The 144,179-nt window shown below is 39.0% G+C and overlaps 1 protein-coding gene across 2 annotated transcripts; it reads right to left on the reverse strand.

The window, feature by feature from the left end:
- Nucleotides 1-3,737: 3,737 nt before the first annotated feature.
- Nucleotides 3,738-100,447, reverse strand: TNRC6B (trinucleotide repeat containing adaptor 6B). Of its 2 annotated transcripts, XM_059815941.1 has the most exons (23): nt 100,380-100,447; nt 50,365-50,452; nt 46,572-46,593; nt 44,551-44,895; nt 37,820-40,144; nt 36,354-36,512; nt 32,476-32,654; nt 31,160-31,234; nt 29,816-29,861; nt 22,765-22,913; nt 21,437-21,607; nt 19,053-19,178; nt 17,866-17,997; nt 17,229-17,324; nt 16,809-16,983; nt 16,274-16,408; nt 15,895-16,071; nt 11,005-11,151; nt 10,667-10,762; nt 7,961-8,185; nt 7,401-7,471; nt 5,381-5,520; nt 3,738-4,428 (listed from the first exon to the last, which is right to left on the reverse strand). In XM_059815941.1, the coding sequence occupies exons 1-23, from the start codon at nt 100,445-100,447 to the stop codon at nt 4,038-4,040; spliced, it is 5,538 nt and encodes a 1,845-aa protein (XP_059671924.1). In that variant the 3' UTR covers nt 3,738-4,037. The 2 variants fall into 2 exon arrangements, with proteins under 2 accessions (XP_059671924.1, XP_059671925.1); XM_059815942.1 differs by lacking the exons at nt 21,437-21,607; nt 37,820-40,144.
- Between the last annotated feature and the right edge of the window lie 43,732 nt (nt 100,448-144,179).

Genomic DNA, 144,179 nt, shown 5'->3' on the forward strand with positions numbered 1-144,179 from the left:
AGGCAGAGTAAGCCCCTGACCCTTACAGCTGGGAGACAGAAGTTGGCCATCCCAACACAGAACTCTGAAGTTCAAGACTGCCCTGACAGCCAGCAGCAATAGGGTAAACAGAAGATTTTAACAGATATTTCCCTCATATAAAATAAAACAGAAAGACTGGGAGGTGGGGTGGGTGAAGAAAAGCAAGCAGCAAATCTCCAAGTGGGGAATAAAACTGACCAAATAGCTGAAAACAGAAAAGTTGATTTCTAATGTACATTTTACTGGAGTTTTTCCATATTCTCTCCTTTTTCTGTACTGAAAAAGGCAGGATAATAAAACTACTTCATTATTGGGTATTCTGTCAGCACTGGTTTTCTTTAGTGCTACTTGAAAGTAGTTTAAAGAAGCACCATCATTTATTTCCTAAAAGTTGTCCTAACTGAGGACTTTTTCAGTTAAACTATACTGCATTTTAATTAGGTTTATAGTTTCACTTTGCTTTTAAAAAGGTGCTTGGAAGAGTATTTTCATTTAGTTTCAATTGAGAGGGAACAAAGTGATAGATTTCCATTTGCACACTTCTCTCCTCCATGCAGCTACACACGTCTGCATGAGTAACAAAGCACTATAAATGATAACCCTTCTTGTCCCACAACTTGTTTAAGATTATAATGAATTTCTGTTGCTGATATTGAGAAGTTTTTTTAATATATTTTAATTTATACAGTCTTTAGAATTCTTGATCCCCCGCTTGACAGTAACATTTGGAGATTTTTTCTTTTTTTTTTTTTTTCCATTTTATTTATTTATTTTTTTTTAGCGTTTTTATTTTAAAGTAAAAACTTTCAAACATTTTGAAGATTCAGGAACTTGTAAAAGTTTATCAACAAGAAACAGCCATCTATCTAGGATAAGATAAGGTTAAATAAACCATCTTCAAAAAACTGGCTTCCTACCCTAGAATTCCTGAGAATGCTTGCAAATTTAAAGCAGGAAAACAAAATGTTTAAACAAAAACACTGTTAAATGCTCCCAGAGTTAGTCTTCATCTAAAATATATATATATGCACTTTTTGGTCTTTTTTTTTGTACGTTTTAATTTTTTTCCCTTTAAGCTTACAATGGAAGAACAATTTAGCTTTTCTTTTTAAATATTTCAAATCCCTCATTATGTCTTGTAAACAAGAGGGGCTCTAGCACCCGGCTTTCACCGTAGTATCGTAATGAACTCAACTAGCCCAAAGTGCAGGAAAAGGGATCTTAGGGCAGGTTGGGAGGGAGAAGTGAGGGTGGAACACAGCAATGAACCAGCATGTATAGCAAATCATGTGACAGAACGGATACTGGCTTATTCAGGCCAAAGGTGCTTCACTAGGAAGTACTGCTGGCACAGGACTTTTAAGAACCTGCTCTGCATGTCTGAGCATGGCTGGTCTTCAAGCAGAGCCTAGCAGAAACAAAGCTTTATGGATGTGTGCACGCGAGGGGCACTAGGCTAGCAGGAGTTGGAAGAGAGCATTTTGTTTCTTTGTGCATGGTGGGATGGATAAAGGAGGAGACATGATAGAAAAGTATGTTCAGAAGGGGCCAGAGTATGCTGCACACTCCAGTTTACTAAACAAACACAAACCTACTCATACTATTTGTCACACTTTGCATACAAATCTACAGGCATGTGTATATGCAGCATCTCCCTCAGTCAGTCTTCCTTGTGACATTGGGTTTACATAGAAAGGGCGAATTAAAACAAGCCACGCAACTCCCTAGCCCTTCCCTCCCACCCCCAGCACACAGGCATACACACCCCCCCCCCCCCCCAACATTACTCAAATTTGCTTTTGCTTCACCCCACCCAACCCATGCTTAGAGTTAAATGTATTAGACATTGTCATATCCTTCAATGAAAACGCTGAAGAGAGAGACTCCCCTATCCTATCCCCCAGGTAATAAAGCCTGAGCACTGCTCCCGCTGAGGGCTGGAATGGACAGGTATGTGCTGGTACAGAATGTCGGCACTTTGTTAGACAGTGTAACGGCTAGACAACACCACATGGAAATACTAGCACTTCCGAAAAAAGTACCGGCATCTCTCTTCCCTCTTCTCCACCACCATCCCACCCCCCCACCCCCTCCCCCCAAAGACTTCCTGCTTTGTGTCAAGGGATGTTCCTTCAAAGTCTGCTACAACTCTTTTCACAACAGGTCTTCAAAGTTTTGTTCCCAGCGCACACAGGCACGCACACACTGGCTATCACTGTGGATTATAGGTCACCCCTATCCTGCCCAGAGTACTACTACACTGATGCTAAAAAAACCCCAAACCTTTCCTTAAATACAGAAATTAAAAAGCAACAGTACAGAAAAAGTAAAAACAAAAAACAAAAAGGTGCAATACTTTTTTAAAAAAAAAGTCTTTGCTAGTTATATACCTCCCTAAGCAAAACCACGTACACAGGAAAAAACACAACACAAAGAAACAAAAGGAAACATTTGAAGTACACACTGGTTTAAGAACATTCGTAAGTAAACGTTTCTGTCAGTGATGGTCTGGCACTGTAATACACCAAGGCCTGGCACAGGTAACGCTCACCATGAAGGATGCAGAAAGGAGTTAGGCTGCATGTGCTTTCAGGAGATGAGGCAGGCCGGCCAGCTATTTGCTGACACAATTTAGTTTTTGTCAGTTTTAATACAAGCAGTAGATCAATTAAAAGGCTAATTTGGTTGGGCTGGACTTTCAAGCTTTTGATGGATCCTTCAAGAATGAATATGGGTGCGTATTTATAGGTTTGAGGGAGAAAATAAACACTTCTTTTTTAAGGTACTGAAGCTTGTGAGAGACTGAATAAAAACATTTGTCTTAGCTGCACAAAAAATGGCAACGTCTTCTTTCCTCCTCTTTTCTCTTCATTGGAAGAAAAAAATGGCTTGCATTAGATAACAAACATTCTAGGGTTCACTCAGTACAAAAACCCCACATGCAGACATAAATAAATAAATACACTGCTACTCAAAAGACAACATTGGTTCCCCTCTCACCAAATCCTTTGGATATGGCAGTGTTCTGCTCTACCACAGGGTTAGAACAAGGGCTAGGAAGCAACTACCCACATAATATGATCTGCAGACTTGATATAGCACCCTGCTAAAATGAATTTAAAAAAACGTACTGACAAATTTTAATCCAGCCCAACTGGATTCTGCTTCAGTCACAGGGACTCCACCATGCCTGTCTTGTTTTCAGAATCAAGACATGCAGATGGCCAGCCAGCCTGTAGACCATCAGCAATGCAGCGTTTCAAGATTATATATAGAGAGAGAGAAAAAAATGCACACACACGAACATGTGCACACGCACTCACACAGAAACAAGCACACGTGGGCAGTTACATGTGCCAGAACACACTGGTACTTATCAACCAGCCAATCACAAAGTGTTGGGTTTTTTGTTTTGTTGTTTTTTTTTGTTTTGTTTTGTTTTTTTTGTGGGTTTTTTTATTTTTTTTTTAATTTTTTTTTTGTTTTTGTTTTTAAAGTGAGGCTCCGTCAAGTCTTCCCCTCCCCCCACCCCTTTTTTCTTTTGAACCCTTCCCCTACCCCAACCCAACATGGTAGACCTAGGGACGGAAACACACCCAGTGCAAACAAAGTTAAAAAGCTATTTTTTCAGTATATATGTTTCTTAGCAACAACTTCCGTATAACATGAAAAAGTGAAAAACTATAAACTAATTTTTTTAATTTTTTGTGTTTAAATTTAAATGGTATGTGTACTTGCTTCACATTGTCTTTCTAAGTTGGCGTTCATGATTCAAGTATTTCAAGAGTGATATGTTCTCTTTTTGGATTCATATTCCAAACGAAAAAACTGAAGTTATATAAGGGAGGCAACTATGTGCTCAGACAGTCTGTCAATGACCCACCTTTTTTTCTCTCTCCATTTTCTTTTTTCCTTTTATAAATGTATTTATTGCAAGTTGAAAAAAACAAAAAGATCAAGTTAGTGCTGCTGCTGTTCCAAAAAAGGTCACGAGGTCAGAGTTGAAAGTTCTAAGTTCAGATTGAATCCGACCCTCCTCCCAGAAGGTCTCCAGGTAGTAAGGGAGCAGGGCTGCCCATTCGGTGTGGATCCTCTACGCTTGGGACCCCCCACAAGCTTGAAGAATAGTTTGGGGGCCCCCACAACGAAGCGCCAGTGAGATCACCCCCACTGCTGCCGCCGCTGCCACCACTGCTCCACTGCCCAAGCCCTGTTGACCCACCAAAGAGATTCAAAGCAGGTCCAACTGGATCTGTCTGGTTCTGTCCTGTCTCCAGGGATTGCCAGCCTGCCGTGGGTGCACTTGGGGTTGCTGCAGGTGTAGGGGGCTGAGCTTGTGCCAGAAAGCGACTAACCTCTTCATCTGTGGCAAACTCAGCCAGGATGGTAGTGTTTCCCAACACACACCTAGAAGACAAGATACATGGAAGAAAAATTAATAATTAGAGCCAGAATGTAATGGCAAGGGATTCAGAAGGTATGGAAACAACACTTATGTGTCCAAACCAAGGGAGGTATAAGCTTGCCACAATGGAGTGAGCACAGAAAACTTCAGCTGTTCGACAGTGAAACCGGCTTAAAGCAGAACTCCCATTTTATGAGGGAAAAAAACTGCCAAAGCAAACCAACCCCCTCCCCCCCACATTCAGTTGTTATGCCTGCAACAAAACCTTTCTAAATTTAAACTCAGATGCTGAACCAAGAGCAACAAAAGTGCCTATACGGTGCAGCTAAAATGGTAAATGCACATATGCTACCTTTCAAACAAAACAGAGGAAGAACAGGTTAAAAGCCTGTGAAATTCAGGATAAGATTAGTATAGTTCAAAAGTTTTCACTGAGTTTAAGGGCTTACACCCCCCCCCATCAACGCCCCCCCCCCCCCCCCCCAAGATTTCTGTCTCAAAACATCTCACATTTTCAAAACATACCAAAGCCAGTCAGTTCCAAAAAGCTTAAGAACAGGAAACCTAAGATCCGCAGCTTTTCAAGCAAGCTATTTCAGGTGCATCTCAAAACTACAACAGATCCCCGCACATTTGCGTTATGCATGTAAGAATGATTTTCATCTGAAACAATTCACAAGCTTTTATAAAATGGCCAAAATTGTACAGTAAGGTGCATACTGTTCACAATTCCATCCTATTTGCACTTTCTTAGTTTGGTATGTGCCATTTCCTGCTAGCAATTAAAGTAACACAAACAGAAGGCATCTTTGTTTCTCTTCTTCCTCTGCTGTTGAATGAAAGGTCCCCTTCCAACCATGAAACCTGAAACAAGTTTCCAAAGCGTAACACCGGACAGACCTTTTGTGTTCATGACTAATGTAGTAACAAAGAATGGACACAGGGATTGCTTACATGTGCAGTGCAGTCTGGGCCTTGGCCGCTTCCTGTTTGGTGTTATATCGGATAAGGGCAGTGCCCTGGGTCAGGTTCAGATGGAATGTCAGCAGTGGGCCATGCTGCATGCAGATCGTCCTCAAGGTTGACCCATCGATCTGAGAAAGAACAGCCAGGATAAAACAGATGTTTGTAACTATTTCTCCAAGTGAACTTCAATCCTAACTTCATCTCAGTAATTAAAAGGTAATCTGCTCTCAGAAAGGAAAACCAGTGAAAGCAGTGGGAAGTAAGCAAAGGTGACAGGATTTCATTTTCAAACAGAATCAGTATGCCTTGACTTCTCACAATTACAGTGACTTTGCTTTATGGAATAATCTGACTTATTTTTCCTGCTCACTTGTAGTTTGAGTCCAGTTTTCCCCATCTCACTGAGTTTCTTATATTGTCACTACCCTTATGTTGGCAGATTTTCCAGTAATTATATATAGCTTGTACTTCTCACCATCTTCAGCCATTAGGATTTGTACCCAAGGAACCAGAGCTTTTTAGCCTCCAGCACTCTGATTTCAGTAGAATTTAGATCAACTAGTATTTGTAAGTTCTTTGCAAAACTGGAAATATCACCTCTACAATGAGGGTTTTTTAAAATTTATTTTGGTGCTTTTTTGTCTTTGTCGTTTATGAAACAGTAAGTCACAGAAACAGCCAATGATCTTTCTGCCAAACCCAGCAATGTTCATTCCTCCTGAACTAATGTTTTCACAGCAGCTGCTGCCTACATTCCTTCTGCGGCAGTAACAGCTTGTTACTTACCTCCAGTAACTGCTGTTCTCCAAGGTGTTCTGTACAGACAGATTCCATTCCTGGTATGCCACAAGAACATGCACACACGAATGGGATCCATATGTGCAGATACTTAAGGAAGTGCTACTTTCTTCCTTCTCCCTTGCCCCCCCCTGCCCCGCCATTATATAATACAACCTCAAATGAGGGAAAAGGAAGTTGTGTGTGGGTACAATTATGGACAAAGTTAAAACAGAGAAACCTGAAATTAAGATACTGTCCCCTGAATCCACCTTAACCTTTACACTTCCTTTTGTCTAGTATACTGACCCACAATGAATAGAGGATTTGTTATGGAAGAGACAATTATAATCTGCTTCTTTTCCTTTTCTATTAACTTAAATGCCTCCAAAATATATTTTTCTTCCATTAAAAGATTCCTAAAGCAGTATTAAAATACCTTGCAAAAGGGAGACTTAAAACTGCACCTCTTCATCACACCACTGCTGTTTCCTTCACATCAAGGAAAACAGTCTTTTCTATGAAAGGAGCACAGTTTGGCATTTTGGGTGATCTAAAGGAGACCTTAGTTTTTTCCTTTCACGTTGATGTTTTCTTAGACTGTAGTAGAAGCACGGTAAATTATCCTGCTGAACAGGGGACTGTCTACACCTCAGGGTGCTGCTGATAGTCATACAGGCTTTTTCTAAGCCTTGAATACCAACTAATTGGGATCGCTGAAACGAGGATCTCCACAGAATTCATTTTGAATGGAAGCAAGCTCTGAGAATACTTGCAGGAATAACCTAACTAGACTGCTTTTGGCAGGAGTGCTGGAAACATTCTGTGGTTTCACTATGGAAACGCCAAAGCGAAAACTGGCAGTTATACCAGTTTTCTTATTGACAACATCCCAAAAACAGTCTCTTTAACAGCTATAAACCATTCCACATTATGGTCACACAACTCATCCTCACTTCTAAGAAAAATCTTTCTGTTCCAATAATTTTTTTTGAAACTCTAGGTAATGAAAGGTTATGACAGTCATGTAGCAAAAACTGAACACCTTAAAGTTAACTGTAGAGATTACAACAGAAAAACCAACTGACTACAGCCCAGTTTAGTAGAAACACATCTTGCGTATGCTGACAAATCTGATTTTGTTAGATTTTATTCAAAGAGAAACAACTGAATACACAGATCTGTATCTTGGTAAAGCAAACAAGTTCCCAGAGACAACAACAGAAAATACCTGTGGAGTGAGATTGTGAAGAACCAGCCAGTAGCTAGGACGAACTGAGCCACCATCACTCCAAGCAGATGCTGCAAATTAGAAGACAGAGCAATCAAGACAGATTTGATACCAAGAAAACCATTTTTCCTTACAGTCGCATCTTTCAATCTCAGACAAATTCAGCATTATCAGCCCTGCTAACACATGAAAGCCTAATCTTCAGTCCTGAAAACAAAAACACATTTTTCCTCACATTTCACATCAAGATTCACTTTTTACTAGACTTTATCTTTGAGGAGTTTCCCACCCACAGAAAGCACCTAGTCTTGAAAGGCCCCATGCAGTAGGTACTCCCTCCTGGCAGCTCCCAGCCCTCTTCACTTATCCCCTGCAGCATGACCTGGGTTTCCACCCCCCACCCCAATTACTGACAGTAAATTTCCATTTCAAGAAGGAACTTTTTTTTTTTTTTCTCCTTTTACCAGACAACTGAAACTTTCTTTCCTCCAAACCATTAGTGCTGTAAAACGTACACTCCTCAGGTTTGATCAATGATGCTATCAGTTGATTCTTCTCACCAGAGGCAAGCCTTGAGTCCTGTGCCCCCCAGCCCCTGACCGATCGGGATGCTGTGCTGTTCCATGGAGATGATGGTTTGGGGTTGGTCAGGCCAGGAGGTGGGCGGGGCAGCCCTGTAGTGTTCCTTGAGGAAATATGGTTTTTCCACATCTTGTTGGAGAGATGAGTGGGATTGTGTCCTATGGGATCTGGGGACCACGTTGATTTGTAATCACTGAATTTTGCTAGAAGATTAAATAAATTGTACGTATTAGAGAAACTTACGAGATTCAGCTAGCCTTTAACTGTACTATCACTGTAAACCCTTTGACTGCATTTATATCAGAGGCAAGCACAAAGCACAGAACCATACAACAGTTAATTTACCATACCAAAAAAGCCATGCTACATGTAAGTTAATCTTTGCTTATTTTCTATATGCTGACAAAACAAAATCCCTAGATCATTTATGATAATGTAACTGCTTGCAGTACGTTCAAGCATTAATAAGACTAACAACTTCTATGTCCACACTACATTTCATTTGAGAATTTCTTACAACTTTGGGCACTACTGACCTTTAATGAAACTGAACCTTCTTCAGGTCATAAACCTGCAGAGAACTGAAATGAATATTTACCACGCTTGGTCTACTAAGCTAATGCTGCCTCCTAAAGATGTCCTCCTATAAGATCAAAGCTTTCTCATGAATCACAAATTTCATACAGAGTTGACACAAGAGTAACACGTAAAGAAGGCCACTCAGCTAGACAGCTGCGACAGCTAGACTTTGAAACAATCTTGATAGTGTATATTAATTTTTTTTTACTAGAAAGCATTACCAAATGCCTATTAGGAGAAGTTATGACCAATAGCGCATATCCCTAACACATTTCAAGAACCCTTTACTTAAAGTCCAATAAAAGAGAAAGATTAACACTCCCAAGAACATCACTATAGGTCATAAATATTTGGGAGCTCTTCCTAAACCAGTTTTCCTTAAGAAGACAGACTGCAAATTCTTCCACACCTTCTGACACCAAGGGACATTTATCAAACCAAAACCAAGCATCAAAATTGCTCGAGTAGTTTCTTTTTTCCTTGTTCTGTAATGAGAACCAAACACAGACAGGGCAATCTGGGGGAAAAGGTACTTGTGTCATGAATTATCTTAATCATGAATTACCTTAATCAGAACTCATGTACATGTGTGTGTGTGCAAATATATGTATTAAGCTCTATTCACTAACAAAAGGTAGTGAATTACTTATTTGAAACAAAGGGTAAAAATCCAAGTTTACAATATGGCAGGGTGTCACAAAATAATACATTTTGGAACGAAGACCATAAAGCTTTCAGCAAGTAAAGTGTGCTTTGTTTTACAGTTGGATCAGTATATTTCCACAACAGAGTAACTGCCAACAGCAAGCAGGTTTCAAGGACTAACCTACGAAAGTATATGAAAGTGCTTAAAAACCTGCTTTCACGAGACTCAGTTCGTTTTACAGATATGTGAATTCTAAATGCCTAATTCGGATGACCCGCTTTCTGGCTGTAAAACACTGGTGTGTACTTTAACAAGATGAGCAGAAGATGGCATGCGTGCCAGACAGTGGTCTACTTTCCTCAATTCAACTCTGACTTCAATAATTTTTTATCTCTTGGGTCTTCCTTATGTGCTAGACAAAAATTAAGGACAGGTAAGAAGCTGATACATGCCATTCCTTTCCCCAGGTTATGAAAGAGAAACCTTTTATGTCACTGGAATGCTGCATGCACAGATGTTGCTTCAAACAAAAGTCACCCCACAAACTAGCAGCAGGAACACTGTTTTCTTGAGGGCTAAATAGGATTTTCAATACATTTTGTCAAGATAACATATGAAACACAGCTTTTATTCGGTAAGATGCAAAACCCATAAAGTTTGGGCCAGATGCAGCTCTCAGCTATATTTGTCACTTCTGCTATTTACACACAATTCTTCAGTCTTAAGTAGCTGTCAAGACAATGATGTCTCAAGAGAAAACTCTGGCATTTGTAAGAAGTTCAAAATCCAAATGGTTTGTCTACAGCAAGTATTTCCAACATCCTACTCAGAAGTGTGGGCAGAGACCATATTTCACAACAAAGCTTTGAAGACCTTCTTTCCAAGGATCTGAGGCAGATATCTAAATTACAGGCCAGCCATTAAAAGCCAGAGGACTAAAAGCCCTCTCTCTCTTCAGGTTTCAGGGAATGATGAGTGCTATAAAAGGTGAGGCAAAAATATTCCTTTCACAGCACTCCAATATTCTAAAGTTAAAATGAATAAAATCACTCACCTTATTACTCCAATTCCTTAACTCATACGTACAGGAGCAGGTAAGTTTAAAAAATTACGACAGTCCCCCAACCCCTTACATGTCAACAGATTGTGCATGTGTTGGGTTTTTTTTCCTTTTGCATCTGCCGCTCACTGCTACCCTATTCTTTAACTTGCATAACTAACTAAGAATGTTGTATTGGGGGTGGGAGGAAGGGTAGAGGATCTTAGTCTAGTTTTTAAAACAACTACAACAGAGTATTTTATCATCAGGAGTAAAACTATCTGACCAATCACTCAAATCTTGATTTCCAAACTTCCTCAGAAATTATTGAAAGACTAAATATTCAAAGTGGAACAAGAACAAAGAACTAGTGAATAAGTGCAAAATGCTTTGTCCAGCTAAGTTTTTGAGCCTGCATACCTGAAGTGCTATGAACGTTGGTGAAGGAATTGTCAGAGGCACTGTAAGGCCAGGCACCAGGTGAAGGCAGCGAGGTGTTGAGGGAAGAATTAGACCCTATCAAAAGGGAAAAGGAGAGAGAAAGGGAAGAGTAGGACAATTTCATACAGTTTCTGTAATACTGTTAAACCTCAAGAGAGCCACAATTTGTACCAATGCCAAGCTTTCATGTGATACGCAGCCACGGTGCAAAGGCACATAGGCTTCCTCCTTAGTCAAATGCAATAAACTGTTACCCTGTTATGACAGGAACATCAGAATAACTTAAATAATCACATACCAGCTGTTCACTGTTTTACCTGTGGTGTTGTCCCGCAGAAGTTGGTGGTCAGTATCTACAATGGGAGATGTGGCTGTCCCCCCCAGCACACTTCCAGGGGTCACATAGGGGTCAGATTCAGGGTCAATGTTTTGAATACCTTTCCATGGCACTCCTGGTTGGAACTCTGGGACAGGAGGGGAAAAAGGATTTAGATGCAAACAGGGCAATGCCATTGACTGGAAGTAACTGCTGAAGATATTTAGGAGGGTGAATAATTGTCTTCGACACTGTTCCTCAGAAAAAACAGACTTTTCTTAATTAAAATCTGTTTCACATTCCTTTTTCACACATTCCACGGCACGCACTCTAGTGTCTGAATACAAGTCTACACTACAAAAAAGCAGTGCAAGTGCATACGGTATACCTTTGACTATTCCCGTTTTACTACATTCCGATGAGGCTTCAATAGTTTCACCCTTCCTTAATACACTATGTATTTTTTAAGATATATAAGATTAGATTATATAAGATTAGATTCTGCACACATACTTAGTGTGCAGAAGCCTTTCTCAAGCAAAGGCTACCTACCTTAAGAGTCTGTAAACACAACATTTGACACTTTACACTGTAGGTACACACTCACTTTACACATTACCTATCAATATTGAGGTAATGCTAAGGTGAGATGCCTTGTGGTAAAAGCAATGTGTATACTCATTGACATTCTTCATGCTTCACAATGCGACAGAATATACTTATCATGCTTTAGTTTCTTTTCAGTTATAGCTCCAGGCATGCCAGATTTTTAAGACAAAAGGTTGAGTTATATAAAGCACGAACATACAAAAACTCCAGTTACTGTAAGAAAGATCAGTAACTTGGTTCCTTCTCCAAGTAGATGTTCAATGAATAAAGTGCTGTCGTCAATTTTGGAAGCAGGGGTAAGAAAGTAACACTGCCAAACACAAAAAAGTGTAAAGAAGCTTCAGATACTGTGGGACAATTTGTGTAAGTGTGAAAAGAGCGCCAAGGTGGCAGATTCGTCCCTTGTATCTGAAGTCCAGGATATGGAATGATACCTTTATTCCTAACATGAAGTTTTGAAATAATTAATGACAGAATATTTGAGCACAATTAGAAATCCATGATTAAAAGTGGGATCCAGGATGTGCTCTCTGGAACGAAACCATGTAGGGTCCACCTGGCACAGAAGGGTTCATTTCAGTCACCTTTGTAATGAAGAAGCGTACTCAAGACTATGACTTGCACAGACAAATACAGAAGAAAATGTGATACTATGGGTTCAAACAATTGGCACAGCAAGGGCAATATTAGATTGTGATAATACACTGGGAGAAGAATCTCAGAGAAGACATAAGAAATGTCCCACTGGGTCAGAACTGTGGTCCATCTAGCCCAGTATTCTGCAAACAGTTGTAGAAGAGATAACATTTAGGGACAGAACAGAAATCTGGCCGCTATCTGTAGGCTACTGCTCTCACATTCTCTCAGCATCCATAGTCCTTCTATCTAGCATGTCAGAAATACCCTCTATCTGCTAGCACCTGCTTGTGAAAACGTTTTTCCATCAGTTTATCCAATCACTGTTTCAACTGGCTAGTACCATCTGTCTCCAGAAGCTCTAAAAGCAACACATTCCAGAAGTTCACCACTCCTGATAGGACACCCCCCCCCCCCGCTTTTAAAATTTATATCTTCTGAAGTCCAGCAATTGCACCATGGTCTAGTGTTGCAGGATTTGCAGAATTACAATTCTACATTTATCTCATCCACTGCCTTCAGGATTTTGTAAACCTCAGTCATATCTCCCAATCTTTAGTAACTCAACAAAATAATCTAGGCTACCAGGTATCAACACTTCTAACAGTATGAGCAATCAGCACTGTATCAAGGAAAGAATCTGCTCAGCTACTGCCAAAATACTGCAATCCCCTGACAAACAGGACCACCTTATGCTTAAGGAACGAGCAATGCAGCTCTTGGGTCTAGTCACAAGACCTTCTCTGTTCTGAGATAAAGAATCCATGAACCCAGGTTAGGACCTGGAAATTAGAACTGGTTCGCCAAAAACAAGAAAAAAAAAAGGGGGGAAAAAAAAGGGTAAGTTCAAGTCTTGCCCTTTGTTAAGATTTCTGAGAATTGGTGAGACTTAAAATTAAGTGTATAGTAAGCTCTCATCAAAAAGTTAAGGAATATTCAAACAAGGCTCCAAAGATCAGGCGTATTGTACATTAATACATTCACTCATCAATATAATCCTGGTCTGGAGAAGAGTTTTCCTTGAACTTCAGCATACTGACAAATTTCCAAACTATCCTTCAGGACTGACAGTTATTCTCATGCACATTCACCAACTCTCCCTACAGGCATGCTCTTTTATTTCTAGATTAAGTAAAGAAAACATGAAGTGCATTTCTCCACTGACAATTTGAAAGGTCCTCCCCAAAAGCTCAAACATACGATTAAGAAAACCGTAACAGACACATTCAGGCCAGTTTGCCTGGAGTATATGACTGAACTGCTCCTGAATGGGAAAATTACAGTCTAGTATTACCTAGGTATGCAAGTCTGTGTGACATAACCAAAAGATATAGTTCTCACCAATGCAGCAAAACTTGCTCTCACCTCCAGCTGTGATATCAGTTTGATTGGGTACCACTTCATTTATCTTTGTGCTGAACAATACTGCTCTCTTGAACGACAGAATTTCTGCAGCAGATGGCATTTAGGAGGAAAACGTGAAAGGTGTAGTCAGGGTGAATGCTGAGAAGAGGTTCTCTCTTGTAAACTCATTTTTGTTAACAACTTATTTTCCAACACTAGGAAGAAAAATTGTATCTCCAATTCCAGGAACTGACAGTGGGCCTCATCTACAAGCTTGCAGAGAAAAAGGACCTACAGTGTAAAATCATTTTGGGTCTTTATTCTTTATCAGGGGTTTTGATAAGGTGGATCATGATTTCAGCTAAGCTTTCCTTCTTGAGGAAGCCAATAATCTAGAGAGGCTATGAAACAGCTTTAGTGGCTGATGATTATGGGACAGTAACACTCGTCCCAGTAGTCTATGGACCTCATAAGAAAGGGCTAGCAATACATCAATAATTGCATAAAAGCCACATGCCAAAACCCGTAATCTTTCACATGACATCTGCAATCACTGTCATGGCCTACTCCTTTACACAAGAAATTAGGGATGGTACTCATGATTCCAGTGAGAGTTTATGTTCAGGATTTGCAAACTCCAGCTATCCTCTCACAGTTGTGAGGCAGTCAGCAACAGCAAAAATTTTAATTATCATTGACAGTGGGACTGAAGGTATCACTAAGGAAACTCTGTGATACCAATGAGGGGCAAAGAGTAGCTATTCAGCTTCTCCCTTGTGTAACAGCCTTCTGGTACCAAGAATCTTGCCAAAGCCGGTGGCTGCTCCAAAACCTGGAAACACAGCAGAGCCGATCCTCACATCCTTCTCCTAACATTCCAAGCAGTACTGTGTTTCTCAGTATTATATAGGGGAATGGTGACTAAAGAAACAAGTTCAGCACCAATGAGTCTACGAGAGAGGTCCTGAAAAAAATAAAATTTTGGGGGCTTCTGGCATTATGAACAGTAACTCCAGCTCAAGAAGCTCCGTACTTAAAAACCAGGCTGACAGAAACATAATGCAAATACATCTCTACAGAGAGCAGTCAGTGGTATGAAATGTTGTGGGTGTGCAGAGGTTCTTGAGATAACTAATTCCTTAACTCTGTTAGCTCATCAGAACACTTTCTTGCCAGAGTTAGACACTGAGGGGCTCCCACATGAAAAGCTTCAACTACGTTGTGTAGGTTTCCTGCAGTTGCATCTGTCACACAGATTCCTAGGCTTTCTGATGCAAGGTCTGTGCTACTGGTTTACTCAAGAGATGCACCTGCACCTTTACTTTTTGTGCTTGAGGGAATATACAGCAGAGGATCTGCAGTTAGGAATGTTTTCCTGGAATGTAAGAGTCTTCCAGGCAGAGAAAAATCACAGCTTCCACTATTTGCTCAACAGCACTGGTGATTAATCTGTGCAACTTCAAGGACACCATTCTGTGTTTAATGAATGATTTATATAGAAAATGATGTGCATGTTCAAATACGTATATATTTTTCCTAGATACTTGAGTTTTCTAGTGGAAAGATAAAATTCTGCCAGTGAAACTATAATAGACTTAAAGAATGTGCTACTGTCTGTAATCCAAAAAGCAAGAAACTTCTACTTAAGCCACAAGATTGCTGAGCATTACTGAAACACGGCAACACTCTTCTATCCTTTACATGACATGAGCAAAGGTGAAACACAACAGCATAGCACACACATTGTATACATATTATACCAATACTGCTGGCAAAAGAAACCCTGTGGTCCACAGTGGATAATATTTGTAAACAATTGCCAGAAGAAAAGTGCATGCTACATAAAATACAGAAGGTCAAGACAAGAAAATCCTGTTCCCACCATCACAAAAAACAAGCTTTCACATCTTTTGCTTTCTGACTCCATGCTATCAATGAGAATTTTTACACCCTGTGTCAGCCTAACACAACGCAAATAAGGAATCAATACAAGAGGAGAGAGCTGGTATTGTCTATTCTATGAAGAAGTGTTCTCATGAAAATTTCTGTAAGTCGCAAGTCACCAAACTACACAAGATAAGAGTTCACCTAACAAAGACCAAATACTATTCAGGCAATTCAGCAGTTAGTTTTTTACTGGAAATTCAACATTTATGTTTTAATTTAATGCGGAAGAAATTTAAAAAACAAGATAGGCCAAACAAGCATCTTCCTTGCAGTGGTTATTGAAAAAGTATGATGAGGAGAAGTCCCAGCATATCTACTCTAAAGCTAGGACATAACCCCTGCCCTTATGTAATACCTGGAGGCCAGCTGGCGTTGCTGGATTTGCTTCCAATCTTGTTCGTTGGTGGAGATTTGGCAGGTAACCAACTATCACCAGCAGGGCCTGCATGGCCACCTAGTGGGTCGCCCTGAATTATGTCAAACTGGTTGTAGGGCGATCCTCCGCGAGCCTTTCCAGGGGGCACTATTGCACCTGAAGCATTAAAAAGATAGATTTACACTCAGGAAAGGTTGGGATATTTATGAGTATGGAATACTAAAATAAAAAATATTCAAGATGCATACTGGTGAGGTAAGACATTCATTAACTTGAAGCATAGTTTCATTTGAGCTATTTCACCTCTGGCAAGATGATACTGCAAGGGTATTCCCAAAATACCCAGTCCCCTTCTCACCATTTTTGTGCATATTGGCATCTTGTGAAGCCACAGAGGGCAGCCCTTCCATCATAGTCCACTGCTTGAAGCGGGATTCTGTTCCAGCCTCTTTCCCTCCCACCATGCCATAATCCATGCCACTTGAGCCAAAGCCTGTGAAACAAACAAACAAAACTCCATTTTCACTCGCTCTTTTTGGTTTAAATATCTTCAAACAGGGAGTCATTGTGATCATAAGAAAGGTAAAAAAAAATAAAATCTAAAAAAATCAACATTAGCAAATGAAATGTTCAAGAGGCAACTTCCAAATAAGCTTGTTAGGTCAGTATGCCACCAAGATACACTCTATTATTAGGTTTGTCTTCTTCCCGAGTAATGAAAAATAATGCAATTTGATCAAGAGTTGACACTTGTCGCAGTCTTCGTTCTAGTGCTTATACATAAATTATTCATTTCTGGACCCAAACATAACTGGCTAATATGGTAACGCAATTACCATATTAATACGGTAACTATAGGCAATGCACCAAATCTCTCTCCACAGAGCACTTACCTGAACTGTATCCAGGTATTTGCCCTTTGGTCTGTAAATCTGAGAGTCCCACATTCAAAGGATTGGGTACCATGGTATCTAAATGTGGCTTAGGCCCAACAGGGTGGGATGGTGAATGCTTCATGCCAGGCTGCCTCTGCTGCTGCTGCTGGAGGGCACTCACCATACGAGCAATCTGCAAATGAAAGAAAAAAAATGGGGATCATATATCCTATACTGTAACACAGAATACCAGTAAACATGAAGAAACAGTGAATTGAAACAGATCCAAAGGACCTTGCTCTCTGAAAAGGGCAATTTGAAGAGAATGCAAAATGAAGAGAGCAGATGACATTGCAGCAAAGACAGCACTGGCTTTAGTAGACTGCATTTTCCCAGCGCACTTCATATTTCATATGATTGACAAAAACAGTGCCACACCTGTTGCTCCTGCTGTTGTCGCACAGCTTGAGATAACTTCCTCTGGCTCTGTAACAGCTGCTGCTGCTGCTGCTGCTGAAGGAGGAGCTGACATGCCTATAAGATAAGTCGGGGTGGAACGATGAGCTCTGTATTTTCAACTCAAATGAAATATAATTGCCAGGAGCTAGCTAGTCACTAGCAAATGCTTTGCTCAGAACTTATGTAAACTGTTTGTCATTCCACACACTCAAATAAAATGAAAATTAATGCATTAGAAGAATACTATATCCTTCACTTGTTTCTAATTTAACATCATGCAACAGTATTTACTAGTACCTGCTTTATTACCATCACTATGACTACAAGTCTGAAGAAAACTTCATTAAAAATCAACAAATAACTGCTTTCTGTACAAGGACATTGCTTAGAATCATTATTAAGCCAATGCAACATTCACAATAATTACACAGGCCCATTTAGTCTATCTGCTACCCTCTAACAGAGCTGTATTTTCCTGTACAACAAACAGGGAATACTTGTATAAAAATAATACAAGATCAGCAGAACAAAACAGAATTAGAACAAACATAAAAAGAAAACTCTTTCAGCAGACAATTTGTAAATAGTCTGTCTCACAAGATTACTAGCTACTTACTAATTGAAACTGGGGAATCTGTGGAAGCTGGCTCAGCATGGCAATCTGTTGTGGAGAAAGCTGGGGGCCCATATTGAAAAGACCAGGATTCAAGCCACTGTTGGGAAACTGTTTGAGCATGGAGGCCGAAACCTGCATGGAAACCAGTTACATATCCTCAAGAAATGCACTAGTATGAGAAAAGATGATGAAGTAGAAGTATTTCTATAAAGGAGTAGGTACGACACCTATCTTAAATGGTGTTCTGGGAAATACGTTACAGATTTATTAACACAACACATTCAAACATGCACAATCTATGACTTGAGCAGAGCGAATAACCTCACTTGATTGACAATATACAGTATTACATGTGCAGATGCAGACACACACAAAAAGGTTCCTCCCCCAACCAATGGGTTGCTAGAGACTGCACTAAATTAAAATGCTGATATATATGCAGCTAACTAGTAATCACAGCACTGCATTATCACATTAAAAACATACTGCTTGACAAGGAAAAAAGAAAGGCGTTCAGGCAGTCACTAGAGCAAAGAAACAGTGCCTCACAGAAAGAGTTAATCTCTTTGTATGCTGAATAAGCTAAAGTAAAAGGCAGCAGTAGGTGGAGAAGAATCCCCCCATTTGTCCCTGCATTATTTGAGAGTTACGCAAGTAGAATTCAAGATAATCTCCAAGTCTTCACCAAGTCCAAAGCAAAAGGTAAACTTGTGCATTTGGAGACCCTGATGTCTTTGAGCTCTGCAAGATAAGTAGCCCTTCAACAGGCCTCTCGGGGGTGGTGGGGGGGGGTGGTGGGGGGGGCGGGAAGCACAGAACAAGACTGCTTGAAAAAAATTAAGCAACCTGTCACACTTAAGAAAAACTCTCAACTTCCACTTTTTTTTGTTGTTTTTAAAATACTTTGCAAAAGCCTATGCAAGACAGAGGATTCCTGAATCCACTTAGAGGTTTAAAAACACTGGTACCAAGCATTTACCATCAACTGCCTTGGAATAAGAAAGAAGGCTAATCCTTCTGCACTGAGTTTTAAGCACTTTCAACTATGAATTTTAATTTTTTATCTAACTTTTCAATTTCTTAACATCAAGTCAAGACTAAGATAGATGTATAAGTAACCTCAATGATGTGCTCTGAAGGCTATAGCTCTACTTTTTACAAGTAACCAGTTTCTATAAATTCCTTACCTGGGGAGAAAGAAATTGGGGAGGCACTTGCGCCCGGATATTAGGGGAAGGATTTAGTGGCTGCACTGGTGTGTGCACGCCCCTCGATTGTGCTGTGCTGTTTCCAAACAAACCATGATTGCCACCCTATAAAATTAAAGCAGTAGTGAGAAGATGAATCTTTCAAGATAATGGATTTCTATGCTATTAACTACATATCAATAACAATGAGGCAAGTACTGACTTAAACAGAGTACTCTTAGAATTAACTGAGATGTTTGCCCTAAATCAGTAATATTCTACCAGGGTTAAAACTGCTATACTAGATTGTTGAGATGTAGGCTCTTTCTCCTCTACATTGAAGAGTCATGTTTATCCACTTATTTCAAAGCACGTAACAAAGCTAATATTTTATATTTTGCACTTTAAGGGTTAGGAAATGGAAACTTGGGAATACAACACGCTCAAAAAACCCATTCAACTGGCTTAAAGTATGGCAAGACTGTGTCAACAAGAATTTTGGGCCATCATTTTAGAAAAGTCAGGTACTTTTTCTAAGTAGGTTCTTGACCTATCACTCATAAGCCTATTACTTCCTCTGCAGGCCTTTCACTAACTGAAATTAGAATTCAAAAATTTTATTAAAAATTTTCCTTCTGTTGTGAAAATTTCAGCATTTTGGGTTGGGATGTTTTTCTTTTCCCCTCTAAACTGAAGAGCAGGAAAATTTCCAAATGAGAAAAAAATGTTTGTTTGGGTTTTTTTCCTCCCAGTGATTTATTTTCTAGTGCAAAAATACTTGCTGTTTGAGGTTTTTTTTAATGAGAAGTATTTACTGTTTTATAAGCAACTTATGTAATAATAAACCCTACTGCATGAAAAAGACCAAAGAAAATTTGTGATTATGTTTCACTATTTCAGCCACTGAGCAGACTGTCTTTATTTGTAACATCTTCCAGCAAAAGCCACAGGAAATGTTATGGATAGTCTCCTACACTAACAGTTGCATGCTGTTGCTTCTAAAAGCTGAAGCTCATACTCCAAAAGGTCCTTATGTCCCATGATTCTGTCCTTTCATTTTCAAGACCCTCAGAAGTTCCCATCTTCTGCTGCATATCAGGATGTCTACGATCCTCAGATACCTGGGATTCTACACAGTACATTTTCTATTCCTCAGCCATCATTCTCTGTTCTCCTTCTCCATGCCAGCACTGCTGTACCCAACATAAATTCATCATTCTTCCAAACTGAGATTGTGCAGGCCTTCTCCAAAACCTTTCCTTCCCTTATTTACAAGGATTTCATAAACTTTCCCTCCCTTCTACCATAATACTGTGCATCTTCTGCTATCCTTTTGCTAAAATAGAAGTGTCTCATCCTGCTTCTATACTGGCCAGCATTATGGATTGCCTCATTCACTTGGATCAGATTTCACCTCCTTAATGTATCTTCTCTTTCAGAAGCAACTCAAGATGTCATACTAAGCATACAGGAAGACAAACAAAAAACCCCACGAGACAGAAGAGTTCTTAGTCTGGAAAGAACTGACTGAGGTCAACTACACATTAAAATTTTTTGAGAGGCTTGAAGCTGCAGCTACACTTTCAGCCCTCCCTAAAGCTCAGAGTTCTGCACACCGAATTCAAGAACATGCCTGCAAATTTTGGACTTGATCTAATGTTCAACACTGACTGTGTCACATCGAAACAGAAAGACAACACAAAGAAACACCATTATGTTAGGCATGAGACTACATAAGCTAATCCAGTTGCAATACTTAGGTTCTAGTCTTTTGTTTCCCAGTATTCCTGCAACATTTTTTTCTAGCATAATGCAAAACATAATAGCCAGAAATTCTTCCAAACTGCAGTTAACCACTTCATTTCTTCCCCACCATTCCCCTCTACACGGAACAAAAATATTGCTACTTCAAGAGTTTTTAAAAGCTGCTAAATCAATCCTTTCTTTGGGCTGCAGGGAAGGGAGAAGGGAACAGGCACAATGCAAAAATGATTGCAATTTTTTGAAGACACATTTCACATAAAAAGTCACTGGGTGCAGTTGGGAAAAATTCAGTGTCAGGTGTGTGGGGCAAATCAACAGCCTCTAACTAGGTTTTAAAACAGCAATTAAAATAGGTTGCCACTAACTTTATGACTTCTGAAAAGCACATCTATCTGCTGCTGCACTGTGATTCAGGAAGTAAGAGGCCAACAAAAACAGATGGAATACATTTTGATGATAGGAACCAAAGTGGATTGATTCTCAATGGCCTGATACAGCTGAAGTTTCCATTAACAATATTAATTTATTTAGTAGGAAAACAAATGCAAGCAACCAACTAACCAGGATTAAGCCCAGGTTGCAGCCTTATAACAATGCATCTTATAAGGTGGCCTGCTTACTTGTCTAGCAGCGAAGTTTTGGGGACTGAGCCCTGAGCCGATTGCCCCAAGGCCGACGTTGGATAGTGTGGAACCAGAGGGAGACAGCTTGTAGCTGGGAGAAGGGGAGAAGGGAGAGCAGGGAGCCTCATCCCCAAGGCACCCATCTTGATTGGAGAAAGGCAAAGTCAGCTGAAGCAGCAGTTAGCCAACAGCAGAAGTTGGTTAGTGAAGCAACAGAATGCAAGAGGAGAGAAAGAGGGATGGTGAGTGACTAGGAAGAAGCAAAGTTAATTTGTAATAGCAATTACAAGGACAAAACTTCTGACTCAAATGATCACATAACAATTAAGATTTTGGTCCAAGGAGATAATCAATAAATTCCTAAAGGTTTATTTTTAAAAATACATTTTGAACTCTTATGAAGTTTGTTTCTGACAGTGCCTATTACCACTACAGAAACAAACAAATCTTGAATGAATTCTTAATGTTAGCACACACCTACAAACATAGTTTGTTAGGAATGCATTAGCTCTGCTAGTGGTATTTATTAATTAGGCCACCAGAGGGAGTTGACAAAACTGGTTTTTGGCCTGTTATACCAAAATGGAGGAGTTAAATTCGTTGACAGTAACAAGCCTTCAGAATTTTAAACCAAATTTCTTTTCCATTTTACACGTGATAAACTGTATTAAAAAACCCTAAAGCATTCTGAATCTGTTGGACACTCTCCAATTCATAATGTGAAGCAATTAATGTTTGATAATAAGCTTCTATTTAAAATAGGCAAGAATATGAAAGAAACACTACCATAACATACAACAGATGTCACAGGGAAACAGATGTCATACAGAAGCTTACAGTACACAGACATACAGCATAAGGGGTTGCGGAATTTAGAAAGGGTGTTTCCAATAAATGACAGACATGAAAGCAGAAAAAATTTGGAAGACTGTGATTACTTATGTTTACTTAGATCTAAACCAATTTTTTACAGTAGATGAGTGTAGCCAGTAGCCAAAAGAATCATTGTGATGAAACCTGTAACGAATTTCATTGCTACCAGTAGTTTACCCTTCCAACAAAAACAAAGGAATTTCTTTCTGTCCATATTAAGAGCAATCTGTTCTAGAATAAAAAGCCTCATTCTCCCCAGATAACTTAGTTTGTCTACGCACATCTGACACCTTTGTTTTATATACACATTCATTCTACAAACATAACTCCCCTACATCTTTTGAGTTTGTCCAAGGTTACTGAATTTTTAGCATTTCCAGAGGAGTAGGGTAAAAACCTGGGACCTTGAACACAGAGGCTGATATGAATTTATCTAAAGATACTTCTCTCACCTTCTCAAAATAAGGCCCACTATCTGTGGTTCCCATGTCTTTGGAATTAGATGGACGGAACCCAGATCGATCCTTTCTCATCATGTCATTAAAATCCCCGAGATTCATGGCTCGTTTATCTACCTCGAACTTCTTATCTGGGAGACCACCTGTAAAAAAAAAAAAAGAGGAAAGACAATAAAATTCGTGCCAATAATCTCTACCATGTTTCATGACAGCAGGTTCACAGCCAGAGAAAGTATCTTTAAGATCATGGTATAAATTACATACGTTTTACAATTTAGTTGCTATTAAAAGTGTTGAAAAATTAAAGTAGGAAGTTTCATTTTTAAGACTGAACAAGCCATTTTAGTTTAAGAGAGTTTAATGTGAAGTATTTCTCACAACTTATATACAGATATAAACATATGCATTTCTACAGCAGCCTAGTTCAACTAATGATATTCATTTATACATAATTCTCAATGTCTTCCAAAACTCGCACTGTTATTTATTGGTATTCAGTATCTATAGACACACCACTATTTAAGTTCTCCATATATTCTACTTAGCCTCTACTGGGTTTGGCATTGAGAAACTGCAAAACCATGCGCACAATTTGATCATAACTCTCCTGCAGTCATGTGAACTTAACTCTTAAACACTACAGATCATTTGGTATAGTGTAACTCCCAGACAGGCAACCAATCTCCCTCCCTCAGCCTGTATGCAACGATTACACAACCAGTAACAGAGACACTTTTCAAACATCCCCTATAGTCTCCTGCCATTGTTTAGTGAGTAATCTGGTGGAACACGAGGAAGAGATGTTAGTAACAGATAATCAAACTGCAACGTACAGAGTGAACAAGACTTTCATCTTTCTCTGTAAGCTTATCACCAGCCAAATGCTGACTGAAGGAAGTTTTCTTCCTTACACACTGAACTGCTGCCAAGGAACCATTTTTTTTGGTCGTATTTGGCACCCGTAAGGTATCAGATGCATATTGTTATGTTGAAGTAGATGGAAAACATCTTTGTATTAAAACATGGACAACATGATAGAAATTAGCTTTACTGATATTTTTAGTTTTAAATAATTTCATTTAGTGGCACAGATGGCCCTTCCAAGAACAGTTTAAAAAAACCTGTCACCACAATTAACCAAAATCTGTGACTCCTCCAAAGGAAGTTCATGACAGATATCCTACCCTACCACTGACAAAACACTGTCTTTATCAAACAGAGCAGACAGCTAATCACTCCGATACCTTCAAAACACTTATCAATTCCTCAAAAAAGCTTCTCACAGCTAGCATCTCTTCTTAATGTCCAATCACAAACTATTAATATTCATAGGTATGTTATTGCCAAGAACCTACAAAATCAACCACTAATTACATGGGTTTTCCTTGCTGGCACAGCTTTCAAAGTTGATCCAGCTTCATCCTCTCAGATGCCTTCAACATCACTTATCACAAAAGCACTTGACAAATCACCTACATATCTTGGCTTGTAACTGGAGTCACACTGACCTGGATGAACTCATCTCTTTCTAACATACCCTTAAATGCTAGAATTGGCTTTGCAAAAGCAGTCGCATAAAACGTCATGTACATCTCAATCCTGTCAATACCTAACATCTAACCACTACACACAATGCCAGCAATGCACTACCAAAAGGCTTGTGTGCTTTAAATCTAGACAGGAAGCCCTCTCCCTTCGTTGCTTGAAAAGAAACTGAAAGCGAGACAGTCGCATCACTATCTGAAACGAAACTGGGTCAATGCCAACACAAGATGACTAAGCCGCAGAAACACCCTTTTGTCTCTTCAGTTATCCTGATGATCCAATCAACTCCTCAAACATTACTGAATGATGCCCTGTAAAACTGCTTGTTAAATAACTTGTAGAGCATTAAATAGCACCTTTAAAGGCTTCAAGCATAGATATGATACGCATGCCTCTTAGTGCTGAGGCAGCTGCTTAAACTTCAATACAAACAAGGCCTTGCTAAGAGATGGTAGCATTCATTTATCCCATTCAGAGAAAATTCTAATGCATCCTTGAAACCTGTCATGTGAGTCTGTCTTTTGCAGTTGCCAACAAAAGCTATAAATAATGCAGGTGGCTGAAAACTAGCTTTACCTTACATAGTACAAGACAACCGTTAAAATCTGAAAAGTTTGACTTTTACCCTCTGCAGTAGGCAAGAATACTTATGCATGAATAAATACAAAGCCCCAAATCTCTCTACATGCAGAAATGTACAACAGGTTAAAAGTCCAACAATATTCATAAAAGAAGACACTTCATCAGTTCTTGGATTTTTCCCACTATTAACAGCTGTAAGAAACACCGTGAAAAATGTAAAATGAAACAAGAGCTTAGAGGATGACATTCATGCCCTAGTGAGGGAAAAAAAAACTATTAAGTAGGTCTCCCCCACCATATGCACACAGCTTAAAAGAAAAAAAATTGCATTCTATACGAACAAAATTATATAATGTGATCCTGTACTGGGAGATAGGAGACAGAATCTGCTGTTGAGCAAAGTTACCTAAAACATTTGCAAACAAGAGACTCAACATGGTGAAAATACATACATCCAGTGGGGTAACCCAAACGGAAAAAAAAAAGCCCAAACATTTGAAATATGTTTTCTGCTTGACCAGAAAAATGAAAACATTTTGAAGATACTGGTTTTATACCTTTGCCATAAATTTACAACATCCAAGCCTACTGAGCAAGCACATGTGCTTAGATATCGAAGTGTTGCACCTGAATGCTAAATCAGGTTATGGATTTGTAACATATTTACAATAGACAGCTGCATGAACTGCATTTGAATCAACAGAAATTGGAAATCAATTTCCCAGTCTTTACAGGTGATTTGAGAATTCAGTGATCTGCAGAGGTTGCAACTAATACATTAAAAAAAAAAAGACAAAGGTGGTTGTCGAACAGAGGGAAGGAAGAGATAAAATATGAAGTGGTTCTGACAAGCTACTTCCTGTGGCAAAGTTCATGCCTCTAGACTTACATACTAGGAGAGATTTCAAAGGAAAAGAAGTTGTATCCTATTTTCAAAGTAAAACAAGCTATCTATTGAAAGGATTTGACAGAAAAATAAAAAGAAAAAAAAGAGGAAGTAGATCTGCCTCAGGCATGCTATTGATCCATCTCTTTTCTGTCTTGGTCAGTAAACAAAAACATCACTCCAGCACCTTGCAATAAACGGAACACATTTTTCAAACAAGATGACTGAGACCAAGGTAGTAAGAACTACTTACTGACAACTGGACCTATTTTTATGATGCATGATCATCAGAGCGAAGGTGCTGCATGCATACCAAAGCCAAAGTTTTCTTTGATACACGTGGTCTCCAAGCACAGATTTAGCTCTGAGATCAATGTGCATTTATCCATGAACTGTGAAAACACCATGCTGGGAGTTATCTAGTTAGGAAAACCTGGTATGTCGTAGTCCTCACTGAAAACCAGTTGAAGAACAAGTCTACGTCATAAGTAAGTCCAACTTTTAAAGTTTAGACGTAGATATAGGCTGAGCAAAGAGCTTACAGTTTTCCACAAGCCACTGCCATAAGCAACACAAGCAAAGCTGCTAAGCAGAGAAGTAACAGAAAAGCCTTGAGATGATCTGTTACATTCTTAGTCTTTGAAACAGAATACAAACTATAATAAATGCCTCTATCTAGGATCAAGGATGCCACCATTAATGGGCATACTAAACTTAAAGAAGTGCAACATATCAAGACTAAGTATGCAATCTTTGGGCACCATTTCACAGGATATTCTGAGCGTCAGCCATCTTTCCTCAGAAGGTCTGATGGCCTTAAGGTCCTTGACAGCAGAAAGTTCTAAAGGATCCTAAAGCTTAACTTGGAGATAAAGAACTGAGACAGCTATAATCAGCATAATCCAGGCTACCATCCTCTTCATTTGTATATTCTTAGATGTGTTCTTTAACAGCAGCATCTGAAGGCAGATGAGAACTGAACATCCAAGAAGACAACTTATCTCCGTCTAGAAGATCTTTAGAGAAGCATGATACAAATCACAGCCTGAATTCTAGAGAGGCTATATGAAGCCAAACTGGAGAGATCCAAAAACTCTATTACCTTCCCCAAAACTGTGTTGTACTATATAAATGCACGCTTTAACATCTCTAATTGGGATCCTTAACTATTCAGAGGAAGAAAGCAATTTTGGGAAAAATAAACTACTTAATCCTCTATGAAGTGGGATACACATTTTAAGAATGTAATGGATTTGAAGCTGAGAGACACTGCAGCTATTTGGATTGCATTAGAATACCAAGTCAAGAGTTGATATTATATGCAAGTTAAGTCTTGACTACCACAACTCTACCTTTGGTACCAACAAAGATTAATGGATATTCCCAATAAAAGAAGTTTTTTGATTGGGATGCTACAACAGTGGCAGATGAAGAAGTACTAAAGCTGGTGACAGCACTGGTGCTAAGAGGGTCAACATCAGAGCAGACTTCTTACAAGGAGTAATATTGGAATAATTTGGTCAACAATACTAGAAAGGCACAGAAGAGGTATGGCAGAATCAGAGTGGCACAGAAACTGCAGTTATAGTACAATTGTGAGTTTGCTTCTGGTAGTACCTAAAATCTACTATTCAAATCAAGAACAAATATTTACACTGCTTGCATTCACAGGGTTTGAACTTGTGCTATCTAGTTTTCCACTGTGACCAGAAGCTCCCACAGTAGAAGTTCAGTTTCAATCATACAGCCATTGTCTCACTAGGACAGAAGACACTGCAGAGGAAAGCAGTATCTACTACCAGACTACTTTCTGGGGCAGGGGGAACACATCAGACTAGTCAACTGTCTTGACACCTGTAAAAACATAAAACTGAAGGTGGTATTTATCTGAGTTGAACAAACAGCTCTTGCTACCCTGTCCTCTGCTACTGTCACTATTTGATGTTTAGATGCAAAAAAATAAAATAAAAATCAGGCAATGAAACAAACCAAAAATTGCCGCAAAGACAGGATCCAATGCACCAAACCGTAGATGTACGTGATGCTGGAAAGCAAGATTACTTCATGCTTAGCGCACAGTCAGTCATAGACCTCAACACCGTAACTTCCTTTGGCAGGTAATAACTCAGAAGTAAATAGGTTCTATCCTTGATGCTGGCTATGGCCAACTTGTATCACAGACCCCACACTATTCTAGCTTACAGCAACGAACTTCAGAACATATTTTGAAACTAACTGTACTTGACTAGCAAACACCAATTTTAGTTGATCTAGAGATCCCACAGACTGTGACCTGACAAAGAACTACTTTTGCAGGTGGTTCTTCAGAGATACCTCGACAGGATCATCAGTAATTACTTCAATTGACAGTCTCCCACAGGAAACTTAGAACCACCAGCAGAATAAGCACTGATTCCAAGCCAATCACCTCTTCCAGCCAGCCCTCCCCTTCTTACCAAGTCCTTTCTGTCCCTTCAGCAGCACTTTGTGCCTGCGTGCATCCATGTCTCAGCCGAGGTAGAAAGTTTTGCTATTATGCAGAAGTAGCTGGAAATAAGCAGCTTGGTACTGGAATGTTTTTAAACATGAAACAGGTAAAATGGTTAATGCATAACAGCCATACTGTGGGTCTCAGCATTAATCACGTGAGATTCAGAATCAATGGTGTTCACACCTTCATAACAAACTTGATTTGCACTGATACAGGGACCCCTTCCAGACACAGAACCACTACACACACAGTACTCTGGAGCCCACAGGGCATACCCTCATCTACACAAGAAATTCACTGTTCTAGATGAGAGCTGAGAATACTAATACTACTACTTTGATGTATCATTCTTTGGACTAAGAATTACAGACCCCTAGCTTTTGACACTGTAACTGGGAGGAATCTGAGGCCTCTGTGACATTCCTCACAGTTACAGAAATAGGATGAACATCTCCAAAATTACTGTTGGGCTTGTACAGCAGCAATGTTGTTTAAGTGGACTAGAAGATCTCTCTTTGTAGCCAGGGATATGAGGTAATCTTCCTGCTTCTGGAGATTTTGAAGAATCAAAAACCTGAACACAAGTAATCCCTAGAACGGGAACATAACCCTCTTCCCCGTTGTAAGTATCAAAGACTATCCTGTACAAGTTTTTACCCTTACTAAGCCTTCAAAGACTTGATAACAAATAAAATAAATAATCGGAACAGCTGATTTGGATCATCCTTTTTTAATATATGCCTTAGGAAACTTGAGGGAAACCATCTCAAATGGCAGAAGATTTCAGAAACCTGTGGTATTTCTATTACGATACCATGATAGTGAATATTCAGAGACAATCTGGAGAAGAACAGAATGCAAAACTAAATCTGATTTCAAGATTAAAAAAAAAAAATTCTGAGAGAGTTCACTACTTAGTTTCCCAAAGAAGAAAGTCAGGACAAATTCAAATATGATTAAATGGGATTAATCCAAGTGGTCAAATCCAACTCTCATTTAGGATAGTGTTTTCCACACAGCCCATCCCACTTAGGCTGCGTAGTATTTGTGGTGAGGCTATCAAGAATGAAAAATCTAGTTCTGCTGAGCAGTAACTTGTAATAGCCTGAGGCAAGCAATTGAAGAAATCAATGATAAAAGATATTCTTTTCCCTCACATCACCTCTAGGGAGCTGCAGTAATTGCGATGTCCCACAGCCAAGAGCTGAAACAGTCCTCCTCTTCCACTAAATGAAAAGGGATCTTCACTTTCTTGAAACAGTAACAATGAATACAAACTACATGGATAAAAAACAGTTTTATAGCATATCCCTTCCACAAGTTATAGCTCCATTCTGTAAAGGTACACATCTTGCATACCAGCATCGGATGCATAACTATTCAAAGCCTACAGCCAAGATATTGGATGCTGTAACTCTCCTTCTATTATGAGGAGAGCTAGAAGTAAGGATCAAACCTTTCCAAAGCACAGCATATCATCCACATAAAAATACTACACGTAATCTCACATTTCAAATGCATTTAAATTACGTTATACGCACCTACAGACAAGTCCATCTTACTGCCTGGAATGTCCTCAGTTTGACTCTGGAAAAAAAAAAAATTCCATTCTGACTTCTATGAAATGCTGAGGAATGTTTCAGAAAGCAGCCCTTGATGGTTAAAGGTGGAATGAAGGAAAGACATGCTTATGCCAATTAAAGTTTTATTTTAAACTAAAATCAAACACAAGGATTCCTGGTATCACCCTGGACACGCCTCACCTCAACCCCCTAATGCTGTGTGTGGTAAGTTTACCCATATGAAACCAGACACATGAATGCATGTGACAGACAGGGAAACATGGACAGACACCTAGTCTGTGAAATGAACCTCTGTCCTCTTGTTCCAGTGGTTGAGAGACGAAACACTGAAAATAGTGGCCAAAATGATAGCTCATCCTCATGACCTGTCAAGTCATCAAATCCTGAAATGTGCTGCCAAGTTATTCTTTAGTTGGCAGTCTGGGACAGGGTGTTCCTATAGCTTTCAGAAGCATCTATGGTCTAGCAGACTGAATTTGAGCTCGGGAGCCAAGAGACGTTACAAACTAATCCTAGTCATGTCAGTGACAGTTTGTGCAGCCCTGGGCTTCTCACAGAACCTCTGCATTATTATCTTTCGCTAGCCTACATTACATACTATTCCTGCTTCACAGGATGACAGTTGGCACAATATGCTGTAAAATGATTTACAAATTAGCATGTCAGAAGTCCTTAAAAAAAATATTTATATGTAACTATTTTTAAGGTACTTCCCTACAGATCTTTCTTTTCTCTCCATGATGTGCCATTTATTTATTCACTTTACCCATCAATCTTTAAGCACTAATTAATAATGAGCCCTTTTTGTTCTAAAAAGACCCTGCTGCACAGTATTTAAAATATAAATAACCAACCAAGACAGACACAGGGCTGTAAATCTCCTTTCCTGATAGGCAGCTGAGATTCAGAATGAATAGCCTTGCACTAATCACAGATGTCTGACACTACAGCCAGGAGCTGTGGCCTCTACCTTGAGTGCTCTAAACAGCATGTTACGAAAATAATAAAAAAAAACCACAAAAAACCCAAATCTTATTACTTGCAAGGAAATTGCAATCTCAGAACAACAGCTGTCATAAAGTAACTTTGAAGAGTCAAAGTAGATTTTGGGTTTCTCTGAGAAGCCATTCTGACTAGTAAGGAAGTGCTAAATACCCAGCTATTAACAAGTATTATAATCAACATGCCAGCAATGCAGATAAGTAAGTAGTTACACACTGTGAAACAGCTGATCTTTTGACTTATTTAAAGCTTACTGCTTTTTTGCAAAGTTGCATTTTATATTTAAAAGGATTTACTTACTAGCAAGCCCATATTTGAAAACTGTTTGGATAAAGGGTTCATCCACGAATCACTATTTCCTCCTTTTAATGCGCACTGAAGAGAAAAAAAGACAAAAATATTTTTAAGCAACTTCTTGATTTCTTAAATTCTGTTTTATCGTTGAGATGCACAAGTGTCGAATGAAAATCCTGGTATCAGAAAAATTAATCTCCTGAACAAATTACTTTTAAGTTTTTGCATGATTGGAAACATTTACCAAATACTTTTTCTTCTTTCCTCTCTCATAAAATTGTTCATTGTTAGGTATACCAACCTGCATGAACACCTGCTGTGTAAAATGTTTATCACACCTTCAGCTTCATTCTGGAATCTGGAAAGCTTTGTGAATGTTATTTATTTTTTCTTCTATTACAGTTTAATACATTCTTTAATCCACCACATAGAGAGACAGATTTCTTCCTTGGCTTTCTTCCCTTTAGTATGGTTTCTCTTACAGGGGCACTGCACTGACCTGGCTCTCAATTTGGCCTTACTGTAATTTACAGATGATCAAAACCAAAACTGAACACAGTTCAACAGAAAATTTTTTTGACAGTTGCTTTGGTGGTTAAAATAAAAAAGCTTTAAGTGAGAAAGAAGTTCATTAGAATAATTTTTGCAAAATAGGAATTGTAAAACTCCATAGCATGTCACAACAGTATTTCCACATCCTAGGAAGCTGCTCTGCCCTTGCCTTTTGAGTTTGCCCTACCTACTTGATTAGAAGTAGACAAAGCATAGTCCTTCTGATATCAATACAGTACGAAGTGTTACTGTACTAGAGAACTTTAACACAAACAAGCCTTAGAAAGCAGTTTACTTGGGACTATAGCCAAGCTCCTGCTCCTGTTGGAGGTCAAAGGTCAGTTACAACAAACACAAGTCAGACCTAAATCCAACAGTCAGTAGAAATAAGTAGTGCATGTTGCCAAAGGGACTGTGGAATCCAAACTTCAATAGACTATGCAAGGAGAACAGAGCAGCCTAACACAGAAAGATGTATCAATAAGAGGAAAGCAATAGCCTTGGGATACTTATTGCTCGGTTTCATTTAGTAATGGCTCTGCAGCTTACATACCAAAAGAATTTGACACCTACTGGCAGATTTATTAGTCACAACAGGTGTAATACATCAAAACAAATCCAGAAACCTCGTATCTTTACACTGTTGTAACAGGCACCTTTACAGCTGAATACTGTAATACCTTTTAAAAAGAACTATTATAATGCTCTAACATATCAGTCATAATGCTTTCAGACAACGCAGTAGTTATGAATCGTTCAAGCATTTTTACCTTCATTTGTGTTTTCTTTCCTCCTTGCCCCCAGCTTGTTGAGTTGTGGGAGGAACTGCTTCCCTGAGAGCCTGCGGTGTTCCAGACTCCTCCCTCCTCCTCCTCTTCCCAGCTGGAATGACGTGTTCCTGTCACTGGCCCATCACTCTCTCCCCAGCCATCTTGCATAGATTTAGAACCTTTAGAAAAAGAAAAGTGTCTTCACTCTAACAGCTGTAAAAACTTGTGCATGAATCCCCAAACCCAAGATATTCGGTGGCATGTTAGCATGTCATGTTTTGCAGCTATTTTAAAGCAGTATCAAACCCTTAAAGATATAATAACCATAGGGACCTCTTCTCTTATACAGATACAGCTCATTTGGATTTCTTTAAAAGGCAACCTATTATTTTCTAGTGTAAATGAAAGACTTCAAGGATAATTAAAAAACAAGGGTGCTGAGGACTGATTCAGGTGTTTTATCAATTATTTCCTCTTTTCCTTCAAAACCTTAACACCTCCCTTGCACTAAACTCTTCCACAAAATTACAGAAACAAAGAACTTTAAGGAATAACAACTAAGTAGAATCTGAAGGAGTGGACCTGACATTATGCTCTGGTATACGTAACACCAAAAGTAGTTTAATGTGAAAAAATCCCCTTTGCTTGAATTTCTGTTCTTAACAATGTCACTAAAAAGACTTACTAGCAGTGCTGTTTAAGCAGATATGCCATTACCAGAAAGCTACAACCATTTCATCACATCAATTCAGAGTGAGGACTTTTCCCTGCCGGCTTCTTTTCTTGCTGTTACTCTCTAGCACCAGCTGCCAGGCAACTTAGAATTCTAACCTCTACTGACAAGGCAAGAGCCCAAATCCTCATCTTGTCCGCTGTCCAACTGTTCTTCTTTCTGCTGTAACTCTTCATTCTGTGTATTTATTCCCTAAGCACTTATCTACTTTAAAAAAGATTTCCATCATCATCACCTTTTCCATAACTAATTCTTCAACTGTCTGGGGTCTGAGTGTGGAAATCAGGGGTAAGGATATTAACACACATAGGAGGAAATCTGAATATAAAAAAAGTCAGGAATTATCATTAGTCTATCAAGGGGAACTCTACCTTGATCAGGCTGAAAATAAGTACAGCAGCATTTCATGGCAGTTTAAGAGCTACCTTTAAATTCATCATAAATAACAACTCAGATACTTCACAGGAAACAACTTTTTAAAGTATATTCCATTTGTACACCAAAATTGAGGGCTGCTTAGGAAACATACTGGTTCAAGTGCAAAAATCTATCTCTTGACCCTTTAATCATACTATTTACACAGAAAACGCTACATTTAAGGATTATGACTGCAGAGTCAATAACTTAATCTGGAAATATCATACATGGGGTAGTCCCTGCAGCTTTAATTTATTTCCAGTCACAGTGTTTAAATATAGTATTATGATCCTGGTTTTAACTACAGGACCATAGATTATTTTTCTGCATTGACAGCTCTCAGGTCCGAGATTCTTGAATATGAGTCTGGACAGTGGTGTAATGATCACTTGTCTGTAGGATTCCTTCTTCATTTCTTCAATTTCTTCTTCCAACTTATCCAAGACATTAAATCATAGAATCATAGAATAGTGTGGGTTGGAAGGGACCTTTTAAAGATCATCTAGTTTCACACCCCCTGCCATGGGCAGGGACACCTTCCACTAAACCAGGTTGCTCAAAGCTCCGTCCAACCTAGCCTTGAACACTTCCAGGGTTGGGGCATCCACAACTTCTCTGGGCAACCTGTTCCAGTGCCTCACCACCCTCATGGTGAAGATTTTCTTCCTTGTATCTAACCTAAATATACCCTCTTTCAGCTTAAAGCCATTACCCCTTGTCCTATCACTACATGCCCTCGTAAAAAGTCCCTCTCCAGAGCTTTCTTGTAGGCCCCTTTCAGATACTGGAAGGCTGCTATAAGGTCTCCCTGGAGCCTTCTCCTCTTCAGGCTGAACAAACCCCAGCTCGCTCAGCCTGTCTTCATAGGAGAGACAGCTCTCTGATCATCTTCATGGCTGTCCTCTGGACTTGCTCCAACAGGTCCATGTCCTTCTTATGTTGGAGGCCTCATAGCTGAATGCAGTACTCCAGGTAGGGTCTCATGAGAGTGGAGTAGAGGGGGAGAATCACCTCCCTTGACCTGCTGGGTCACACTTCTTTTGATGCAGCCCAGGATATAGTTGACTTTCTGGGCTGCAAGCATGCACTGCCGGCTCTTGTTGAGCTTCTTGTCAACCAACATCCCGAAGTCCTCCTTAAGGCTGCTCTCAATCCATTCTCTGACCAGCCTGTATGTGTGCTTGGGATTGCCCTGACCCACATGCAGGCCTTGTTGAACTTCCATCACTGAATAACACAGCTTTCTTCTTCATTCGTTCTGAGTGCCAATTAGGCAGGAGTTGAGAGAGCAGTCACAGAACACAGGAGAATGAAGATCTCGGCTCTTAACACCGGTGACCTACTACAACCCCAGCCATCAGGGGAAACTCCCTATATTTTGCTCCTCTAGAGCTGGGGACACAGATTATGTACAAAATAGTACACATATGCTGCAGCTCTTTGGTACGTCACATATGCAGACCAGTTAGGACAAGCAAGTGACCACGCACAGTCTTTAAACACTATTTTAAGTATTAAGAAATCCATAGAATTTGCAGTGCATCATTAGCATTTCAGAGGTTCTGATTTGTCATATTTAGGTGGCTTTTTACAGATGAAAGAAGAGATTAGTCTAAAAATGTCTAGCATCTAGTGCCAAGTTTGTGTGGCAGGCACAGGAAGCACTACAGTCATCCAAGAAAGGCTGCTATAATGTCAACAATAAGGAAGCAATGCTTTTTTCCCAGTTTTGTTTCATAAATGGCCAAACTATTTAATTGGGTGGGAGGAAGGGAGAATGACCCAGCAGCATACCATCTGTATAGAGCATTTCAATCCAAACAATTACATGTTGCATAAGCAACTTGCATCTGGAAACAGTTTTACAGTGGGTATCATCAGTCAAGTTCAGTAACAGTCATGTATTATCAATATTTCCTACCAGAAACTTCATACCCAAATGTTGTTGGCTTTGGCTATAACATTGCTATGTTCTACCAGCAGGTGATTGCTCATTTGTTGTATTTTCCTTAAAAAGAGTGAAATAAAAATTCTACAGCTTACATCAGCAGGAATAATTTCCACAAAAATAAAACCCTTAATACAGCAAAATTTTAACTTCAAATTAAATTTTGAAAAGATTTCAACAGCATCTCATGGAGAACACAGCTGTAGGAAAGTAACATCCAGAAAATAGTAATCCATTTAAGTTCAACCACAAAAGAAAGTTCAGTTCTTAAGAGTTACAATTTTCCGCACTCATACAATTTAAAAAAAAAAAAAATCCATTCAAAGGCAAGTTGCATTACCAAAACATAGATTACCATGTAATGGCCTCCACTGTGAAATTTTTCTGTACTGTGCATTCTTTTTTTCTGATACAGTCAGGAAAAGTGATTTATCACGTAACAAGTTTATATGCTAAGTAACACGTGGGCAGCCAGAGTACAAAACACATTTTGAGAAAAAGACACATTTCCTCACTCACATGCTCTAACGTTTCAACACTTCCACAAATCCGAGCTGCCCATTTAATTGCTTTGTTAAGAAATTTTTCATTACCTCAAAAGACAAAGTTCCAGTCATTTGTAAGCACTTAAATCACTCATCCATCAAAATCTTACATGACATTCAACACTGCTTCTAGGCCTCAGAAGACAATTCCTCAATGGGTGACCTATATCAAAAGGCTAAACACTAAACATCTTCAGGACCATTGCAAAGAAACTGGTATCTGGCCTATACTCACTAGATTTCATGGCATTCGGGGTGTTGGAAGGTGCATTCCCCCAGCCTGTTGTCGATGCTCCTGTATCATCTACTTCACCCCACCCAGGACTGGTTTCATTTGGCTCACCCCAGGCGGACGTACCATTATCTGGAGCAGGCGGAGTGCTTTTGCTCCAGACTGCACAAAGGAGAAAGAGTTTTCATTACAGACCATTTAGACAACAAACTATTTACTGCAGTGCAGCACCATGTCATTAATCTACTGCTTCATTCTTTCTGTTGAGGATTTTAGATTCTCAATAGCATGGATACGACAGAATTGACAACTGTTCACATCAAACTTAGAGCAGGCACTGACCTCTAGGGATGAAAAAGAGGAGAAAGCTATGATGAGTAATAGTCTTCTCCCAGATTAAACATGAACCCCGCATCTAATGCTGTCCTCCTATCTGGTGAACTTTTGTGACTAATTAAAAGCACCAAACTAACTCAGCATTTTCATATACTGAAGAAAGAATAAGGACATATTTGAAGTACATATTAAAATGAAATAGTATTCTTTAATGCATGTCTGAGTCAGAGAAGAGATTATGTAACAGTAACATCTTAATATATTTCCAGGCTATGTAACTTTTGCTTGTCCTTATTTCAAAGAAGAAAGTATTTTGCCAAGTATTCTTTATCATACAGCAGAGCCAAATTGAGCTAAAAAATTAAATCACAGACTTGCTCAATTTTAAGTGTTAACTGAGTGCTTCAGAGCAAAATTTTTTTTACTAAAAATAAGTAAAGAATTTCTCCCCATTTCTCTAATAATCAAATAAAAAAAACGTGATTTATTCCAGAGAATAGGAGGTTCAGGGGAGACCTTACAGCTCTCTACAACTACCTGAAAGGAGGTTGTAGAGAGGTGGGTGTTGGTCTCTTCTCTCATGTGACAAGTGAAAGGACAAGAGAAAATGACCTCAAGTTGCACCAGGGGAGGTTTAGATTGGATATTAGGAAAAATTTCACTGAAATAGTTGTCAGGCATTGGAATGGGCTGCCCGGGGAAGTGGTTGAGTCACCATCCCTTGAGGTATTTAAAAGACATGTAGATGTGGCGCTTAGGGACATGGTTTAGTGGTGGACTTGGCAGTGTCAGGTTTACGGTTGGACTCTTAAAGTGTTTTTTCCAACCTAATGATTCTATAATTCAAACTGTTCTTCAGAACTCAGACTGAATATGCAGAATTGTCAGCTAACATTTTCTTTTACTGGCAAGCTGACCAGTATTCAGATCAGTTACAGGAGACATAACAAGCAGAGGACTGGTTGATTCAAATTTTAAAGACACTTTAAATACAGAACCAAATATTCAAATAAGAAATTTATTTTCTTTATGGAATAAAACTATTAGGAATTGGAGGCTACACGAGTATCTCTTATGCATTAAGGTTACATTCATATATAGGAACTTGCTGAAAAAAGGAACGAGACTAGTACCTGATGCTTGTGATTTGCTAGTCATTGGAGTAGGCAGGCTCTGCTCCCGTGGGGCCTGTCCTCCTTGTGAGTTCTTGTCCCACAGGTTCACATTCTTGTAGTTATAACTGCTAGGATCTCCCCATGCTGAAGTGCCATCATCAATATCCATTTTTCGACTGATTGACTGTGGAGAAGGTTCTTCCCAGCCACTAGGCTCCTCCTCTTTAGGGGCAGCTGGCTGTGGTCCGCTGTTCCAGTTTGGGTTTGGAGGTCGCCCATTACTTGGAGTTTGGGGCGGTGGACCCCAGGAACCAGAAGTCTCCTGCTGTTGCTGCTGGTGCTGCTGCTGCTTGTTCCAGGAGTTGGGCTGTCGACCCGTCTCATTCCATGTTGAAGTTCTTTTACAATCATCCCATCCACCCTTTGAAGCAGCGCTTGTATTTGCACCATTACCCCAAGTTCCAATCTCATTTTGCCCACCTTCACCCCAACCAGACACTGGCTTGTTTCCTGTACTTTCCCAGTTGCTGTTTTTTGTTTGGTCAGCTTCCTCTCCCCAACCGTTCTTTCCAGAAGACCATCCTTGATTAGGCTGCCGTCCACCCCACCCCTGATCCTTACTAGAGCTATCATTCCAAGAGGAAGATGATTTTTCTTCTGGTCTCCCTCCTCCCCAATTAGAAGAATTGGGGTTCTTATAGTCATTCCATCCTCCAGTATTTTTGGGGTCCTTCCACTCCGTTGGGGTTGAGAGCTCACCCCATCCAGACTTGATTTGATTGCTTTGGCTGGGTACATCACCCCAGCCCCCTGAGTTCTTTGTCTGTGTGGCAGAGCTCTCCCACCCCTCAGTTCCTTTATCAGACTTCCCCTCAGGCCGCGGCATCTCTTCAATATCCCACACGGTATCTTGCTTAATTTGAGTTTGACCCCAGCCGGTGTTTGAAAGCACTCGGGGGTCCAAATCAGTCCTGCTCAGCAAAGTCTGCAAGACTGCCTGGCAATCAGGATGCGTAGGCCTGTATGACCGGCGTCCAGAATTGTGACTGTCACTACTTCCTGCTTTGTGGTTGCTTCCAGTGCTTTGACCTCCAACCTCACTTCCCGCAGAGCTGGAAGATCTTCCCCAACAGGGAGCCTGGGAATTGCCTTGGTTTTCAGGAAGAGGGTGGCCTTTTTGATTGTCCCATGCTCCAGTGCTAGAATTTGGTTGGTTTGGACCACTCCATTCTCCAATCTTCAGTTCATCAGACCCAGACAGCTGTTTCCATTCTCCCTGAGAGACCCCAGACGTTAATTTGTTCCCTTCACCCCATTTGCTTTCATTTGCATGCTGAGGGCCAAAGTTCCAAGACCCACCACCCGTAGACCGGTTATTGTTATCCCAAGAATCACTTCTTGACCCATTAGGTTTTTGAACAGAAGCTCCTTTCCAGGAGTCCTCTCTATCCTTTCCATTGTTCCCATGGTTTCCAGAATTGCTCTGTCCAGAGACTGTGTCAGTTCCAGAAGACCCTCTAGCTGTACCCCAAGATCCAACACTCCCAGTCTTTCTTTCTCCAGTGCTTTGTGAAGGGGTGTCAGTGCTCCTGGAAGGGTTCCCCAAGCCCATTTCAAAGGGCATTCCCTTATTCTCCATAGGGTTTGGTGAACTTAAGTTCAAGGAGTTAGTGTTTCCATTTTTTGGTCCATCAGTGTTATGAATTTGAGCCTGTTCTCTGCCAGAGACAAAGTTAACACCCGCATTTTCCATCTTTGACTGCTGTTCCCTAGAGGTCTGACCTACTGTGCTAATCTGTGCATTGGAGCTACCACTATCAGATTCCAAAGTCCCCTTCCTAGAACTGCCCTCTTGAACCAGTGCCGGCCAAGCAGATGGGTTGCTATTTGGGTTAAAGTTGCTGAAGCCAGAACTGGGACTGATTCTATCTTGTCCACTCAAGTTCCTCCAATTACCTAGTCCGTTGTTACTCTCGGCAGCAGGGTTGGAAGATTGAACAGATTTAGCCTTGGGATCAGATTTCCAAGCCCCAAGATTACATTCGTTTCCAGCGCTTCCAGACTGGCACTGGCTTCCTTTTCCTTTGTTACTAGTGGTGCTTCCTGGCAGAGTATTCTTCTCCAAGCCAGGGTTCGAGGCACTGTTGTTATCGGTGGTGTTTTCGGAAGAAGACTCAGCATCTTTGCTGGCAATACAAGGCCACTCTTCCATGTCAGACCCGTCTACAATCACCTTGTCCCAGATGTGAGTTGGGTTGGCGTTGGTGCCGCTGTTGGAGGAGGCTCCAGGACCCCAAGTGGAATTTGCATAATTTGAAGCAGCAGCACCTCCAATTGCTGAATCTAAAAAAAACCCACACCCAAAAAGGTCATTAATAATCAACATTATTTACAAGCACTGAAAATCACATTTTTGACACCACTGATTACTGTGTTCATTAATAAGAATCCTTCCCTCAAATGTGTAACAAAGTTGCTTTGAAAGAACATCAGGCTGGAAAACACCATTGAAAATACTGATAAAAAACTTCTTTCAACAAACTCCCCACAGCATTTTGTGGGCATCTGAACTCACCATTGACTCACTACTTCTACTAACAGTCCAGCTCTAAGTTCAACATAATAATTATAACCCAGTTAATGAATATTACTGATACTGGTTGTAGACTTTTCAAACACACATTTAAAATCATACTATATATATAGAACAAGGATGAGCGTGTGCACACATTCATATGCATGTGTGTGTACACACAGTCAGCTGTTGGTCTGCTACTCCGCTGACTCAAAGCAACTACAATTCATTACAGATCAAAAGACTGAAGACAAAAAGCATCTAATGAATATATAAAGCTGAAAAAGTCTATCCTTCAGCTTGAAATACCTTTTTCAAGTTGATTTTGCTACTAGGAATTTCTTTCAACCCTTTGCAAAACAAAGTTATCTCCAAAAGTTACTGTAAATCGAAAGACCCCAAAGCTACACAAATTACAATTTCTATGTAGTAACGTGCAAGCTGTATTCAGTATGTAATTATCCCACATTTGTGTCACTGCTATATTTACCCTAGAAACCACAGTTTGTGGTTTTGCAAGCAGCTAAGCTGATCCCGCTGCACTGGATGGAGGCTAGTAAGAGATGTCACTACTTCTCTCTCTCACAAGCTCTTCTTACTTCAAGTTCCCCAAGTTTCACCTCTCATCTTTGACAATTCTGATGACAGTTAAGCCCTTTAACTAAGTCAACTGTATTCACTAGCTCAACCCTAAACTGTCCACTTTTTGATGCGTTAGGTTTTTTCTGGCTTAGCACATTGCACAGGGTAACCTGCAAGTTCAATGAGCTTTGGAGTCACTGTAAGAAAATTAGCAGGATGAAGGACAATGAATAGGGCCTCTTTCTTTCATCTGTGGTGAACAATTATTATGTCCTATGTGGTATGCCTTCACATGGACAAGATATCTGTATATAGTTTTAAAGCAGACATAAATTAACAGTGTCACAATGGATTAAGCCTATGTCAGTGCTGGCAGCATGATGTCTGCATATATGCAGACATGTTAGCAACATTAGTTTAAAACATCAGCAGAGATTCCCTTGCCATTCACATAATTGATCTGATCCTCTAAATAATTTAAGTCCATTAGTACTTCAGTCTTGTTCTCTATATAGAGTTCCACTAATTTTTCTATGTATTTTTAATACGAAGGGACCCCAAATTGCTCTCACCGCAAGTTCCCAGTGATGAAGACTAAACACTCTCCCTTCTACAAAACCATGTACTGAACCCTAATATATTAGTCTTATTCAGTTATCCCACTCAACCAGCTTAACTTATTTTGCAGAGCATGAAGTTCATAGTAACATCTGCATCAGTATCATACCTGAATATATAATGTTACTAACAATACTGGCTCCATGAAAACAGCTTCCATGAAAATAAGGCATAATGACCTTAAAAAAGTGGATTCCCCCCCCGCCCCAAGTTCCTATGTTATATATTCAAAAGTGAAGACCACAATTTCTGGTTGCTAATACTTTTAATAGAAGATGAACAGATCAACTTTCAGTGCCTGTCTCAGGCTTTCAGTTCATTAGCCTAACCAATGAACATCCATCGAATGCCCTCCAGATCCCCCTTCATTGAGGGGCAACAGTAAAGATCAAGACTTCACAGCAAGGTTAGAACTCTCTTGTAAGCTTCGAATACTGATGAACAAAAGTTTGCTTTCATCCATTGAACCCTAGCCACCAAGATCCAAAAGACCAAGCTATTCCCATGCACATTCTGTTCCTTCTGTTGCCTTAACCTCAAGTGCAAACTTAATAGCAAGGAAGTGTGACTCTCTACAGATATTTATATCTGGCTATCTTTTTTGTACACTGAATAACCCTTCCAAAGTTGTCTTGCACATCCTGAATATAATTGGTATTGGAAGAATTATATATGTTACCCTCCACCCCATTGCTATGAGACAATAGTAAGTTTGGTGTCATCATTCAGGGCACTAGAGTTTTGCTATCGTACAGAAGCATTTCAATTCTGATAGAAAAAGCTACATGTAAAGAAGGATTATGTATTGACTTTTTGTATTAAAGCCTCACCAACACCATCTAAAGCTATCTGGCGAATGTAACAATGCGAAGGAGTAGCTAAGCTGCATTATTTTCCTCTTTGGGAACCTTCTTTTTTTCCACGTGGGATGAATTAATCACAGTATCAGTGCTTATGTGCCTGACAGAATTAGGCCCAATCTGAAATCCAATTTGTAAACAGCTAGTATCTCAGACAGGATTAATGATGTGTGAGACAGTTAGCAACACCATACTTAAATAAGCACTTTGATGGAGCACCTTAAGTGACAGCCCCAACCTTTCTCTTGTCCAGCTACTTGTTCCCACTCCTCTGGCACACCTACTGTCACATGCTAGCACATATGTTCCCACTGATACTCAGTGAGGTAAACTGGTAAATCATCCAGACTGAAATTAGCTTCAAAAAAACAACCTGGGTTAATTTTAATCCAAGTCAGCTCCCCAGCCCAATTAACTGTCTTATGGTGATGGGATTTGCATGGGGTGAGGCAGGTCTGAAGGACCCATATCCTTCTTGGCAACACTGCTGACTTACATCAGGATAAAGCAACTAACCATTGGCATAAAAAGTTGCCACAATCAATAAAATACAGCCATATAACATCTTAGTTGTTAATGAACCATTAAACTAAATGTAAAAATATGAGAATTTATAAAACCAAATTTCAGTCTCAGAAAAACAAGTATTAGGTGTCAAATTAATTAGACAGAACTTAAGGAGCCTCTAAAATACTTCAAAGTGGCCCTCACAGAGTACATCCAACAGCAAAAAAATGCTGTTCATGAGAAATTTTGAAAACTTTTAGAATGCTTCACTACCATGAAGTCTCCTTTGTCAGTCTACTACCATCACTGTAAAGGTATACCGAGGCTGACATAATGATTTTATATATAGTCAAAAGACATTGGGGTGGTTTTTTTTCTCCTCTTCATCTTCCAGGTGTTTTATCAAAATAAGCCATCTCTAATAGATCTGTTTTTAAAGTGATTAGCTAAAACTTTGCCATTGTAGTTTAAAATTCAATCCCGCCCTTATTAAATAGGGAACATCAAAGACAACAAGATAAATAATCTGTCAAACAGGGATTTGCTACAAAGGAATTCAAGTACTGAAGCCACAAAACAAACAGAATTATTTATTTTCCTAGAATCCTTTTTAATAAAGACAGCCATCCCATCTGGCTTACTTGATTCTGGAGTTCCAAGTCACCTCTGCTTTTTTCTTCTGAACCACAGAGAACTATAAAAAGTTTATGCTCTCCAAGACTGTGGTAAAGAAATCCCATCCCATTAATCTGGCATGGTTTTCAAAGGCAAACTCAGACATAGTGGTATCGTTATTTTCTTCTTTCAACTTTCAAGCATTTATTATTTCTTTTTTTAAACACCCTTATTGTTAGAACTGAAGTTGTCCTTGACTTCTCAGATCACCGAAGTTTTTCTTTAGAAGGCAGATGTCTTGATTGGAATTTTGTTTGTTCTATCATAACTTAAGAAGGAAATATTACAGTTACTGCAATTCCCCAAGGGTCTAAAAAATTCAGGAGCAGTCATAATTTTCCCATGTTCATAAACCTTATAGTCTCAAAATCAATTTATCTTCTGGACTTCAAAGTGAACAGAAAACCAAAACAGGACAGTCACCACTTTTAGGCTTATCTAAGGAGAAAAACAGGATTACAACTACAAAAAGTCAGGAGCAAAAGGACCTTCTATTTCATCTAGATGAGAAGTGACAGACACCTGCCATTTGCAGACCTGTCTGTTTTTCCAGATATTATAAAAAAAGTGACAAAATAGGAAATGCATATCAAAGAAACCTAAAGAGCTATTAAGTGCTACTCAATGACAACCACAGAATGCTGTTTATCCATGCACTGTGTTTACCTTGCTGCAGTCTTAAGAGCATTACAGCATCCAATTCAAACAATCAAAAAATATTTTTAAAAAGTTAACCCTCTTCCTTGTTCCATCTAGTAGTAAAAATTGCATCTAGTGCTGCTAAGAGCAGAACTCTATATGCTAAAATAGCAGAAGTAAGGTCTCCAAAAGCAATCTGAGGAGTTTAACATATGATATATGCTTATGTACAATCTTAGTGATCCCTTTTCTGCCATGCACACACACATTCATTTAATATTATTATTACTTGCCTGTTGCAGTCCCACTGTCGCCCTGCAGCAGTGCGCCTGTCACTGGTTGTGCGTTGTTTGGGTTTGCTCCTGGTGCTGTTGGGGGAGGAGGCCCTGCTCCACCGCCAAGGAGCATACAGGATGGAGGAGGGGGCTGCCCACGTTTCAGTAACACTTTGTGGTCCTGCTGGCAACGGAATCGCGGCGGCACCTCCCGAGGCATGTAGCGGGCGGCGCTTGGCGGTTGTCCGTTCGGCACTGCCACCCTTTTGGCATTGTTGCCACCATTCACTGGTGGCGATGGAGAGTTGCCAATTGGGCTGGCAGCCACTGGTTGGCTTAAACTTGGTTTCGTCACTTCGGGCACTGAAAAACAGGAAGAATGAAAATCAGAAATTTTTCCACTTAAAAAAAGCTACAAGAACTCACTGCGACTCTTTCCTTTTATAATTCCATTCTTCTCTGAAATACTGTGCAACTTCAACCTTATCGAAGAAAAATTTAATTAACGAAGCAGGAACAAGTAGTAGCGGCAAACCTCTTGCTTCCATGTGCAACTCTGTACCCCAGGATGAAACTGTCTCCTCAGCAAGTATTTCGCTCTAAGCCCCAAATTTCTTGGAAACGTGAAGTTGGCAAAGAATACCACCCTGCACAATGAGTAATTTTAAAATATGAACAGCCAAGTGTAACTGGTTTCTCTCTCTGCTCTGTCCCCTGATCTTCAACTGGGTTTTGGATTGTTATGCATCACCCTTATGGGAGATCTGAAATTAGATGCCAAGTTTTCACCTGCTTACTAGGCTACATGGCCACTGCCAAAACAAACAAAAAGGGGGGGTGACGGGAGTGGAAACCCTTCCTTTTGGATTCAGAGTTAACAAATCTGAGTTCTCTGTACTGCTCTTCAATAAGGCAGTAATAGTTGCATCTCGCCCAACAGGCAGTCCTACATACAGCATCTGTATTGGGCTCACGTAAAATTTTCCAGCTGGTCATCAGGTGCCCCTATAAGCAAGGACAACCTGCTTCTGAGGGATATTACGCATTGGAGAAGAGGAAAACCACAAACAAATCCTTGAGGAACTAACACCATCACAAAATTTGCTTAAAAGACTCTAGACTCGTGACCCCTTACTCACATTCTCCATGTGCTTTTTTGAAACAGCAAAAGAAATTCCTAGCCAGGTGCCTAGAAGGTGTACTTGCTAAGACATCTGACTCCAAAGACAAGGAAAACTTAATGTATCTACTCCAGCCTTTGTTGAAGATTAATACAAGAAAGGGATGTCCAGAAATCCCTCCCCAGCAAAGTAATCAGTAAAACTTTTCTTCTTAGAAATGCAAGATCAAAACAAGCGAGTCTGTCTTTGGCAACATGCATGCATTATTCACCACATTTTATTTTGATAAGGGTTTTCTGATTTCTCTATATGGGCTTCATTGCCTAAAACCTCAAAAAAAGGTATTGTTAGCTGTAAAATCAAGTCACTATCTTAGTTCTCTTCCGTCAATAATGGCAATTTTCCCACACAATTTTTGGAAAACTGTCACACAAATCAAGATTAAATATATTTTTAGATCAGCTAAATAAGCTTAACTTTCAAGATGCTCACTCATCAGTCTTGCCTTATCTGTTGGACTTAAGTGCCTGAAGTTCTCTTAAGTTTCCAAAAACAGGTCTTTTTCACTCATTTTAGTACCTCACCATAAGCAATACTTTCCCTGTCTTCCATTCCATTTATATAGGTGGTTTCAGTTTTTGGTTACTTGTTTAAGACCTGTGCAAAACTGAAAACTAAATATTTCAGTTAACCTAATTTATCCACAATCCTCATTCCCTCATCAAGTATTTTGATGCTGACAACATGAATAGTTTTAAGTTCTCCATTTTAATCACCTCAGCTTTTATTTCTTCTGAATACGCATCTTCAGTATTTCATCTTGACTCATAATTCCCCTTCCTTTTCCAACAGTTTTCATCAAGATCCGAGTCTTGGCTCAAGTAAATAAAAATACTCTTTAGGATCAAAGATTCTTACCTTTGGTTTTTTGATCTGTGACCTGCAAATTAAAAGCAAGAATGTAAATAGAGTTTTAAGAACCTCAAAACTAACATTGAACAGGCTGTGCTAAATCATGACCTTAATTTATTAGCACAAGAACAGTATTTGTTGTTGCATGAAAATAATCAGCTGATGAACTACAAGTATAAACAGTATTCCTAGTCATACATATGAAGTTTTCAGAAATGCTACAGCCCCTATAATACCTTTGCCTGATGCAAAAGTCCCTGGCAGAAACAGGAATTACTTCACTCATTATGATTTTTAGTATTTACCCCCCTCCTCATTCCAAACATGGGCCTCCACAGTACAAATAAACATGCTATATAGCACTACAGTTCTTTCAGATTTTGGAGGTGAAGTATTACAGTTAAAGTATAACAAAAATTTCCTTCTACGAGAGTATCCTTACAGCAGACTGTGGGGGCTAGCAACGGAATTTCCACAGGAGTAATCACAGGTGAGAGTAGCAGTTTGTCTCTGCCATCTTCCCATTTCACCTTTCCCATGACATCTCTTCTAAGGAGAAGAAATCCTAAAGCTTACTGGATTCATTGTCACAATTACAAAAAGTACCAGCAATACCTATAAAGCACCAGACTTTCAAAATCTCTTGAATGCAATAAGAACTTGATTACTGAAGTAAGCCACCACGCTGGCCAACGTACTCAATATGTCATTTTGCTGTACTTCTACATTCTTTCAGCATAGCAGATTTCAAGCTACAGTAGAGACAAACATACCACTGGTATATTCTCTGGAATCATGTGTATTGTAGCATGTTTTGAACCTGCCGATCATGAGTTCCCCTACACAATAACAGAAAAACCCTAAAGATCATCATGTGTCAGGTTCTATGACACCTATTCTTAAAAGAAATTGCTGAACTAGTCCATAATTCTGGAAAGCACACAGTGACAGTATAGAATAATGAAAGCACAAGTAAAAAGCTGTTTATTGTTTAAACCAACCAAGTCAGAACTCCTTTGTACGGTAAAGAGTAAAAAGACAAACTGCACTGAATTGCTATGGCATCATTTACCTTGCAAAGATGAACACTGCAATATGCAAAGTGGAACATTCACTATAATACAAAATCTTAAGCATCATAACTTCACAGAATTACATAATCCAAAAGTCTCCAAGAAACTAAAAGTGCACCTGCGCAAAAACTATGTCTGTACCAAGCCAGACATCAATTTCACTCCACTTATGAAAAATCCCGTATGTGCCAAATTAGGTCTTCTTCTGTAACACAGTTAAAAATTCTGTTAAACACTTAAGTGACTTTGATGCTCTACTACTAAAGGGAAAAAAAATTATTCATTAATCTAATTTGGTAATGCTGACAGGTTTATGATGATGAACAGCAAACATGTTCAGTAAACGAGTAACTTGTCTACTTGGAAGAACCCCATTTTACGAAATCTTTAAAGAATTCTACATGATAACCACAGTTTGCTTTAGGAAGAAAAAAAAAATCACTTCTGCCTATACTGCATCTCTCTCCTAGTCAAAATTACCTGGGTTTGCAGGTGGGGTTTTTTGTCTACAATACAACAACTGAGAAAATGTGACACTGTCTCAGACTTAAAGCTGCCACCTCTCTGTGGGCAGCCTATAAACACTGGCAGGGTGGGAGAAGCTATAGTGAACGGGAGGGTGGAGTCAAACTCAGCCTTCTGACAAGCTACCAAACAGCCCCTGGGACACCAACCACAGGAATTCAGTCTGTGAATTTGCTTGCATAACCTCTGTTTAAGTGATTTTTTTTTTGGGGGGGGGTGGGGGGGTGCAGGGGTGGGTGTTAAGCTTCAGAAGATCCAGGCAGAAACAATTGTTTCATGTTATACAAACTTTGTCTGAAAAAGGTATCCCCAAATCATTACTGCTTATTTGGTGAACACCACCACAGTCACCAAGAACACAAAGGTTTGTGTTCTGTCCATTTGGTTGCCTGCTTTGCTATTCCTAGATACCTCCAAGTATTATTGCTAAGTTTGGTCTCTAGAAGATTAACTTACTTAGTGTTTACCCTTCCTGAGATTTTGGCAAAATAGAATTCAATCATTGACTGAGTTATTCAGTATGAGGGACCACACAGGAGAGCTGGCAAATCTCCTTTGCATTCAAAGCACCGATCCCTCAGTAAACACTCACAGCACTGTTACCAAGATGATCAGTACACCCTTTTCAAGTTTCTCTTGTATCATTGAATATCAGCATATAATCCTCAAGTCACTAGTCTATTTACCAGGGTCTGCTCTTCCCAATTCCTACATAAACTTCTTGTACTTGAACATTAAATAACAGCAGTACTGAGGCAAAAAGACACTGAAGAAACCTTATTCTGTAGCTACTGATCTTTTGCAGTATTATTGGGGATGTATCAACACAATGGCTGGATAAAGACAACAGAAATACAGCAGTTTATCTGCACCTAATTTAAACTGATAGACTCAAATTGGTGAAAAAGCCAGATTTAAAAAGACCCCGGATAAACCAAAATTTAACTGAAATCAGTGCTGGCTGTTCTCAGCAGAAACCTACAGAATCTAACACAGAGTAATGTCTGATCTTTCATAGCATTTATTGTTACTGAAGCAACTGAAAAACAGAGACTACTGAAAGAAAGTAAAGGCTTCTGCTCTCAATTTCACATAAGCATTGAGGTTGGAAGGGACAGCCTCCGGTGATCTAGTCCACAGTTCCCACCCCTGCCCCCAAGAGTCTCCCCAACTCAAAGCAAAGTCATCAAAAACAGACTGCACAGGGCCACCTCCAAAGATGGAGGCACCACAACCACTCTGGGAAACCTGTTCCAGTGGTTGCCCAGTCACACACATGGACAAAAAGTCTTTTTGTAATTAAGTGGAATCTCCTGTATTTCAATTCACACACAATGCCTTGTCACTGGGCACCACTGAGAAGAGCCTGCCTCAATCTTCTTTACGCCCTCCCACAAGGTATTTATATACATTGATTGATAAGATCCCCCCGAGTCTTCTCTTCTCCATGCTGAACAGTCCTAGCTCTCTCAGCCTCTCCTCATTTGTCAGATACTCCTAAGTCCCTTATTCATCTCAGGAGCCTTTTGCTGGACTTGCTCCAGGACAGTAACATCCGTTTTGTACTGGGAAGCCCAGAACTAGACAGAAAGGATTTTTACCAGTAAAAAGCATGGATAAAGCTGCAACAGACTCAAGTTCATATGTCAAGTTAACTCCTAGAACAATCTACTAGATTTTCAGCAAAATAGAGAGCTTCTAACACACCAAGTGTTTAAACCCATTTTCGGAGCAAACCCAATTTTCAGTGACTTATAAATTCTTCCCAGCTCAGACTCAAACTGATACACTTCAGCAAAAGTACTATTAGCTACAGAAAATGTAAAACCTAAGTGATACTTAGTATCTTCTTGCTCTAGAAAATATTTAGTAAATTTTACTGCAAGAATTGCAAAAGCCCGGCAGCATTTCCATTCCCAAACAACTCAAAACAGCAGGAGTTGCACAGATCAAGATCAGTAACTTAAGTTTAATACTTTATATAAAAAAAACCCATATTTTACTTCACATGACACACTAAGGAGGAGAAATGTTTAAGTTAAACACTTAAATTCCAGAAATAGGATACAAAAAAGTCTTTAATGAAGCATCACTCTAAACAATCAAGTTTTTAAGCTCAAATACAAACAATTTAACATCTTACCACCCCCAATACTATTTATGTTCCAGCTGGATAAAAGAATTCAAATATCAAAACCTACCTTCTGAGCAGATTCCTTCTTTTTCTTATCCTCTTTCTTCCTTTTCTTGTCTTCCATTAACTGTTCTTCCCTTTCTTGCTCCTTCTCTCTGCCAAAACATGAAAAACAATGGTCTGAGCACAATCAAGTTGTATAAGACAACCCACACGTACTATATCCCTCTTCCACCCAAGAAAGGAAGTCAAGATACTAGATTCCTCTTATCATACTTCATTTGCATTTGAGGGTTTCAGTCTAACTGAGTTAAGAAAAGCACCTTCTAGCTCAGTGTGGCCACAATCATGCCACTTGCTGCATAAAGGAAAATTCCTTTATTTGGATAAGGCCTCTTATGGCAGTACCCTATATAAATTAACTATATGCCTGATATTAGAAAGTATCTTCAAGACATTTTGGCCAAAGTACCCTTTTAATTGGGTTGTGCTATTATTTAACATACAGTTTCATGAATCTTTTCATATGGTAAAAAAAAGGAAGTTGTAATTTAATATAAGACGGTTTGGTCTGATACGAAATTTATCTTCACAAGGGGAAGAGATTATTCTATTGCCTGTAGCTATGTCACTTGTAAGAGACTAGAAGTGTCATACCAAATCAAAACCATCATTTATTATACAAGTCACTAATTTAATTTCTAGCCTATTGTACCCACCCACAGAATTCTTGTGATGAAACTTGTAATATAAATTACTTTCCAGGGAATCTATTTTTTCCACAAGAACATGCTTTCAAAAAAGGAAGAAAAATATGTGCAGCTGTTATGGTTGTCAGGCTATCATCTTGTTGCTATGTTTCATATCAAATACGAAAATACCAGAAAAAGGTTAATTTACTGCATATATGCTATTGGTTGAGCTGTTTCTATGGTGAAACACATTTTCGTTAACCAATTCTCTTCACCTCCTTTAAAGTAAATTTAAGACCAAATTTTCCGCTCACTTGCAGTAATTTCTTTTTATAGGGAAAGATTAAGACAAAGACAATTAATGTAAAGAGATGATCTGACAGATGAGGGGTACGATCAGAGACCAGAGATGTGTACTTTACAAATGGAAAACAAGTATAACCCATGATCTTTCAGAACAAGATTTTATAAAAACCAGAACAGCTTTATAAACAAAACTAGAGTTTATAATAGTACTGAACTATTTGTTGTATTTATGCACAAATCAAAGCTCTTTTTTGACCACAATTTAAAAAGCTCTAGCTGAGTTGGCTTTGCTGTCGTATCACTCAGACTTTTACTTCCATTGCACTTATACAGTATGGGTAATATTTTTGTTTGCATTTTCGCTAGATACCTCCAAGCCAGTGTACAAAGAGACATTTACACAGCTAATCAACTCCTACAAAATATTTTGACATGTTATTTGTTAACAGCTTCCTGATTGAGGACTTCAAAGAACTCTCCTAAAGAGAAAAGGTTCTATGGGCACTAATAAAACGTCTTGTGGTTTCCTGAAGTTAGGCTCTCCTTCATGGATGGAGAAAATGGATAAGGGCAAGATGAGTCCTTAGTAACAACCTCAGGATGTTATTACCAAATGCAATCCATACATAATGGCAAGTTCAGTCTGCATTTAACAAAGTTTGAGGCAAGCACTCCACATCATACGGAACAGCGTTTTATGCACTCTGTCTAGTATTGCTTAAGCCAAGTCAGTTTTTGCTGTTTTCTGTTATACATAAAATGTCAAAACACACTTCCCAGCTCTAAACTCTGGCGAGAGAAAGCCCTGCAGGTTTTCCAGTTTTACTAACAGCACATGACTTGAAGCATTGGGGAGGTTAGTATACTTCATTGTCTGTCATGGCATTGAGACAAAATTCTCCGGTTTCTTTGAGCCACAGATTGTAAGCAACATGAAAAAGCTCTCTACTGACACCCTCATCTTTCGAAGTTACTATAACCTCAAATTACGTTGACTACTTTTGTACTGTCAAGCTATGTGTGCCTTTTGGGCTGTAGTGCCAGTTACAAGTATACTATTTCCAAAAAACTTTCTTGCAGCAAGCAAAAGGTTAAGAGCTGTCTTAAAAGAGCTGCTGAAAAAGGGTAGGATCAAAATACAAAATGACTTCCAGTAACTGCCTGTCACACAGACAGCCTTCTCCTTAAAAGCACCTTCCTTGGTTTTGCAAGCAGAAGAGCAGGGAATGAAAAAGAATGAGAAAAAGGTCATACTCACAATGAAAGCTGAAGCTATGGCTTACAACACCACATAGCACTAATAGAAGATGATCCATAGCCTCTAAGTAAACACCTAGTTAGGGTCATCTGTCTTTGTGGTAAATTCAGGACAGGGAGATTTCTACTGCTGCTGCCTTGTTTTCAGACATATAGGGACAGGTATGTATGGTACTAAGGCTGCAGAGAAGCCCTTTGTTTTGCATGACGACCTCCCCTTCCTCTGCTTTTTTAGTAGAGATGTGCATTTAATATTCATTTGGACACATCATCAACTCAAATATAGCAATAAACAATACTTAGTAATTTAGGTGTGCGCTTACATGAAATGAAGCCTAAGTTCTACTGAGGTGGAAGGGATCTACCTGAACACTTGGGCTGTATCACACGTACAAAACCATAAAGTTCCTGACAAAGAATAACTGAAACCTTGCAAACATGCAGAAAGTATGAAATTATACTTTCCAATTGACAGAGCAAGAATTGATGCTATAGACATGCTAACAATGTACCACTATGTTGAAAGTTCACTGAATTAGGAGGGGAAATAGCTTATTGCCATTTTGGGTATCACACTTGCCATCTTCCCACTTTCACTCTTTGACACATTTTGCTAATATTTAAAGTTTTGATCAATTGTTTCCCTTTTCAGTTGTATGCAAGAATCACGGTTGGAAAAGACCTGCAAGATCATCAAGTCCAACCATCAACCCAACACCACCATGCCCACTAAACCATGTCCCACAATGCCTCATCCACACGTTCCTTGAACACCTCCAGGGATGGTGACTCCACCACTTCCCTGGGCAGCCTATTCCAGTGTCTCACCACTCTCTCAGTAAGGAAGTTTTTCCTAATACCCAGTCTGAACCTCTCCTGGTGCAACTTGAGGCCATTTCCTCTCTTTCTATCACTTGTCATTTGGGAGAAGAGACCAACACCCACCTCTCTGCAACCCCCTTTCAGGTAATTGTAGAGAGCGATAAGGCCTCCTCTGATCCTCCTCTTCTCCAGACTAAGCAACCCCAGTTCCCTCAGCCGCTCCTCATAAGACTTGTGCTCCAGACCCCTCACCAGCTTTGTCACCCTTCTCTGAACACGCTCCAGCACCTCAGTGTCCTTCTTGTAGTCAGGGGCCCAAAACTGAACACAGGATTCGAGGTGTGGCCTCACCAGTGCCGCATACAGGGGCACGATCACCTCCCTACTCCTGCTGGCCACACTATTTCTGATACAGGCCAGGATGCTGTTGGCCTTCTTGGCCACCTGGGCACACTGCTGGCTCATATTCAGCCGGCTGTTGATCAACACCCCCAGGTCCTTTTCTGCGGGGGAGCTTTCCAGCCACTCGTCCCCAAGCCTGCAGCGCTGCATGGGGCTGTTGTGACCGAAGTGTAGGACCCAACACTTGGCCTTGTTGAACCTCATATAATTGGCCTGGGCCCATCGATCCAGCCTGTCCAGATCCCTCTGCAGAGCCTTCCCACCCTCAAGCAGATCAACACTCCCACCCAACTTAGTGTCATGTGCAAACTTGCTGAGAGTATACTCAATCCCCTCATCCAGATCATCGATAAAGATATTAAACAAGGCCGGTCCCAAAACTGAGTCCTGGGGGACTCCGCTTGTGACCGGCCGCCAACTGGATTTCACTCCATTCACCACAACTCTCTGGGCTTGGCCATCCAGCCAGTTTTTTACCCAGCAAAGAGTGCACCTGTCTAAGCCACGATTCGCCAGCTTCTCCAGGAGAATACTGTGGGAGACAGTGTCGAAGGCTTTCCTAAAGTCCAGGTAGACAACATCCACAGCCTTTCCCTCATCCACTAGGCGGGTCACCTGGTCATAGAAGGAGATCAGGTTGGTCAAGCAGGACCTACCTTTCATGAACCTGTGCTGGCTGGGCCTGATCCCTTGGTTATCCTGTACGTGCCCTGTGAGCACCCTCAAGATGAACCTCTCCATAACCTTCCCGGGCACCGAGGTCAGGCTGACAGGCCTGTAGTTCCCCGGATCCTCCTTCCAGCCCTTCTTGTAGATGGGTGTCATGTTGGCAAGCCTCCAGTCACCTGGGACCTCCCTTGTTAACCAGGACCACTGATAAATTACGGAGAAGCTTATTAACCACAGACTTATTAAGCTTAATAAGTACAAGCTTATTAAGCACAAACTTACCTTGCAGTGTGAAGTGTTCCAATAAATTTAACATAAACAAAGCTTTCAAGTACCTAATTGATTCATTCACAAGACAAGGCTGCCTATTAACCTTCTCTCATTAACTAAAAGACAATTCTTCCTGGCCTGGTCAAAGAAACTGGAGGCTCCATCATGTACATTCCACGAAACAGCTGCTTACATTGACAAGATCAACATGGGGAGAAAATCCACCAACTCCCAACTAGTGAATTTAGAGTAATACAATGGGGTGTGGTTCCGGTTTTTGTTACCGGCGCACAGTAGTGGGAACACAGACACACCACAACCCTGAAGAGGAAGTTTGCTAAACAGCAATCAGCAGCCAGCTTTTTCTCTAGCTTTCTTCACGAAACCGTGTGTCGATCTTAAAAAATATGACCTAACTGCACTTTAGTATTTCCCATCTTAGAATCAACATTACTGAAAATTATTTTAAAAAAGTATGACAGACTTTAATTTGGAGCATTTAAAGTAAGGCATATTAACAACTTACAAATGAAGAGAAATTATAGGTTGTAATCCAAAATTTTATTTTATTTATGAAAAACCCAAACCAAACAAACCCATCAGCTATGATGCGGTACACTCAATACCTTATCTAAGTTCTTATAACAACCTCTTCTGGCTAAAACAAAAGCAATCATTTCAGAGAAAAGAAGGGTTTTCAGCTAGTTAACTGGAAAAGTAACAGAAAATACTCGTGAAGACAAAGTTATTAAAACAGATAGCCATTTCAAAAAAAAAAAGGTATTCAAGAAGTGTGCCCTAGCCCAAAAAAATTTACCAGTTTTGGAAAGTGTTAATTTCCTGCAAAATTGTAATATTAATTTTTCCAGAAAACGCTATTTTAAAAGACTTATTCTTGCAACATATGGGCTTGAGGCACTGATAGAGGACAGAAGTTGTATTCAAAGTTCTTGCTATCACAAACTAAACTGAGATGAGATGACATACTCTACATGACATACTATCTGCTGGCAATACATTTCGACAGGTAGAGATAAAGCACCACACAGAGTATTAGTTTACACAAAACCCGCAGAAACGTATAAAGTCACCCTCAAACTAAAACTGCACAAAAAAATATAAGTAAAATATAAGAAATTAAAATTCCTAGAAACACAGGAGTGGCACTTCAGTGTATGCAGCTCCCAGTTCCTCCCACAGGGCTACAGGACAACAGTGTAACAGTGTTTGGAAGTTCCTCACACAAAGATGCGGAGTAGATACCAGTACTGTGAGTCATCTTTCTTCCTCTTGATCCCACACTTTACTTTCCTCCAAGACAGTTAACTTGGTTGAGCTATACTATAACACAACACAGGAGTGACAGTGAACTTCTATAGGCGCATCCTGTTCTCTGTGTTGTAATAAGCATAGGATGATTTACAAATCTTCTTCCAAATTCTGAGCCAACTTCTGTATCTTCTTCCAGAATATGAGGGATTCCAAAATTACACTTGTAGGATCAGCCACACTTTGACAGAACAAGCTTTTATCTATATAGCTACAAGGTCACATTAACAACTCTCAAATTTTCCCTAAAGGCTTTAGTCATAACTAGCCATAGCTAAAGGCCATCACCTTATGTGAAGTAATTGATTTGCATGCATAGACCAGTCTCACTTAGAGGCAACACTTGAGTTATTAACTAACTTTTTCTTACAGACAGGCCTCTAGTGATCAAAATATCAGACCACAAATATTTTTCTAATTGTTTAGAAATAGACGAAAAGATTCAAAACTTGAGGGGCTAAACCAGAAATTTATTCTACAGTAAGGTATCCAACTTTGGTCAAGATTTGAAGCAAGAAGAATTTCCAGTGAACTCTAACTACAAGCAACTATCTTCTCAACATTTCTAGAAGTTTCCTCAGTATTTTGATAAATTATACAGCCTGGATACTAACAGAATTAAGCAACACACATTGGTGTCTCAGATGCATTGCAAAACAGCTTTATAACAAGCTCAAGGCCAGGTACGCTTCCAAGGCAAAAGCTCCTCTCAATCTACACAGGGACAAAATCTCTCAGAGAAAAGTAAGGAGTCTTCAACAGTGCTGTTTCATGAACAGCTTGCTGCTGTCACTGGAAAAGTACGTTTCATTTCCTTCCACTTCATTTCTCTTCATCAAGCTCTGTACTTGGCCTTCCTTTGCTTGAGCCTTCTCTGGAACTAAACTGATTTATGGCAAGCAAATTCAACTCAAACACTCACCTGGGCCATTCCTCCCCATTTTGTAAATGGAATTAGCTTAGAGTATTATCAGATGAACACCAGAAGTAGCATGCACAAGCAGCAAGAAATCTCCTCTCAAAGGAATGTGTTAAATTGGTTGCAACTGGATGAAACTGCACCTTATTGTATTGCAACACCTCTCCACACAGCACCCAGTTAAAACTCTCTGTATCACAGAAAAATCTACTAGTAAAAATGAGTATATTTCCTTTTGAAACAGGAAAACAGGTTATATTTCCTTTTTTTTTTTTCCCTTTTTAACTCCTACATTGTTCTAACATATTATGGAGAATGTTTCCTCTACACTGTATTTAGACCTTTATCCCATTCTGTGCATATATGACCCAAGCATTGTCACCTGCATCTGTGCAATTCTCCTAACTGTAACAGGGAGTTTATTGGTACAATCCTCTAGCATAAGAGTATTTTTGTATAAATACAATAAAAAGCGTAAGCTGATTAGGACTAAGGGTCATGAACAAGAAAGAAAAAGCAGACTACAAACTCCCCAATGAGTTCCTGCACCTTGAGATGCAAGCCCTTCTTGCTGCAGCAAAGAATACTGGCAGTCTACTGCTTCAAGTGCTCAAGATGGATGAAAGCTTTTTATATCAGGAAGCTGGGTGTCAGAGACTAAAATGAAGCAAAATTAAATGCACTGCTACTGGAGTATAGAAATCTTTACAGTTTTACTTCTACTTTCATTCAACATATCCCACTTAACAGACATGCTCCATTATTTCAACAGCGTGAGAGGAGTGTGGCATGTCCAAATACACAAGTGTACTCCAGCACTTTTAAACAGAACATCAAACAGAAGCAAGATGTAACACAGCATGGGATAAATCCCAGGGCTGAAAGACCCTAAAATTCCTAAAGGTAAAATTACTACCACTAGATTAAGCCATGTAAAGAATTATGATCTTGCTGATCAAAAGATTCAAGATGGGATTAATTCATTCTATATAAAAAAAAATGTTAAAATGCACATCACAGCCGCCTTTCTTGTTAAGCAATGCTTGCATGCATAAACTAGACAGACGTAAGCCATACAAAAGCTAGTTAAATAGATAGTATAAACATTTCAAAGAGAAAAAAAGAAAATTACTTGTTTTCTTGAAATAAGACTTAAGTTTACAGCATCATTGAACAACTGCAATATTGAAGGGATAAACTATGCAGTTTAAAATCAACCATTTAGTAAAAAGACAATTGTCCCACACTTTTCGAATGAAAGTGAAATTAAGATACCAGAACTCAGCCCTTTAGTAGAGTATGAAGTTAAAACTTTCATGTTCATAACACATACATGCATAGTATAACACATATGAGACAATAACAAAAGCATGCTACACCACGCCCCCCAGGGCAAGCTGTGGATTTTATACACACATAATATACACCTTGCCATGTATTAAATGAAAAGACTTTAGAAAGTGTGTTTTTAGAAGTCCTCTGTAAAGCAGTGTTTTCAAAAGGCAAAAGATTATTGCTTGTCAAGGAGTTAGAGTAAGCTGCTTTTTCCTTCTCTTTGGCTGAAAACCAAAACAGCGTCACAGCAAGAAGTTTGCTTACTTTAAATAGCATATCTGGAACAACTGATACGCCTTTATCGCAGCAAAACATCAGTAATTTGAAGCTGCTGTAGAAAATAACCAACTTTAAAACATCAGCATACTGGCTTCGCTAAAGTACGCTTTTCTAAAGAAAGACTCCTCATAGACTGCTATTAGACTTCTTAACAGAGTAAGATTAACTGTGGAGTATTCTATATATGCACAATGATTTACATAATAGAAAACAACTCTGACTATAAAGGGCTGTTTACTTTAAAGAAATGGACAGTATAAGCCCTACAATACAAAAATAAATGCTCATAAATAAAGAGGTTTGTTCTCAACACTTCAGCAACTGGCTTTGGGGGGAGGGGGTCAATTTCAGTTTTAAGAGTCTCCTGTTAATAAGAAAACCTTGGATTGTGTAAAAGAAGAACTGAAGTGTTTTTAATATTCCAGATTCCTTGCTTGCACTCCTTTTCATAAAATTACTCTTTCCAGCTGTATCACTTGTATACATTGTAAGAATGACTTCCAGGTACAATCTAAAGTTTCCAAACGTTAGCCACAGTTGACAAAAAGGAAAGTTCTAAGGAAATGGAGAGCTATAGCCAAAGTTCTAGAACATAAGAACTGAGCGTGTTTTCTCCCCTACTTCAGCCTTCAAATGCTTCAGAGTTCTTACAGATCAATAATTATTATTTCATAGCATAAGCACTCATGCATACTAAAGACACAGATAAAGTGTGTTTAGAGAATTGTGAAATGTGGTAAAAATAGTCCAAGAATGGCAAAACATTCAGTCAGAAATCTGCCTGTAATTAAGATGTCCAGTAATTTATCATATCAGAACATTCATTCAGCAAGACAGTTCTATTCAGGACTTCAAGGTTTTATGTGATTATGAAATAACCTTATTTTCCTCTAAAAACTATTCACACATGTAGAAAGCTCCATTACCTACAACTGTTTACCAAGAAAAATATCTTTTTGGTTCTGAAAGCACAAAGAATACGTAGAGGAATGAATGCATAACAAACAATATGGAACAGTAAATGGATAACAGCTACCACAATAAAATCTCAATAAAGAACCTGTCTCTGCTACAGGCTTAGAGAGAAACAAGTCAATTTTTTGACAAGGGAAGAGCTGGCAATCCTCAAGAAGCACAGTTGAGATCTTTGTTCCACTACAAATGATCTATCCTGGTAATACGCCCTCTTTCAAAGCCTAATTCTTGCTAAAGCTGTAATTTCAGCAGGTGAGAAGACAGACTACCTGGCAAAATATTTCTCTGTATCTTCCATTAAGTGAAGTCCTTTCATTTCTGCAAGGGTGGGGGGAGGGATATCGAAGCTCTGGACAGATGACCACTCTGAGGGAGCTGCTGCTGAACTTCCTTTGTATGTGAGAAACTTATTTCACTACATTATCCAAAAAGAACATTTTACCTACCTCACTGTGCATATAGATATACTTCAAGAGTCCTACTTTGCCATACAACACAGGGTTTGAAATGAACACAGGCTGCTGTCTGGGAAACATGCCAGATGTCAGTTAAAGGATTGCTTATTAGTCTGCAAGTGCACTACACACAAGTATTTGCCAGTATTGCTTTGTATTAAAAGATTAAGAGATGTAAATTCTACCAGTTTTATAATATCAAATGGTTTGCATGTCAGGAGAAAAAATCCTTTCACTTGAAAACTAACAGAAGAAAAGTTACACAGAACCTTTTCCCTAAACAGTCCTTTCCGGTTTGTTTTCGAAATTATTTTTTATTTTTTAAACCAGCTCATCTTTTGGAACTAAGTGACACTTTCTGCACTAGCTACATGATACTCTTACTGGTCTCAACACCAGAATCACAAATAATTCTGATTGAAAGGACCTCTTGAAATCACCTGGAGCCTGGTCTAACCCTACACTCAAAGCAGAGCCATCGTCAAGCAGGTTGCTCAGGACCTAGCCACATTCTGAGTTTCTCCAAGGATAGAGACACTAGCACCACTGTGGAGAGCTTAGCCCATTTTTTTAGTACATCCATTGCATTTGCCTCCCCCAATATCTAATCAGAATTTCTTTTGTGCAACTTGTGTTCACTGTCTCTTGTTTTATCACTGTGCACCACCTCCAGGAAGAGCCTGGCTCTCTATACCCTCTCATTAGGCAGCTGAAGACAGCAGTAACATTACCCCTTTAGCCTTCTATTTCTAAGGCTGAACAAAACCAGTTCTCTCAGCCTTTTCCTTATGCAAGATGTGCTCCAGAACACTAATCATCTTAGTGGCCATTTAATATGTCAGTGTCTTTCCTGTATGAGAGCCAAAACTGGACACAGTATGTCAAAGGTGGACATTTAAGTGTTGAATACACAAGAATCACTTCTCTTGACCCACTGGCTATAGCCTTGCATGTGGCTGGTTTCTTAACAGCAAGGACACACTGCTGACTCACATTCTACTTTTTCTTTGTCAGGACCTTCAGGTGTTTTTTCTGCAGAGCTACTTTCTAGTCAGTGGATGCCTAACCTATGCTACAGCACAGGGTTATTTTGCCCCAGGTGTAGTATTTTCCATTTACATTTGTTGAATTTCAAGAGGTTTCTGTCAGACCATTTTCTCCAGCCTACTGAGTTCCCCCTGAACAGCTGTTCCTCTTGCCCTCCAGAGGTGTCAACCACTCAGCCGAGTTTAGGATAATCTGCAAACATGCTGAGGGTACATTCCATCCCACTGATCAGGTCATTAATATAGATGTTGAACATTATCAGCCCCAGCGTTGACTCCCATGGGGCATCATACTGCCCAGCTGCCAGTGGACTTTGCATTGCTGGCCATAACTAACTCTGTATCACTGACTCTGGCAACTCGGCTCTGGAATAATTTTTCAAAAAAAAAAAAAACCTATTACCTCAGAGTAGAATGAACAAGTATTTCTGTACTTAGTGGTCCAGTGAGCAGGAACTAATTACAGATATGTCTTCTGCAGAAGAACTGCAGCAGAAACCCTTAAATGAGCTACCTGCCACTTCCTGTGTCTATATTAGTACACCACTGCATTTTGCAGCCAAGATTGACTCCACAAGACAGGCTCAAAGCTCTACTGGCAGCTTTACCAATGCCTCACTGGGGCTTTCAACTGGTTACAAATTGTGACGCAAATGAAGTTGATGAACATTACTGCCACCTTAATAACGCGTTCTTGTAGGTATGTATGAGAAGTGCTACAAAAAAGAAAATTGTATACTGTTAATCTTCTGACTGCAGTTAAAAAGCAAATGCTAAATCCTGACTACGGTGTAAACTTAATTTTAACAAAAGCAGCTCTGTATCTTCTAAGATTACAAACTTCTGTCTTAAATGCCAAGAATAGAATTACTTTTTAACACTAAGATTAGTTACTTGGGACTTTTTTTATTTGCTATGGTAACTATGCCACAGTACACACAACAATTATGACATTTGTTTTAATATCAGAATGTGACATTTCAGAAAGAATACTGAAAAGTATAATATAGTTTAATTAAATAAAACATTTTCTGCCAGACCATCATTTGGGCACCAGCACAGGCCACGTACACAGTAAGGAACTGGATCATACAGAATCTTTGACAACAGAAGTAGTTACATTTAAAACAAACTTTAACATTTCTTGGATTATGACTGACATTTTTATATTTGTGTTTCTCACTAAAAAAGAGACCTAAAAGCCAGCCTGGTAAAGAGCTAAACTATCTGGAGATACAGGATAGAATTCTAGGGGAAGGTGGAAATAAAGAAAACATTAGATAATACCACATTACAGTGTTATTGGTGTAGTTTAACACACTTGAAAATATTGGAGGTTTTCTTAACTTTCATGGTATGGCACTTCAGGAGGGATCAAGAAAAAAATTGAAACATATGTATGAGTGAAGCGGTTTCTATATAGTGACAGTTAAATTACTGAAAAAAACCCCAAACCCCGACAGAAGCATGCTGCTTAAAAGCAGCTTCTACTGAATGATGAGGTGCTTGGAATTCTACCTGCCTGGGGATATTATAAGGATACCCTCATAGCATCAAAATGGTATAATTTATACTTCATTTTATAAGCGACCTGATTGTTTACTTTTATTCAGTTTGCAAAGAAACACTCTAAATTCACTTGCTGTATAAAGTGTTTTGGTTTATATAAGTTAATTAATAGCCTGGCAAGCACATTACATACCTCCAGATCTGTATAATATTGTAAAATTTTCCATATACAGTGCTTCAGGGCACTATAGTAATGAAAATAACATTTATCAAGCTGTAAGTCATTATTTTAATTATACTAAATCAAAATACTAAAGCAAGAATGTATTTAATTTTATCAGCGGGAAGTTAAGAACAAGGTTTTCCATACAAAGTCATTATTCATCTGTTGTAGGCCAAGCTGGAAGAACCAGCAAGTTAAGGTTGCTTGAACTTCTAATACATTAAAAAAACCACTCTTACAGCTTGCTCAGATTTTCTTGGCACAGGTATTTAACGTTTGTATTTTCTACTCCAGTTATTGCCTGAGGCAATACTTATTTTTAACAGGTAAGAAAATTCATTCAGCCACTTCCTGCAAATATTCAGTTACAAAGTTTCAGGACTGTCTTGATCTGTATCAGGCAGAAGGAAAAGTAACATATTTTGCAGGTCTGGAAAACGCTGTATAAATCTTTCCAAATCACTGCCTCATCAAACAAATCTATCTGCGTATGTTCGGTATATTCAGCTGGAATTGGGCAGGTAAATTCTTGGTATTCCATTACTACTAAGCATACTCCATAAATTAAGGCTCATAACTAGGGTTATATGAAGAATTTTATTATTTTTTCATAATTGCTGTTCTTGAAGACTACAAACCATTGTTTATCCTCAGTAGAGACAAACACTATTGCTCTTCATCCTTACGCCAGCTGAGCTGAGAGCTGAAGCAGGACTAAAGGCAAGTAAAAAGCCCCAGAATAAGCTGTACAACCAGACTGCAATAAAGCAGGACAAAGATACAGGTGCTTTCAATTTGAATCCACCATAATGCACATGCACAAACCAGCACCTACATTCAGCTATGCCTCACACTTCACTGAGCAAGTTGGTTCCTTCCTAAGTACTTTAAATAACAGTTTTGAAGTCCCTTGTTTTAAATAATATTTATGAGTTCTCTGCAGTGGGTAAAATGCAGATGTAGCATCTTTTATGAAACAAAAAACTGAAACCCTGTATTGGCATCCATGAAGCACAGCAAATAACTTCATTTAATGCTATTACACCTTATATAATTAGACAAATGGTTAGCTGGCTAAGTCTTAAACAGATGTATACTTTTCAAAAGTTCATCAGTGATTTGTAATTTTAATGACAGTGTACAAACATAACCTTCCTCTGTCAGATGAAGGAAAAACCACAAAAGAGATTGATATGTGTATTGTTATGTAATAGCATCTAGTATTTGGCTATAAGAGCTGATTATCAATCTTGGCAATCACAAAGCTCAAATACAAACAGTACTCAGTCTGAAGTAAGAAACTGTTTACCAGCTAAATACCATGGATGAGTGAGTGAGTTCTTAGAATGCAATAAAGATTATATACACTCACTTCAAAGTGAAGTTGCAGTTAAGCACAGTGCATACTGAACTTGAATGAGAAAGAGATTTGTAACGGGCAAAGTTCAGTCTCATCTATGACTAGATAACACATGTTCAAGTTCTCATGCTGACTCTAAAAAGCAACTGTTATATCCACTACTTTCTCACCCTCTGCTACTTTTAATGATATATTTCCTTAAGAAATACCAGCTATGTTTAGCAGCTCAGTGAAGTTGTATACTTTCTTTTTTTAAATTTATTTAGAATTGACTTGGGGGAGAGAGGGGTGACATTTAATGATACATGCCCCACAACACAGAGCTTTCCCAGGGTATGTTACAAAACAAGAGACTGCATGACCTGCTCAAGGTTACAGAATGACTCCATTGCTCACTCTGAATTAAAAATCCTCAGGTATCTTCCTGACTCCTCCTGTATTTTCACTAATAAAATAATGCCACTACTGAACACTTGCACAGCTCCTTTCATCACAGGATGTCAAAGGTCTTTATAAATATTAATTATGCATTGCAACAACACTAAGAAGGATGTAAAACTTAATTCTGCAAATGAGTAAACCCAAGCAAAGAATAAATAACCTATGTTCAAAGTCATAGGACAAGTCAGCAGTATGGAGAATAAATGGCTCTTGCCATTAAGGAGCACTCCATTAGAAAAAAGGACATAATTAATATTCCAAATGTGATGTGAACTGTACAGCCCTTGATCACCAATACATTACTATAATGCCTCAGTCATGCTTAATCCTGCAAAGATCACACTAAATTTCAGGCAGCATTCTCATGAAGACACTAAGTTTGGCTTCCTCCAAACACAGAAAACAGTTCTAATGAGAGTTTTAGTAAAAATCTGTTTTTCTTGTCTGGTAACTTTCCTTAGAGAAGACAGGCATGAGCGTGATATTCTTTGGTACTTTTACAAAATTAACAAGCAATATCAAGCTGAGACACAATTCAAATACGAAATCAGATCCCACAAATGGAAGTAAGCTACTACTTAGCATTCAATTGTGTACTCCAGTAATTAAGGAAACAAAATACCAATTTGTTTTAAGAACTCAATGTCCATTCTCAAAAGAAATAACCTTTATGAGTCCAAAATGAATGTTTTCAGCAAACTATATTGTAGTCATCACTTAATCAAGTACTTCAGTGATCTTACAATTTAGTATAACATGTCCACACTTGATCTGCTATAAATATTACTCCTTTACAATTATTTACTCTTTCCAATGACCATAACTATCATGAGACACCAATCTGTAACACTCATAGTTCTAGTGTGAAAGCCAATCACGCTAAAATATACTGAAGTTGATTTGCTTCTCTGTGCTGCCACATTCGAAGACTTTAATGACAGTAGTGAGATTAATTTTTAAAATTTTTTAAAATTTCTGTTAACCTACCAAAAAGACCCCAAAGGTGACAAGCTCTGAACTCCTGCAAAAATTCCCTTTTAAATTCAGTTTGAGAATCTGACATTAATATGACTGCAAAAAAATACTTTCACTTTGGAGAAAGACTACTGTTTTCTACATAAGACAAAACAAATCAAGTTCCACGAAAAACATTTGCAGATTCACTTCACAGTGAACCCTGTGTTAGAAAAGGGGGACACTTTGTTGTCAGAATGTTGATAAAAAATTAAATGAAAAATTGTGTAATTCATATTTCAGCTCAGCAGCTTTTGGGGCTTTTGTTAGGTTACTTGGTTTTTTTGTTTTTTGGTGGTTTTTTTTGGTTTGGTTGTTTTTTTTTTTTTAAACAGCTCAAGCACAGGTTTTATTTCCCACCAAAATAACAAGATCCAGTGAAGGCTGACAAAGAGCTGGCTGAATGAAAAACAGGTTTTTGTTTTGTGTTTTAAATTACAAAGTATGTTTTTCTTCTGACCACAGAATGAATGGTTGGATGTAGGTTTAGTTTGGTTTTTTTTTTTACCCTTTCAGAAGGGCATAATCTGGCAATAGGAACTTACTCTCTAGGCGATGAAGGTGTGTATCACTATTATAATTTTATCTCAAGTTCTCTTACAGCACAAAACCAGAGAAAAATTCAGTATATTTGATACACAGCTTTCATCAAATGAAGCAGTTTTTCTTCCCTTTTACGTGGGACAACAGCTAGTTAACATAGTTTACGTTATCATTCAAGCATTATGCCTTCAACAGATGACTGATGAGATTTAACAGCTAGGCTTCAATAAATGGTGTTCCACCCCCCACCCCCAGTAATTCTCTGGAAATCAACAGCCCAAAAGTTGGTGAGTTTTCCCGGGTTAAACTCATCACCCAACCTTCAACAAAAAGGTCCTGAAGAGCAACTCATTGCCACTTAGAAGTATGACCAAGTTCAAGATCAAATACTGCTGAGATGTGCCCAAATGTACTTGGAACCGAAGAGGGAGCAACCTTTTAGTCTGCAGCCACAGAACGTTTATGTGAACAGTGGTAGTAGTGTACACTCTCCAGACAAACAGATCTACTACTGACATAACCATTAGGCAAGTAATTCTCCAAGCCTGGAAAAGCACCATTTTGTAACAATATAGTATTTCCAAGTTTATGCTTTGGTTCTAACGATCAAAACCATATTTCGGTGCACTTAGTTCTCAACAGTTTTATTATAAACACAAAGCTGCTGATCCCTAGCTTTTATCTAGTATTATGTATAATGGATAGCCCCTGCAAAATGTGTAATTGTGTTCCAGCATATTCTCACACTTTTAAGAGACACTCCGTAAGTCATGGAGGGCCATATGTATACGAAGAAAGGAATTACTGTTACAGATCATGGTTGTACTTAAGGTCATCAAAATTTCACTGTAGATGACAACAAAATCGGGACTTGTCATGCCAGTACTACAGAGATACAGTAAATACTGTATCACTAAACCACACTATTCAATATTTGTTGCTTATAGGGTAATTACAGACAATGAAAAAATCGGGTGAAACAGCAGTGCTAAGTTTTAAGCCAGGAGTTTCACAAGAAAAAAAAAGCTTAAATACATTTACCACTAAGTGGTAAAAACAGATTGTCCTGTCATACATCAACTTTGGCACGCATTAAGATATACTCTTTACAATATACAAACTAACATAAACTCCCTCCCTCCCGACTTTTGTATGAAGATTTAAACACTGATAAAAGTTACCTTGATAAATTAAATCAAATCAGCTGTCTCCTTTAAACAGCTTTTAGAACCAGATGCACACCACCATTCATACAATGGAGTGCTATTTGTAAGATGTATACATGACACTGAGGTCAACAATTTTGTTAATAGACCATGCCCTCTTGTTCTGTGGCTTGACCCTGTGTTAAGTCAGACAAGCGGGGATCAGGTCTCATTAAAGCCTCAATGAGGATGAGAGACTGCAGACCCTGCTCAAGAAACTAGGTAAATCACAAGTGCATTAAGTCCTCTCCTTGCTGCATTGCTACAGACGTTCTGAAGGCCAAAACATGAGACTTACATTCATAAAGTGTAAGTGAATAAATGAAAGGTGTGGGTTTTCCTATGGAATTTGATATGCTCTCAATCAATAAAGTGAACTCTATTCTAGTGCAGTTTGCTGAAAATAAAGAGATATACAAGACTTGATATCTACTTTTAAAGCAGCAAGATATCAGGGGCACTGAAAAACGACTGTGTTTGACTCTTAGGGAACCTTTGCATGTGTTAAGCACACAGATTCTTTGCAGAGCCTGGTATGAAAGCATTTGTTTGCCAGATGCATGCTTCTCACCCGTCTTACTGCAACCAGCTGGCCATCTTTTTTTATTAGTCATTTTCCATTCAAAAGTGAGATCAATAAATCATCACTCAAAACATCACAATTCAATACTTCATGGCATGACTCATGTGACTAATTAACATGTAAGCTGAAGTTATTCATTGGCACACAGAATGAAAACTAGAGGATTGTAAAGAAACTGTGTATAGGAAACAGGAAAAATGAAAACACCACAGTACAAGTGCAAGACACGACTTGTTTTGAACTAGAAGAAACTAATAATCCTTCCTCAAGAAGTTGCTTAGGCAGCCAAAAAATTCAAAGCCTCTCCAAACTTGTCTCCTCATATAATCACTTGAGTTTTGAGGACATAAAGAAGATGTGATCATTTTGATCTGGCATTCCAAGAAAATGATTACCTAAGATCTCAAAATGGCAGAAAGAACCAAATACCCTCACCAAGGCATGCAGCACCTACAAACTCCACTTGCACTTTCATTACCTAGAACATTATTTTTGCCTATCTGCAATTGTGAATTCTTTATTCATATAGAACGCTGATCACTGTCCTGAATTTATGGTATCACACCAACATTCTCTGCAATCTAGTGGTTTGCTATTTGCCCAAGATACTGCCAAAAACAGTGGGGGCAAGACATAGACAACCAACACATAATAGTAAGTAAAAGTTGCATCACTACACACTTCCCTAAATTTCACAGACTTAAAATTTCTGCTGTGTTTTTGAAGAACAATTAATTGCACAACACTTGACTTGACATTAGCTGTGCACCCTTCTTTCCCTGTGAAGAACAAATTCTTAAACAATAATTCTAAAGGCCAACATTAAATTTCTAAGCATATTATATCACAGGTCTATGTTTTATGATATGATCGAGTATGTGTCAAGGAAAATTCCTTCTGTTTTAGGAATCTCCTAGGGAAGCATGTACAATATACTTCAGAAAGCTCAGAAAAATCAGTTTCCGCACATAGCAAAGAAAAAACTTCACGCCCTTTTTTTCACTTCTACGAGCACAATGTATTGGCACATAATGCTTGTACAGAATCATTAAGGTTTCAAAAGACCTGTAAGATCATCAAGTCCAACCATCAACCCAACACCACCATGCCCACTAAACCATGTCCCACAATGCCTTGTCCACAAGTTCCTTGAACACCTCCAGGGATGGTGACTCCACCACCTCCCTGGGCAGCCTGTTCCAGTGTTTCACCACTCTCTCAGTAAAGAAATTTTTCCTAACATCCAATCTAAACCTCCCCTGGCGCAATCTGAGGCCATTTCCTCTTGTCCTGTCGCTAGTTACCTGGGAGAAGAGACCAACACCCACCTCTCTGCAACCCCCTTTCAGGTAATTGTAGAGAGTGATAAGGTCTCCCCTCAGCCTCCTCTTCTCCAGCCTGAACAACCCCAGCTCCCTCAGCTGCTCCTCATAAGACTTGTGCTCCAGACCCCTCAACCAGGTTCGTCGCCCTTCTCTGGACATGCTCCAGCACCTCAATGTTCTTCTTGTAGTGAGCGGCCCAAGAGAAGTGTAAAATTGCCTCACTATTTCAAAGTTTGTGGCATCTCAACCCCTTTATAATTCCTAATTTCTCCTCCTGTTTTTAATTATTTGCTTCCATTAACTGATACGATAGAGAAACCCAAGAATTTCTAAGGAAACATCTCAATACTTCTTTTTGTTTGCAGGGTAGGGTTTTGTTGGGTGTGGTGTTTGGTTTTTTTTTTGTGTGGGGTGGTAGTGGTGCTGTTTGGTTTTTAATATTTTTAGCTTGTTTTTTGGAAAGCTGTATTTGGAAAGATAGAGACAGCTGTCAGTTCTCCATAGGAAGTGTTATCAGGAAGATATCAGAAGTTCAGTCAAGAGCTTTGTAACGTCACAGAAAACTGCAACTGCCTAATGATAAACACATTTTCAAAAAGAGATCACTCTGAGGATAAATTAGGTTAACACCATGGTTAACACTAGAAATACTACTTTATTCACATGTTTTTGCTGAAAGAAAGAACTAAAGCAGAAAGTTACTAGAATCCACGGAACAAAACCTTCACAAATAGTGGCCACTGCATTACAATAAATCCTGTCACCCTAAATTGCACACCTTCCTGATATAAATGGGAAAATACAAGCCTTTGCTAAACACAGTAGTGCATCTCACCTGTAATCTGTGCAGATGCCCTGAGACACCCATATAGTGGTAACTTAGAAAAATGTAGAAATGTCTCTTCTTCATTCCAACAAGAATGGAAAAGTGTGGAAAACAGCATTCTGCAGCCCATACAATCATACCAGTTTAACAGCCTATTTAAAACTAACTACCCACAATAGTGATGAGGTAGAAACAAAAGAAGCTCTAGGAAATAGTCCGTTAGTAGGCAGAGATAATTGCCATCTCTCATGTTCAATAATCTGATAAAGCTATTTTTGATCCATCCATTCTTATAGTTCTGATACTGTGCACCGTTCCCTAGCTGCATTTTAAAAAAAGATAACTTTATTTCATGCCTTCTGGAAATAAAGCATAGCTTAAACCACCCAGTCTAGACATGAAACTCTTACCAATTGCTAAGCAAGCAACCATTTCCTTATTTCTTAAGCAAAGACTTTAGAAAGTTTCAGCAAAAAGTGTTCACTGCATCCTCAGGCATTTGTCTAAACTAAGGATAGTCTCCCACAAGGGAAAGAATTTCTAACTATGCTGTTATTTCTTTGGAATTGGTGTCTGCCTAATCTTAGCAGTCACTCATCTAAGAGCTTTTCCCATTTGTATTGACTGTAAAAGAAAAGATTTCTGAAATCTTGGTTGAGGGTTATCATTCCTTGTCTCTTTCCAGGAACGATCCTTTACAGCTTAAGTGATGAATTTTACTTGCTGCTTATGTCATTCACAGATACAGTACCAGATCAATTTCTAACTTCAATCCCATTTAAGTAACTCTTGCTTTTTAATACAGTGGCTTAAGATAACTTAGAAATTTAAAAAAATAGTAAATAATCAATCTGAGGACTGGATATAAGTCTTGCTTGAAAAATCTAGTGTCCATTCATACTCAAAGAGCAAGAAGGAAGTATTTTTAAATTAAATATACATTACCATCAAAGAATTCTCTCTTGTAAACTAAGTCAGCTCTATAGTATCTATATTCCAGAAAACTTAGACTCCTTTACAACATGGAAATTCACATCACAAAGTTACTTCAACACACAAAAATTGTAAGATAACAGGAACTTGCAAACCACATACAACATGGCTATGGTTAATCTTCCAGACATGCTCCACTCTTTTTCTGTTACTGAAGAGTGAAGTAAGTTGTAAAGCAAGAGGTAATCCAGAAAAGAATCTGAAATGAGGCAACCACTGACCTACCACCTAAGAGATTACAGAAGAGCACCACCACAATGCTACATGGAAAATAAAAATGTAAACTCACAAGGGAAAAACTGAGGTGGAAATTATAGTGAGGTAAGTGAAATATACCATTTAACACATTTCTAAAGTTCCAAGAGTAACCTGATTCGTCTTTTTAAGTTCTCAACCCAAGTAGTGTGTGCTACTTTTAGGTAATTTTTGCCTTGTTGCACTATGTTAAGATTAATAGCTTAATTTTAAATGAAAACCATGCATTTCTCATGTTCAGCAATAAATGTCATAAGACACAAAGAAATGCACAAAACTTACAGTGGTAATTTTCAAAGAGTAACAAACATTTTAACCACTCAGAAGTGAAAAAATACACACTCTTTTTCAACACCAGTCCTAACAGAGAAAACAGCTACATCAAAACCATTTAAATCATTCAACATATAGATTCCTCCAAGTTCTGCATATTTCAGCAACAAAAATAATTTCTACTTCTGCTGACAGTAGATCTGAAGACACCTCCTATCTTTAACAGCTACCTCTTCCTATTTACCACCGATGAATTTTGTAAGTGTGGAACAGAGCAGTTTAATTTTTTAGACACTATGCAAAAATAGTGTATGATACATGACAGGAACCTAAGATATTCCCTGTTCCACAAAAAACTGCACTTCTAATCTATTCAGTTAAACCTTCTCTCTATCCGCTTTAAGTAAGGTGGCTCTGCACAAAAACAGGTCAACTCTTCGCTGCTATATAAAGTTGAATGTTAAAGCTGATGTGGGAGACTATTTCCTGCTGAAAGAAAAGCCCTTTAAACACTAGAACTTCAAATCTAATTTGTCAGCTTATTGATGCTTCCATGCATACTGCCAGTGCAAAACATCTATCTTTCTGTGAAGCCACTGTATTGAAAAAATGGTCAATGATACCTAGCAAAAAGTTTAGGATAACATTATAGTAAGAGCGATACAGAATTCAATCACTCACATAAGCATTTAAAATTCAAAATTTCAGGTGAAAGACTGGACTTTTAGCTTTAATCAAATCCATCTGCTATGCTGGAAGTGCCAGCTGGACTTATGGTAGTCAGTAAGTGAAAGTTATACATGGTTGACTTAAATGGGAAGTGTACCAAGTAAGAGAGTCACCAACTTTTTCTTATTCTCTTTCTAAAGAGTATTAAAAAAAAAAATACATCAGGCACCACTGGAAACAACTTCCTTAGTTAAAGTGTCCTTTGATAAGCTTGCTCTAAACTAGTATGTTGTTCTGAAGACAGGAAGGAGAACTTCATTCTGCCACTGAAGCTATCCCTACCACCTTAAATTAGGGGGCAACACAGCTCAGAATGAAACACTCTCAGCAGGGTCTCCCACTCACCATTGCAAGAATCTAGTCCATAATGCTGTTTCAGGTGGTGACTGGGTAGCAACCGTACTCTAAACTCAGTCACTCACCACTATACGGTTACAGTATTTCTGTAAGACCTGCTGAGGAGAACTGTACAATTTAATTAGAACATAACACCAGCTGTAATAGGTGAATAAAGCAAGAACTGCCATGACAACATCAATGTCTAAAGCAGCCCAGGCTTGTGCAACAAACCTGACAGACATCCAGTTTAAATGTCTTCTGAAGCCACAACCAAGGGGAACTGGGACTTGCAAACTCTCAAATAGCTGAAACTGAAAGGGAAACTCAGAAAGCATTTTCCATCTGGCTCGGTTACCAGGGTGCATAGAAAAGGAGAGCGAGTAAAAAAGTAGACCACTGTAACGTTCAAATTAATGACTCTGATTTTATTAACTACCAATAAAAAGTTTTAGATCTGGCCTCAAAGTGCACACCACTCAGTAACAGTTCTTTCCGAATAGTGAGATACAGTCACACTGCACATGCCAGAAGACACTGGGGCACTGTTGTGGAGGGGGGAAGAAGACAGAAAGGAGGACTCAAGTGCTTCAACCCCTCAGAAGTGAAGTATTTTATTGTTAAGCTTTCAATACTTGGATTTCTTTTGGAACTACTTAACATTTTTGTTATTTTCAACAGACAAAATGAAAATTACTTCCTGGTAAAACACTGAGGTGTTTTGTTGTTTGGTTTTGTAGTTTGTTTTCTCTAGCTAGGTTCCATGTTAGTAATTTAGGAAAATATCCTTACTATACATTTGCATAGGGCCTCAGTTAGCAAGAAATGTTACACAGATAAAGCAAATGTACCTGAGGAAAAAACCCCAAACTCTAGTTCCAAGCTCTAGCAGCAAAGTAATGGCACTTTGCCTGGAAAATGAAGTCCCTTTTACTGTGAAAATGGATTTACTAATCCCTGCCAAGATTTTTAACAATACAGAAAAATAACTTGTAATGGTGATGCTCATTCTATAATAATATTTTAGATCAAAACCTCCTCCCTAAAAGGAACTCCTCAAATAACCAAAACTGTCCATACATTCAATAGAAGCCACTCGAAGCTAAGTTTTTACTCCAGGAAGGAAAAAAATACCAGTTAGCGGACCTACAGAAGGTTTTCTCTTCTTTCATACTGCACTGAAAGATAACAATGTTTAAAGCCTCATTAAAAACTCCACAAGTGTTAAATATAGAATGTGATTTTCAGCTTAATAAACAGTTACTTCAGAAAGATTGCCTCTGAACTAGGTTTTCACTTCTATTTTAAAACATCAAAAGAAAATAATGTACTTTTCAGCGAATTTTTTTTTAAAGTAAGTTAGTACTTCTCAAGGTAGTACACAGAGCAACTTTTAAGCCCTGAATTCCTCCACCCTCGGCAAAAGCCCTTAGTCTGACCTCAAGACGCTACACTATGATTTTGTTACGATTTATGACCCAGCTACATTAACCATACTCCTTGGTAAGTGGAAATCCACAACCGCTGAATGCAAGTTTTAATACAGAATAGAACTTTCAGCATTTGAAATTTTGACAAAGGTGAAATACACAATTCCATCTTTTTACCCACATCATAATTTTAGTTAAATCAGCTTTGTTCCCATAAAGCCATAAAGGAAAAAGAAAGCATCATTCTATTCACAATTCAATACAGCTGTGTATGACTGGCTTCAGCCCCAGGCCACAAGCCAGGAACTTCTGAGTTCAAGTCTGGCTCTGCCACTGACTTTCTGTGTGGCCTTCAGAGAGCCTCTGAATTTCTCTGCTGCTCCTCTTCAATCTGTATGCTTACCTTACAGAATGACACTTGATTTGTTTGTGCAGGCTTTTCCCAAACAAAAAACTTCAACTGACTTTGACAGCAATTTTTACTATGGCTTTAGTGCCTAAGGCCCACTGAGAAGTTTCCACATGTCAGCTGATACCTGGTAGTTTTTAAGTGCATTAACTGCCAACATGCACATATTACATATATGAATATACATTCATATATGATACACACACAAATATCAAAAGATGTAGTAAGCTGGAAAATAAATAATTCATTATTTCAAAGTTTGTTAAAAACAGGGTGAAAAAATGAAATCAAGTTATCTGCTATAATTAAACTTACAATGCAGAACCACCTACAACCTTTTTCTTATTAACCCACTGAGCCAGTGATGAAGTCTGGTTTTTAACAGCTTAACATTAAATGCACAGGGCACGCAATGCTCAAGCTCAAACGATTACAACTACTAATATTTTAGAATATTACTTTAACAACAGAAAAATGGCCTAGGAATGTGAAGGGGAAAAAGGATTTAAGCTTAACCAAGTTACCTAGCACTAACTGAACCATCATTTAAAATATAAGTTTTCTTAAGAAAAAGATCAAGGGAAATTATATAAACTTAAGCTGACCATATACTTGCAAGTCTATTGTAGTAAGAGCTTCACTTCACATTATCTGACTGGAGCAGAATGTAATGGAGACTGACACTAGCTAACCTCAGCTTTTCCTGAACTCCAATGATACAATCATGCGAATACAGCTCATCACCTTTAAAACAGTAAACACTGCCTTTAAATCCACCCCTGGGAAAAGTCCTTGTCCCCAGAACTTTATCAAGACAGGCTGACTTTCCAGAAATTAACTAGTTCAGTTATTCACAGCCTAACCACAGAGAGCTAGCTTAAAGAAGTAAGCAACTGTAGCTTTATGGTACATTAAGCTGCCAATGTAAATCCTAGACTTTCCAAGTTTAGCCTCCACCTGCTGTCATCTTTTTCATCTTGTTTTACCTAAAATCTGGTAAGAATACAGTTCCTACAGTTTTTCTATATCAGGACATAGAATTTATTTGTAGAAAGTGGTAAATGTAAAGCAAAACTGTCTCCCAATTAACACAGCAGAGTAAAGTAATTCAGAATACTGGGTTATTTTGTGATAAAAACAGTCACTCAAGGACTTCATCAGAAACAGCCATTCCAGAATAGCTACCATGCAAAGATGAGGTGGTTAAATGTAAATTCAGATAGCTTTTGCAAAGAGGACTAAAAAATTACCTGCATGTAAGACTTACGATTCTCACATCCCAGGTAATTTATTGCAACTTTCCACTGTAATTCAGTGGTTTTCAAAACATATTTGCTGATTAAACCATAGAAAGTTAGAGAAATACTATCATGAAGAAGTACATCTAAACAACTTATTACGAAGATTAAATCTTTACTCAGATGAGATTTTGTTTTTTGTTTCCTGTATCACACTACCATCAGCGTGTTTCCATCAGATGAAGCAGTCATGAATACTACAGCAAGGGCAATATAATGGTTAGCAAGCATTCCTGCCAGGGTAATCTAGATCTGCTCTGAATAGGATTACAGGATACAGCTAAAGACAAAATAAAACAAAAATAACCCTAATGCCATGTCCACTTTCGCAGCATTATTTGGTCTGGTTGAGATGTATCAAACAGATAATCTGAACATTACCTGCAAAGGAACAGAAAATTTATTTGGCTCTGTAACACAAGGCTATTTAATTTAAAATTCCCATTAATATTGCTGTAACTGACTTCTGTAGCACCAGCTGGAGCCTTCTTTTACACTAGGTTCAAAAAAAGCTTTTGGGGTTTTACTTCAGGTTAACCAAGTATTTTTACAGGCAATTTGAACCTAGTCAACATTTAGATTCCAACCAGTGCACATAAACTTGTAATCACATCCACAAAGAAAAACAGACCCAGATAGAGAATGACATATGTATAATGTAAATAGGATATCCTCTATTTCCATGTGCTGTATTTTTAACCAGCTTTATTATTTTTTAAGATTTTTTTTTTAGTATTTACCATAGAAGCTCCCTTGAATAAAACAGTGGGGTAATAACACTAATATAGTACCCAAGTAAGGCCTAACAGAATAGGAAAGTTTTATTTATATAGTCTTATCTAGAATACAGAAGAATACATTTTTAAAAATTCACATGGGGATCAAACTATCTAATGACTATTTTCTGTTTCACAGGACAACCAGTTTTTGATGCACATATAAGTAAGCTAGAAAAGGATGTTACCTAGGTTTTGGTTCCTTCTGCCCTCCCCTGCATATAGAAGGTATCCATTTTCATTTTTATTGTCCTCAAACTCTCTTCATAGCTTGGAAAAAATCCAGCAAGAGTTACCAGATTAGAATTTCCAAGCATTAAAATACCAAAATTCACTCGTATGTTGTGATCAAATCATCCTCCCTATGAATTGTTCAGCAAAAGGCTGAGTATAAGCATGCTGTATATTTAGCTGGTAAAGTGACATACCATAATGTATCAGTCTCACTTCAGTTGATGAAGTTCTCAGTAGTAGTCACCCTCTTGCCAAAGAAAGCTGTTTTGTAGACAACTGTATCTAGAGTATCAACACAGAATCAGAACTATGTGTTTTAAATCAGACCCTGAATCTAGCGTGACTGCTTAACTGAAATAATATACAATTAAAAATACAAATGCTAATACAGAAGCTGCAACAAGAACACGAATGCTGCTACATTAGGACTCTAAGTTGCAATGTCTTCTAATACAAACAGTAAAATTTAAACCAGGGGGGAAAAGTGGAAGAAACATGGAAGATTTATTTGAAGGAAGATTTAAGTGACACAGAACACTGTGCCCTGGAGAACTGTATGGCTCAGGCGTAACGAAGTTCACAAATGTAGACTGAACCATGATGACAACGCATCTGTGTGTATTTGCCACAGAGCACATGTGAAATGGGACAACTGAGCTCAACTCTAATTAGTGGTTAAGTAGCATTACCAGAATATATATTTAACATTTTCTGTTTTCATATAGGTCAACTAGCCCAAAAAGCTCAAAATCTACAAATGCTATGGGGTGTACATGCTTAGCAGTCTCACTGCAGCTGAAGTTTTGCATGTTCTCATGTACACAGACACAGTGCCCAACAGCCACTAGGAAATTACAGATGGACAGTTGCTTATGATTGTGTTGTTTAACAAATGCTGTGGTTAAAAAGAAAAAAAAAACCACTAAGAATACTACAGGTAGTTTTTCCATTGTTTTATTTTTGTAAAAGATACTTCATCTCTGATTCAGAAATTAAGACAATGTTCCGCTCAAGTTCAAATCACTTTTTGGGTTCAGCTATTATACCCATATCTGTACTTCAAGGAAGCCCTAACTCTACATCTACTAAGAACACTGGGAAAGATGAGCACCCTCCCCTTATTTCATAAGTTAAGCATGCATGGTGGGGTTTTGTGTACTCTTAAGGAATTAAAAGAATGGCCACCTTCATTTAAAAATAATACCTTTCTGCTTTTTAGTTGCTGAAGTAACTATCCTGTTCAAAGCACATTCAACTATGATGGAGATCAGTGTCAAAATAACGCTTTTCTGACACAAATTAAACAACTGCTTGTTCATTTGCAGAGAATGTATGTATCTATAAAAATAAATACAAAAAAGCTCAAGTGCTTTTTTGCTAGACTACCTCCCTCTCATATTTCACTGCTCTTATTTGAGCTACCTCCAAACTTGTTGACTTCCCTACTTTTGAAAATGCTCTGAAGTTAAGGCCTCACAAGTACCACCCTAAAAAGAGAAGCACTCCCCTGCTGGCATGAAATAAAACACAGCTGTATCTTGATGCTTTGGTTTGGTTTTGTTGTAGTAAATTCCAAGGCTACATTTCACTTCCAGAAGTCTCAGTTTAACATACATTTCTATTAATACACGTGTTTTGTACTTTTAAGTATTCTTCCACCTATCGATATCAAAGTACTTTTAGATATTTCTCTGCCTAACATATTCAAGCATCCATTTAATTAAATTCAGACTCAAACTCTAGCACTGAAAGGAATAGTACTCAGCTCTCATGCTTACTATCTGTGGTTTTTAACACAGCTCCCCTCAGTAGTTTCTCTCCAGGTGTATTAGCACACATTTTTCCATGCTGTTTAACCCTTGGTTTGATTTGTTCTGCCTTTAAAGAACATCTTGTGTTTTATTAACGTATCTTCTCTTAGGTACCTGAAATAATTTCGGGGTTCGTATCTTGTTTTATGTTTTCCCATATGACTAAATGGGCTAATTAAAAGTAGACCTGGAACTACAATATTTTGAAAGAGGATCAGGGTTTGTCTTCCAATTTTCCTATACTATAATATCCAAATATCACAGCAACCAGTTCTTAAGACATGACTTTTCAGAAATGATTATAAATATATAATTCTAGTAGCACCAGAGCATTTCAGCCCTGAACTACAATGTCAGCATACTGTATACAGGCAGGAAAATAACCTTTAAAATGACAACATCCATAAAGCCTTAGGAACTCCTTTCAGAAGTGTGTTGATGGTACTACACGTAAAAAAAAAAATGTATCGTTGTTTGCATATATTCATGCTGCTCCCAAAATATATGCTCTGTCTCTACAAGAAAGAAAAAGAAACTGTTGTCTTCTTGGTTTGGAAGCCTACGTACAAAGGAGAAAAGGAATTTAAGCAGTGAAAAGTACTAAAATGTGCAGCTCTGGAGCTGGAATTCACCACAGATACAGAAAGGCACCATTTCTCTTGTGCCCTTCAAAACAATTACGGCACCATAACAAACAAAACAGAAATATTTTCAGTATATAGTATTTTTTATCTCCAAGACACCTCCACATTTGCCCTCAATGCTGAAATGGCCAAAAAGTGTTATCTTGACACCCAACTTTAGATATCTTGTTTGACTAATATTTGAAGTATGGCACATGTCATCATACCAACTAAATTCCAGTGTTATATTAACAACTAAAGCTGCTGTTTCTTGAAATAAATATTGAACTTGTCTTGCTTTGAGAAGCAATAAATCTTTGTATTCACCTAAACTGAATTTTACATCTGCTTACCAAATTAATTCTGCAGCAATAATTATAGCTACAGGTAACCTATAGTTAAAGTTCAGCCACTTAAAAATCTAACCAGCTTCCTCAGCAGGATTCTTCTAAGTGAAAAGACATCTTTCTTTTGCCCTGACATAACACACCACCTTTTACAAGACTTGCAGGGAGGTTACAAAACTAGAACCCAGATACCCACACCTGCTCCCCTTGACAGGACATGAGGTATAGCTTTTTAGAGCTAAACATCCTATGTATCTTCTCTTCCTGCCTCAAGTCTTGATCTGTTTAAACAGGAAACCAATACTTCACAAGCTGAAACAGCTCTTCAGAAGGAGGTAGGTTTCTTCTTAATCAATTAAAGTTAAAAAAAAAACCCTCCAACTTTTCAGTTACAAAACAAGCGACAGCTGAAGACAATACCAAATCTGCATATTCCAACAAACATTGTTCAAAATAAACTGTAAATTAAACTTCTCACCTTCCATCTTGGTCACCAAAAGGAAAGCAGATCCACAATGACTAGAATTAAGGAATTCTGCTTCAAGGTGCAAGCCACAACAAGTTTTTGCAGGGGTACTAGGAACAGTACGGATAAAAATTCTCTTCCAGCAATATACTAATTCTATAGACTCTTCTTCATTTATAGATTTGGATGCTTTCTCCTCTACTCAGCCATCTATTAAGAGACAAAAGTCTCAAAAGGTTAAGTTTAGCTGGAACCAGCTGGTACAGACTGTATGATGTTATGAAGTTTCTTTTTCTCCTTCCCAGCAGGAGAGAAAGAGGCTAAAAAAAAGCCGCTGAAAGTAAGCATACTGATTTTTCAGTCACTTTTTTCCCCTGAATTTTTCCCCATTAGAACTGCAAACTCCTGTATATTGAAGCTCAATGGTAATAAGGCTTTTCTTGTCAATTATTTCTCAAGAATCTCTTGGATGTAGTGCAAAAAACTCCAGGGGCTCTGCTGACTACAGACTTCACTGTAGTTTTCAACTTACTAAAATAGTCTGCTTTGGAAAGGGACTGATTCCTGTAGCTACCAATAACAATTGACATACAAATGCAAAGAGAAAAATGCAATAAGCTTCTGAGCCCACTGCCATCACCATAAACTGAACGAAGCAAAAAAGGCTCCCCCACCCCAACACTTCCGCAAGCTTCAAACTGATCTAGAAATTGCAACTCGAGTGAAGCCTCAAAATTATTTTAAGTATTTTGTTCCCTTTGTACTACAGGAACATACTGAATGCAAATAGTATTGAGAATTGCCCAGACTCGCACTTTTTAAATCCTACGATTTCACAGGCTGCAGAGTCCTCAACACACCCTGCAATAAGATTTGATGGGTCAAAGACATATTTACATGAGGAATTACTGTAATTGGTCCTTCCTATTCACAGAGTACTGTCTCACAAAGCTACTTAAATGTTTGAGAGACTCCATGCTGGAATCACTTTTATTATTCTCAATAATTGCTTTTTGTCTGATCCGTGACAGCTTCTATAGCTATAAGCAGTTGAAGTTATCAGAAAATATCTTGTATTCCATCTTCCTAACAATCAAGCTATACTAACATTTACACAATTTGGAAGCATACAACATACACAGTAATGCACAAAGATGAAAAATACACAGGAAAAGCGAGTACTTTTCTCAAGCACAGATTCTGGGAAGGCTACGTCCTACAATATTAACAACCCAGGGCAAAATTTAGGTTTTCATTACTTCCTCAGTTCAGCCATCCTATGCTACAGCAATTATCACATAAACTACATAATTGATGTTTTGGTCCAGTAAGTACCAAATCTGGGAATACTACTACTTTATATTGTGTTTGAAAACAGTTCTAATGTCTAATTAAGTTTGCCAGTCAACAGGTATATTCAACATATTCTGGCTGCATCAGGATCTCCACTAAGCCCAAGAAGGCTTTGAGTAACAAAAGCCATCAGGCTGCATCAGGTCAAAGACACAGAATGTTTTTATAATATTCCCTCACACAGATACATGCCAATAACACGAGGGTGGAATCTAGTAAGTTCATTAACCTTAAACAGGGAGAATGTATTACTTCATACACGAACTGGGTTATCCATTACTACTTAACTTTGTAAGACCAAAATTATCAGCACAATACACTATACCAAATTTGAGTGGAGTTCTTTTTTACTGGCTTGCTCTAATTTAAACTTAAAAAAACCACCTTTAACTTCCAGGAGAAATTTAATATACTGCAGAATTATTTCAATTATTTGCTAGCTAGTGGAGAAAAAAAAAAAGCCCTGATATATACTACTACAAGACTATAATGAGGACAGCCAGATAGATTTTCAGTAAATGTATCCAAATCTGTCTCCTCCATTTGTATTTAACTGTATGGATACAAGGCCACAAAGAAATAAAATACGACCCATCCTGCAGGTTTACAAAGTTGATCTGCTAACCATAATCAATGCACACGTACATTGCAATATGAAAGTACATTCACATGATTATTTGCATAATTATCTGCTGCTTAAATATCCAGCTACAAAAAAATATCACAGTACAAGACCTATCAGGAAGGGGTGAAGAATAACGTATACCACCACAGAGAATTTTTTTCATTTAAACTCACAGAAAGGAGCATTACATCACACTCTTACAATGCAGGAGGAGGGGCCTGTTCTCAGAAAGCAAGCTTCAACTATTTCCCTTTAATTTTCTGCTTGGTTCTGAAGGCAGATGCAAAAATAACTTGAATTTAAATTTTTAGTAACATAGAAGACGGGAAAAAAGCGAGAAAACACACCTTTTTAGCTACGTACTAACATGCAGATGAATACCCATTTTATAAAAAATACAGAGCAAAAGTCTACAATACATTAGTAGCACCCAGCATCTTGCATTTGCAAGCATGCCTTCCTAAATATCTGCCCCGCATTTTATCAGTCACCAGACCCGTCAAGCCGAGAAGGGTCCCCTTTACTTCTGGGCAACTGGAGACGGCAAGAGCATTTTAAAGCCGGCACTACCTAGCACGCCTAGCTCGCTTTAACTCTCGATGCCGTGTTTAAGGGGCAGGACTATTTGGTCCCAACGGCGGTCGAAGCCGCGGATCTGGCCGCCCCGAAGAGGGGGAGGGGAGCGGCAGCCCGAGCCCGCGCAGGAGCCCGGCGGCTGCTGTGTGCGCTCTGCCCGGCGGGGCTCCGCCAGCGCAGGAATCCTCTAACCCCCAAACCTCCCCGCGCTTCCTACCCAAACCTGGCACTGTAAATGTTTGGGTGCGTGATTTCAGGGTTTGTTCTCCTTTCTCCGTGGGAAGGGTGGCCCGGTGAGAACACTTCCCCATCCGTCCCTTGTCGGACCCAGCAGCAGAAAGAATGCAAACCCATTTTTATATATGCAAATTTTTGCAGCAGATTTAAGAGCTTCGGCTGCTGTTGGGAAGGAATCACTGTTGAAGAAGCCTCTATTTAAATAAAACAATATTTTCAGTATTATCTTGTACTTCACCAGCTTGAAAAACACGAACGATCTTCTGTAATTTGCGTAAGTGTTTTAAATTACAAATATCTTGAAAATCCACAATATACTTCTAAGGAGACCTCCTTCTAAAAAGCCCTAAAAATCCACTAAAAGTACTTTACACGTAAAACCAGGCAACATCTGAAGCAAGTAGTTGTGCTAGAAAAACCATCTCTGCAAAACCACGGATGAAAACGGTCAGCTTAGGCTCTTAAAAATCTACTGATAGGTAAAAACAACAACAATAATAAAATATAAATGTATCACTAACCTCATAAAGTGCAGCAGTGCTTAAATCCAGCGAGTTGAGGCATACAAGGTAGAAATGGAAATGAAAAAAGATCCAAAAATGATTCTGTGTTTGGTTTTTTTTTTATTTCAAATGTTCAGAAACCAGCAGAGACTCTGTCGGCCATTTTGGCTTGAACTCCCTCCCTCCCTCCCTCCGTCTCTCTGTCTCTCTCCCTCTTGCTCTCTCTAAAGGAAGCAGCTTTTTGTGACCTTCAAATAGAGGCAGGTCATGTGACTCTAGACAGGCTGTCAATCACGAGACGGGGCCGGCCTACTTCCCGCCTTAAAGGGACAGCGCCCTGCCTGCACCTGGGGACAACTTCTGCACGTCAAGCAACGCCGCTCTAACGCGCTCTCCACCCGCTTGATTCTTCGCCGTTCCTCATGCAAAGGCAATACACAAAAAGGGTAAAAAAAGATGAGCCATCAGAACATGGAGAGCAACTCCACCGGAGCTTTTCTCTTTAAAGCTGGCTAAAAAGAAAGCAGCCAATTATGCTAATTCTACATTAAGGCTGCGGAACCGATAAACGGTGAAAGATGAAATGTGTAAGTCTTACTAGCCACACACACTCTTCTGCGGTGCACCGGGGAACACTTGACCCTAGCACTTACCTCGGAAGGAAACCACATTTTAAACACCCCATCCTGACTCAAGGACAAGAAGAGGTTCATCTTCAGTCCACAATGAATCCAGGCTGTAACCGGACTGTCTACATGACACACACACATAAACCTGAGACCCAGGTTCAGAGGCGTGAACATCTGCAGGACAGCAGAGCAAACTCGGTCTCTCCTACTGCCTTGACTTTTAAGTCTTAGGCTGCAACGCAATCATTATGCAGACACTCTATAGTCTCTTCCCACAATTTCCATAGACAAATGCTCCAACAGCTCCAAATCCCAGCATGCTGCAACAAAAAAAAATCTACAGGATGTTTCCAGACATTAACTTGAATGTGCAGAAACAGTAAAGATGATAGTTCAGAAACAGTATATGGTAATGCAAATATGATTCTGCTGTGAGGAGACTTTCTCCTGAGACAGCCCAACACAGGTAACAAATGCTTGAGCCGACTGTGTAATAGATGGAACCATGCCCGGTGAGGTAACTGACAGCAGCTTGGGAAGCTCACAGGAGCACCCTCAGGATAGAACTCTTAAAATACACAAGCTTTTAAATTCTACATAGTTATAGTGCGAAACTGTACAGAATGTAAAAAAGACCACAGTAGCAGTAAAAAAACCACCACAGAACAAAAGTAACTTGAAAAGTTGGGGGGGGGGGGGCACTCCGTAGGAGTGAATTTGGGGGGGCTGAAGCTGCACATTATGAATGAGAATAAAAATCATGACTGTGTATTACCATACAACATAAGTCATTGGCTAAATATTATGTTTCAAAAAATCATCAGGAGGCTATGAATGGCTAATATGGCTCAGGTTTTTACATGCTTTGCTCCTACTACTCTTACTGTAAAGTACAGAAACTCTTGAATTGGGATTTCCCCAACGAGGTGATTTCTTTAACTGGAGTACAGCCTGCACCGTAACCAACGCTACATTTCTCTGCAGGCTCACGAAACTCTGGAAATAGCTAATGCGTGATATATTTACAGGTACTTAATGAAATAAAAGCAGTTAGATGCTAACTATTTGGGTTTCTAGGTCTAAACCAGAGCAGAGAATCGACCTGCTGAATGTAACAGCTTGCAGTGCTTTGTGGCTAATCCAAACACAGCAATTTAAGAAATGTGAAGTCTCAGTGAACATGTTCTTATTTGTTGCAAGACCTGAAGAGAACACTGCAATTGCTCTGAATATCTAAAGACAAAACCCAAACCAACTGCTAGGCATCTGATTTACACAAAGTTTCATAAAAGCAAATATATATGCATATTTATGAAACAGCTATCCCCCTTTTGAAAAATTGCATTAAGTATTGCAGCTGCATGTTCTATACGTGTATATATGACAGTATGCACTAAGCTACAGATAATTTTACTCCCTCTCAACAGTCAAATTGTTTTACGCAGAGTTATAAATCCTCTTAACTTCAGTACGGCTTGCCAGCTCTCCATTCTGAAGTCCCTGAAGCTTTAACTTCAAGGAGTTGGTAATACTGTGATGACTTGAAGCAACCAGCACTCACTTGAGTTGCTGTGTATCATGTAAATCACTGCTATAAAATTACACCTTGTCAATGTTCTATTGACAAAGCTTTTTTAATCAGAAAACTTTTTTTGGGACAAGCAAATAATCAGTGAACAAAAAATATTTAGAGAGGCCAGTATCGGCAATTCTTAAATAACTACAGCAGGGATAAAACATCTTGGGTTAGCTAGCATTCTGTTAAAAATGTATGGGCTATGGGCCTAGGTTTTACCTTGACTAGGTTGTCTTCCATGAAGAATCATGGACTCCACTTGACAAGATGAAAACTACCCATGTTTCATCTCCTTTAAAATGTTATTTGGAAGCAACTTCAAAATCCTTATTTTAATACACAAACAAATGAAATAAATGCTTTAATTGAGTTTTTTCAATTAAGCTAACAACTGAAACATACCTCATTCTTTATCTATTCCTGTTAGCATATTGGTTAAGATGGCTCGCAAAACGTTTTGGTTTTTTGTTTTAGTGCTTTTTTGGTTGTTTTTTGTTTGGTTGTTTTTTGAGTGTTTTCTCATTGTTGTTCTTTTTTGTTGGTTTTTTTTTTTAATGCCGCATTTCCCCAACCAAATTGTGGAAGAAGCAGCAGCACAGTAGTTCAGAAAACAATGGAGTAGAGCATAAAAATACACAGCATATACAAAATCTGCACATCCCTTTTCAGAGGGCAATTGCACTTTAAAACCTAACCATTAAGCTTTCTGATGCTAACAGCGCTGTTAATACCTAGTATATCCTTGTTACCTGCTACTAACTTACCTGATTACAAACACTTCATTTCTAGGCACCTTCCATCTGAGGATCATAAAAGACTTTAAAAACTTTAATGAAGCTTCACAGTACTCCTATGAGGACAGCATCCAGTATGAGCAGACACATACAAGCACACACATGCACATTAAGAGAGATGCTTACAGTCATTGATTCTCTGCGCTCGTATCTGAACTGAGACAGGAGAGGAGTGGGTTATTTTAATTCATATTAAGCTGCACTGTGGTTCTATTAACAGCTCATCCTTTCTGATGACGTTTTGATAAGAATCAAAAAATTATGCTTCAACATTATGCACACAGCCACACTCCAGTGTCCACTAGACGAACTGAGGTATCAATTGTACCTTCCAGTTGTCATCTCAAAAACAAGACCCGGTCTGTCTGATCTGTAGATATTTACTCAATTTTAAAAGGATTCAAGTTCATCCAGTCCTTATGCAAAACTCCCTGCCTCATGAGCTGGCATTTTCTTTGGGCTCAAAGTCCTACAGTTTGATACCGTATCTTTCACAGAATCACAGAATCACTAAGGTTGGAAAAGACCTGTAAGATCATCAAGTCCAACAAAAAAAAAAAAAAAACAAAACACCACACAACAACAACAAACCACAACACACCAAAAACCAACCCACCCAACACCACACAGCTCCATGCCCATCAAGCTACATCCCACAATGCCACATTTCTTACTTTGAAAGCTGTGCCCTTGCCATCCTACAACACTGGACTCCACCCACTGGGCTTTCTACATTGGCCATACATATGTGCCAATAAATTTAAGACTTATTTTTCCCCCTAGGAAGTTCTTCACAGCTGATACTATGAAAGTGAAAAAGTCAGTTCAGCTCCTCCTGACACAATTCCTCAGCAGAAACCTCAAATATTAACAAGTTTCTCATAGCATGAATTCCTTCTCACCAACTGTCCTTTCTCCTGCTGGTGAAGAATTTGCTTCCTGAAGTATAAGAGGCAAAAAAGCAGATTTTTTTGCCAAAGCAAACTGAAGCCTACATGCCCTCTATCCTACTGCAGCTCATCAGTTGGATTTCCCTAGATCTCCCACCCCCAACCCCAGAAGGGGGGTGCAGCAACAGATACAAGACAATTGGAGGCCAATTCCTCCCCAGCTCCCCAACCAGTCACCAGCAGACCAACCCACCTGGATTACAATCCTAGCAAGCACACCTCTTGCAGTTAACAGGGATCAGAAAGGTCCCTTTGACTTTCCCAAGATGAAGTTAAAAGCATAATGCTTAGGGTAGGGACGTGTATGGGAGGACTAGGTTACATAGTTGCACAATTTCTAATAATAAAAAGCAAGCAGAGAACCCCTTAAATTAAGGAACAGAATTAAGAGTTTTAACTATTCCTTGTGTGCTTTAACAACTACCATATGATTTATTTAAAGAGAACAATTAAAAACATTAAAGCTAAAACCAGGAGTTCAAAGCATGTTCCTTCCAGACTTGGTAACAGCTAGGAACTTGACACAGGCATCTCAGTTCTGGATAAGAGATAGTTCAGATCACTTTTAAATTATTTTCTCTGAATAGACAGAGATGCTGAATGCCCAACGCTTCCAAAAAGTAAAGATTATAGCTAAATCTGGCTGTATCAACATACTAATTTTTTTAAAGTCTTCACAGCAATTGCACATAAGCCATTGCGCAAGAGAGATGATCCCTCCTTCTGCAGGAGTGGAAAACTTCAAAATGTTCAAGCATTCTTCAAGGACAAAATACTCATTCCTAAGGAAAATTAGGGTTTTGTTTTGGGGGTCCCCCCTTCACATTTAGTGACTAGTGAGACATTTTATGCTGCAGAATTGTGAAAACAGAGGTGGCAGGGGTTTTTAACTATAGTAACTGAAAGTATAATGTAAATTACTTCTTCAAAGAAAAATATCATGATGAAAAATGTCTGGCAAAGGAAAAGCTTGCTTGGTTTCTGAAAAGGTTACAACGCCTTTTGCATCACTTACACAAAGGCACCTGTCAACACATTTCAGGAATGGAGCATACCATTGTTACTATTCAAAACTTATATTGCAGCAGTGCTTTGGAGCCAGACTAAAGCTCAGATCTCATTCAAATCTTGCCAGGGACAAAAGAAAGAATACAAGGCCTAAAAACTTCACAGCACATGAAGCTGAAGAACTATACATGACTTCAAGGCTAAGCCAAAGTTCTGACCCTATACATTAATGAAGTGCTCACAGAAAGAAAACGATTCAGAAGGAAAACTTCATTCACCAAACTTTGCAAACACCCACTTTTCCACCTAATTTTTCCTCAATCTGCCACAATACTTTCCCTAGCTGTTCAGCCTATAAATAATCCATCAATATGCCTCTACTTCTTCAATTTCCTCAAATGCCCTTTCCAAACTAGAGAACGATGAAGCTTTCTAGCTGCCTTTTAACAAAGTTGTTCCATGAACAACAGAACAGAAAGCTCATTTCCTATTAATGTCCATCACACATCACTGAACCTCTACTTTACTGCAGTAATCCCAGCTTCCTGCACTGCCAGTTCTCCTTTGATGCCAAGGCTCTACCAGTATATTGAGCCTTATGTAGATTGAGCCCTATGTAGGTCTCTTTGCATAGCTTTTTTTCACCTCTTTCAGTACCTGGGTAAAAATTAGCATATGCTGCAGCTAATCCCAAAATACACATGATCATTAGCTATTAACAGACATAATCAGGACAGATAATCTTTTGTTTTGTCCTGAAGCCATTTTTTTAGTGGGGAAATTAATTTTGGTCTCTCCTCCAGGCAGTTACTGAAGTGTCACATATTGGTAATTACAACTATATTATGATTTCTTACTCCTCTTCCTCACTTGACCAAAACTGGACAAGACACAGACATGGAAAGCAATTGCATGAGACTTACGTACACTAGGAACTGAAATAATTGACCCCAAACATCTTCTCCCAGTCACTCAAGTCCCCCTCTAAATACTGAATGAGTTTTTATACCCATATCCTTGGAAATTAAACGAGTACTTTCCAGTAACATAACATGCAAGGGAACTTGTGCAAATTAGTATTCTTAGAATTTGGTTAACCTGCTCCTCACTATCATCTCAGAAGCTTCTTGATTTTGGAGACTATAATCCTATCCTAACAGGTCTCCCTCTTCAGTTTCTAAAATCTTATAAACTGCCAAAATATCAATGAAATAGGAAAAGTTTATCCATTTTATGCAATTCTATCTATGCAGTGAAAAAATAATACTTCTTTCAAATAAACAGATGTTCAGGGAAATGGTATAGGATATCACTCCAGCCATATATAGAGCAAGCAGTTGCTTTCTAATTGTTATTTACAGCATGGGAATTACCATGCCAGTTAGATGATTGATTTACTGACCTTCCATCAACAATAGCTGTTACTATGCATTTCAAAAGGAGTAATAACCTCATTGGTTAAATCCTTCCTTCCCCTTGTTTAAGCCTTGAAGCTTTAAACAAGGGGAAGAAGGTCTGCTGGAAATACAACACAACAGAGAGGAAACAGTCCCAGAGGTTCCTGGAGTGTGTGGAAGTTAACTTCCTGACACAGCTGGTAAGTGAGTCTACCAGGGGAGGTGCCCTGCTTGACCTGCTGTTTACAAACAGAGAGGGTCTGGTGGGAGAAGTGAAAGTCAGAGGCCATCTTGGGCTTAATGACCATGAAATGATAGAGTTCTCAATTCTTGGAGAAGTAAGGAGCGGGGGTCAGCAAAACCACTATGATAGACTTCCGGAGAACAGACTTCGGCCTGTTCAGGACACTGGTTGAGAGGGTCCCTTGGGAGACAGTCCTGAAGGGTAAAGGGGTCCAGGAAGGCTGCACCTTCAAGAAGGAAATCTTAAAGGTGCAGGAGCAGACAGTACCCGTGTGCCATAAGAAGAGCTGGCAGGGAAGACGACCAGCCTGGCTGAACAAGGAGCTTTTGCTGAGACTCAGGGAAAAAAGGAGAGTTTATCAACTTTGGAAGAAGGGGCAGGCAACTGAAGAAGAGTAAAAGGATCTCGTTAGGTCATGCAGAGAGGGTATTAGAAAGGCAAAAGCCCAGCTAGATCTCAATCTGGCCACAGTCATAAGGGATAACAAAAAATGTTTCTAGAAATACATTAACAACAAAAAGAGAGCCAAGGAGAGTCTCCATCCTTTACTTGATGCAGGAGGGAACATTGTCACCAAGGATGAGGGAAAGGCTGAGGTACTTAATGCCTTCTTTGCCTCAGTTTTTAATAGCCAGACCAGGTATCCTCAGGGAATCCATCTCCCCGAGCTGGAAGACAGGGATGGAGAGCAAAATAAACTCCCCATGATCCAGGAGGAAGCAGTTAACGACCTGCTGTGCCACCTGGACACTCACAAGTCTATGGGGCCTGATGGCACCCACCCAAGGGTACTGAGGGAGTTGGTGGAGGAGCTTGCCAAGCCACTCTCCATCAACAGTCCTGCTTAACAAGGGAGGTCCCAGGCGACTGGAGGCTTGCCAACATAACACCCATCTACAAGAAGGGCTGGAAGGAGGGTCCAGGGAACTACAGGCCTGTCAGCCCGACCTCGGTGCCCAGGAAGGTTATGGAGAGGTTCATCCTGAGGGTGCTCACAGGGCACGTACAGGACAACCAAGGGATCAGGCCCAGCCAGCACAGGTTCATGAAAGGTAGGTCCTGCTTGACCAACCTGATCTCCTTCTATGACCAGGTGACCCGCCTAGTGGATGAGGGGAAGGCTGCTGATGTTGTCTACCTGGACTTTAGGAAAGCCTTCGACACTGTCTCCCACAGTATTCTCCTGGAGAAGCTGGCGAATCGTGGCTTAGACAGGTGCACTCTTCGCTGGGTAAAAAACTGGCTGGATGGCCGAGCCCAGAGAGTTGTGGTGAATGGAGTGAAATCCAGTTGGCGGCCGGTCACAAGCGGAGTCCCCCAGGACTCAGTTTTGGGGACAGCCTTGTTTAATATCTTTGTCAATGATCTGGATGAGGGGATTGAGTATACTCTCAGCAAGTTTGCACATGACACCAAGTTGGGTGGGAGTGTTGATCTGCTTGAGGGTGGGAAGGCTCTACAGAGGGATCTGGACAGGCTGGATCGATGGGCCCAGGCCAATTGTATGAGGTTCAACAAGGCCAAGTGTTGGGTCCTACACTTCGGTCACAACAGCCCCATGCAGCGCTACAGGCTTGGGGACGAGTGGCTGGAAAGCTCCCCCGCAGAAAAGGACCTGGGGGTGTTGATCAACAGCCAGCTAAATATGAGCTGGCAGTGTGCCCAGGTGGCCAAGAAGGCCAACGGCATCCTGGCCTGTATCAGAAATAGTGTGGGCAGCAGGAGTAGGCAGGTGATCGTGCCCCTGTATGCGGCACTGGTGAGGCCACACCTCGAATCCTGTGTTCAGTTTTGGGCCCCTGACTACAAGAAGGACACTGAGGTGCTGGAGCGTGTCCAGAGAAGGGTGACAAAGCTGGTGAGGGATCTGGAGCACAAGTCTTATGAGGAGCGGCTGAGGGAACTGGGGTTGCTTAGTCTGGAGAAGAGGAGGATCAGAGGAGGCCTTATCGCTCTCTACAATTACCTGAAAGGGGGTTGCAGAGAGGTGGGTGTTGGTCTCTTCTCCCAAGTGACAAGTGATAGAAAGAGAGGAAATGGCCTCAAGTTGTGCCAGGGGAGGTTCAGGCTGGATATTAGGAAAAACTTCCTTACTGAGAGAGTGGTGAAACACTGGAATAAGCTGCCCAGGGAAGTGGTGGAGTCACCATCCCTGGAGGTGTTCAAGGAACGTGTGGATGAGGCATTGTGGGACATGGTTTAATGGGCATGGTGGTGTTGGTTGATGGTTGGACGTGATGATCTTACAGGTCATTTCCAACCACAGTGATTCTGTGATTTTAAAACAAATAGCAGCAAGCATTTTCATCTAACCAGGCTGGAATATTTAATGAAAAATTTATCTTTTATGTCTATAAACACTTTACCACAACAGGACCCCTTCTTTATATGAAGCCTTTAGACATGCTTCTACTGAAATTCAGTATACTCTACTCACTTTGGTTTAGTCCGCTCATGCAAAGCAGATTTCTTACAAATACTTATGGGAGGTCTCAAAAGAGACAAGGAAAATTTTTGGACTAAAAGAGTCTTATTCTAGTCCAATTTTTTTTTCCCCCACCTAAAAGGAAGCTATACTGTACTTTGATTTTTTAATATTTTTCTTTATTTATTTATGGTGAGATAGACCAGTACATGTCCACAAATTGTTCTAACTTGCCTTTAGTTTTAGTATGGTGAGTTCAATGACTGGCCCGGAAACCTCTGAGCAAAGGAATTTCTGGCATCTTGGTTGGAGCTGGCACCAACCCATTTTCCTTTGTTCTCATTAAAGGAACCATAATATGCTACGTTAAATAATTAAAAAAAACCCCAAAACAACAACAAAAAAACCCCAAAGAAAAAGCAGAATACAAAAGGAATGCATATTCAGTGGATTACTGCAAGAGAAGATTTCCCTAATTTGACTCATTTTTCTAATAAAAGCTCTATTTATTGCTGCAAAAATCTGTAAACTCATCTTTCCAAGTGACTTGAACATCCTCACTAAGTAATTTGCCTTTATGTATAGCCCTTCAGTTTGAAATATCAGGAAAGGAACAGCTAGCTATCCATGCAGAAAATTCTACAAGCTGTAGCTGTCACAAATATTCAAATGCATGCACTAACCTAAAAACAGTATGACCCCCAAATATGATCAACTTTGATGAAGGGCAAAGAGTTCAGCAAATTCCATCTATCTAGGTAGGAGTAAAAGAAATCATACCAGCTCTCCAGATCACAGCATGCTAGAGGAGCAATGCAGCTTAAGAGCTCCAAAATATCTCTGTAAACAAGTTTTTAATTCATACCATGTTGACCACAGAGCACAATATTTTTAGTCATACAAAATAAGTCGTATCTTCTACATGGAATAGAGAGCTTGCTTTTTTTCATTCCCTCCCCGTCTTTAACCAATAATGGTCACTCTCTGAAGGATCTAGATGGGATCTGCAACTTAGAGCCAAGTTCTTGAACTTTAAGACTGTTTACCTTTTTTATCCTTTAACCTCTGGTATCTCTAAGCTGTAGTGGATAGTCACCAAAATTTCTATTTTTTGGACACAAACTCCAATATAACATACATCCATTAGACTTTTTTTACCTTTCCCCTCTTCATCTCCTTTAAATGAAGATTCACCCATTCATCTGGGCGTACACACAAAAAATACCAAAGACTTAATGAATGTATTTATTCTTTGGAGAGAATGAAGCGGGGAAAAAAAGCACCAAGCAACTTTAATTGGATGCAAAAGGAAAAAAGTAAGTTTTAGGACTGTAATTTATACACATTTATGATGCCACTGACTTGCGCTAACAGTCCAATAAGTGAATCCTTAGCAAATCAAAATGTGTGGCACTAACTTGGTGTAGATACCACAGAAATTTGTCTAAATTAAAATATATTTTTACATTAAGAATATAGACAAAACACTAATTTACACAGGGCTCAAAATTATTAATGGCCCCTTAAATGATTTGGCTTGCTGTTCTTTAAGTAGGTTATCCCACTCCCACGTAAGCTGTCATCCAACAGTTGCCATCTAAATAGCAATAAAATGCTGAAAAGAGAGCAATGTCCAGTCATCCATATAAACGATACATCAGAGGGCAGTTACCTCAGGTAGCTCCTGAAGAAGTGGAAACTTGGGAAAGGGACAGGGAACAGCCACTAATCAACCAGACCTAAAAAAAGACTTCTTGGATGATGTATTGTAAAGGGTGCAAGCCAGCTTTCGTAACATTATTGACTTACCAGTTTTCATCCTAGGTTTTAGTCAAATGGTCTTGCACCCTCAAATATCCTTTCAAATCTCCAAGGACATAAAAGAAAAAAAATTTTCAAAGTTAGAACTCTCCTACTCAGATGCCAATACCAGAGCTCGCCTGAATTATCACTGGGACAGAAGCGTATTCTGACACACTAACAGAACTGCAATACCCTGTGACAAAAGTGTCTGGTATGGCCGCTACAGACATAGCACACGTCTCTGTGGTGGCTTGTTAGGATGTTGAACAGAGGACTTCAGTGTTTGGGGATATTCCTCTAACAGGCTACACACATAGAACAATCAGCAATGAAAAATCAGCTACGCCTTTACTTTTAAACATAAATCATTGATGTTTCAAGGAAAGACATAACTTGCATGAACTTCAACAGAATTTGGGGTGATGCCAAAACTGAGGTACCCCAAATCTGAGCTGATATTCTGAATTAGGATTTAGAGGCTACTTTGAAAATCACAGCATGAATCTTCTCAAAAAAACCCTTCTCCTTAGGTTGGTACTGTCAGTAAGTTTAAAAAGTGTAATGGTACTCAAGACAAATCTCCATACCTTCTATTATATGGAAAGTCCTTAGAACACCAAACAAAACCCCTATTATGCAAGCATTTAGCTAACTGCTTGCTTCAAATTTGGTAAGAACAGTGTTTTTTGCTACAGGGTCAGAAGCTATGGCTAGGGTCCCTCATGGGATTTTAACATTAAAGAAACCCTTCAAAAGAATACTGTGGCACTTCATAACAATGTCTGCCATTCTCACCAACCCAAGCAGACATCTTCAGGATATATCACTGCAGCCTTTTTATAGTTTTCAGCCACACTATGAAAGAGTAAGATTGGTCATTTTATGACGCTGTGGCAGTGATATTTACATGTGCACCCAATATTGGCAGGCTGCTGAAAATGAAGGACGACCGGCCAACTAACTGGCTCCTTAATTTGAAGTACAAGGCAAGGCTGATAAAGCCTGTTTTGCTTAGTTTTAAAATGACAAAACTAAACTGGCAGGAGGGAATAATTCTGCTGTGTAAGTAAACATAGAAGTAAGCTTTAATGAAGACCGAGCCAGACTTTCAGACATGCACACTGGAAGATGAAAGGCAATGGACATAGATTGCAACAAGGGAAACTCTTACTGAATATTAGGACATTTTCTTAACCAACATCGCAACAGATTCCCGAGAAAGGCTCTAGAATAATCCTGAGAAGCCTGATACAACCTAGAAGTTAGACCTAACCTTCAAATCTGGCCCTCCTTTGAGCATGGGATTGGACAAGATGACTTTCAGAGGTCCTTTCCAACTTAAAATTATTGTATTAGTTTATGATCCCTGTTTCGAGCTTAGACCGTTTTAGCTACCGCTTTCTTTTAATTGTAGTGTCATACAAATCCAGGAAGACATTGAATATTCCTGCTGATATGTCAAAAGAATAATGTTAAGAGAAAATTATTAAATCTAAAACAATCTTGTGATCCTCACTGGTTGCAATCTCTTCCTGGCATTACTGCCATTTTGGATGGTCTCACGAAAAACTCTTGCTTCAGAATCTATACATTAAACTATCAAGCCAGAGAAAAGGCTATCCAGTAGGTATAACCAATGACACTTTGTAAATTATGGAAATTATCTTGTTTTGCTATCTTTCTTACAATATGAATCACTTCCAGATGAACAAATTGTGGAGGTAGTTGAAGACTTTTCTCTCCCATTCCTACAAATCAGCAGGTGGGGAATACCCAAATGAGTTACTTCAAACAGCAGTAATAGCTTGGCTTACCTTGCTAGTAAACGTGAGTATAAACTTGGCTCACTTTTTGTCCAGATAGCTACTGTCAAGCAGACTTCTCCATGTTTCAGTCAGGAATAGTAAAACATTTACATTTTTCTTATAAAAAGGAGTAGTTTTTGATTACACAATCCCTTTCACTAATAGATCAAGGTGCCTAAGTTTCTGGTGGTGACAGCAGGGGATAATTTATTAGCACCAGCAGAGTTACTAATTAATACTGCTAGAACTACGAGCACAACCTCAGTTTAAGGACGAGTAGAATTTTTTTTTTCCTAGCCCAAAAAAAGTTACAAAGAGAAGCTGCTCTCTGCTCATCAACATAAGTTTGTCTGTTTTGGAAAGATGTTTCTGGATCAGTCAAAAAGTAAAAGCCCTATTACAATTGCTAAGGCAGCAAGAAGGTACTGCCATGTAAAAAGTAAATATTTTGGGGGGAGATAATATTTACTCCTTAAGCATGGCAATTCAGGTCAACCTCTTCATAATGGACGAGAATACAAGAGAACACCTCTAACAAAATATCCACCTGCAACTAAACATAATGATACTGATCTTTCTCCAAACTTTTCCTTTGGGAGGGAGGAAAGGGGGTTTCTTACCAAACGTATTAGCCACATACAAAATAATGTGGCCAAGTGTAACAAACAAACAGTTCTATTACATACCAGAGAGATGAGAGGAGGGAGGAATTTACAGAGTACTTAAAAGCTGACAAGTATCAATTTCTCAAGGATTCCATTGGTCCTCTGCCAGCATGGTCCAAGACAGCCATTATTAGCTCCAGTAGTCCAGGCAGACTTGCTTCTTTTGAAGTGTAGGTTTTAGAGTAAGCGGCAGCCCTCACTGCTACACAACCATGACAGTTTTGTAACACAGCCACTGTGCATAAACTGCAAAGCTTTCACAGGACTTGAAACTAGTACGCCCATTCCGTATTTCACTTGTACTAAGGATTTTGAATGGGTAACTTCTCTTCTTCATAATTAGCTTCAACTGAAATAAATTATATTAATCTTGAAAATTATCAGTTGAAGACTTCTAAAGACCTTGTATACAGTCTAACAGGATAATTCCTCCCCACAAAGCTGACAGATACCAGCAGACAGCAGTTCTCAGGTATCATCTACAGTTCAATCAAAAAAAAAAAATCTTAAAATGCTGCAACTTTAGTACAGTAAGTCTGCCTGAAAGAACTGTTCAGTATAGCAAAAGAACAGTTTGCAAGACTGAAGCAGTTGTGGGTTTTTTTTAATATTAGAAGGTACTCTTGCAATGCCAAGTTTTTATCCTCGAGTCAAACTGAGTTGAAATACTCTGTTGCATTTCAGAAACAAAGTGCCAGAAGTCATCCATGGATGCTGGCTCCTTGTAATCCATTATGAAGCTGTACTTTAGCAAAGTAAGTTTCACATGAAACTGGGGCTAGATAAGAACTACTGCTTGCATTGAAAATCTCTCAGAAGTATCTTTTTATTTCAGTTCTTTCATTGCCCACTCAAACTTTGAGTCCCTTGGAATGCAGTTAAGAAATTACTGGGCTTGCCTAGGAGGTTAACACTTGCAGACTGCTCCAGCACTCTGGTGCAAGTTAGCTCCCTCACAGGTCAGTTGCTGAACTCAGTCTTCTGAATACTTACTTCCTCAACAATCTCAGTACAGAGTTACCCAGATCAGGCTGCCTATGAAAGGCAATTAAATTAATATGGCCAACGTTTCTGGAAAGCAAATTAGAAGCACTCAAAAAAAATAATCCTATCTGCATAACTGTAGAGGCAGTAAACTCTAGGAAGTCTGATGAAGAGCTGGAAAGGGAAGGAAGCATCTTCAGTTACTGCAGCTATTTCTGTAGTGAACATCTGACTCTACATTCAAACTTAAAATCTACTTTTCACTAACAAGCTCCAATTTTATTTCAAACCAACTAAGAGGACAACAGTAAATACAGATACGCAGAATCACTGCAGATGGAAGGGATCTCTGAGATCAATCCCACCCCTTTGCTCAAAGTACGGTTAACTACAGCAGGCTGCTCAGGGTTGTGTCCAGCTGGGTTTTGAATATCTTACAGGATGAAGAAGGCACAGCCTTTCCAGGCAACCTGTTCTAAAGGTCTGACCACATTTCACAGTAAAAAAAAAAGTTTTTTTCCCCCTTATGTTTGAGTGGAGTTTCCTGTACTTCAGTTTATGCCCATTGCCTCTCGCCTCTCCACCAGGCACCACTGTGAAGAATTTGGCTCAGTCTTCCTTATTCCCCTCATCCATGTGTATAGATACCTGATAAGATCCTCCCCCAAGTCTTTTCATCTCAAGGCTAATCAGTCACAGCTCTCTCAGCTTCTCCTCCTACGCTAGATGCTCCAGTCCCTCTCTGTGGCACTTCTAGACCCACTCCAGGATGTACAACTAATCCCTAAAGCAAGTAACTAATAATATGAAGAGGCAATTTCAGATTTTTTTCTCCTCTTCTTTTGTGATCTACAGCAAAAGATTTTAAATCAATGCAGCTTTTTGGAGTCACTTAAGAACACAAATTACTGATCATTTTTGTGATTATCATTTGTTTATCTCAGATGCCAGATCAACGTCACTTACAGCAAGAGTTAAGCTCTACCAAGGCAGACAATTTTGTTAGGTAGTTGAAAATTTGAGATTGCAGGTAGAAAAAGATTCAAGTGATCGATTTAAATTTAAAAGCAATACCCAAAATAGAATTTTGATGGCATAATGCTACAGTTGCACAAAACAAGTATCTTCATCTCTTACAAGTATCTTCATCTCTTAGTTGCATTACTAAAATTGCACCTTCAATCTTTTATCAAAATATTATTAACAACAATATTAGGAATTATACTTCTTAGGCCAAGATCTGTATGACAAGATCCCAGATGCCACCAGAACACAAATTTATTAGTTAAAAAAATAAAAATCCTGCCTATCACTAATCTCATTCTCTTTCTAATAACCACAGTTTTGGAGAAAAGACAGCTAATGTTCTAAGGCACTTGAAAAGCTCTAATTAGAAATCAGGTCAACTGTAAAGTAATTCTAGCTTTCACTTGCACCTAAAATAAGACAGCAAACACGAGGCTATAACAAATCCAATGCACCATCCCTCATATTATTCACTACAATAACGTGTTTCATTATACTACTAGATATCTAAAGAAACAATTCAGAAGAGCAGAAATATAACTCCTACTTTTTATTTCTACACTGATTTTTCTTCTGGAACTTTCTGAAAATTTCTATTTCTATAAGCTTCGTATGTCTTGGTACCACAGTCAGTTGCGCAGTCTGAATAGAAAGAAATAGCAGCAATTACTTTGAGAAGTTTGGCTTACTTCCAGGATGGAAAGAATGTGCATATTCAGCACTAGAACTTCCCTGAACTCATCTTGGCTACCTTAGAAATGGTTTCTACCTCTTGCAGAGGCAGTGGACTTAACAGTTGCCAGCTCATCTAGAAGGCAAGGAAAACCTTCACCCCAAGTCAAATCCCAGCCCTTCTGCAAGAAGTGTATTGCTGATCAATAAGAACTTCCACCTTCTCGTGAGGAGACATCCAATTAGGCAAAGGAAAAAAAAAAGATTTCTGTGCTGTGCATTTCCCAAAGACCATCTTCTTGCTTGCTCCAAAGGGCAGGTCAGGAAAACAGTTAATTATGATATAAAAATTTAATTACCATTGCATTAACTAAAGACAACCATCACTGCAACACTTCTAGGACAAGGCTCTGTTCTTCCCATCTGAACAAAAACCCAGGAAAAAACCCCAACCATTACTGGATTTCAGTTTGAAATCGCATGAAAAAGCCATTTTTATGTGCCTTTTGCTAATGGAAATCTGTCATTTTCTTCTCTGATCAAGCTTCTTTCCCTAAAGCATCGCATACCAGCATCTTAAATTTTCATCCTTGAAAGAGCATTTTGTTTACAATTTCTGTTCCTTTATTAAAACGCATTCTAAAGAAGTAAGGCTCGTATTTCAAAAGAAGACCAATCTACCATATGCACACCAAAAGGAAGGCCCTGGTTCCATCATATTTCACATTATTTTAGTGAAGAGCTACATAAAAACTTCATGTACAAACTCACTACCTCAGTGCCAAGCTTCCAGAATGATTATCCCTTTTACAACAACTTCTGCTTTACCTTCTGAAATTGCAATGCATACTTCTATGCTTTTAAATCTAAGGCAAGTCAACATCTTGCTTTTTTTTCCAGCCACTATCCACTATTAAATATGGATATTTAAAGAACCAAAAGGGCGAGCACCAAATGAACAAACAATGCTCCCAGCACATTTAAACATGAGTGCTTCACACCATTTACTATGGTTAGGCCCTTTTTAAATAAACGTGTGACTCACTGTTTGTTTTCTTCACCAGGAGGTGGAGTCTTGCCATGCCCCTCCATTACAAAATCCTCATGTTCCATCTGCAAAGGCAAGCATTGCAGGTCAGAAATCGGCGGAGCAAAACGCACATCACCTAAAGTGGCCCTTATCCATACGCAACAACTTAAGACATCCACTTTATCACAGTGGCTGGTCCAGAACAGATCATGTAGTTTCTTAGTAACATATGTACATCTCCAACCCCATTGCTATGGTATAATTTTATAGCACAATTTTCAGAAAATCTTACAAGGGAAAAAGAATTATTTAATGGCTATAGCAGAAGACTATCAGTCAGGGTATCTAGGTTCTAAGTTTTGCTCTGTTATGCACTTCCTTTGTCATTCTGAGTAAGTGTGACTTCTACCATTTCTTCCTTACATATAAAGCAGGAATAAAAAAAGTTACATCTATCAACATCTCTGGAGAAAAATCAGAATTTTCAAAGAAACCTTATTAACCATAGACAGAAACTGCTGTGAAAGCAGAGTACTTCTTGTGAAAAATAACTTATACATAAAAAAAAGCCTTTCACTGCACATGCATAGCTTGCTTAGCAGGGTAAAAAAAGAGGCCTAAGGGAACCTCAAGTAGATGCTGTTCCAATGACAACATAAGGTAGGCATTTCCTTTGGCTCACATGTTAAAAGATTCCAAGGGCACTAAGGAAGTTTTCTGTTTAATTGTTTGCTTTTAAAATACAGTTTGAGCATGCATTTTCAGTAATTTCTTTGGCCAGAAAGAAGAGTTATATTACATTTGATCATTAATTATTTACGCACTCTTCATTTAATTACTTAATTCAGCCAGAATTTCTTGCACAGGTAGCAAAATATTCTCTTTACACAAAAATTCAACACATGCACTTAGTATTTTATATAAACATCCAGATATACAGTTAGCAATGCTCTACTTCATGTGAAGCCAGCAAACAGGCCACACTGCAATACTCAATAAGCCATACAACAAAGCAACTAAATCATAATCACACATAAATCCATGATCCACTACATTAAACTGTAAAGAGGAGAGAAGCACACTATTCAGTCAGTAAAGAGGATCCACTACATTAAACTGTAAAGAGGAGAGAAGCACTATTCAGTCAGTAAAGATAACATTGTTTAGTCAGTCTCTGAAGGAGCAAAAAACCACAAAACCAAACCAAAACAAAATCCAGCAGCCACTTTCTCTCGTGCCCCTACCCTCCCCCCAAAAGGAGTCAAGTTTACTCATTTGTACCTTGATCTTGTTGGCAGGTCAAAAATATTGACAAAAAACATTATCTGCATATTGACATCTAACAAAGATAACTGAAATTACGTTATTTGGCTGCACAGACACAGCCCTAAGCAAAACCACAAATGAACCAAGAAACTGATGAACTATAAGGTGGTAATGATATCCAGAAGACAGTCAATCAAATACGTGCAAGGTAATTTCACATTTGTAAACACGTACCCATGCGATCCACAGTCAAAACGGTATTTTCATTTAAAAGCAATGTTTGAAAGCAAGAAAATTTTGCATTACAGTTTTGTAAATAACTCCAACTTTTATCCGTGTATTCCCACCATATCAGACACACTGAAACCTATTTGCACCTCAGTCTGCATCTGAATCTCAAGAGCTCTAACATCTGGACTCAAAACTGTCTAGCTGAAAAGTATTCATTCCACTAATTCTGTTGTTGCGGATGTTAAAACACAAGCATGACAACTGGTAAAATAGCTACAGATTTGTGGCCACATAGCAGAACAGCGAGTGAGGGTAAATGTTTAAGAGTTACTCTTACACAACCTGAAATCAGGAGGCATTTTAGCCTGTTGCTGGTATGAGACAAATACAATTCATGCAATAATAAGCAAGGGAATAGTTTGTGGCCACTACTGGGAAGAAAGATGAAATACAGCCTTTGGGAGTAAAGAAGCACTACTTACAGCACATATAGTGCTACACTAAGAAGATTCCCATATAAAATAGAAATTCAATTTAATGAAGCTGTAGAAAAGGAGATATAAAAACTGAAGTATAAAAAGGGAATTATTTTAAAACCAACAAAAACTTGGAAAGGAAAGGGAAATTATTTTATTAGATCATAAACAAGAACTTTGAATGAGAACTGGAACATCTAGTAGACCACCACCAGGACAAGGCAATTGCTGAAGTACTGCAAATAAAACTGTTGCTTTAATATGAATTTTATATGAAGAATACTAGTAACATAGCTGTTGCAGACACATTATCATCTAGCATGCATATCTATCAAAATTACCATTTCAAAGAGAAGTGGGCAAGTAATTAAGAACAACGAATCACCTAAGCCAGAAACAAGAAGGTTGTAGGTCCAGGCACAATCTGTTTTAAAGCCACTAGAAAACCCTATCTACTTTAAGAAATATTATCAGCTTGCTCTACTTCAAGTATCTGAAATGACCAAAATCTGCATTATGAAAAACTGAGGAAGATATGGAATGATTATGTCAGCACTGAAAAAGAGAGCTGGGCTTTGTGTAACTTAGAGAAAGGCAATGACAAGGTTTCTCACGAGAAGTTCAACAAGAAAATTAGGTAGAGAGAGAAAGTGCTCATGAACATGGAAACTGTTCAATACGCAAAATAAAGATTAATTGGTAGATTTTCACTGATAAAAAAGCTAACAATAAAATGCATCAAGACACTAAAAGAGGACATGTGAACTTCAGGAAATTGAGTATTAGTGACCTAGAGAAAAAATACATCTTTTTAGAATGGATGAACAACTAGACTGGTAGGCAACAGTTGGCTGGTCAGGCTCAGAGGATAACGGTTACTGCTCTGCATGCTACCTGGAGGCTGGTATAAAGTGGAGTGCTGCAGGGGTCTACCCTACGACAAGTCCATTAAAAACTTTACCAATGACTTGAAGGACCGGTAAGGTGTACTTTGGTCAGAATTTTAAGATAATACTTAAGTGGGGTGAGGATGTTCAGTCAACATGTCCAAGGGGAGGGCTGCCATTCACATGGACCTAGACAGACTGGAGGAATGGACCTTACAGAAACCGTATGAATTCAGACAGGAAAAACACAAAGCCCTGCACCTGAGAGGCCCTGGCAAAGATACAGGCTGGAGACTGAGTGGGGAGCAGTTCTGTGGAAAAGGTCTTGGCAGATAGCAAGCTGATCATGAGCCAGCAGTGTGCCCTGACAGGAAAGGTCAACAGTATCGCAGGTTTTATTAAGAAAAGCCTTGCCAGTAGATGAGGGAACTTATTATCACCTCTTCTCAGTGCTTATTATTCCAGATATGGTCTAATGCACCTCATTTTGGGCCCCCCAATACAAGAAATACATCCATAAAGTGGATGCAGTAGGCCACCAAGATGCTCAGGGAGCCAGAGCAACCTGCCCTGTGAGGAGAGGCTGTTCAGCCTGTAGAAGAGATGGCTTTGGAGAGACCTAACAGCAGCCTGTCTGTATCTACAAGTAGGTCAGCAAGGAGTCAGGATCACCACTGTGGTGCACCGTGACAGGACAAGAAACAATGAGCATAAGTTGAAACAAGAGAAGTTCAGACTGGATATAAAATGACTCATTTTCACCACGAGGACAGTCAAGCACTGGAATAGATAGATTGGAGAAGTTTTGTAGTCTCCCTCCTTCAAGCTTTTCAAGGCCAGACTGGATAAAATCCCTCATAACCTGGTCTGACCTCATTGCAGACCCTACTTTGAGCAGGAGGTCAGACTAGGGACCTCGTGAAGCCCCTTCCAACCTGAATTTCCCAGCCATCCTATAAACACAGGAACAGATTCATTTACTGTTGAGAGGTAATATATAGGAGAAAAAAACCCCTACCAAATTCCCAACCCAGCAAGAACCTGCACTTCAGTGTGTAAAGGTCTAAGAAAAATATCTTAGAAAGTTACATAATCAAAAAACCAAAAATAAAAGAACTACCAAGAAAAACTAAATTATGCCAAACAGTAATACAGAAAGAAATTCTGAAGTGACTGTAGCAGAACCATAGTATGTTCTCTTTTAGAATACCACCTGTGAGTACAGCCAGTGAAGGCTCAAAACCCCTCCACAACACTCCAAAAATGCGGGAGCTCAGAATAAATAAAGGTCTGAAGCAGAGGAAAGATTTTACATGAATAAAATGCAACATTTGGACTGCAGATCTCCCTCAATGCAAGATGACATGACTGAGGCATACACAAAAAAAGCACAGTTTGACAGTGTTGTAACAAATATTACCCCTTTGCTACCACAATATAAATAAAATCTAACCCACTCACAAAAAAAAATAAAAAATAAGAGGATATAAAATTATTTGGAAAATATACTGTTAAGCAGACAAAAAATCAGTTGTACAAACAAATGGCAACAATGAATTTCACAAGTCCTTGTGGATTTTATGTTTTATATAACTACATGTATGAAGATTTATTTGTGTATTAGAGGATTACAAAACAATAGCAACACAAGCTTTTACATTTCTGGCGATGAGATAATTTTTACAAAGTGAAAGAGGAAGTTATATATATATAAGATCATTCCACAGGCCTGATCCAGTGCAGCAATTTTTGCATTTCTCTTTTTGCAGAACCTTGCCTCTAACTTTCTTTTGCTTGCCTGCATATGGTAAACAATTTCATGATCAGTGATCTGTATTTTTTCACTTTGAAATTTGCAGTTTTTAAGATTTTTGCTAGAAAATGCTACACAGTTTTAGTCAGTGTCCTAAAAGTTCTAGAATAAGCTTATAAAGTAATATCAATTTCCAGCTTTCCCTGACATTTAAAAGTAAAAATTGCTTTACTGGGTAGTTCATCTTAATTCAAAGAGATATATCTGACAAAGAGCCTTCTGAAAACAATTAATGAGCAAACTGCCCCAGTAGAATTCCATGGACATTGTTTACATCTTCCTAAAATTAGTTCTTAGGCCTAGCCATCTATTCATTAGAGTTATTTTTGAGATCTGAAAAAAGTACTTAAAATATTTAGGTCTTACTTTCCTAATGACAATAGTAACATCCCATTGCAGAAAGGATGAAAACATGGTATTTTAAATTTTTGATTAAGTGACTACCTGAGGATGAACTGAAGAGAGGAGCAGCACATCACAGCCACAGTTAGCTGAAAATATTATTTTTCTCTGCCACCCACGGTTCTTGTAAAATTCCTATGCATATTTCTTCCCCACTAATCTCCCAGTTTCTCTTCACCCTATCATCACTGTATCACATCCAGCACTCTTTTAGTCTTCTTTTTAAGGAAGCTGGACCCTGGAGTCCTCACTAAGTTTCAGCCATACACAGTATACAGCAACCACAACAGATATGGTTAACTGCAAGAATTCTGAAAAGGCATATTCTAAGTCTTTATTCTCTCTTGACTTTCACCATACATAGCAAATGCAGTTGTCCTGAATATGTAGAAGAGTGGAAAGTGGAGGTAAGACAAAACTCTTGTACCTATTGTATTCCTCCCAAGGAAAGAAGAAAAGGTGGAATGGCAGAGGATCTGAGAGTTTAGTTTCTCTTAAAAGGACTGCAGAGGGAGCCATTGATTCCAAGAGCAGGAATCAAAGGAAGTGCACTCCACACCTGTTTCTCCTGGCAAGCTATGGAGAAGGCTTCAAGATTCTAACAGATGGAAACAGGAGCTAGAAATAGACCCTTAAACAGCAAGGGGGAAGTCAACAGAAAACTTGCATTTTAAAAAAAAAGGAACGGCAAGTTGTCAAACTCCGTATTTTATTATTTCAAGGCTTTTCTTCCTTAAAAATCCAGGTACCTGTAAATATCTAAATTTTGACAAAAAGTTTATACATTTGAGTGTTCTAAATAATAAAAGACAAATTGGTTTATGTAAGTTAAAAAAAGCTATTCACAACTAGACACACAATACTTAGTTTATTATGTCTAAGCTCCTTCTGGTATATTTCATTTTGTAAACACTATTACTCCCCCCCCCAAGAAGTGCAACACCTGTTACTACAGTTTCATACTACTCTTTCTAAAAATATCTTCAATGAGAACCTAATGGATTTGATTAATGAGTAAGCCTAACCTGGACTTCCTAGGTAAAGTCAGCCACACTTTGAAGGGTCAGTCAAGGGCAAAAGCCTCATCTTTCCTGAATCCTGATGTCCAAAAGCACATTTTCCTAACAAGATTTAACACCTTCAATTAGATATCCTAGCCCACGAAAACTGAACTGAGCATAAGAGAAACCAAACATTTTACCAGGAAAAAAAGATAGATGCTTGTAAGAAATCCTATACTTGTTATGAAAAGCTATTAATTTTAAACAGTATTTTGTCTTCAGATAGAAACATACTAATGCAGCTTCATCAGAGAGCTACTATCACTGCATTTTCCCACTCATTCAATAGTTCCTTGTCACAGCTGTAATTCTTTTTTTTCTTTTCTATTTTAGAAGATGACTGCAACCAGTCACCTGAGTGAACAGGAGATGAAGACTCTTATGATTTTTCATTCACTAGCATCTCAAAACACACATGAACTGAAAACTTTATCTGGCATACAACTAGACTCCGGCGAGGACCAGCCAAGGTCAAAAGCTGCTTTCTGCAGGTTATGGCAATTTATTTCCAGTGCCTTATGTTACCTGCTAATTTTATCACTGCCTACTGCAGGCCCAGCTTAAGACTGATAAATTCGGTGTTTTATCACTGCTTTAACACCAGTGCACCTTCCCAACCATCAGCAGCAACAGTACTGCTGTAAACAGTCCATCAGCATTTCCTTTGTCTCACTAATACTTGCTTTAAGTAGAATTGCACAACCTAATTAATCGTTAAAATACAAGCAATTAGTCACTAGTCACTACTGCTAACAGTGGTGGAAGCCCTATAAATGCCAAGCAGTTAGAAGAACTTGTCAGAAATATCTGAGACAATTTGAGGTCTAGCAAAATGTAATCGCTACTGCAAATGAAAGGATATTTGAGTCACCTCTCTGCCTGGCTTTATTATGAGCACTTTGGACAAACTGTATCGGGGAAAATTTTACTCATTAGCAACAGAATAGATTTTTAATTGAACTTCTTTTAATAAAAATCAATGCAATTTCACTGCAAACGCTTTAATAATTTTCTTAGGAATAAATTAGTGTTAAGCTAACATCTCAAAATATGCATAGATAGCACAAACTGCTTAGCGAAATTAGCCCCAAAATACACTTTTTAGATTAAACATTGATTTCAGTACACAGATGAAAGCAGTAAAAAAACCCCCACACCTTAAAAATAGTGATTTAAACTTAAAAGAAAGAAAATAATTGGAAAAAACAGCTCCTAAAATGAGAAAGAGCATAGTATTTTTCTGAACGACACACAGGAAAGTCTTAGAAACAAGATATGCATGTAAAATTATGTGACTTTTTGTTCTCTTTCAGGATTTGTTGTATTGTACAGCATTGTGATGGTACTAAATTTTCATTTGAACCTATTTCTACCTTTTTTTTTCCCTCTCAATTTTGCCGTAGTGCAGTCTCGATATACAAAAAATACCAACACAAGATGTGAACCATCTCCTAGCCTACTGACTATTTTCTTGAAGTTTCTCATCAACATCTAGATTGAGCATTTCAATGTTATTACCATTACATAGTCCTAACTGGTTTTCCTGTTAGTAAAAAGAGAAGTGAAAACTTACTAACGTAATCCTACTGCTAAGTCGCATATCACATTCAGTACTCTCTGATAATAATTTTGAATGCTAACACACTTAAACACGTATAATTACTTTTTAAAATTATTAATCTAATGCTTATGTTTGGTATATGCAGCCTAATGGTACTTTAATTCCTGACTCAATGAAATGTTACAATGTTAACTATAAATGCCAGCACATTAACATATACCATCATTAAAATGTGCATCATCCTTATAGAACAATAGGACATATTATCAGTGGCGGCTCAATTAATCATTAATAACAGAGAAGTTATTTAACTCAGAATATGTAATTTATATTTCACCTAAATAAGCATCAAATCTGTAGCAGTGGTTAAAAGACTAGAAGTTTTACTTCTACTTCCAACTGTCACTAATTAAGCACCTGCACTTGCAGAAATAACCTATACCCCATTTTCTATGTAATTTTTAAAATGTTTATGTTATCTAATATTCTGTGACATACCCAGCAGCTTGACATGAATTCCCTGCTAAGCTTAAAACAAATAGTTCTATGAATATCATGAAAACAACGGTCACACTTTGGAAATGCTAAAAAGGTCAGAACCCGAGCCACATTCCGTACTGTACAGATAAGAAAGTTTACTTAATTAAAATCTTTTTTTTTTTAAATGCATTACTTAGCTGCAAAGAATTTCAAGTACATCAGTTCTTATATAGAATTCATCTGAGTCTTGCTGTGAAGGCAATTTGAACTACCTAGTTGTTTGCAGCAAGATACTGTCTTGCTGGTAACACCTTCAACCACCGAAGATGTTTAAGTCACTCAAGTTATAGTATGACAGGATATCTAGAAATGGCACTTGAAAACTTCAACTCTGAAGCTGCCAAGGCAGCTTTGAGTAATAGATCAGCAATCTCAGACACAAAGTGCATAAAACACTGAATGTAAGCAAAAGTGCTCTCCTTTTCCTGCACCACAGTTGATGACGAACTCCATCCATTTCTTAGTGTTCTGTACGTACATAGTATGGATCCCAGGAAAATCTGAATTTAGTAAGACATGAGCAATCTTTTATTTAACTAATTTTCTGTATTGTTCTTCAGCTAAAGATCATTAGCATTTCACAAGCCACAAACTCTTGCTAACTTCCGCAACTCTGAAAAAACCTTTTACACTTCCATAACAAATCTTTTACATTTTCCATTTAGGGGAAAAGTCTGACCAGAAAGCACTTGAACAGTTCACACCACCCCACACTACTTTGAACAGCCACTCACATGCAGCCTAATGACTCTATTTAGCCAACTCGTTTTACAGTTAATTTACTATTTATGGTGCAGACACACATAAACAATTTATAGCAGTTTAAACTGACATCTGTAAGTGGCTGGTATTTTGATATACACATTATTAACCACCCTGACAGAGAAGAGAGAAAACATGTTAACTGCTCTCTTCCACTTAGATTTGGAAAGCTAGATGATGCATTGCCACAAAAGGACAATGGGCAAACACAACAAAAAGAATTTTTAATGGCTCAAGAAAGCAGATGATAATCAATTACTTAAAACTAAATTACACTTCTGCACTACACATTCAATCACCTTCACTGCCACAAATCCATTTTCTGCTGTTTGTTAGGAGTGACTGAAAATGACATAAAACCAGGCACACGCAAAGAGGTGCTGAAATTATTCTGCCTTAAGAGATCTGATTAGAGAGGCAAGGAAGAGAAAGAAGAACTAACATTCTTTTCTGTGTTCACAGAAGAGAAATCTATTGTGTGGATTCTAAACACACAGAAACTGCCAGTGGCCCAGAAAGTTCCTGAGCAACAAAGAGCTGGAGGCTGAGAGCAATTCTGTTCTAAGTATATATAAACCCTGCTTTAAGCCTGTCTTAGGCATCCAACTTTTGACCACTGTCAAAAAGGAGAAGGAATACAGGCTATTCGCACTCACAGCGTACAGCTACTTTCCAGTTTCTCCAGTTATCAGAATGTAAATCCAAACTCATTTTAGTCACAAGGGAGCCACAGACAATACTGCTTGCTTGTATAGTTTTTCCAAATTTCTCAGGATTACTAAAATTGTTAGATATCTGACAGACCACCAAACCATTAAAACACTCACTCATCTCTGGGGCAGAACCTGGGCTTTTCTTGCTTGCATACGTTACAACTTGTCCTCAAACAAAAAACTCAAACGCCACAGGAATAATTTCTTTCTCTAGGAATCACATGTGGAATTCTCTGTATCTGTTGAAACCTACCAATATAATTTCAGAGCACTTCTGTAACATTTCTTAGCAACTTAATTCCACACAGGCTTACTGCATCTGTAGACAACTATTACATTCGCCCTTCTTCGTAATACACTGTCTTCTTTACTATCTAAATGTCTCAGTGAGCAGACTTCAAACAAGTGACAGGAAATGTTGACATGGTTTTAATGTTGCTTTTACCCTCAGGGGAACTGATATTGCACAATGCCTTTTTGCAGAGTTCAAATGTCCTTAGTTGTCCACACACAAAAAAAAGGTCTTCTCCACAAACCCTGTATCCACTTCTTCCACACCCAATGAGAGAAGAAAAAATTTTGAGGAACTGAAACAAACTCATACCCATCTAGTTCACCAACTGAAAACAAAATTGTCCTTGTAGGGTCATGCAAATGTATGTAGTCAACAAGACCAGTGAGTTTTATACCTTTCAATGACTCAGCCAAACTAATCAGACTACAAATGATTTGGAAGGGTAAAGTAAGCTTTTACTGTCCGTGGTGCAAATTTCTCCCCAAATATCTATACCCTCAGTCTGCCATAAGACAGTAAGATGGAAAACATTTCTCAATATTTTCACATCTACAAGATTTTGGTTTAAGTGGCTGATTATATAGAACTCTGTCACATTGATATGGACTACAACCACTGCCAACGACTCTGTAAAGCCAATACTGAATGGAAAGAGACCAAAAGGCAATATTGTGACAAGGTAGAAACCCCTCAAATTGTGTGCCAATAGTACACCTGCATGAGAAGAGACACGTCGTAAGCTAAGCCACAAAGCAATGTCCCTGACTGTCTCTGTCTCCAAAATCAGTGGGACTATACCATGTTAGCTCTCAAACGCAGAACTGCTTTTTCTAATTCTTAAGCAAATATTATTTGCTTTTTTTCTGTTTTGCAAAGTATTATAAACTGCTGTAATCAACTGAAGAAGAGATGCTATTGGTTGAGAAAAAACCCAAGAAAACATTTATGAAGACCCTTTAAAAGAATAGAAAAGGTGAGTTTAAACTGAGTTTTATTTAAGACTGAAGCATTTTTTTTCCTTTAGAAAGCAGAGATACACACCTGCTCACTGCAATGCCATTCCATGCCATTAAATTTCCTCCACGTGAACTGTACATATGAAAAGGCTGGATCAAAGGACTGTATGATGACAGTTCTTACAGATCTCCAAGTCAATTTGGCAGATGATGGTATTTTCCAAGGGAAAGAAAATACAAGATTGTATTAACCCTGTCTTTTGTGCTTCAGAAGCACTTCAGGGTATTCTGAGATTAGAAAACAGAGAGAGTCATCTTTCAGTTTGGTATCTATATTTTAGCAGTCTTCACTATGGGTAAGTAGGTTTCAAATGAGTAATCCATCTTGACTCTGTAAGAAACAGCAACTGTACACCCAACTGGCAAAATCTTGCACTTGATCTTGAATTTCTTTAAAGATGTCCAAGCAGCTAAGCTATCAACACTATTTCCTTTACAATAGTTCAAGTAGCACTGTCTGTTTAATTCCACATTCTTTTTTGCAAAGCCCTCAACTATTTTACCTTGTTTATAACTGCTGTTTTATAAAGCCAGTAGACCCTGATAACGTACTGTACTGGTTTTGGCTGGGATAGAGTTAAGTTTCTACATAGTAGCTAGTATGTTTTGGATCTGTGTTGAAAACAGTGCTGATAACACACTGATGTTTTAGTTATTGCTGAGCAGTGCTTACACAGTGTCAAGGCCTTTTCTGCTCCTAGACTGCCCCAGCAGCAAGTAGGCTGGGGGTGCACAAGAAGTTGGGAGGGGACACAGCTGGGACAGCTGACCCCAAATGACCAAAAGGATATTCCATACCATGTAACATCATGCTTAGCAATAAAACTGAGGTGGGGGTGGGGGCTGGCAGGGGCTACCATTGCTCAGTGACTGGCTGGGCATTGGTTGGTTGGTGGTAAGCAACTGGTTTTGTTTTGCATCACTTGTTTTTTCTTGGTTTTCCTCTCTGTTGGTTGTGTGGGTTTTTTTTTTACTTTTTTTCTTTTTAATTATTAAACTGTCTTGATATCAACCCATGCATTTTCTCACTTTTACCCTTCCGATTCTCCCCCCCATCTCACTGGGAGGAGTGAGCAAGCAGCTGTGTGGTGCTTAGTTGCCAGCTGGGGTTAAACCACATACCATAATTATAGCTCTCTGCTACAATGCGTTGAAATTTTGAAATTCAAAGTTATAAACTCACAAGCAGTTCCCCCCCGCCATGTAGAAAGTGCAGTGTTTTTTATTGAAAGTGTCATTAGGTTCTTTTGTTGGCCACAGTGTTAAAGTTCAAGAGAAAAACTAACCCAAAATTTCTGCTCCCCTTGATGGACTATGTTAACTTATTTTTAAAACAAGAGGAGTATGCCATAACATTTTTACAAGCTTTAATAACATGTCATTAAAAGGGAGGACTACTTTATTAACCGAAGATTTAAAGTAATTTTATTTTTTACTGAGAGATTAAAGGATTTTTTTTTTTTTTTAAATACACGATATGCAAAGATTTTGGTTTTGAAATTACTCTCCTGAAGAGTTGTAACATTTTCAGGCTAGCAGAGCATAATGAAGATGACATCAGTTTCTGTTGTGAAAAACTGTCTTTGTACTCATACCAGTTCTTAAGTTGCCACCTTTCGGGAGACACGTAAGTTGTCTTGTTAGGCAGAATACCTCTCTACTCCTAAAAGGCTTTACAAGATAATTTGTACAAAGACTCTAGGAACTTAGTATAGTTGTAGGTCAGCATTAGAAAGACTAGCTGCTCCTACAATTCATGTTCCAGAAAAATGATGGAAACATACCCTGTATATCAGGGAAAGAAATGCTGGAAGCTTCACAAGTAACCCACCAGCAGACATCAAAAATTAATAAACTAATACATTCTGAAAACATGGTGAGTGATTTAAAAAAACCAAAAACAAACAACACAAACAAAAAACCCAAAATAAAACTACTTCCCTGGTCCTAATGGAGAGACAACAGCTACATGAGTAAAATGAAACCTACTCTGACTTGTCAGGTATTCACAAGAAAGTACACTGAGGTTTAAAGTTCACCTCTTTGTAACAAGCCAAAATTTTCAAGAGCAGCAGACATTCATACTGCGGAGAAACCATCAAGCCTGAAAGCACCATGTACCAGGCCAGTACTAGACTGGAAAACTGCTTTTTCCTTTTTTTTTAATTACAGTGACAAAACATTTTGTTCCTTTCATTACTGTATAGGCCTTCAGCCTGGATGTTTTAAATTATTTAGTGCCATCTGAATAGAAACCCAGTTCTGTATCACTAAGTAGTATTACAAGCCCCAGAAATACAGGCATCAAGGTTTTCAATGCTGTGTTAACTATCCAAGCACCAGCCTAGCTGTTGCAGTATTGTCAGCATCAAGCAGCATCCACTATCAAAAACTGAGCATAACTTACCTATAAATGCAGTTAGTGGAACACTCGTGCTTGTAGGAAAGATACCTCCTGACTGGCAACACTCCCTTCTAACAACACTTCCTTCTGAATTTTAAGCTTCTGTTTTTAAATACAAAAACATGTAACTTAACAGATCAAATACAAATACTACTCAGACAGGCTGATGTTTCTTTATTCTCAACATATATGAAATAACAGCAAGAGCTTTAGATACTTGAGTAAGTTTCTAATACTACTTAACCTTCTCATGACTTCCATGTGAATGCTTCAGGATTAAAAAAAAACCAAACAAACCATAGCCAGTGCCAACAGAGTTCTGAAGAGTGATTTAAACAGAAGGCAAATGCTAGTTCACAGTTAGACACCAAGAGGCAAGAAAAATAAGAATTAGCCGGGATGAAAACAGGCAGGCAATAATGTAAGGGAAAGATTCATGTTGACAGATGAGAACAGGATGGCAACTAGAAAGGAAATAAAACAAGGATTAACAGGTAACATCAAGACAGCTTGATAAGTGGCATTGGACAGTGAGACTGAACAACAGGACAATTCCCAATGTTTGTGTCACTGGTTTTGAAAAAGCCACTGAGTACAGAAAAGTAGCCTAATTTGTAGACTACCTATTCAGTTCAATAATTATTTCTATAAATATGAACAAAAACTTTGAATAAGAATACATTTATCTAACACCATATAGTAGAGAATCTTTTCCCTTTTCCTGTACTTACAAGGAGTTGAGCATTATTACAAATCCCGTGCAGCCATATTTTTCATCAAAATTTTGTGTACCTAGATTTTTATCATACAAAACACTAAAAGGACAGAACTAGCTATTCTTCCTCCTTTTCCTTCTATAACACTGAATCAAAACCATGATTCATAAATACCTTTCTATAAATTACTTAGGTCAAAGTCCCACCCTCCCGGCAAATTCATAGGTTTTTACTTGAAAAGATGAAGGAACAACAAGGAGGGGAAGGGGAAGTTTTACATTTGACATGGAAATTTTAGTTGCATTTTTTGAGAAAGAAGTTTGCAACATAAGCTCAAAACTCCTGCCAATATTGAAAGAAATCTAAAAATACTTCAAATCAGGCATAAAATTTTAGCTTCCTCCTGCAATATTTTACAGCAAAGGAACAACTGAGAAACAAAGTTTAAGTGTTGTCTATGCAGTAATCCTTAACAGATGGATGAAAACAGCTGAAAAGAAATCAGCCACAAACAAGAAGCTCAGTGCTAGTTGATATTTTCAGAGTACCAAAGCTGTTAAAAGACTAGTAACCATTAGTGGCAAATTAACATTCACAAAATATAATTAAAAAAATAATAATCCAAAGAACAGTAGAGGGTGTGGGGTTCCAAGTAGAAATGTTGTTGTCCTTTTTTGTGAAGGGAGGAAAAGAGACCCTGAAAAACCAGAAACCCCATCCCCCAACTATTTTATAAAGTGAAAGGATACTTTGCTGTATGATATTCACTGGCAGATCATATCGATAAAATAGACCCAATATTCCTGTCAAATAAGACTTCTACATCTGCCCCAAATAACTACGCTTTTAAAAACTCTACACTCATTTGAAAAAGCTTACTTCTGTACAGGTTGTTTCCCCTCTTTGTGGCACTAATATTAGACGGTTACTGGAATCAAGAGTGTGCCATTGACAGGTGCCAGCTGTCTTTACCATGTCGATGCCATTTTAACAGAAAACGTATTTTCTGACAACAAGGAAGAAACTATGAGATCAAACAATGGAACCAGTTAAGATGAAAAGCCCTGGCAACAAAACAGCCAAAACAGTAAGTTTCTCCAAAAGCAGCCTATAGGGCAGGGGGGGACAGGGTGGGGAGAGAAGAGGAAAGAGCATGCACAAAACCTACTCTTTGCTGCAAAGCAATCCGATAAATGACAAAAGAATACACTGTGAAAAAACTAAAAGGGAAGAATTGTAGAAACTTCTCAAGTATGCAAAATTGAGAAGAACGAGAGCACAACTCAACTACCACAATAGAAAAAAATAATTACAAAATGAAATAAAAATGTATGTGTTAATAACAGTGGGGGAAACAAACATTGAAGTGAGGACTGAGAACATCAGTAACTTTCCTTAAGCTTAATTACCAAGAAATTGCCACTGGATTTCTGTCATTCATTTCAAGAGTGGCAAAGGCAAGCATGAAGGCCAACTTTTGAAGCAGTGCCATCATATTGATAGGAGTAAAGCAAGACTATCACTCTTCATTATGCCTGACTGCAGGGATTAAATTTTCTAATCATACCTCACATAATGTTAATTAGTTCGAAGCACATAACTATTTAGTCTTTGAAGTGACCTGCTCAGCTCTACATGAGGCAATTTTTTTTCCTTTTCCAAAACCAGAAACAAACTTCCTTTTCTCTTCAAGGCTTGGTCTTGATATCTCAGAATACTATACAGTCTAGGATGCCAGAAAATCTGAAACAGTTATAGAACCAAACCAGTTCACAAGGAATAAAGCATGATATATCATTTGTTTTCCACTGTATGACAGAGTCTTCATGTATAACTTTTTAGGTTATTTTCAGACTGGCACCATAAGAAAGTTAATTCTTGCAGTATCCAAATCTTTATATCCTGATGTTCATGGTATCTCCATGAAAGATGATTTTGGCATCATCCCTGACACTCCAGAATACTTCAAGTATACCTCAATCTACAATAAATTTGGTTCCTCAAGTTATACCCTTGTGATTCCAGAAGAGAAGTATCAAAGATTCTTAGTGGTTAGGACTGCTGACAGCATTAATATACTAGTGGGCAAGAACATAAAAAGCAAAGTGAGTGACATCTTTTGTATCAATTAAACATTCTTTTAACTGAAGACTCTGGAAACAAACACTGATAACTCGTCATGGGGTCTGCAGTCTCAGGTAACTGACACTATTATTCTAATCATTGCTTTTCCTGCAACATGTATCAACAGGAACCCCTCTTGCTTTGTCGTTTTGAGGAGTCAGAATCACAGAATCACTAAGTTGGAAAAGACCTGTAAGATCATCAAGTCCAAAAGAAGAATCAGTTATTAACACTCTGAGCTACAGAACTTCATGTGGTGAGCATTACTCTTTCCAAAGATTATTTATCACCATGGAAAGACGTGCTCATAATTTAAGACAGAACACCTTGATATCAATATCTCTAGAAATTAGTATATTTAGTTTCTTTCCCTCAAGTTCAACACGTGCTTATGGAAGATAAGTCAGATCAATTTTCAACTCACGATCAGCCTAAGACAGTGTCCAGAAGTGATTGTTAGGTGATATTTTGGCAAAGACCCTTCTTGGCAAAATATAATACAGCATGGAAGGGATTCAGCTACAGAGTCTAAAGACAATTTTCCATGTCTGCTTGTTCAAGTGTTTTTCAATTTAAATTCAGGTGAAGTGATAACAGGAACATTCTGCAAGAGGCCCAAATGTAGGTTTCCCACTTCTTGTCAAGACCAAAACTGAGTAAGAGAGGAATTCTGAACTGTGGGGAAGTACCTACCAGACCCCTGAGCATCTTGCATTCTGAAAAGGAGAAGAAGAAAAAAAGAAAAAAAAAATTATCAAGCACAATCACAACAGGGCCATTTACTACTCATCAGAAATGCTTCAAGTGTAGCTGATATGAAGGCATTCCAGCATGTAGGCCTAGGCCTTTTTCTTTTGAACATAAAGTGGTTTTTAATTTGTATTTTAGGTTATTTTATGTTTTCATCTTAAGATACAAACAAAAAAGTAGAAAAATAAATGCTACAATCTTTTCCTCCACCTTTTTGCAACAATAGCTTTAATACTGTTGTAGAAGTCCTACAAGAGCGAAGAAATAATTTCAAGACAAAAAGCTAGCCCACTTTTATTTCATAATTATTCTGAGGCAGCCAATAAAAGATGCTACAAATCACCATAAACAGGAATTTCATTCTTTGTATCACATGCAAAAATCTCTTTTTGGCTAGAAAAGCCAATTCTGAAAATTCAGAAAATTCTGAATTATTCAGAACAAAGGCTAAGAATGGGGCCTTAATCTGGCTTCATGTATGATATAATCAAACTTATTGTCACTGAAGTAGCTGGAATGTGCTTAATCAGCATTTAATAATCTTGTAAGACCTATGAGCTGCAGAGTCAACTTCTGCAATGTTTAAGAGAAGGGTTTCAAAGGAGTTGCTAACATGTGAAGTGTTCCAAGTCCTTCTCAAACACTAGATGACAACGGCTTCTTTAGATGTCATTTACAGGCTCAAAAAATCATTTCTAGTGAAGGCAAAAGAATAGGTAAATTATGGGATTTTTGAGAACAGAGTATAAACTGAGTGAGGTCCGAAAGGATTGCCAGTGCTTGAATATGGGTATAAAAAAACACCTAGAAAAACACAGAAAAAAAATCCACTGATCTGAACAATAAGCATAAGAATAATTATATGTTTAGCTTTTATTTACAGATTAGTATTTTGGAATGGGTAAAAGGGGAGAAATGAAAGGTAAGAATAAATTATGAATTAATTGGTAGTTATATTAGTGTCTTCAAAGCACAAAACAAACTTCTTCCAAAAAAAAACTCATGTCATCTGCCTGGAGGAGTTGAGGGAAAAAAAAAAGTCCTGAAAAAAGGAAAAAACCTGAACTATATTACTGAGGTCTTAAAAAATATTTCTTAGAAAAATGTATCTTTGTGAAAATGGCTCACTAGATCATGTAAACATTTGTAAATGAAGGACAAAATTTTAATGATACAATACACTATAGTGGAATATACTTTGCCTAAATTTTTTCCAGGACAAATCCTTCAACTGTTATAGCTATAAAACTCTCCTGAGACCAGGAAAGAGAGGATAATCATTTACAGACTAAAGAAGCACTGAAAAATACATTTCAGTGAGTAGTCCTGTACATCACAGGATGGGGAGAAGGACTATATGTAGTCATGAGTCTTTTTTGCTTACTATATACTGATCCTACATAACTCTAATTAATAACACTGAATACCATATGTATGATTCCAAATCTCCCACGTTCTCTAAATGACAATTGTTTCAAAGCAATACTGCATACACACTTAGGTATTCAAATTCAGTCTAAAAAATTTGTTTTTAAGTTTAAGCTCACTAAATTTTTTGAACACCTAATGCTGGAATAGAGACACAATCTTCCCCATTACACCCAGAATTAAGAATGCCGAAGAAAAGCATACTTTTCATTGGAGGAAAAGAGTAAGTTTCACAAGACAGTTACTTCAATCTACTTCCTGCCACACAGACAAAAAAATGAAAGCCATATAAATACACACACACATACAGGCACCTGTGTGTATATACATAAATATGGACACACACACAGACTCTCTCTAGTGAAAAGTAAGCACCAGTAACCATGCTAATAAAATCAGTCATTAATTGCAGCATGATGTTTCCTCTCACATGTCTATCCGCCACTGAACCTTGCAATCACATTCTTGTCAAGAGATGCATTCAATACCCGGGATGGCTGCAGGTACATCCACTGATGTTTTCATTTGTCAGCTCCTAATCTAGTGAGCCTTCCTTCAAAACTATTTAAAATTAACACAACTCCTAAAGTACATGTAGTACAATTGCCAAATCCTTTCTCTAATAATTAATCACCTCCTAACTTGATGCCTACAGCTTAAAAAATGTTTTGTTCTGTTAGAGCATAAAACAATAAGAACACCTCTCAAAAAAGCTCCAGCTAGAAAACAACGAATTTTAATTTTAGTCCTAGTTTTTTGCTTTTTCAGCCAGTCTCTTATACAAAACTACAAGCAAGCTAACAATGATTCAGATTTTCATGAAATTTAGGGTCCATATTTTAAACACAGATCAGTTAGTATTAACTCATTGAGATAGCCAGGACTATAAAAGGAATTTATAAACCAATTGGAAAATATCATAATCACTGTCTCATTATGCAAACCAAAGTAATTCACGACTCAACATCTGCATCTTCAGGAAGTAAGCAAAAAGCAAGACCCATCCAACATTATATTCAACAGCACTTTCTCAACATATCTTGTTGGGACAAGAGGCTATAATCAGACGTACTTTTAAAAGCAACATACTATCCAGTCTCACAACAAAGCACATGCTGGCAAGTACAAGGAAACAAGAAGCAGAACACCTTGAATACAGATCAGTCAGTAATCCATAAACACTGACACCTGTACATAAGGGCCCACACACTTAACTCTTTAACTCAGTTGATAGGGTGGGTAGGACAGAAAGCTTGACAAGGCCTTCCAGTTCTAACAAATAGAATACAATCTAGGTTACCAGAGTTTTCTCTTTCCTTCCTGGGAGTGCCCAAAGAGACATGTTCCAATCCTTAGTAGATGGCAAAAAAGCCCATCTTTCTAAAGGCCTTTACAAACATTTTTTTTTTATATCTCCAGGGTAGTAAATATTATTTACTTGCATGCAGGTATTTATTAAAAATACCACCAGCAGTCAATATTCACTCCATGTGTCCCTCATTTCAGCCAAGGAGGCTCTTGTTCCTCCAAAACACAGTGGCATTTACCTCACTGACCTTGGGACTGCCTTCCTCCAGTATTTCTCCCTCATCAGTTTGCATGGGAACAGGATCTGTGCAAAGCTCTGCAGAAATGCAAAATACTGCCTAAAAGACAAAAAAGATAGATTTCAAAAACAGTTATTTTTCTGCCTTTAACAGTGTTATGTGAGATTGCGGTGCACATAAATAACAATTCTAGGCTATGACCTTTAATGTTCCCATTCTGTACATAGTTGCTGAATTTATATGTTTTACACAAACAAGTAAGACAACGGTTACTCAGGATAAAACAAGTCTACTTAATGAAGAGAAAAAAAACACCTAACAGGAATATACTTTCTTTTTAATTTTAAAATATATCATTGCTGAATATTTAATGCATTCATTGTGTTTACTCATTAAATCTACAGTCAGTAAGGAATAATCACACCGACTAGAGCTGAGATTAGAGTGTATTCTACTCTAGAGGATAAGCCATCTTTCAGAGGTAAATGGAACATATTAATCAATTTAGGAGATCACACACCAGCATAATTTCAGCAGGAATCTCTCACTCTCAAAATGCAAGATGTAAACTATCAGCAGATCTGTAACATTCCAGGTATATGGAAAGTAAGGGCTCACACTGAGTTAAAAACTCTCTTAAAGCAAAGAGCTGTTGGCCTTTAACAGCTGTCCCTCTCAAGATGCCGTAACTCTTCAACTGCACCAGCATTTAAAATCCATTTGAAGTCTCTTCACTTCATTTTTGCACCTCAGCTACAGAGCTGCTGACTCTTCTGGCACTTTCACAGCAGCAATTCCAAGCCTCAAAACTGACAATTTTGGGAGTGTAAATAATAATGAATTCAAAAAGAGAAAGCTTGAGAATTGTTCATCTAGATGAACCTCCTTTATTTCAAGGTTAAAGCCTGTTCATAAGGTAAGGCTGTCTGCACTGCCAACATATTCTGTGTGTTGTGCATAGGCAGACAACATCTTTCATGGCTATTAAGTTGACACAAAGAATGAAGAGTATGTTCTACAAACATAAAGGACCTGAAGCTACAAGATGTTGCGTACAGCTTATTAAATCTTATAACCAACAAGCTGTTATGTTCAGTAATATCATATACTCTTGTGCAAAGCATGGGAGCTGTAAAGACTTAGAGCATAGTAATTTCCTTTTCTAGGGAAAGAGGAATGAGCATCAAGCAGAACTCTCACCTAAATACTCAGCAAATATTCTGCCTGCAGCATACAATCAAAAATCGTAGGTATCAAATGCTAAGCAAGACTTGTGTCATGCATCTATGCCAAGGTCCTCCTGCATATAACACATATTTCTCACTGCCAGGCTATCTTCTGTTCTGCAGGAGGGGAGGACAGGGCGAGCAGTCCCTGTCCATGGTACTTCACCATGCTGAGTTTCTGAAATCCACTAGAGCTTCTGGAGCTAGGAGTTTCTGAGCATGATTTTGCAATATCAGATTCAAGTAATTGGGAAGCTCCACAGCTTGTTAGACACAAAGCCTGATGTCTATCGGCCAAGACAGCTTTGGCCAGAAGGGTTGTTGTGGCACTGAATTAGCTTCAAATCAGAGAAACCAGCAAGACTGAACTTGAGCTACAGAAGCATTAAAAAAACACTCATAAAATAAGCCAAGACCAGTCAGGTCAGGCCAAGACCACTGCAAGGATGGGTCACTGTTCATTCAGAGTGCTGGAATAACTCAAATATAAACCTCTGAAAAACTGCCATGTTTATATTTGGAGATATCTCTCACTACCAGAGGAATGGAAAGTGGCAATATTTGACACCAGTTTTTATATATTAGTACTGGAAGAAGATAAAAAACTACCAACCAATGCATCTCAAAGAAAAATAGAATCAGTAGAACTAGAAAATAAAAAAAATAAATGGAAAGGCTACAAGAACAAAGATAAGCAAGCTCTCCTACAGAGGACAGATTAAATACACTGGAACTATCCATAGCTCAGAGATCAGAGGAGGAAACAGAAAAACAGAGAAAATCTATAAAAAAAGCAAATGTAATGGAGAAGGAAAAGAAAGTTTATTCACTCACTCTTTGTTTGTCCCATAACTCATGTTTTATCAGCTTTAATGTTCAAAACATATATCACACTCTTTCATACAATGCTCAGTTAGAGTGAACTCTCTCACATGGGATGGCAAGAAGGTGGAAGTTTTAAAAGGCTCTGTAATTTACTGGAAAAATTCACAAGGGGAAAAGAAAATCCATCAAAAAAATCTTGCAGCTGGTGTAGAAAGACCCTAAGCCACAGACTGCAAGAGGTGTTGCAAGAGGGAGTTTTGCTGAACACTACCCTTCTGTTGTATTTTTCCCCATTGTATTTGCTTCTGGCTTCTTTCAGGAGACAAAACATCAGGCCGCAAACTATGAGCCCAATTCAATACTATCATTTTTATGTTCTTTCTGCATACACAAATTCTGGCACAAGAATGCTGCATTCCAAGTTTATTTATTGCCAAAAGCAGGCTTTTGGGGATTCCTGAATCCATGGGAAACTACCTCTGTGGCAGACTTTTGTAGCAATCATTTACAACCGAGGATGACTTCGCAGCCAAAGTGACTTCTTAGTGTCAGCATGTGAAGAAATAACAATTATTCCATGTTGTTGACACCACCTCTTCAGCTCACTAGCTTCTGAGCAGACGGCTGAAGGTCACACATAGGGTATTTTATTTTGTACACAGATGATAGACAGGCAATCAGAATTTGTACTACAATCCTACAGGACTGGAAAAAAAGCCAAATGCCAAAAGGCTTTTATTTACTTATTTCCAATATTTATGTGATATGCCAGGTTCCCAGGGGATAAAAATACATAAATTTTATACACAGTCCATTTAGATTTTCAGATCCAACATCTGTCAATAAAGTCACTCTTGGAAAAGGTCAAAAGTAAGATATTCCTCTTCTTCCATTCTTGCATACACCCGCCAAAACTACTTCAGATGGGACTGAAATCCCCCAATCTTTTTATTCACCTGATATCTTCTAGAAAAATTAACCTACTTTGGCTTGAGTGAGGACTTCAGAGAAGGTCTGACAAATAGCAATGCACAGGTATGTCCACATATGATGTAGCAGACGTATGTCTAAAGTTCGGAACAATTTTTATTTAACTCTAAAATATCATACAGCGATGAGAATCTTTTCTCAAAGGCAAAAACACTCGCTAATATGAACTAGCTGCAGTTCTTACGAACTTTAATGCCTAATATAATATTGTCCTGTCATAAAGCAATATAGGGCTTTGGTACTATCCAGTTTGATATTTAGTCCTATTTATGTTCTGTCTCTTTCTGCAACAAAGATGTACACATTTCATTCAGCGGTATCAGGATGATGGATGCAGCTACCAGTCATAAATTCAGTGTAAGCAGAACAGTGCAGACCACCTTACGGATACTATCTCTTCACTGCTGCATTCTAGCACACTCTGGCAAGTAAAACCTGAGCCTAACTTCCATATAGTTATAAATCCCTGAATATCAATACCAGTGAACAAGGTACTTCCTCAGGCCTTGTTTTCCCCCAGGTAGAAAGGTCCACCATTCAGAAATACAAGGTCCTCATCAGCAAAGAGACAGATGGAATCCAAATGTCTTCAAATTTGCTGTTCATCAAATAGGCATCACTGGAACTAAGCACCTTATCTAACACACAGGCCTTTTTTTTCAGATTGCCAGCAGCAATCAAATATGGACTAAAGGGGAAAACTGTTCTTCATTTGACAGAGAAGAAAAAATTATTTCAAGCTTCTGAAGAGTGCAGCTGCAAGAGAAGCACTTATTAATGTAAAACCAATTGTGGCTCCTATGAATTCCAAAGTCTAAATTGGATATGGTGCACTGGAAAACCCTTGAAAGGCAGTAAGGCTGTGCAACCTGTCAGCAGTAAGGCTGTGCAACCTGTCAGCATTATAGAGAGTAAGCAGAAATTGAATGTAGGTCCCAAACTCTCTCACAAGAGCACAAAGCAAAACAGGCACACAAGTGCTCTTCAAAGATGGTGATCTTGTATACATGGCATACTTCAAAAAAAGCAGTTAGAACAAGGCAGTACTGTACTCAACTATGTCTTAAATGAGACTGTGCTTATTTGACATAATCATGTTGATACCTGATTGCAATCATTAGTCTCTACGTAGGTACATAGACAAAAGTGTGTTAATTTTTAATAGATGGTCTAGCCATATTATATCTAATTGCTACAGCTTTACGTTACATCAAGTTTGTTAAGAATGTACAAAAGCAATGTAAAATTTAACATATGGAAAAAGAACAGAATATTTTTTGTCACTTTAAATGCGAGTTTGAGAGGTACTGAGATGAAAGGGAGAGCATCCAGAAGATAAACGAAACTTGAATCTAATTTCATCGCTTGTAGGAACTAATCACTTACCGATGCCAGTGACTTTAAAATCTCAGCATAAATTAATTAATTTTCAAAGAAAACCATCATATGCATCAGCTTTAGCTGACAAAACCAAATCACATCAGGCAGTTACAGAAAAAACTTCACACCCAAACCCACAGGAAATAACACACTAGAAAGTATATGAAAACAGCAATATATCCTATAGTTGGTTAAGAACAAGCACAGCCTAATATTCTTCTCACCTCCAACTTTTAAGAACACAATATTGAACTTTGGTTGATTTTTACCTTTGACAGTTTCCAAGGGCTGCCAAAGCCCACAAGGATCTGTCCTGGCTACATTCAGTGCAAAACCGAAACCCTACAAGGAGACAAAAAAAAAAAAATTAAAAAAATTTAAAAAGGTCAGCCAACTGTGGGCATTACTATATAAAAAAACCATATAAAAACAAAAGTCAGTTGTCTCCAAAGCTCAGCAACCCCTACTCCCAAACCATTTAGAAAAAGCCATATTCATCTTAATAAAATCATGTAGGGTAAACAAACAATTGTAATCGCAAAAGAAGCAATACAGCCCCGTCCCCGTCTCCCTCACCGCCCCCCACCCTGCCCCGTAATTTATGCAGTACTGGGGAGATGGGGGAAAAAGAGCTACAGTTAGGATTAGAGTTAAGGAGAGAAGTACTTTTCTCCTCACTATTCTCCCACTTCAACTGACATCCCAGTCTAGGAAATTATTCTTCCAAGGCAAGAAATTTACATATTGCAAAAAGCATTTACTTGCTGAGCCTCAGGCTCAAGTTTTAGCAAATTTAGGCTTTTACAGAATAAAGTTGCACCACTGCTGGAAATGCATCTTTAACTACCTCAGAGAAAATGTTAAAAACATAATACTGTTTATTGTTTACGCATACTTATCACTCACCCATTACCACACAACTTAGACCAACAATCAGTTTTGAGAAAAAAATAAGAATCCTTATACTGTGACCCACCAAAACATTTAAGAGGTATGTTATACCTGTATATATAGCATTTAGTCTACTGGCTGATTAGCTTGCTCTGAATCTTCACTAAATACTATAGGTATTTAGTCAGGTCTGACAATGTACCTTGCATAGTGCTGCATGAAAAACCTCAAACTGATATTGAACAGGAAATAGCCCTCCCAAGGATTTACTGTCACTATCAGAGTTTCTGTAAACTTTGCCACCAGACCCACTTGGGGTGGGGTGGAAGCTAACATTTACTCAAAGGTATAAGGGCAATACCTCCTAAAATGAACGACATCATTTAAACTAGGCATTGCAAATTCTGTACTTGCTGAAAATATTATTTGTTTGGCAGCAAGTTACAGTTTTCTCATTACTAATCATCATATTATCCTTTTCACAACAGTTTTTAGCTGTTTACTTACTATGTGTAGGCACAAAACTGAAATGTTTGGTTTTCTTTCAGAAATGAACATGCAGTCAAAGCACTATTAAAGCAGATGTGCAACATGCTCAGTCTTCTCAATCACTCTGAAGTAGTTTCCCAAGTGGAAAAAAAACAAAAAAAATCTCTATTAAGCACATCATCACCTTAGTATTATGATGTCCCAAAAGTATTAGCAACCTTAAAGTCCACACCTAAAATTGAGAATGTTTTTACCAGGCAAGACATTTTAAATCTTCGTTAGAAACTAAGGCTCTGGAGACAGAAGTCTAATAAAACTCAAACTCTTCATTACTTTTACAATAAGTGAATGCATACTCTGAAATAAGTAGGAAGCCATAACATTTACCACTTTGTAATATTTCCTCCATTGAAAAAAATAAGCACTGTGTTCATCTTAGCAAACGAAGTAAAGCAAGTTGCATTTACCTGGCTTCACTAGACAGTAGGAGATTAAGGAAATACTTCTGCTACTGACATATATTGGAAATAATATGCAGAGGTAAGAGTAACCCACTCACTTGTCTCTAAGTTTTCAATTTTCCTTATTGATTTTGAAAACTATAGAAAAAAATGAAAAATTGATTCCTTGACTGAACGTTAAACTATCATCCACCTCCCTAAAACATCCCAGAAATATCCAGCTGTGTCATTTAATATGCTATTATTAATCTACACAGTCAAGTACACAATACTTTATAGGTAGAGTCATAGGCTGTTGTTGACTTAGCAGTTTTATCATGCTTTTCTGACACATACCTTCATCCAATGAGAGTACCAGCCAAAAAGCAAGACTAGGGAAATGTTTGTGCAGTTTTTGACCGCATAGGATCTGAAGTTGGAGATTAGAAAACATTGCAGAAACTGGCTAAAAAACAGATTTTCCCAGGAAGGGGTAGTTGCAGGCTGGATATCGAAATACTGTAGCTTTAGTGTCTTGCAAAAGCAGTCAAAGTTCCAGCCAAACCACCACATGCTTATGGACCACTAATGTCTCCATGAGAAAAGAGAGAATTGCTATTAATTATGCCAATAATCTGTCTTACCTCATTACAGAATCTTATTCATGAAGAGGAGTATGGATTCCTATCCCTAATTGAAAAAAGCCTCTTGTCAGTATCTAACTTTTAATAGATGTAAGACAAGAAAAGACTGATCGTCTTCCTCCTGTTACTCTGACAAATTTAGGCCTATGTTTCTACAACAATAACGATGTTAATTAGCAAAGTCAAAGTGGCACAAGACAGTAGAATCCAGTGAAAACAGTTTGGGTTAAAGACAGAACACAATGTGTAGCTGAGTAAGACTGCAAAGATGTTACAGCAAGGAGAATCTCAGTGTCTACCCCAGTCAGAATGGAATTTAAATATCATGTATACATCTCCTCCTAATTCAAATCCTCAGAGTAAGTGTCTAGTTCTGCCAGCATCCACGGCTTTAGGATGCATCACCCTGCTTGCCTGGCCTGCATAGGAAAAATTTTAGCCAGGAAGGCAGACACAGTTTCATTAGGTAGCCAGAGGGGAGGAAAAGGAAAAACGAAAAGCCACTCACAATTTATGCACTATTCCTCTGACAAAACAAAGCAGGGGACCTCCCCCTTCCCTCCAAGAACTGTGACAGTTCATAACCAAGTATTAATCATCTAACTACAACACTTACTTATTAATTCAGGCACCCAGGCACACTGAAAGATCAGACTCAGTTTCTGTTACCTTGCCAAAGCAGGAACAATTCATTATACTTACCTACTCCTGGCTTACAGACTTAAAACTACTTACAACTCCTGCCCTGACAGACCAGGACCCTATGCATGTACAGTGTAACCCCCTAAATATTCAGTATGTACTTCTAGTTCCAATATAGTAAAGTGCAGCAATTTGCTTAGCTGTGTGAGGGAATCTATGAAGCAGCTGAATATCCTGTAGTCGGGACTCCTAGACTAGCTTTTTTCCTCAAGTTTTTTTTTGGGTGCTGCACGTCTTCCCACACTTGCACACCAAGTTCTTTACTTACAGCAAATACCTCCTTTATGGTCACCTCACATAAGCTGCCTCTGTAGGAACACCAAAATATTCCAGGTGCACAGAACTGAAAGGAAGATGCTGCCATCAGGAAACCGTTTTCTTCCAATTCTCCCCCCAACCTCCCATCCAAATCTGGAGAAACAGTAAACACTGGTAGCACGTGGGCCAGAATTTCCTACTGACCATGAGATAAGACAGAACAGTAGGAAGCTCTAAAAATATAATTTCTATTCACAACTGGGAAAAAACAGGGGATAAAACTGGTTTCTTATATAAGAACTGAGAGAACACATGCAAGCGTGTTCAAGGAAAGCGATTACGTAATCCTACAATAACTCCTGAATATCAGATATTATACGTAAAAATGAATCTCATTACCTACTAATTGTCAGCTATTTAATCTTATTTTGAAAGAATAACATATCAGCAGCCCTGAACTGGCTAACACTCAAGCCCATTTCAAATCATTCAGAATCCACCACCCTGTCTTAACCACAGCTAGAATTAAATACTCCAATGTTGGTTTTGCAAAACATAACCAACTTCCAGGAATGAAACAAGGTCCAGAACTATTAGTTTACCACTATACATCCAAGTTAACATCACTAAAATCTAAATTATTCCAGTTGCCATTATTCAGGCACGATAAAAGAAAGTTTTTTTGTGAAGGTAACCAACAGGTGGCATGTTTCCAAATTCACTACATCATCTTGTTGGCTACTGTTCATGCTTAACGTACAGCGTTATCTAGTGACAAACTGTTCCTGTCATTGCACTAGCTACCACAAACAGAATATTTTTTTCCTGAGCTTCTAGTATTAACTAAGAGCTTTCTGGGCATGTTTTCCATTCAAACAATTTCTGACTAGAAACAGTACATTTGGAGACAAAGGGGGGGTCTTTGCTGCCACTGTGGTTTAACTGTCCCTTTACTAAGTGGGTAAATGTTTGACAGCAGCAAATTTTAAACTTATGTTGTGGAATGATTCTGATAAAGCAACCAAGAGTACAATCTCTGCTCAAAAGGCCTCAAGCTGTCTAAAACATCACCTCAAAACCCAGCTGCTGACATAACCACACAAACACATCACACACCCAATTAGGATATTGGGAAGTTGGCTTAAAGTCATCCACGACTTCAAAACTATACAGAAATATTTAATGTTTTTTCATCTACAGCACACTGGCACTGTAACAGTCATAATTTACTATAAAAATTATCCAGGACAATCCAGGTGTCACTGTGGTAGTCCTCTACTTTTCTTCACTTTTCAAGACTGCACAGGGAAACGTAGCTTGTAATCAATTAGAAATCATTCACTAGGAAAGGAGAGATGCTACTGGTGCTTCAAAGAGGATTTACAACCTCTTTCTTTCACATTGTTTAGAACTATCTCTTTGCATTAGTTAGGTGGAAGGAAATCCAGGAAGGCTTAGCACTTCAAGGAAAACCAAACTAAAGATATGCCTCTAAACAAAGCAGCATGGAAAAAGGCAGAAATCCTCAGCCTCTAAAAAAATAAATCCAGAGAACAGCATTCAGCAGTGGCAGCTGAGTACTCCACAAAATCACGGTGGTGTTCTACAGCAAAATATTACACGCGATGAAGTATCCATTATGTTTAACTCAGTGTTGGCTGCACAACTTTCTATGTTGTTCAATATTAATTTCTCTGAGCTGATGTTTTTTGTACTATATGGAAAATGGTTCAGCTGTCAATGTAGATATGACACAGCCACTTTCAACGACAAGATAAATAACCATAACTTGGAATAGATATCATGTACGTTAGCCTGTACTGCTCTTCTAAGGGAACGTGAGAATAGGACTATACAGAAATGATGTCATTAACCTATACATACAAAGCACAAGCCCAAATTCTTAGCACTTAAGTCTTTTCACATGAACAGCCCAAATATAAATTAGCAAACCACTTTCATAAAATAAAACACTCCTGAAGATGTCAGGTTTTTTTGCTAAATGGACAACTACACAACATGATCTGCTCAAGAAAACCCAATCATTAGTGAGTTGGGGTTTTTTTTTTGGTTAAAGAATGTCTCCCTTTTTGACTTAATGTTAAGGAGGACATGAGAAACAAGTGCAAAAGGATACGTCTCAAATCACATTTATGGGTTTTTTTCTGAGCAAACTAGTAATATTTCTTAACTCATGTCTATATAACCTTTAAAAAAAGCAAAATTTTTTTTTTCACTTGATTGTCTGGCTACCAGATCATCAATTTCAAAAGCAGGGTAAGGAAAGACAGCTCTGGACTGCACAAAAATGGTCCTAAGTCAGGCTTTCTGTTTAGAAAATCCTGTTTCTAGCTCTTGAATCTGAAGACAGCCTTGAAACATGAGCTGAAGACAGAACATTGCATCACCACCTTCCCAGTGTTCCAAAATATTTATATAAACAACATTTAAGGTGCTACATGTTCTTCCTCCCACTGGAAGAATAAATTGAAAAATGTATTTTTAAAAATGTTTTGCTTACACCTTTTTGCCACTTTCTACTGCACAAAGCAGCATAAAAATTCACTGCTTTTCTGCTCATACTGATTTTGCTAAAGAATCTGTTAAAGGTTACAGAGAATATAAAAGGTATTTGTCTCTACTTTGCCTCAGCAGCCTATTGTACACTACACAGAACTTCTCAACTGTAATCAAGGTCACATCCTAACTATAATCAACCCAAGGCTGCCAACTGGTTAAGTTTTCCAAAGTCCTTTGTGCTTTGTCCCACTCTGTCTTTTCAGCGTGGCTGAAGCATAGATATACACACATTTATATACTTTTTTATATATATATGTGTGTGTGTGTGTAAATATGTATGTATATGCAATAAACATCTTCAAAACTATTTCTACTTTATCTCTTCAAGTCCTTCAACACTATGCCACAATGTTTATGGAAACTATTGAAACTGAGGTTGTTGGGAGTAGTCTTTATCTTAGCTGACCAACAGTGTCTTCTTGACAGTCAGCAGCATATTAAGAGTTTCGGTGATGACTGGAGCATCGAGGAATTAAAATGTTGAGAACACTGGCTACTTTTTCCACTCTGTATAAAGTTTTACCCAGCCAACATAATGAAAGAAATTTTTTAGCAAAGTTGGAAACAAACTATCATTATAAAAACCTCATTCTTTTCAATTGTTCATCTTCTGTTCTCTTAGATCTTGCAAAGGCATGCTTTTCAGGCAGAAAAAAGGGCTATTTCATACTGCTAATACTGTTTCTACTTGATAATGGCAGCAATGCTCGGAATCCTAATGGCACACAAGCAGTCATTACCATGAGTATTACAACTATCATATAATTTAATGGTTCCCCGGTGCCAAAATTGGGGATGCAGTCAACACGCTCCAAGTGTCAGCAATCCATGTATACTAGCATTCCCAATGATTCAGCACTGCTGGAGCAAAACCGGTACAACAGTAGCAAGCCTTTATTTCAGGACATTTGCAAAATGACAGAAACTCTTCAGAATACAGAGGACTTTAATTTCCTGGAAGAGAGGTGAAAAGGAGGGGGAATGTTATACTAGACCACAGACTTTAAAATTTTTTCTCCATTTTAAGCAAAATGTTATGAAGAGAGAGAAGCCTACTTCTGAACAGCTCAACTTTAAACCTGAAAGCTATAAATAACTCCTTTACTGCTGAAAATCCCAACAGAATCATCCCATCAGGTTGTTCATACCACAAAAGACAATTCAGGATCGAAGGTTTCTTTTTGAGCCGCAAGTAACAGTCATCAAGTCCTATACAACAGTACGTTTATCAAAACCAGCAGTAGGAATTAAATTAAAACTGGTAAGGTAGTAAGCAGGCACGTGCACAGAAAAGGGGGGGGGGGGCTTATCCACTCACACATTTAAATGGCAACTTCAGCCATTACAAGAATTAAAACCAGCACTACTAGAAATCATTCAAATGCATCACAAGATTGGAAGCTACTGCACCTTTCAAGCTCTTTAGTTATTATATTCCTGTATTAGAAGAGTATCAAAGTTTCCTCTGTTAAACTATCCTTTTGTTTTCTTATCTTTTACAAAACAGCTGCATTGTTAGGAAATTCACACCAGTGCAGCAATACTGGTGCTAATTCCTACAGCAGTCACAACACACAGACATGCATACCCTGCTGCACATAGAGAAGCTCTAGATCACGGCACTACACGCTCTCATGCGGCTTTGGGTAGATGTTTATAGCCAGACTGAGCCAAGACAGAGCCAGGAGGAGGGCTGGGGGGGTGACAGAGAATGAAGCTTAAATCACAGTTTGCTTTTATTTTTTACTTCACTCTTTGCTAGTTTATACCCCAAAGTTTTCCAAATGAATGTTCCATTTTTACCATGTTTCTAATCATTAGTAACTGAGGTTTTTGTTTTATACAAAGACATTTTTACTTCCTACTAACATGATTATATATGCAGAGAAGGCCAAGATCTTAACACTATTATTGTCAAAGAAAACAAATACTGAGTTGTTAAGCAAGTAATTCTAAACTATAATTGCAAACACCAACTTTCAACATAACCAGCTGCCAAGTTCAGCTTCATCAATATTTACAGCTTGACATCATTCTGAATTGTACTTTTCAGCTATTTAAGTACCTAAGAAAGGAAGAAGCAGCTAATTTTCAAAAATCTGCTCTATATTCAATGAAGTTTTTTCAATCTTCTTCGAAGAAATGAAGCAATACACTCATTTTTATGGGTAAATTCCTTTTTTTTTATTTATTTAAAAACAGAATGAAAGTTATTAGCAATACAATCCTAGTCTTCAACACTGCAATCTCTGATGAACATGGTCAGTTAGAACTGCCGAATGTGGAACTACTTGCAAGAAGAGTTTTGGACCTGCGTGTGTGAGGTCAGGGCCCTAAATTTTCAGTCTTTTGGGTTTGGTACAAAACAGTTCTTCAACATTCACATCTGATTTCCTCCGAAAGTGGCATTTAAAAGACAGGTAACCAATCTTTATTATTTCCACAAAAAATATACAAGTTTGCCTTTAGGATGCCTACTTGCGATACATGACAATTGATTTTCACAGTCAAGCTCTCCCACTGTATCTAAAAACCTAACTCTTTAAATTTGCTCCCAGTTTTGAGTGTTTTTCAGTTTTATATGTTAGGTTTTGTTCATCCTTTATTCAATCTGAAACTGTAGTGATAAAACTTCCCAGTTATTTTTTGAGTTAAAACTTTGTAAAACTAAAGTTACTTTTTGTTTATTTACATACCCAGCCGAAGCAGGGGCAAGTTAGGCTAATATACAGTATCCAAACACAAGGCAGTACCAGTTTATCTAGTTACCTAAACTGGTGAAAGTAACATTATCCAGATAAGTACAGGGTTAGAGCTGGAAACAGAACAGACCAATTATGTCACTGTATTCTTGCCCTGAGGCCACCACTATGTTACCCTGTCAGGAGCGTTTTCCATTGCTTATTAGCCAATGTTAAAAGTATTTGATACAATGGGACTTCTACCTTTTTTCCCCTGAGACACTTCTTCACAACCTAATTTACTTTTTAATCAACAGGAAGTCTTTCTCAATTTGAATCCATTTTCTTCGATACATGAATTGCCAAGGACAGAGAAAAGAAACTTGGCCTTTCAATATGAAAGAACCAGAGGAGTTAACTTGCAACAAAAGAAAAGATTATCGGCCAGTTTTGGCTACTTCTCTGTGTACTCTAAAAAATTAAAAAGGCCAAGCAAAGGAGGTTATTAGACAGCTAATTTACTGCAACTACAAAGTTTAAAAAGTGGGTGAAAAAGCCTAGCTGTGCAGTAAAAAACATTTTTTCCCCTTTCAGGTATCATTCAGCAAAGTGAGTGCTGTCAGAAATGTAGGTAACGTTCCCCTAACCTTTTAATAAATATAATAGAAACATTGAAAAACAACTGAAATCTGCATGTTTTCATGCTGTCACCACACCAGGCACAGAAAGTGGATGAGCAGATCCTGAAGCACCCAAATATCTATCCAAGTAAAAAGCACAGCTATATTAAGAAAATCTCAATTTAAGCTTCATACCTCACTGTTTTGAAGGGCTAGGAAATATGTGAGCCATGCCTGTATAAAACCACCACAAAAAGGACACTTAATATGAGGGGGATGGGAATACTAGTATAAAGACAGTATCCATCCTTAAAAACTTCCCAATGTGAGAAAAATTTCAAAAATATTAAATATTGAAAATTTTTTGCAATGTCAATGAAACATGGTCTGAATCTTGATGAACAGTACCAAACAAGCACTGTGGCTTGGTTCTTTTTCATTCTTGTTCTCCTCATCAAAAAACTCATTTGCATTTTTAATTGCAAGAATAGACATCTGGTACAATGCAATTAAAATCCGACAAGGGAGAATCTTAACCATTTGACAAACAGAAAAAGTTAGAAAGCTAATTTGAAACAAATTCTTCTCAGAACCCAAATACATACGGAAGGATATGAATTTAAATTACAATGGCTGTAACAGTAAAACTTCCTGTGTGGACACACGTTTGTGCCAAAGTGCCCTTTTTTTAGCTTCTTACTTAGAAGCAGTTTAAGTTGGACTTAAAAAAAATAAAACAAAAAACCCAAACACAAATTTCAGAATAAGCATGTTCCCAATACAGAGTTAAATTGCTACATTTACAGCAATATAAGAATACAAAATACACACAAACATATCCGGGAAAAATTTCAATGCATAAAAATCCTAGAGAGGGTCACAAAGCAAGACACTAAAAACCATAAAAGTAGCCAACAATGTTGTAAAGTGACTATTTCATGCAACATGTATTATGGCCTTCCTTCTTAAAGTGATTTTCGGCTCCTTCAGGTCCAGGATGGATCATAATTCATTTTGGATTGAAGTATATTTTGGTTTCTGTAAGAAGCTGGTGTGAGGGGACACATTCCCTTTCTCCATCTCAGAGATAAAATTTTTTAATAAAAAATGTATACTAATACTTTCTCTAAGTATGTATTAAAGACATTGTTCTTCAAGCTAGCTGCACCCACTAATATGATTAAATTACAGTTTCTTAAGTCAGTGTGCAAGCAACAGAAACCTTGGACATTTGAAATAGTGTAAGGAAAATGAATGTATAGGTGATGTAAGCTTCTACAAAATCTAACTCGTGGAAAAAGTTTTAAATCACAAAGTTATGGTACTGCTGTATAAAAAGCAGATTTTACTCTTGGCTGTAGTAAGAAAATAAAATTTACTCTATGGCATTTCAATCGTCTCCACAAAGAGTCATCAGATTATTTCTAAAGATCAAAAAAATGTCCCAGGAGAGAATTAAAAGGTTTTAAAACGTACAAGTGAAGAGCTGGACAACCTGTGTCTCTTCAGCCACACATAGCTTATAAGACATCCAAGTGTATAACTAGACCATGCTGACACAGGGTTGCTGGGTAATTTATATCTCTTAGCTGTAAGAAGCAGCAAGAGGGCCTACTCCTATTAACATTGGTGGATCGCCATAGGGCCAAAGCATGTTTAGTCCACAGTAGACCGGCAAGTCCCTGGAGAGTTACTTCTATCTCCTAGAGGTAAACCCCTTTCCTACCACGTGCAAGATACAGCCATGAGATTTTTGCAGAGAGGTCACAGGGCCAGGAAAGTTGGTAGCAACTGCCTTAGAGCAGCCCAGACATTTCTCAATTCTGATCATATGCAGACTTAATAGACCAGTCTTAAAACAAGAATGACGCATACAGCTTTTCAAACACTTAGCTTCTTGATTTAAAAGCATACTTTCAATTTAACTTGTGAAACTTTCTCACAAAGTCTACTTTTGCCACATGAAGAACACGGTGGAGAACTGCAAGGCACAACTAATGTTTGCTGTAACAAAAAAAGAGAGACTCAAGCAGGAAAAAAACCTGCAACCTCAGGATACAAGATGATCAGAGGAACAGGAAGAAGCATTTTCAACTAGCAAAATAGAGGCTAGAATCAGAGGCTGAAAATCTCTAAACTTAACAGAAGAAAGTTAACAGTATTCATAAAAACTATGTTCTCTGTAGACCACTACCAAATCAAATCGCATAAAAGACTAAATTTCTCCTAATACAGAACGGACTTCATTTCCAAAAAAAAACCCTAATACGCTACTGAAAAACCCTTTGTCAGGTTGTTTTTCACTATACCACATTTCATAACACTGTCAAGAGCTACGATGAAATTATAAAAATTAAATGCAAGTAAAAACATTAATGACTTTTACTTTGCTACTCATTTAGATGGCTTAGAGGGCTTCCCTCACACAGGCAACACGATATTATTGTATCACCTTTTGCCTAATCCTGTCAGGCTATCTAAAATTATCAACTCTTTGTTTTGCAACTTTGCTTCTTATCCTTTCATCCGTTAATTAGCTTTTCAGCCTTCAATCTTCTGCCCAACAGGGTCACAATATATTGACTACCAGTTTATATTTTACATACTTATTTTGACCAGTGTCCTACAGTATGTAGCATGACTGCTGCCTTACAACACCTCCCATTTCTTGTGACAAGCAGCATGCTTCTCCACAGACCTAAAAGCTAAACTAGGTAAGAGCTACTTTCAAATTCATTTTACCCTTTTAAATAGATACTTAAAAATTTGTAAACAGTGGAATTCTCAGATAGAACATTAGTTCTCTTCCCAGTTTTTTTTTTTCCACAGAGGAACTATTGCATTTCTTCTAATCCACAGACATTAAATCGGGAAATACATGTAAGATATCTTATTTCAGAACTACTAAAGCTGGCAAGGCCCAGAAATGCAATCCGTACTGACTAGCTGAAACTGGAAAAGGTCATCTCCATAGCTCACTACCTGGTAAACACGGAGAACATCCAAACTACAACCACAACTCTTACACTGATGAAAACTTTAAAACCTCAGAACATTCCCCTACAACATGATGCAAACCATAATATGTGCAAAACCACCCTCTCCCTCTTACTGCTATAAGAAGGCAAAGTGAAAAATTATTTAACATACTCACTGCCTACTGCTCTAAAGGAGAAAAAAAACCAAAATACACCAACTCTTTGCAGCAAAGCGTGCTTACTTCCCTGAAGAAAAAAAAATAAGTAAAAGTGCAACACAAAGAAGGTATGAACACTAAAGCAGAAAAATGTAAAGAAGTGTAAGAGTTACTATCCACTGAAAGGATTGCAGGGAACAGCAATCAGAATATCCTGATTACTATTACCCTAGTCACCTCACAAGCAGAAATACCAACAGGCAACTACTTGTCTGACAGTGACAGCTGGCTCAAGTACCAAAAAGCCCCTCTATTTTTATTAGCAGATAGTAGCAGAAAGTATAGCTTGGATTCACACGAAATAAAAACCAATTCTTCAGCCCCTATTCCACACATTGTTTGCTGAAAGAACAAGCGAACTTAGCTTATATATTTTATCTGAAAAGGGAGAAAGACAGTAAATGTTAAGCTAAGGGAAACTATCAGCAAGAATCCATGTCTTATTCTACCACATCTGGTCAAACAATTAGAAATATATGTTACTAACTGTTTGCTCAACATCTCTGTGCTAAGTTCTAGCTATTAGAACTGAAGACTGACACCTTGCTATTCTTTCCCAAGATAGTGTAACATTTCACAAGTAAAATTTCTGAAACTGCAACAAACAGATCACCAAAAGCAATTCCAGAGATAATTCAGGCAAACACATTTCATAAAAGTTTTCTGTCGCCTCAGCGCTTAAGTTAAAAGAAAGCCACTGGTATATATTTGCTAGTATCAGGTAATTCCCCCCTTATCTATGTGCTAAATAGGTTTAATTTATCATATGAAGACAAACAATGCCAGCTCTTCACAATGACACATTTACCGATCCAGAAAGTTATACACAGAAAAAGGATGAATGAAAAATAAAGTCTAATAATAGCAGAACTGAATAGCTGTAAGCTGTAAGGTACACTGTAAGCAGAAGTATTGCAGAATTTGTAAATCTTCAGTACAGACAGAATTTGTGAGTCTAATAGCAGCGCTAGAGAGCAATTACTGAGGAAAGCCATTGCAAAGAAGCTGGAAAATTACTGTTAATCGTTATTATTACTATTACTTCACAAACCAGACAATATCTATGTATAAAAAGACATTCCGAGAAAATAAACACAATAACGGCAATAAGTGACCTTGCATCTAAGCATTCTACAGAAAACAGAGAATAAAGTAACTGAACCATTAAGTAGACTATTAATAAACTCATTCAAGTCAATAACTAAGCTCCTTAGACTTATTCTATGATCTCCAGTTCATACTGCTTAATTGTAAATCCAATCTCTTCTGTGAGCAGAAATACACCAGCTTTACTGGAGGAAAAACCCCAACAAAAACCCACTCAAAAACCCAAGAGAACAAACCCCATTTGAACATATTTTCAAATTACTTATTCTGTAGCAGTCCTCTAATTATTTCTGTCACTCTGGATGCAGCTATTCATCCCACTGTCCTAGATGCAGCTATCTCTATGTGCGATGTGTATTATGGATTACTTCTGCAAAACAAATTTATTTCTAATTTCCTATTTCCTATGACAGGAGGCAGACCTAAGGTAAAATACTCAGAACTACGCAAAATTCTCCTGAAGCTCTCTCCTCTTCAAGTCATCCTCCAACATCAAGTTTTAATGAACAAACACTCATCACCAAGCAAAGCCATTACACACATTCTACCTAAATGTTTTACTGGACTATCCAGTCACACAAACTCAGGTAGACAAAGCTTTTTTTGATTCACAGTTTCAAGATTTTTATTTCTAAACATTTGAGCTTATTATTTAAATGAAAGCTTAGACTTCCATCTAAATTCGCAGCTATACAGGAACTGCAGTAACGCACCAATTCATAAGGCTGCCTAATCAAGAGACACTGACTGTTTTATAACTAAGTTAATTTTTTTTCCCCAGTACTTCCACATTACAGGAATGAAGTGATTCCCTTTACTAAGCATCCTGATAACAACATTATGAGAAAACATAAAACAAGACCAAGTTCACAAGAGAGGTATGCACATTAGAATTTTACCAATTAGCACTGAAACTTCTGAGCTAATTATATATGTATGTACAGTTTAACATAAAATTGTATATTCACAAAACATTTACATGCAATATAGCTAACCAAGATGAAAGTAAAAGGTATAATGATAACCTCACCTAGTTTCTACAACAGAAGATGTGCCTGTGCCTTGTTGCCCCCCGAACTTCACAGCAGAGAAGCTAACACATACTTACACCCCTCTGGGCTCCATTCCCCCTTACCCAGCCTCAACTTTTCGCAGGGTGATTTCTTCACTGCGGAATTGACTAGTTCTACCTGCAACTTACTTAAACACAGGTGAAAAGTCACCCTTACAAACCACTCCCTGAGGTACGCCTACATGCCAGTCCCTGCACTAACCACGGATCATGTAGAAAAACTTAACTTTTAAATCTTTAAATTCAAGACTCATGTAATGCAGCAGATGAGAGCATTTACCCAGCTTCTCAACAGCACGTGTGTTCCAGGGAATCGGTACCATTAGAGAGAGGAGGAAATTGTTGAGCAACTTCAGTGTAGACAAACTAACTACAAAGCTGCTTGAATTTGTGCACGTATTAAACAACCCTGCGAATCTACGCTATTACCTCTGCAACACTTGTAGCGGAAACTAAAATCCAGTTCACCTGGATAGCAGTATTACTGGAAAATACTAAGTAAAACAGATCTTTCAAATACGGAGCTATACAAACCCCAAAGATCTACCTACTATTTCTTAGAAAGATTCACAGCTTTTGTAGAGGATGAAAATGCAATACTGAAACCTAATAAGTCATGATTAAATAACAATTATGGATTGTAAAAAAAAGTTAACTTTATGGAGAGATATCAAATATTCTTAAGGTTAGTGAAATGTTAAACAGGGAAAAATGAAGTACCGTTTACACTAGTAACCATGTCTACTTTAGCTAGGACAACACTTCGTTGAAACTTGGTTTTATTCAAGAAGTCTCAGCTCTATCCTGTAGTAGATACTCCTACATACATTTTCATAACGCGGATTTGAGCTTGCAAGATACCATGCTACAAGCAGCGTTATCCACAGCCGGTAAAGTGTCTCCAAACACAAACATTCGCTCATTTTGCTACAAACAGCTCGGGAAACTTTTTTTTTTTTTCCGCCTGGGACACACCTCTGAGCACGGTCACTCCTCCCACCCACATACACACATTTTAACTAGCATCATGTTGAACACATCCAGTGCGGTTTATAGTGGTATCAACGTAACCTCAGGACTGTCCCCACGCCACACAAAAGCACTTTTCTCCCTAGCCACAAAAAGGCTCCTCAGGGTGTTTCCGCCGTTTTCCGCATTTTGCCCAGCCCGGGCGAGCCGGCGGGCGGGCGGCTCTTCCCCGGGCTCTGCAGCCAGCCGAGCGCACGGCGCTGCACACCACGGCGCCGGGCAGCGGCCTCGGGGCCGCCCGCACGTCCTGCCGGGGCCCTGTCGGGAACACCGGAGGGCCGCAGCCGCGGCGGGCGACGGCCACACGTGAGGCGAGCGACGGGGAGGGGGCGGCGCGAGCCCGGCTCTGCCCCGGGACAGGCGCTCGCCGGGGTGGAGGGGGCGGGGGGGAGCAGCAGCAGCCCCAGCACCGTCGGGGCAGCGCCCTTGAGCAGCCGCTCGGGGCCCTTCCCGCCGGCCCGGCCCGGCCCCCCCCCCATTCCCGCCCCCGAGGCACCGCAGCTTGGGGAGGGGGGAGGGGGCGCGCGCGCTCGGCGCCAAAGGCCCCCTCACAGGCGGCGCGAGGGTCCTCAGGGCGGGAAGGGCCCTGAGGGAGGCCCGCAGCCCGCCCGCCCTCCCTCCCCCCCTCCGCCCGGGATGTGGGGGGGGAATGGGGGCGGCCTGTCCCGCACTCACCGCTGAGGCGCCGCCGTAGTGCGCTGAGCCCCCTTCTTCTCAGTGCCGGGGGCGGCTCCGCCCGCCCGCCCGGCAAACACGAACCCAGGAAACAAACGCGAAGAAGCTGCGAAAAACGCCCCCCCGCCCTCCACAAAACCCCACCGAAAAAGAAAAAACAAAAAAAAAAAACCACCAAACTTTCCTCGCTGCCGTCTCCCTCCCCCGAGGAGCACGAACCCAAACACACCGAGACACGCCCCCGCACCGCCCCTCGCGCCGCCCATTGGACGGCGCCCCGCCGACCTCCACGCTGACTGGCTGTTCCGCCTGCTCGTCTTCTCCCTCCGCTCCCCTTTCCACCCCTATACGCTGCCCATTTGGAAGAGCCTCGGGGATCTCTCCGCCCATTAGCCACGGCCCACGTCAATCACAGCGGAACACCGCCTCTCAGCGCTTCTAATTGGGCTGCGCGTCACTACGCTATCACTGATTGGCTGCACTTGCTGACTGTCATCGGTTAACATTGCCCCCTGCGCAACCCTCACTAGCTCCCACCCCTTTTTCCTCTCTGCCATTTGGCTGCGAGATTTGCCCCTTAAATGGGGCACTCGCTCGCCCGCCCCTACTTGCCCCGCCCTTCCGCGCTACGAATTGGGTTGCCAGTTGCACCCTCGGACACCATTGGAAAAGGGATGTGTCCGTTACACCATAACAGCGCGAAAACCCGCCCACCGAGGTGCTCTCCTTGGCAGCCCCTTCACGGCGTCGCTGGGGTCCTCCTCATCCGAAGAAGGAGGGAGGCTACGTTAGTGTGCCTACTTCATTTGCCGGGCCCATGGGCGGGGTGCTGTGACGGGGACACGCGATAACAAGTACGGCCCCAGTTGTTGGTGCTCAGCGGCGCCAGGCGCCCCCGCCGCGGAGCGACAACAACGCCACGCTCCCTACCGACCCCAACAACATTTACCCCTTGCTCCGCCCCTCCGTTCACGGACACGCCCACCCTGAAACAACTATTGGGCAGGGAGGATGTCAGTCCTGCGGCTCGCGAGGCCATTGGCGAGAAGCTGACGCCTCCGCAGCCAACTGGCAACCGCCCCCGATGTCACCCGCCGGATGACACAGCAACGGTAGGCGGGGGGGGGGGGGGGGGGGGAAGAGAGAGCGCGGGGGAGGGGAGGAGAAGGACGTGCCTTTGGTTGGTTGATTTCACTGTCAATCACCCTGGAGCGCGGAGGGGAGGCGGGGAGGGAGGTGCTGGGCCGCGTGAAGCGGCGGGCGGGGTGGGGCGATGGTGCGTGCCTGCCGGGCCCCACGTGGCCCGGGCAGTAGTGCACGTGACGGGGGCCCGCGAGGCGCCGCCGCGCCGTTAGGGGGAGGGGTCCCGTCAAAAGGGCTCATGGCGACGACACGGCTCGCCCTCTCCGCCTGCCGTGTGTGTCGCTGTCTGTCTCCGCACACGGCCGTGCGGGAGCACAGCGCGGTAAGCCCGGGGAAGGGAGGTTTACGGTCCACCTCCCTCCTGCCGGCCTTCATGTTCCCTCAGGGCTTGCCGTCGGTTGTGGAGGCTGGTCCCCCGCGGCCTCAGGGCGGCTCGGCGGTGGCCGGTGGTGCGGGCTCACCTGATTACCCAGCCGACAGCTGTTCGTATTTCACGGGCGGACTCTGGGGTTCCTTTGGGCTGAGAGGAGCTCGGCTGCCGGCTTCCACAAGGCAGCCTTTTGCCCTTTGTGCTTTGAGAACTGGCTGTGGTTTCCTTTGGAACAAGGCCTGAGGCTTTGCAGGCTGCAGTGCTCCAGACAGCTTGGTTCAGAATATCGACAGTCCCTTCGTTTTGCAGGCTCTCTGGGCTGAAAATGACTTCTGTAATTTTCGGATGGAAGCTTTTTGAACAGAAATCGGGAAAACCTGTGAAAAACGGTTTTGCAGTGACTACAGTATCATTCATAAACGTGTTAAAAATAAATGCTGATCTTTACTATGGAGTGGGCTGAGCCAGAAACGGGGCTGCAGGGGTGGGGCAGTGGGAGACTGAGGCAGGAGCTGGCCTGGGGACACTTTCCTGGGCGGTGATGGGGGTGAGGCGCAGCAGCGTCAGCCTGGGGCTGGAAGGGTCTGGAGAGCAGGCATGGGGTAGCGCTGCTGGATCTCGGAAAGGGAAGGAAGAAAGTGGGAGATGTATAAGCAGGACCCACACGGGACAAAGAAGGGTTTAGGATTAGCAGAGCGGAAGAGCATGGCCAGAGGAGCATGTAAGTCTCCAGAACTGACAGGGAGAGAAAGCAGTGAGGGGAATACATGGAATAACAAGCACGAGGAGGATAAACTAGGAGGAGAGAGAGGGGGTATCCTTGCTTGTACCAAATCTCTATGCTCATTTTCATTCTCCTTATTTTCCAGTATTTTTGAAGACTGCTGTTATCTTAATGGCTGTCACTTCCTGATCTCACCCAGGGCTGCATGCCAGTGCAATGTTTTCATTTGATCTCCTCCGGAGAATCCTGTTACAACCTGATGAACAGAATAGTGGGGCAGCTGAAAATGCCATTTTGGTGCTGAAGAGAGAACTATAGAGATGTGATGTGCCTGTGATATTATGGCCTATGGATGTTCAGTGAAAACACAGTCTGTCTTGGAAGAGCCACAGAGCCCTTCACAGGTTAGTCATCACCAGGAGGGACAGCTGCTGGCAGAGCAAAACAATGTGTGCTGCTGGCACGGGCAGCAGACAAGATCCATGTGAACTCGGGCTACGCAAGTCAGTGAACAGCAGTGAATCTTTTGATGGTTTCCCTATTCAATAATGGTAATTGATTTTTACGTTGATTGATGGGGGAAAGAGCCCCATTAATACAAGTAAGACTTTATACTGGGTATATACATACTTGTTACTGTAGTGCTTTAAGGAATGCAAAAGGCACTGTATAAATCAATATGAAATAGTAGTGTAAACTGGGGATGCACCTCGCCTCTGTTCCTCCGAGTAGGAACTGACTATATCCTGTCTATATCCACATGTATTTTTCTTGGTGTAAG

Source organism: Gavia stellata, chromosome 4 (genome assembly GCF_030936135.1).
Source record: "Gavia stellata isolate bGavSte3 chromosome 4, bGavSte3.hap2, whole genome shotgun sequence".
Classification (NCBI taxonomy): Eukaryota; Metazoa; Chordata; class Aves; order Gaviiformes; family Gaviidae; genus Gavia; species Gavia stellata.

Coding starts and splice junctions, on each gene's coding strand:
- TNRC6B (XM_059815941.1), bottom strand. CDS start 100,447: ATGGAACATGAGGATTTTGTAATGGAGGGGCATGGCAAGACTCCACCT. Junction 32,655..36,353: donor CCCGAATGCCATGAAATCTA/GTGAGTATAGGC, acceptor CTTTTTCTAAAG/GTTCTAAATCTATGCAAGAT. Junction 17,998..19,052: donor CCCAATTTCTTTCTCCCCAG/GTAAGGAATTTA, acceptor GTTTCCATGCAG/GTTTCGGCCTCCATGCTCAA.